The 104,773-nt window shown below is 37.6% G+C and overlaps 4 protein-coding genes and 1 long non-coding RNA gene across 8 annotated transcripts; 4 read left to right on the top strand and 1 right to left on the bottom strand.

The window, feature by feature from the left end:
- The first annotated feature begins 6,196 nt into the window (after positions 1-6,196).
- On the top strand, positions 6,197-8,067 carry LOC148158664 (uncharacterized). Its single transcript, XR_015763044.1, has 2 exons — positions 6,197-6,819; positions 7,686-8,067. It is a non-coding gene; the product is annotated as an uncharacterized LOC148158664 (long non-coding RNA).
- A 31,028-nt stretch (positions 8,068-39,095) lies between these two features.
- Positions 39,096-64,032, top strand: rasgrf1 (Ras protein specific guanine nucleotide releasing factor 1). 3 transcript variants are annotated; one of them, XM_088006269.1, is made up of 28 exons: positions 39,096-39,549; positions 44,788-44,894; positions 45,075-45,222; positions 46,209-46,301; positions 46,388-46,641; positions 47,243-47,322; positions 47,423-47,616; positions 47,829-47,938; positions 48,038-48,156; positions 50,169-50,329; positions 51,311-51,374; positions 52,417-52,559; positions 52,693-52,775; positions 52,870-53,118; positions 56,142-56,512; positions 56,603-56,722; positions 57,582-57,752; positions 59,666-59,772; positions 59,887-59,999; positions 60,463-60,523; positions 60,976-60,985; positions 61,143-61,239; positions 61,358-61,442; positions 61,516-61,713; positions 61,799-61,878; positions 61,976-62,093; positions 62,180-62,248; positions 63,257-64,032. In XM_088006269.1, exons 1-28 carry the CDS (start codon positions 39,274-39,276, stop codon positions 63,347-63,349), a joined length of 3,774 nt encoding a protein of 1,257 aa, XP_087862395.1. In that variant the 5' UTR covers positions 39,096-39,273; the 3' UTR covers positions 63,350-64,032. The 3 variants fall into 3 exon arrangements, with proteins under 3 accessions (XP_087862395.1, XP_014848624.1, XP_087862394.1); XM_014993138.2 differs by lacking the exon at positions 60,976-60,985 and having other exon boundaries at positions 61,136-61,239; XM_088006268.1 differs by lacking the exon at positions 60,976-60,985 and having other exon boundaries at positions 60,463-60,532; positions 61,151-61,239.
- Positions 64,033-68,048: 4,016 nt separating this feature from the next.
- On the top strand, positions 68,049-71,166 carry ctsh (cathepsin H). Its single transcript, XM_014993139.2, has 12 exons — positions 68,049-68,216; positions 68,362-68,393; positions 68,535-68,640; positions 68,725-68,795; positions 68,883-68,987; positions 69,597-69,683; positions 69,773-69,828; positions 69,916-69,997; positions 70,081-70,149; positions 70,228-70,334; positions 70,661-70,786; positions 70,865-71,166. Exons 1-12 carry the CDS (start codon positions 68,150-68,152, stop codon positions 70,932-70,934), a joined length of 978 nt encoding a protein of 325 aa, XP_014848625.2. The 5' UTR covers positions 68,049-68,149; the 3' UTR covers positions 70,935-71,166.
- A 962-nt stretch (positions 71,167-72,128) lies between these two features.
- Positions 72,129-81,649, top strand: blm (BLM RecQ like helicase). 2 transcript variants are annotated; one of them, XM_014993137.2, is made up of 22 exons: positions 72,129-72,464; positions 73,027-73,087; positions 73,178-73,805; positions 73,912-74,047; positions 74,680-74,786; positions 74,861-74,975; positions 75,065-75,693; positions 75,944-76,120; positions 76,227-76,345; positions 76,478-76,591; positions 76,673-76,771; positions 76,872-77,020; positions 77,125-77,231; positions 77,507-77,667; positions 77,779-77,974; positions 78,642-78,832; positions 78,918-79,062; positions 79,155-79,354; positions 80,151-80,343; positions 80,418-80,540; positions 80,644-80,827; positions 81,269-81,649. In XM_014993137.2, the coding sequence occupies exons 1-22, from the start codon at positions 72,370-72,372 to the stop codon at positions 81,438-81,440; spliced, it is 4,101 nt and encodes a 1,366-aa protein (XP_014848623.2). In that variant the 5' UTR covers positions 72,129-72,369; the 3' UTR covers positions 81,441-81,649. The 2 variants fall into 2 exon arrangements, with proteins under 2 accessions (XP_014848623.2, XP_014848621.2); XM_014993135.2 differs by having other exon boundaries at positions 73,027-73,805.
- Positions 81,650-81,714: 65 nt separating this feature from the next.
- On the bottom strand, positions 81,715-92,079 carry LOC106921430 (FERM domain-containing protein 5-like). The gene is made up of 2 exons (XM_088006272.1): positions 91,362-92,079; positions 81,715-88,641 (listed from the first exon to the last, which is right to left on the bottom strand). Exons 1-2 carry the CDS (start codon positions 91,582-91,584, stop codon positions 88,055-88,057), a joined length of 810 nt encoding a protein of 269 aa, XP_087862398.1. The 5' UTR covers positions 91,585-92,079; the 3' UTR covers positions 81,715-88,054.
- Between the last annotated feature and the right edge of the window lie 12,694 nt (positions 92,080-104,773).

The raw sequence follows: 104,773 nt of genomic DNA, 5'->3' as shown, positions 1-104,773 counted from the left end.
GAAAATTAATCTGCATTCTGTTTCCCTCCTGTGCGGCTGAGGCTCGTTGCTGGTGCTCCCTTGGGCAAGGAGCTCTCATACCTGACTGAGCAGATCAAGATAAGAACCGGTTGTCTTTGCCTCACAGCACTCCACATCCCAGAGGGAGAGCACCACTTAAAGTAGACACAGCAGCCTGAGATTCGGTCAGACCACAATAGTACTAATGTTTCTTGTCTATTCTTTTATCTTCTACCCATCCAAATAGAGACACGGCCGCTTTAAACTGTAATTAATTGTTAGAAATAATAATAAAAAAAGTTAAATACCATCTATTGTCGACATTTTAATTTGGCTTAAATGATCATAAGGTAGCACATAATAGTACAGATGAAGCTGCCAGTGAGTCTGGCACTTTGAATTCCTTGTTAGCAGATCAGAAGGTGTACAATGAAGGAACTGTGGAACAGTTAGACGTAGCGCCGAAGTGTCAAACCTGAACATGCTATATTGATTAGAAGCTCTCTACAATACGACACATGATGACTCTCATTAGCAATTTTTGCACCTCGAATAAATACATGCACAGCATATTACCCTGAAGCTGTGTTTTTTTTTCTCTTTTTTTTTTTTCTTCGAAGAATATTTTGGGTTCACACTTTAATACGGAGAAAAAGAGCAGCTGTTGGGAAAAGAAACTGAGAAAACTGAAAACAGTTGCTGGAGAACAATGGTCACTGACTCATGTATTCCCTGTAATCATCAACTTTAGAATGACAACAACTAACCACACTCATACAATTTTTAAAGAAATTGCTGGTTTTAAATTCTGAGCTTAAATAACATTAACCCTTATTGGTAACACTTTATTTGAAGGGGGGTGAATAAGACTGTCATGACACTTTCATAAACATGAATAAGTCTTCATGAATATTTATGACTGTTGTCATAAAGCGTCATTCGGTAAATTATGACACTTTTAATACAAAGTTGACATTATTCAAAATGTCTTTGTTATGACAACTTGACATTAACCAGGAAATCATTACTGTTTAAACTTTACCTTTAATAACATAAAGTTACCTGATTTTTAAAGTGCAATTAGTAATTCTTTTATAACAAATTTATATCAGTAATGACTTATTGGTTAATGTCAAGTTGTCATAACAAAGACATTTTGAATAATGTCAACTTTGTATTAAAAGTGTCATAATTTACCGAATGACGCTTTATGACAACAGTCATAAATATTCATGAAGGCTTATTCGTGATCATGACAGGTGTTTATGACAGTGTCATGTCAGTCTTATTCAACCCCCTTCAAATAAAGTGTTACCCAATTATTTAGTAGAATTTCTTTTTTTATTTTTAACATTTATTAAATGTTTCTAATAACTCTTTTTATCTTTTTCATTAAAAATTAAAAAAGTTCTTCCAAAATGATGTAACACACTGCTTAATAGGGCAAAGTATTAGATCTGTAATAAGGCTGCACTATGTTGCAGTTATCAGCATTGTCTTGTGTTCAAATCCCAAATGGGTTTGTTGTTTTCTACCAGTCCAAATATTGTTTGTTTTTTTCCATGATCTAGTGTACATGGTTATCTTCCCCTGCAAACTCACTCACGTTAATAATGAAACCATTAATAATAATAGCTTCCACAGTATCTTTACATTACAAACTATCCTTGTAATAAAATAAAATGATATTTAAACACTGCAATGGTATGAAACAAACCCTTTGCAGTTTGGAAACCATGACTTTTTACATTTGTGTTGAAGCTCTAAGATTGAAACTGTCTTATGTAAACTCTAATATCTGACAGGCTTTTTCTTCTTCTTCTTTTTTTTTTTTTTTTACACTTCCAAATTATTTTTATTTTTTGCACAACACCAATCAGTTTTGTGCAAAGCTCTTTCTGGTGCCACTGAAAGGTGTTATATTTCAGTTTTATCATATCATATAGCCAAAAGAAGACCAATTATATTGCAAAAGACTTCATAACAGGGATCTCCATGTTGGAAGGCTTTTAATGACTCACGCGGTAAGCAGACGAAGGAAGAACTGGCACACACCATTTCTATTACAGGGTTCTCCCAACGTTTGCGTGGAGTTGGTTGAGTTTGGCTCTAAGCTGGTACACACCGTTCCAGCTGGCATATTTTGAGAACAATATCTTGTGTAATAGGATGCCAGCTCTTCAGCTTGGCTTGAAAGGCTTTTAGGGGTAAATGCTTCTGTTTGTTTAATAGACTCTGTGCGATTACTGTAAAGCTGCGGCGGGGCAGCACTTCGTTCGGGGTCAGACAAGGTCGGAGTCGGTACAGCCTTTATGTCTGCTTCAGCCTGAAAACGGGCTTTCAGGCAAAACACAAAAATAAGTTTGATGTTCTGTTGTTTTCGCAAAAATGCTATCCTTCAAGTCTAAAGTCGAACATTTAGAACAACTGCATCGCTCTTATCTTTGAGGGCAGTAATGGCACCCATCCCGAGGAGTTGGAGACACCCGTAGTTCTGCTGGCACGCTGTCTGTGACACGACTGTGTCAGTATCACATTGTGGTGACTCATGTTTCTCATCTTTTTTCCTGCTGTGCCTCCTCCTCACAGCAGATATGACAAATATATGATTCTATTTGTGGGTGTGTGTCTGTTTGTCAATGTCTATTTTACCACTTGCATGTATGCTAAACAAACCATTAGTAAAATGTAAAATTTAATTACTTTTGAAAGGATCTACTTTTGTGACCTTTTGACTGACAACAGTGCAGCTGTGTGCTGTTGTCTGATTCAAGCTGCGTTGTTGTTCTTGCTTCAGTGGGACTCAATGGATGTTGAATTGAGGGGAAGGCTGATTTCATTAGAGCTGATCAAAGGGTTCATGCGGTGCTTTTCATTGTCCAAGTGTGTGGACACAAAACTGTCCAACATGTAGGGCCTGTTATATCACAGCAACGGATCTGGTCAGTGTGAGAAGACAAAGAGGTGATGCGGCGCATGGCAGCCCACAAAAGATAATTTCAGTCATTATTTAAGCATTACAAATTACTTCTCCCTCTTTGATCGAAATTACACAAACATGCACACACGCTCATTTTCTATGTACACATTTATGACTGGTACATTTTTATAAAATAATGATGCCAGCTTTTAAGACGAGGCCTAAAACGTTGCTTTTTGATAAAGCTTTTAGTTGGAGGAGGCCAGGTCATCCCTGAGCTACTGCATCTCTGCATTCATGCTGCTGTTTGCTTGAGGCTGCTGACGGACAAAGAAGATGCTGCTACTGACACTCACACACAAATAAGTCTTCAATTTGTCAAGTAAATGCCAGGTGTTGTGCCTGTGCAGCCCAGAAGAGTTTGTTTCTGCATTTTTAAGATGTCACCGTATATACAGTGAACAGATGGAGTGCATATGTAAGTAGCCATGCTGATTTCTCTGCTTCTCCTGCTGCTTCTCTCATGCTATTGATCTAATAGCTCATTTAAAGTCCAAATGCTTCAACTGAGAGGCTCCATCATCATCTGACTTGCATTAAAATGGTCTCTCGGTAGTGGAGAATGCCACTATTGAAGCACAAATTAATATTTGAAAAGAGGAAGAGTTTTGTTAGTTTTTACTCTTCTGCGTTTGTGCTGATCAACAGCAAAGTGCTAACAAAAGCAGAGTTTTTTGGGGGTATTTTTAGGGATGATTTATGTGATTCCCAATCCAGGGCAGCTAACTAGAGAACACAAACCACAAGGGACTGTGGCAAGAACTGAATGGGGTCAGTTCTACCAACAGTTTCTCTATTTTTTACCAAAAAAAAAAAAAAAGAAAAAAGAGAGACACAACAGCTGCTGGTTGTGTTTTAAGAGGTTGATACAGAAAAGAGCGCTGTCACATGGTTCTTGTACATGTGTTGCTTCACTCAAAAAAATGAACTTAGGGGGTTATTAGATTAATAAAAAAATATCATGTACTTTTAACACAATAATTTCATGTTTTAAACAAAAACGTGATAAAATCATGTTGAACAAACAAGAAATTCATCAACTTAACGTTTATGAAATTGAATCATGTTGAGATAACACGATTCATTATAGTCAGACTGATCTTGTGCTGGAGGCGACGAGCGAGATCACGGCAGATCCCGATTCAACTTATTTACTTTAGTTGGACCCAATGTAATTTAATAGAACCAGACCAACTAATTTGCAATGTTTTGGACCAAATAATTGACTTTACCTGATTAAGATGAATGCAAATTTAGTTGAAACCAACTTATTTAACAGTGATACCTTCACACTATGTAAATGATGTACTCATGTCAGTGGCTAACATGTGTTAACATCACATGAAGTGATGGTTAGCTGGTAATTAATCAGCGTTTTTCTAACATTTGCACCATTTCCTGCTTGCTCCATGCTTGTGTCAAAGCACAACTGAATTGAAGTGGTTATTGCATTTATAAAAAATAACATGTTTAACAGAATTATTTTATGTTTCAAATGCAAATATGACAAAATCACGTCAAATAAACATAAAATTCAACAACCTAGCGTTAATAAAATGTATTCGAGTTGAGACAACGTGATTCAATTTAGTCAGACTAATCTCCCGCCGAAGAGGGTCTAGCGAGACCCGGAGATCACGCGAGACACTGGCGAGATTACGAAAGATCACGCGAGATGCTAGCGAAATTATGGAAGATCACGCGAGATGCTAGCGAAATTACGGAAGATCACGCGAGATCTTGTGTCTGGGAAAACTTCAAACTGTTCTTTCAAGAGAAGCGGGAAGATTCCTGATTTGGATCTGCTTAATTTGAAAAAGGTAAGATTCAGTCTATTTTCATCCGTCTAAATCAAAATAAAAATCGAAATAAAAAGATGCAAATTAAAATCATCAGACTTAAAAAAAAAACATTTTTTTCTATGTTCGGTCACGTTTCTTGTAATTGATGTACTCAAATCATGCTAACATCACATGAAGCAGTGTAAGGATCACAAAGCTGCTGTCAAGACAAAAAACGGACCCCATAAATGTCACAGTTTTGCTCCTCCTGAGGTTGTTAAAGCTCCCTGGAAAAAAGTTGGACTGATGTAAATTCAGCATCTGGTGCCATACAAACTCTGAAGTCTGAGGTTTAGTGGATTGTAAACAATGGGGCCAAACATAAGTCTATTTAAATGTTTTTTTATTATTATTTAATTTCAGTACTGTTATTATGTAGGTAAATGCAGAGTGGACATTGGATACACACACACTTTTGTGGCTTTCTATCGTAATACAGATTCTTCATTTATTAATAATAAAAAGTATTAAATTTGAGTCAGAGGAACCTGCGGAAACCTTTGCTGTTAGAGCTTTAAATGTGCTTGCAATGTCCACATAAATGTCCACCTGCTAACTATGGATTTCTAGTATTTTTTTCTGGCTGAAACACTCAGAGGATTGTCCATTATTCCTATTACCGTAGTCCATGAACAGACTTGAGCTTTCTTATTTTTTAAATACATATATTCCTCTGCTCTAAAGATGTATTTTGTTATTGTACTTGTTTTTCCATAAATAATTGTAGTTCAAAAACAATTTTTAAGTTTATCGGTTTAATTTTGAAATGTTGAGGTTTTTGTTTTGATTTTTATGTTTTATATTTTCATTGCTTTCTACCATGTTCAATTCACCACTGTTCTGCACATACATGCTTGTGGTTATATTCAGTTTCAGAACAGCTGAAACACTGGGTGCCTTTAAATCTCAACTTAAAACCCACCTGTTTAGAGTTGCTTATAGCTAAATTAGGCTTAGTGCGGTTTTAATGTCTCCAATGTTTTTAATGTTTTTGACTTTACTTTTTATCTGTTTCACTGTTTATTAAATGTTGCATGACTCTGTGTTTCTGTTGTTAATTATGTAAAGCACTTTGAAATGCCTTTCTGCTGAAATGTGCTGTACAAATAAAATTTGATTGATTGATTCATGATCCATTCAAGAGACTTGTACTAAAAGTTTGAATGTTCAGATAAAACTCTGCTCAGGGTGAATTACATATTTTAATGTTTGAAAATCTGATCTCTTTCAGAACATCACCCGTCTGTTATCCACCTACATAAGCACTGGTGAAGGGGGTCATCGGCCATCAAGTTTTAGATTGCAGTGGCTAATGATAAGTTTTGCCAGATCTAAAATGACTGAATCTAGTGTTAGAGCGATCATAAGGGTTCAGCTAAACTTGTATTTGGCAAGTCAGTTTTATTTGTCTTTATTTGCGTGGGGATGTGGAACTGTAAGGAGTGTTGTCTCTCTCTGTCTAGTAGATATGAGCTGCTATCAGCCCTGTGCTAGCTACAGAATAGTACAGAGCAAGGGGGAAGAAGGATGAGCAGCAACATGAGATTGGGATTGACAGCACTAAAACTCTCCTGCCACTGACTGGTTGTTTCTAGCACTGGGAGAAGGCAGAGGAAATAGATTTTTCACAGTATATCCCCCTATACTGTACCCTTGTTTCAGACATAAATATTTCTTAGGTGACAGCTTCAGTTAGAAGTTTAAATAAAATGTTAAACTTAATTTTAGTCATGGCATAATGAAAGGAGAATAACAATTTTAAAGATCTTTCAAATAGACTGCAAGCCACTGATCACTTTCGTTGTGACTTCCTTTGAATTTAGCTAAGTTTTCAAGTATGTGACCCTATAGTATACTGCTGGATTTTTGCGGTTGTTCTCATTGTTTTCTGATCTGCATATTTAGGAAAACACTGCTGAAGTCAGACGAGGGTGGATCCTAAAAGGTCTGTCTGTGTACCTGAATGAAGATCCAGAGAAGCTGGAGAAAGAGTACATGGTATATTAATTTATCTTTGTGTCTACAAAAGAGGTGATGATAGTTGGAGTTAATTGGACTTCCTGTGAATTACCAATAAATTTAAAGTAAGAGATGATCATTAAAACTCTTCTTTTTTTTCACTTGGGTACATTCAATTTTAATTTGACTTTTGAGATGCTTTTAGATTTCTCCCACAGAAAAGGATAATCATTAGTAAGATTGATATAATTACAGTTATTGTTAAGTGGGTTTAAAATGAGGATTTTTAGGTGAGTTAAACTCCACAAAAAGATCTTTGGCCTGTTTTATTTAGCCTTATTTTCTAACAGCATTGTTTCATACGCAGACAAAAATATGAACTAACTTTACCTAAGATGTTAGTACTGATCTATTTGGAAATAACTACCACACATAGTCATGACATTTCCTCCATCCAGGAAATAAGACAGGTTCTTCATGTATAAGATGTCTGGTTTGTGTACAGAGTCAGGGCTTTGTTTGCACATAAGTAGGACTAGTTTGGAATGACAGTCTGTGTGGTGGATCCTCAGACTGTCATTTCAATTGAGGAGAACAGGCCATGGAATATGGGGCCTATTTGGGATTCATCCCTTCTCTTCATGTTTTTCCATATGAGACAATATACCGTATTTTCCGCACCACAAGGTGCACCGGATTATAAGACGATTTTTGTGAAAATGTAGAAAATATGGTACCTTTTCTAAATGGGAAATCTTACCACTGGACTCACAATTAACACAGACAGGTCTTTGATGGACCTTAGCTGTTGGTGAGTCAGCCAAACAAGTGTAAAGTTATTTTTTTATTTAATGAGATGTGAAATCTCTCCTCCCCAAATCCCCACCCTTGTTTCCATCATCAAGGTGCACAAATGGCCGAGACCGTCTGTGGAATCTGTTATTCGACCGGAGAGTGCAGAGCCTGGTGATGCCATTGAGGATGTTGGGATTCTCCTGGACGGGGTGGAAGTGATGAACAACTTGAGCAATCTATCTTTACATGTTTTTCTAAAGACCGCAATGGAAAACTAAATTTTAACTGTTACATTTCGCAAAGTTGAGCGAATTTACTGACACTTTTTATGTTGTTAAGAATTTGATCTATGCTAAACACAGCCCAGTTTTTTTCTGGAATAACAAAACTGACCTTTTGTTGTTTATTTCAACTTTCAACTCAGCTGTTTTTTGTGCTGTGTAAAAAGAAAATGGATAACAATTTTGAAAATACAGTTCATGTTGTACTTTTTCTCATTGTTGAGTGTTCTTTCTTCTTTCAGTGTGGTCTTAAAACACTTCATTTAATAGCACTTAAGAAAATGTCTTTGAATTAACATAATTCAATCATGGAAAGATTTTCCACACGATTATATAGCTTTCTTTCAGCATGAAGCATGTTTGTTCAGCTAACTTAATTTTCATGAGTTGGATCAACGTAATTAAGTAGTGTGAAGTTATCAGTGTAAAATTAGTTAGGCTGGCTCTATTAAATTACATTGGGTCCAACTAAAGTAAATAAGTTGAATCAACCACAAAAATTAAGTTGAACCAACACATTTGCTTTAAATTGGAATAACCTTAATAAATTAAGTTGAACCAACACATTTGCTTTAAATTGGAATAACCTTAATAAATTAAGTTGAACCAACACATTTGCTTTAAATTGGAATAACCTTAATAAATTAAGTTGAGCCAACACATTTCCTTTAAATCGGAGTAACAAAATTACATAGTGCTGAAATAAAGCAAAGTAATCAGGTGGAAAATCTTTCCATGATTTTTTTATGTTAATCCAAAGAGTTATTTTTTTCAGTGTTGATGGAGGTTTGATATAAAGAACATCCTTTTTCAAACACGGTGATGTTTGTTTATTTTTTGTAGTGTATTATGTTACGTTAATGTGTTCAGTATGAAAAGCTTTTTACTCAATAGATATCACAAATTCTGCAGTACATTGCAACATTATTTAGCAATTTGGGATGCATTTCTTAGTAGTTTTATCTCTAATCTTGGGCACACATGGAGTTGGACAATGAACATTACTTATTAATAGTACGTATAAGTTTAGTATTGTGTCAATAAGACCAAGGAACATTTGAGATCATAAAACAGGAATAAGGGCCTGTTTGCATACAAAATTATTATATTTTAACATTGTATTTAATTTTTTTTTCTGTTTTATATTTAAGGGAAATTGGTTCATATAATAAAAATAAACACATGTAAAAATTATATTCCAAGCAGACACAGCAATCACTTTATATAAGCACTTTTTCCAGTGTTTCTAAAAGCTGGGGGAACTCCTCATCACACTCTGTGTTATTATGGTCAACGCTCTTATTGTTGTATTTCTTGAATCAATCAAATAGGTCATAACATTTTCTCAGTTAGGCGTGAAAAGTTGCACCTCAGGTAGTTTTTTCTTTTATGACTGATTTTCTTTACAGGAAACTTATTAGAAAAAAGTGAAACAAATCTTTGAAAAAATGAGAAAATGAAAATACAAAAACATATATATTTTTTTAAATGAATTATAAGAACATTCAGGGAATAGCAAAATGCAATGCAAATAGTGGTTCAGAAACCTACAGCACTCTGCAGTGTGCATGTAATCTGCACAATTTAAAATAAAAGATTAGATTATGTTAAACCAACTCTGCTTTGTTTGCACTGCCTGTTTAATATTTGTAAATCTGTGCAGTCTCCAAGGCTTCTCAATGCACAGCCATACTAAATAAATTAGACTATATCTCATTTTTCAGATGAAAAGTACTTTTTAAAGATAACCTTAAAGCAGGTATTAAAGTTTCATTAAGCTTACATTTCAAACCAAAATGTTTTTTGGGGCAGGGGAGCTGGTGTATTACTCTAATCTTAAATATCATGTTTTCATTAACTGAAAGCAGAATAATTAGAAATAAAAATAAACATTTGGAAACATCTGTGTTCCTTATTACTGTAATTCCAGGACTTTAAGCCGTCGCTTTGAACGCTGACATGCGGCTAATTTACAGCTTTTTACCAATGGGTGTCGGAAAGCTGGACTTCTGCATGACAAAGAAGACAACACAAACTCAGTCAGACAAAAGTGACATTGAGAGCGACAACTAATTAGCCTGACGAAGTGTGTGTGAGCTCAGGATTGCCTGCAGGATATTATCAGAAGGCATGCACATACATCACTGCACCTGACCCACACTAGCCTGGTAAAAACCAGCCTGATTCTATGCTTTGCTTAAAAAAATCCCATGAAATTCACATGTGACCACACATGTGTGGTTCACATGGGTTCACATGAAGATCTGGACCTTTGATTATTGAGAGTAAGTGATGGACTCTGTAGCAGTTTTAAATTTTACCAAACTGCTATGGTTCGTCTGAGACATATGTAATATGCCAGTTCTACCCTTAAGCCTATGGGAAATTACTTGAGCTGTAAACAACCATCCCCTACTGTGAAGAGAGAAATGCCAAGCCAAACCAGGCAGCTGTTAATGTTAATTCAGTCTGTGGCAAACATGGAATGAATAGCTTTCTTTACTTCCTCCCCTGACATTGCCATACTACAGGCAGACTGCAATTCAAAAATATTACAGAAAATCAGTGTCATCGTACACAACTGAACCAGGTGTTTGCTGACCTGCCCAGTTGAAATTGTACCAGAGAAATCCAACTCCATGGGTGAAAGCACAGATGGAGCACTGATGGAGATGAGAATTCAGCGGAACTGCATAAAAATGGAATGGCCACGCTTGACCCACACAAACACAACTACATCCCCAACGCGCACGCATGTGGTGCACAAAACCAGAACAATGCATCTGACCCACACAAATACTGGCATCTGCCTATCTGGAGTGAACTCTTCACCTGCCAGTTCCCAGACTCGGGTAATGTGTCTGTAACATCCAGTGGAGGAAATGACAACATTTGCTTCAGTTCTACTCTTTATAGCAAAGCTTTGACGAGACTTAGCCATTTAAAAGCTGGTTTACATACTTTTAGTTATCTTCACCAAACAGACACAGTTAGCTTATAGAACGCACTGAACAAAAGTAAACTAACCAATAAAATTTTTGGTTTAGGGTGTATTTGTGATCACTCCCACAAATGCTCAAAGATGTATGTTCAGAATGTTTTTGACAGAATGTGTGCATGCACGTATGCACACACACACATGCATGCACACAGTCGTGTTTTCATCACTTGTGGGGACTTCACATTGACTTCCATTAATTTCTACAACCTAACCAACACATACCTATCCCTTACCTTAACGTTTACCCTAAACCTAACCATCACAGACCTAACCACTAACTCAAAAACAACAATTTCCCTCATGGGGACCAAGAAAATGTCCCCACAAGGAGCAATGATCCCCTTAAACCCACATTGTAGACAGAAATTAGCATAGTAGTGGGTAGTATTCTGTACTAGTATTCTAGTAGTAATTTCAGTAGTGGGTGCAGCGATAGTCCAGAAATAACTGAATGTGTTTCACTTAATGAATTAAGTTAATGAAATAAATGAACCTTTATTGAATGGGTCTATGTATGACAAAGCTTGCCACTTTCTGACAGGGGTCAAATTGGCCACTGAAGATCAGTCTTGCATGCATGAAGTTTACGCTTAAGAACCTCAATAAGCAACTCACAGTTCAGAATACAAATCATTTTATATTTCATCTAACTGTACAACTTGTCCCTGTTTCCATGGTGCTCTCTGCTCTCTGCCACTCCTGTCTTTTGATGGTCATATAAAAACAGAATACCATTCTTTTTAACCCGGTAACACACAACATTGTGTGCACGCGGTGCAGTTTTTATGGAATCCTCTATTTTTTTAATTATTATTATTTGTCATTTAGTGCATAATCCCATTCTGCTGGACAATTGGTTGCGCAGTAAGATTGGCAATGCTGAATATATATATTTATCAAACCAAATGATTTTGTATGGATCAGATATCTTTGTTTTATTCAGTAGACTTTAACTTGGTGGAATTTCATTCAGAGCTAGTTCCTGTTAAAAATGAACGAGAAAAACAGTGGATATGACATAGTAAGCAGTTGGCCCTGGGTCCTAATGTCCCTTGACAAAAGGAAAATTTAACAAATTAACATCTAGGATTAAATACAAATATTGTTTTAGTCAAATACTTATCTTTAGTATTACTGTTCATTCTTTAGCCTCCATGAAAATATTTTAAGGATGCATCAGAGGGATTTTAGGGGACTTCAGGTCCCTTTATTTAGATGTAACAGAATCATGTAGTCTATTTAAGGATAAGTAAATGTAAAAACATAAAACAAAAGAAAACAAAGAAAAAACATTTAACCTTTTATTTCTGTTAGTAAATGTGGGTGCCTTAGTTAATTGATTAAGTTCTACTGATTTTGAACATTTTAGATGTTGGTTCGTTACTCGAAGGGGCTACAATATTATGTTCTAATATTATCTCAGCCTTAGCACACTCAACCTGTGAGATATGATGATGCTGTTCCTTAGCAGTTTTCCTTCCTAGAAGTTTGGCTTGATCAATGATCAACTATGCACAGCCAGGTGTCAAAAGAAACTCACTGAGCCGTATGGACACACACTATAAATAAACCGAATAAAGGACCATGCAGTCTGTGACCCTTGAGATGTGGCTTTGCAAGGGGTGGAAAGGCAGAGACGTTTATTCTGAAGGAGCTAATAAACTGTCTGTCAGCTGGGGAGGTGAGTCAGCCAAGAGCGGGGTCATTAAAGAGAAGAAGCGCTCTGATCACGTCCCTGAGGGGAGATGACCATGCACTGCCACACATCCAGCTGAGACCACCCAAAAGCATCACACTAAACAAATCACCTCACATATATAAAACCTTTTTTTTTTTTTTTGCAGCACATGCACTTCTAAAATAGGAAACCCCAATTGTCATGGTGATGATGTACAAATACAAACGGAAAAACATTAATTACACAGTAGCTTTAAAATGTACCAAGTGAGAAATAACCTAGAGATTGGTTATTACAGAAGAGATGTTTTTCTACACAGGATGTACTGTAAATATCATTATCCTGCGGTGGTGAACATATGTGTGTCGAAAAAGCTAACTTGTTTGATTTAATTTAAAGAAGAAAAATAACAAATTTTGTTATTTAACTTAAATAATCAAAATAATAATGTAGAGGAAAAAAGAATAAGGCATAGAAATCACAAACACAGAACACACACAGGTAGTCTGTCTTCAGTATTTAATATCAGTGAGCTTTCAGTTTCACAAAAATGCAAAATGCCTGAGTGAAAGAATGCAAAGTTTACATAGGTGTAACATAACTCTATGCTAGATTACATTAAAGACTGAATTGCTTATTTACATGACTGTGCATTTTCACAATTATTAAATGGGTAGTAGAATTGGAAAACATTTTGAAAGAACTGGCTTTTTATTTTGCAAGATGAAAATAAAGGTGTCATGTTGAATCAGATGTCAATTAACAAAATACGCAGAAGAAGCCAAGGCATGACTATGGAAAATATGTCATTGACAAGATGGTCCTCTGTGCATATGTGTGTAAATATGTGCAGTAAATAGTTGTTTGTGTTCCCCGTGCTTCAATGTTTATTTCTAAAGAAAGTTCTGCAAGACATCATTATTTTTGTTATTTTTTGAAAACCTCCCGTAACTTTTTGCGAAGTCTGCTTTATGCATTATCTGAAGTACTTATTTGTGCCATTAACATTATTCTGTCTCTACATAGATGAAACACTTGACCCTGTCTTTCATGTTCAGTCCTGTGTTTCCTCTCTAGACAGTCCAATTTCTACTACCAACCAGAATATATGTTACCACATATCGTCCTAATTGTACCATATAGTTTATCAATGGCTAAGAACTTTTATGTTTCTGTTTCTCTCCCATATGAAGCTACTAAAAAGGTTGTTATCCTGGAACAGCACTTCTGTGTTTTATTTTGATTTGTTTTATTTTGCTTGCTGTGTGTGTGTGTGTGTGCGCGCACGTGTGTGTGGGTGTGTGTGTGTGTGTGTGTGTGTGTGTGTGTGTGTGTGCGCGCACGTGTGTGTGTGTGTGTGTGTGTGTGTGGGGGTGTGTGCGCGCGTGTGTGCGTGTGCATGTGTGTGTGCCCGTGTGTGTATGTGTGTGTGTGTGTGTGCGTGTGCGTGTGTGTGCGTGCTCTGTCTTGTCAAACCCCAGCTCTGTACAGGCAGATGACAACCGACTGGGTTTTTCTGAAGGTTTCTACATCTTGTCCTTTTTACTTTCACCACGTCCTTGTTCAGGAGGGACTACTGCTGAACAGTCTGACATTCTCTGCAATCTTTCTTAAATGGAAAACGTTTTACCAATAAGTACATTAAACACGACCTAACTGCGTTGTTTTTAACTCACGTGTATGTTACTTATTTTGTCGCTGTCAATATTTTCCAGTATTTAAACTGAATCTGTTTGTCTTGTTAATTGCCTTGAGATGGCATCTGTTGTGAATTGGCACAACTTAAATTGGTTTTTACTGTGTTAATTTTCCCATATTGGGATTTTCCCTTTAATAAATATAAATCTTAAGAAAAAAAAAAAAACTGACATTTGTGCAAATGTTAATTCAGTGTGAAAGAAAATAAGTCACTCTTCTGATTGGTTTAATTGAATAAGGAGGCAGATAAATTTGTGTAAACTGACACAGTTAACGCAGTTTGTCAATCCTTCATCACATCAGGGAAAGACTTTTTTTCCCATCCTGACTTATTGCATTTTAATACTGATACATATTTATTATCAGATCAAACTTTGCTCGATTTCAGTCACTGAGTGTTACAAAAGCACCAGCAGAGTAAAGTCTTTGTAATTCCCACCTGACACCTACACATTCCACTATCACCAGGATAATAGACAGTAATACAGGGCAAAGTAGGCTGTCATGATGATGAAAGCTTCCCAGCAATTACTGTCAACTGACATTTTGTTATCTGTCCAGCTACTGGCAACAGCAAGCGTCATGTGAAGCACATGGTTTACATACAAGCGTATGCACACACAATTTGCCGGGCTCCCGTTCTCAACCCACATTGAGTCAATGAAGCCTGTGAGTCAGCTCTTCCTCTGAGGTTGGCTGGCACGCCGTTGATGCAGCTCTGACAAGGCTGATTTTGTGGCAAAGTATCTGAGGCAGCTGATGCCTTAGTAAACACCTAGCACATGGTAACAGATGGTAGCTTGGAGCTCCAAGCACCAGTGGGTGGTCTGCTGTTAGTTTCAGATAATGGGTGGGTGTGCTACTCTTTTGATTTAAGGTGGGTCTCATCTCACCCGTCCTTTCTTAGATGTTTTTTTTTTTTTTTTTTGTTCTCCACAACAGAAGTATGATCAGGCCGTTGATCATCTCATGAATATCCTGGACATAATCATATCTCGTTCGACATTCTTTATTGTCACAAGTGGGGAGCTGCTATCTATTCATAATGACACTGTGTGTGTGTGTGTGTGTGGGGGGGTGTGTGTGTAGGTGTGTGTGTGTGTGTGTGTGTAGGTGTGTGTGTGTGTCACAGCTGATTTGAACGCCTCATCCAATTAAATTAGCTGCATTTATTAAAAAGACACGGAGAGAATAAAAGCGAATCACAGCCAAATGTATGATGGTATGCACTGCCCTGTCTGGTTCCCAGAGATGCTCACCAACCCGTCTTCCTTCGCCTCTCTTTATTGTGTCGTCATGGTGATGGGTTTTCGTCTTTGAGTCTAATTAAAGAAGGAGCTTTAGACGTATTGACTATTTCAGTCTGCAGACCTCTCTCCAAGCACCTATGCTCGTGTCGTCATCCAAAGGTTAATTTTTAATTAGAAGCATGGACACGCAGCTTCAGCATGCAGAGCACATGTGGTTAAAAAAATAAAAATAATACATGCAGTGTCAAACACAGAGAACCGCTGTCACAACAACGCTATTGATCTAAGCTTTGTTTGATTCCTAAAAGCTCTGAGTGAAGATCCTGGTGGCAAACCCACAAATGATCTTTGTCTGACCCTCTTTAGAAGATGGCAAGTTTCAGTAAACATGTTTGTGTCTTCATACAGAAGCATGGATGATGTCAAACGTGTCCTGCAATACTAAATAAAATAAAAATAGATTTTTGATTAAAATGCAGGAACAATTTTAAGGATGAGCAAAACCTTCTCAGTTTCGTCACGTCTTCTTCTCACGTTATGTTTTTCTTTGCTGTAATTGAGAAACATCGTGAGACACAAGATCGTTAATCATGACTGTGACATTTCGGCATAGCATCACTCTTCCGAAAGAGGAGATCAATCCATGATTGGTTTTTAATTGCTCAGGTGTTCTTGGGAGGAGATTTGGGCAAATTTTGTACCAGAAATAGTAGTCTCCTCAAAGTGGAGAGAGGGAGGGCAGCAACATGTGAAATAAATGAAATATATTGTTAAGCAAACTAGAAAATATACATAACTGACTCGAAACTGTGATAAACTGTGTAGGGAATAATGTTGACGTAGCTACTGGAGAGACTTCAAAGAACAACCTGCTTTACAATAATACTGCCTACAGATGCTGTCATGATCCGTGTTTCTGTGTATTTATTTTTAAGGGTTTTCTGTGTTCAGTTTCTGTCCTGTGAGTCTCTGTTGTCTCAGCGTTCATCCTCACCACCATCAACCACACCCCATGACAAGATGCATTTGTTTTTAAAGAAATTACTTTTTTTTATTTTGTTGGATATGATATTAGCACTCTCAACTATGACAATTTTTTTTTTTTTTTTTTTTTTAAATATGACCTGCAAATGAAACGTTTTGGCTTGCTTGTAAAACACCGTTTGTAAAGAGAAAATAATACTGCACATCATTCTGAAAACATTACTCAAAGATAGTTGGAAGTACTATATTAAAGATAACCCTGGACAAAAAAAAAAAAGACAAAAAAAAAAGAAAAACTTTTACAAGCAACAAAAGGTTTGGCAAAGGTTATTTTATAAGTACTGGATAAAATTAGATTAAAACATATTTCTGTATTTGTATGGACCAGTAAAAGTCCATCTGTATATCTAACTGAAAATTTGTAGCGAGACTTGACAACTGATTTGTCTCCAAATGTGCGTAGCTAATGGAAACATACACCTGGAAGATTTCCAGTTGTGGCAAATATTGTGGATGTTCCCTTCCATTTGTGCTCTGCTTTGTGTTGGTCTATCCTATACATTCAGATAAAATATACTTAAGTTTATGTGGTTTCATAGTAAAAGAAAATAATAAATGTAAAAAATAAATTATGGGGAATGACAACTTTTACAATTCACTATATTAGAAAAATCCACTGAAACTTTGAAAGCATTAACAAAGAAGAAAAGTTAAATATTCTGTTGTTAAAATGTAAGAACGTGTACAAATTGGTGTTAATTATCTGTTCTTCTACAGCCTCCAGTATTCAGTGGATGCCGCTGCATACTGAGATTTGAGTTTGGGCATTTTATATTATACTTAGTCAGTGTACTAGATCTCTTTTTTTTATGTTTTGCATTCACTTCTCTTGTCCATGGTATTATGTAGAGCGCTTTGAGCACATCATCAATGTGTCCAGAGAGTTAAACATTAACCCGTATATTATGACTGACTAGGGTTTCTCCAAAAGTAGTAGAACAATACCCCCTTGTGTTGACAGACACAGCTGCAATGCCTCGATGCACACGATTCTACTTATACAGCCTTTTCTCTATGTTAGTTGTACTTGTAACTATTTATTTAGATTTGTTTGGTGGAAGTCAAAATAAAAAGTATATTTTATTGTCAGAGCAACCATCATTTTGTTAAGTTTTTGTATAATAAGTCACGTTTATTGCAATACGTTATGCCATTGCACAGAAAAGTTAAGATAAAAAGAATACATGAAATGTTCATATTTATTTGCCATCAACCGTATTTTCCTTTCACTTTTTAAAAATAGAAACTTGAATTAGTTTTTTTCACCCAAAGGTGTTCACCCAACTTAATTAGTATGGGACATTTTGGGAGTAACTGTAAAAGTTTTGTATTTTATACATACTTTATTTTTCATATTTGTTCATTCCAACAGCCAATAAAATGCAGATTATATGTTTTAATGGATCATTTGTTGTAATTGTTCATGGGGGGAAATTTGTTCCTCTGGTTTAAACTCCCTTTAATGCAATGTGAGAGAAAATTTAGAAGTTTTTTTATACTTTTTTTTTTTTTTTTTTTTCAAACTGTATGGGAAGACTGTCCTTCTATTACCTGTTACTGTATGTTCTTGGCCACTCCTATAAAATTAATTTTGTTTCACCAGAAAGTTTGAAAAGCTGTGGCATGGAAAGTAAGGGAATGTCACCCAGTGGTATTTTCAATCTATTTCTTTTTTTAAAAGTTCAGTTAACATGTAAAGAACTGCAGGTGTGGTAATCAGAACAATCAAGGAGCAAAAATATTATTCATTAAGTCCTACTAAATTCTGTGATATTAACTGCACATTTCCTTCAGTCCTCCCTCACCGTTTACAATAAATCTTTTAAAACATCTTTCCACTTAAGCTGACAGCGATTTCAAATGTATTTCACAATTTGTGACTGAAATTAAATTTACTTCTTGATTTTTTACAAATTTATCAACTGTTGAACTGTTAAACAATTGTCACGAATACGTGACACAGGTCGATTATCTCAGCACTTTTAACTGTGTCCTCTTTCTCTGTTTATGTTACTGTTTATCAAGATTACTATATTCTAATTTATCCATGGCAGTTTAATAATTTTTTCTACTCTCCTTTAAAGCACAATAAAGTAAAAATTAGTTATATATTTTTGTGTTCAATTTGTGAAACAGTTTTTTCATCTTCTGCTTCTACTAATGGTTTGTCGAATGTGTAGACAATTTTCATCTAACCACCTCCATCTCCCCTAACACTTTGCACATCTGGGAAACGCTGAAATAGCGTTGATCATGAAAGACTGTCACAGTTCAGGTAGTTGTTTTTTTTTGTGTGTGTGTTGCATTCAGAGGATTTAAATAAACACAATTATCTCACGGGTGTATATTAAAAGCATCACAATCTCCAAAAATGTTCAGAATCTACATAAAATGAGTAGCATTACAGTTCCTCTTCTCCCCCACCCTGTTTTAGATTGTACAGAAAACAACATTTTATATGTAGCATGATATAATCTTTAATCAGTAGTTTGTGTGGCAGAATGTGCATGCATGAATTAACACTTTATTAAAAAGTATATAAATGTAGTTTCTGTTTATTAACAGTACATCAAATACAAACGAAAGAACTTGTAGAATCAGTTACAAGAAATTTGATGCAGATCCACTTTATTTCCAATTTTATGAAACTCTCTAGTTTTCATGCACTGACTGCATGAAGACTGTCGACATCCAGATACAAGTTAACCAGAAAGCATGCTTTATAAACTCAACTTACGACAAGCAGCTTAATTTGGGCCAAATTGCGCAGATGGGTCGCAAAAGACATTTTAGAAAGAGCCTTAACACAGATATGCCTTTCCAGTCAGATGAACTGGATTGTGTGACAAAATGCCACCACAAACTAAAAACTCTTAATGCAAAAGTTACATTCATGAAGCCTGAAACGCAGCCTACAGTATTTTGAACGACTAAAGCACAGAAATAAAAAAAAAGTTGCCTGGTATAGGATAAAGCAAGTTACACACATGAACGTTAATCTACAAAAATTGTTTTGTTGCTGACAGCAAATGACGATTAGGATTACTGTTATTCTTTTTTTATTATTATTATTTTGTTAATATCTCTCATTCTGACAATCCAGATAGTTTTGTTTTTTTGTATTTTTTCACCAGTGGCAGCATGTTGTGTCCAGCATATTGTGACGGAAAGTGCCAGACACATACCCTTATCAGTTCTCCGTCCAACAGATGTCTGATAGATAGCTGGACTGGAAAAGTGATAAGGAGATGTGCTTGACAACATTAGAATCTGAACAGCTATTGGTGTAATAATGAAACAGTAAATTATCTTCTTTTTTTCTTTTTTTTCTTTTTGCAAAATTAGAAATAAGAAAGTGTTTAACGGAGCTGACTATAGAGAAGACTTACAAATGATGGAAAAATTCTATCCTTATTTTAGTGGCCAGCATCCACATGTGAGTCCATTCAGCGTTCATCTGCGTCCAAAAGAAGAAGTGGCTTTCAGGACACATCCCATGGTTTTATGGGCCCCTGACTCCACCTCATCCATGGTGCTGTCCTTCCTCTGTCAAAGCTCAAAGCAAGTAACTTGTTTTTATTTTCATTTCAAAATTATTGTTCTGTCTGGTTTGTGTTTTAAAGAATCAAAATTTTACATTTTAATCACACGAGAAATTCTTCTTCTTCATTAAAAAGCAGCAAATTAAGATCCAACTGACAATTGGTTGTAAGAGAAAAACGGTTTGTAAATTAAACTTCAGAATGAAAACTTGTGACATTTCATTACATACATGAAATACACTCCTACTCCTTTGAAATAAAAATTCAGATTGTTAGGCATTTTTGTTAAGTAATTAACATGCAATTATTTTAAAAAGAGTTAGGATAACTCATTAGATTTTCATTTCTTCATTACAAATGTTTACATATTAATGTCTAATGTTAGTCATTTTTAACTTTGTTGTAATTTGACAACAAGGAGACAGACCCAGGCCCATTGTTGTCAAATTTTTACGATACAAGGACAGATCAACTATTCTGCAGAGCACCAAGGCACTTAAGGGATCTAAGATTTTCATTAACGAAGACTTCACGGATGCAGTAAGGAAAAGGAGGGCGGAACTAATGCCGGACTTAAAAGCAGCACGTCAAAGAGGGGACATCGCTTACCTACGTTATGATAAGTTGATCACCCATCCACGTACTAGTACCCCTAAATTATCCAACAATGTATGACAGACAGCCAGACATAGCTGACGTTCACTTCTGAAAGAGAAACATGCAACAGATCACGGCCTATGAGGATATAGAGCTACCCGTATTCCAACACAGAAACTATCATCAGCAAGATATTGAAACTGACATTGATCCTGATAACAACTTCTATAATGTCAGCAATGATAGTTGTCACTATTACAGCGATGATCAGTTCAACAACAGCATTAAAACAGAACAAAAGCTGTCAATAATTCACTTTAATAGCAGAAGCCTTTATGCAAATTTTGACAGCATCAAACAATACCTCCAACAACTTTCACAGACCTTCAATGTTATTGCCTTATCAGAAACTTGGCTCAATAGTGATAAGGGCATAGATTTTGAAATCAATGGTTATGAAATGGTTTGTAAGAACAGAGAAAACAAAAATGGAGGGGGAGTAGCTTTATATGTTGACAAGAAGATTAATTATAAGTTGATCGAAACAATGTCAACTGTGATGGACAACATGTTTGAATGTGTGACTATAGAAATACTCGTGGAAAAAAGGAAAAATGTCTTAGTGAGTTGCATTTATAGAGCCCCTGGATCAAACATTGAAGTACTCAACAACTGGATAGAAGAAAAATTTATAACAATTAATCAAAAAATAAAATTTTTCTGTGGGGATTTCAATATTGACCTTCTCAATCCAAATAAACATAGAATGACTGAAGAATTTATTAACACCATGTTCAGTTTAAGCCTGTATCCTAAAATCACCAGGCCCAGTCGCATTACATCGCACTGCGCTACCTTAATTGATAATATTTTTACAAATGTGCTGGAAAATAATTTAACTAGTGGAATATTAATGAATGACATAACTGATCACTTACCAGTGTTCATAGTCTACGACTGTAAGTGCAAAACAGACGATCAAAAAATAGAGACGCATTACAGACGGGTTACGTCTGAAGAGACACTAAAAGCTCTAGAAGCTGAGTTGTTGGCCTACGATTGGAGATTAATATATAAAATGAATGATGTGAATTTAGCATATGAAGAATTTTTAAAAACATTTAAAATATTATATAACAAGCACTGCCCAATCAAACAATATAACAGAAAAAGCAATCAAAAAAATGAACAGTGGATCACAAAAGGAATACAAAAGGCATGTAAAAAGAAAAACAAACTTTATAGAGAATTTCTAAAACATAGAACGTCTGAATCAGAAAACAAATATAAGAAATATAAAAATAAGTTAACTAATATTATAAAAACATGTAAAAAGGACTATTATCATAAATTACTGGATAGGAATAAAAACAACATTAAGGAAACATGGAATATTTTAAATAGAGTTATTAGAAAATCTAACAATAACAACTATCCAGACTATTTTATAGATAACGAACAGAATATTACTGATTTGAAAAGTGTCGTCAATAATTTCAATAGATTTTTTGTTAATATAGGACCTCAATTAGCAGAAAAAATACCGACTACAAAAACTGCAACTCAGCAATATCAAATTGAGAATAATCCCAGCTCCTTATATCTCAACCCTGTACTAGAAGAAGAAATCATAAACATTGTGAATAACTGTAAAAATAAGACTTCCACTGACTGTGATGATCTGGACATGAAAACTATTAAAATAGTAATTAAAGGAATCTCTAAACCACTAACTTATATTTGCAATTTATCATTTCAAACAGGATCATTTCCCAACAAAATGAAAATAGCTAAGGTCAAACCAATGTATAAAACTGGCAACAAACACCTCTTCACTAACTACAGGCCTGTCTCTCTTCTCCCACAATTTTCAAAAATCCTGGAAAAACTCTTTAAGAAAAGACTGGAACAATTCATAGAAAAACATTCGCTACTTATTAGCAGTCAATATGGATTCAGAGCAAACCGGTCAACATCGCTGGCCGTAACTGACTTAATAGAAGAAATAACCAACGCAACAGATAGTAAGAAACTGGCAGTAGGGATATTTATAGATCTAAAGAAAGCTTTTGATACAATAAATCATGAAATCCTACTTAAAAAATTAGAACGCTATGGAATTAGGGGAGTAGTTTCTGACTGGATGAGGAGTTATTTAAAGAGCCGGAAACAATTTGTGAAATTGGGAGATGTGGAATCTGATTGGCAGGAGACTGTCTGTGGAGTACCACAAGGATCAGTATTGGGACCAGTTTTATTTAATCTTTATATAAATGATATCAGTAAAGTGTCCAATGTATTAAAACTTATCTTATTCGCTGATGACACAAATATTCTAGCCTCTGGCAACAATTTAGAGCATCTTCTCTCAACAGTCACTTCAGAGATTAGTAAGTTAAAGATATGGTTTGACCATAACAAATTATCCCTAAATTTGGACAAGACAAAAATCATGGTCTTTGGGAACTGTTATAAAAATACTGAAATCCAAGTTCAAATAGAGGACGTAACTCTAGAAAGGGTTTTTGCTAATAAGTTCCTCGGTTTAATAATAGATGACAAAATCAGTTGGAAACCTCATATTAAACATTTACAGAGTAAACTCAGTAGAAGTATATCCATATTGGCTAGAGCTAGACGTGTATTGAATGCTAAATCACTTCATATTCTATATAACTCTCTGATTTTACCATATCTATCATATTGCTGTGAAGTGTGGGGAGTTAATTACAAGAGCTCTTTACATCCGGTAACCGTCCTACAGAAACGAGCCATTAGAATCATCCATAATGTCGGTTATTATGAGCATACAAACCCACTCTTCATAAAATCCAGAATTCTCAAATTTGACGAGCTTGTAGAATTTAAAATGGCTCAATTTATGTTCAAAGTATCTAAAAAGTTGTTACCTGAGCACATACAGAGCACGTTTTCTGAAAGAGAAGGGGGGTATAACTTAAGGGGTCACTCAAACTTCAAGATCCGCAATTTTAGAACAACAAGAAAAAGCTTCTGTATTTCAATTAAAGGTGTAAAGTTATGGAACAAGTTACATGAAGATTTAAAACAAAGCAATAGTTTAACACAATTCAAAAGAAAGTACAAAGAGGTAATTTTCAATAGATACACATACGGGTGATGGAAAGCAATAAGGTGTGTATTGCAGATAACTTGGTGTAAGGGTTTAGAAAGACAAACCAGCATAAAATGGGAAAATGTATAGGTAAATATTAGTAACTGTTACTTCTGACTGCCACTTTGATTTTGATTTTTTTAATGACAGTAGGACTCTAAAGTTTCAAGTGTTTAGGGGTAGGAGTTTATAAGTTCTCACTTCTTCCTACCCCATTTTGAGCATGATATGTTAACTGAAACAAAAAAATCTGTATTTTCTCTTCTTTCTTATGCACTTCTTGTTACTGTGCACTATTTTATTTTTATATTTGTATCATGTTCGAATAAAATTTCATTTCAAATTTCAAAATTTCAAACTTTTGAAAAGAAAGATCTTTAATTGCATTTAAATAAATATTGTTAGCAGAGAAAAACTAGGACGCCCTATCCTCAACCACAAGCGTTACCCTTTTGGCTTAAACTATTTAATTTGTAGTCATCAACCACACTGAGGTGGTTCAGAGGAAAGTTGGCTGAACTACATTAATATTCAACTCTGAAATGCTTAAATACTTTTTTTTTTTGCTTGTTTCATGTCCACCCAGAACAACTCAGAAGGATTTTTCACTTCTTGGTCCTACAATGGAAATTAGTCCAGTGCCGTCTGTGTCTGGTTGCTCAGGCGTGCATGTTTAAGTCAACAGTAGCACAAACTGGCCGTAATGCATTTTAGAAACTTTGGGTCATTGGTTTACCATCATGCAGTTTGTTCTTGAATTAATTTGCATGGAAGGTTTGTACTGGATTTGTTGGAAGTTCTTGAGGTGTCATATCCTACTTTTTATATATATATATATATATATATTTAAAGTTTTACAGTGTATTTCTTTAGTTACACTGCTTAAGGATGTGAAAAGTAACATCCATATAGGATGAAGTACTTTTGTAAGACTGTATCTGCAGGTTTTAAGTCATACATGACTTAGCGATGCTGGATATTAAAGAGCTAAATTTTGTCATGTAATGTCGTCTATATATCTACAGTAGCTCACTGGATCTCTTTAAGAAGATTCTAAATATGATGACACTGTTAGAAAAAAAATCCTTCATGCCACTTAAAACTCTGTACAGTTGCATTTTCATCTTACAATAGAGCCAAATATTTTACATCAGGATGAGTAAGGGTGAGTGAACAAATATGTGACATACTTTGACCCTGATTGTTATCTATAGCTGCTCCTGTGGGTGTGCAGTTGGCTGAGGAAGGACAGCAGACACCTCTGTGTGCTTTGCTGCTGGTTTATCTCTGCCCGCCCGCCCTCAGTGGGAAAAGTCCCGTCCAAATTAAACACGGCCGACTCGCTTTCTGATCCAGTTCCGGATTTCTTCTCCACACCAGCCGCCAACAGCAGTCACACGGATGAGGGGAGATCTGCCAAGCATCTCCTCTGCAGTGCTCTGCCCTCCTCTGGGATTAGCTGCGCTGCATTCCCACCATCAGCAGCACCATCATAAAAACAGACACACAACAGAGTGCAGGCAAGGGCACAGTTGCCTACCCAAACAAACACACATTCAGACATGAATTAGCTTTCCTTCTCTTTGTCTTTCTGTCTCCAGTGCACTCACACTTGTCTGGTTTACCTTTTTCTGTTTTCTCTCACTGTCACACTGAAAGCTGAGCCACTCTAAAGCAACATTCCCTCTCCTATTTAAACACACAAACACACTTCCTTGTAGAGGAAGATGAGTTTGCAGTTTAACAGTGTTGTATTTTTTTGTGTGTGAGAAGTGGAACAAAGGCCTTCCTCTCTGTTTCCCACCTGTTTTTACTTAAGGGTTTGCATTTTAAGTATGACAGACTTTCAAATTGCAGCGGAAAATGTTAGATTGTTAGATTTCAGATAAACGCCCAAAAGCACAACAAAAATCCCCCCCCCCACCCCCAAGTTTAATAAAACTAGCTTAAGGTATGTTTTGTTGTACAACTGCAACAGCTTGAGCCCACTTTTTTCTTATATTTAATGGTTCAGTGTTTATTTCATTTCTATTTTTCTCCATTTATTTTTATTAATGAAGCTGCTTCAGTTGGACGGAGCCTTTAAACATCTCGTCCTGTCTTTGCAGAAGTTGACGAGGATCTGAAAACAAGAATATGGAGGCACTTTTCTAAAAATACAATGTTAGTTCATTAAGATTGCTCTGAAGAGACAGCGCTGCTTTGAGAGGACGGAGATAGAATGACTGACTGCTCAGTGATGCACTGACAATATAATCGGTTTCTCACGTAATCCAGCACAGACCTGTCTGAGGAGAGTCATGGCGTTGCTGTATTCTCCAGTACAGAGCACAGCTCAAACCTGTGGCTCAAATTAGTCTCCAGCAGAGGGCACTAAGTGATGTTTTCTATTTATAGTAGTTGACTAAGATTTCTAAAGGGGATTAGGGGCTTCCTGAGGATGCTTTGCTCTGTTTGCAGGGAAAGAGGCCTATTTTCTCTTACTGAGCAGTAAAAGCAGACAAAGCGTGCTCATGTTACAATCAACAATCACCGTCAAAACAATTAGTGAATTATGCTGTTCTGTTTACTCACCTTACACAAGCAGCATTAAATTGCAGGTTTTACATTCAACCTTTTGATTTGGATCAAAATCTCCTGCTGGTCCAATTCTTTAAGTGTGCAGGTTTTTGTGTATGTGTGTGTGTGCTGCTTGCGTGAACCATATGACGCCATATAATACATGCACACACATTATCTAACATCACTCAGTAGACTTTTGCCTAAACCATTTTTGGCAGCACTAAACTTGACTCAGTTGCTATGGACACAGATGATGTTTTCCTTTTTTTCCTCCTCTTTTTCTGTCTGTGTCCATGACAACAAAATGGCTTTTTACAAGAAATGGTATGCATTTAAGAAGGCAGAGCGAAATGAGGGTTAATGTCTTTATTAGGTAATGTATTCCAGGTCAGCGACAGAGAGGCATGCATTGTGAAAATCAGATCTTGTTCAGGCTCCCCTTGGATGTGAGATATTTTTAATTTAAAATGTATAACATTCATAATTGGTATTTCTTCTATCAACATGAACAATTTGCACTTACAAAATCTGTTAGTTGGGGAATGAACTGATCCAAATCTATTCTTTAAAACAAGAAAAATGCAGTTTTAGTATTTCAAAACACACTGTTGTTATTTTCATGCTATTTTGGAAATAAACGGTGAATAAATACGTATAAATAAAGCAGTGTGCCAAATTGTGTTCTTAGTTAGTTTCAGCAGTAGACTTTGCTCTCTCCTAATTCACTAAAAAGTCCTTCATTGTTTCAGACTTCATCCTATATTAATGTGAAAAAATGGTCCTACTTTCAAAAGCAGATGTAGTCCATAATATGCATCAACAGGCGATGACTTTCCATGATGCCCAACACAGTTTTGAGTATTTTTACTCATTTTGAAATATTTCTGCTGTAATTGTACATTTGCTTTTCTGCACTACACAGCTATGCGCATGCACATGTACATTATAAGAAAGGCTGTTTCCATTCTGTTCTAACTCACCCGGACAATAGCTTCCATAAATTGGCTCACATTACAGTCAACAGCAAAAAATATTAGCATAAACAACCTGCTTGAAAACTACCTACATACACTGTTTCCAATTGTATCAGATAAATGTCAAAGCGGGTAATGTGTTAACAAAGCAAAAGAAAAATGTCACTTTCACCTGAAAATATGTTAGTTTTAAGATGGACTTCACGTTTGATGCACAAATTAAACTTTGTATTTGACTTTGTATTTTTGTGTTTTTGTGATGTAAAGCACTTTGAACTGCTCTGTTGGTGAAATGTGCTGTGCAAATAAACTTGATTGACTGATAAATTAGCATCCACATAGTGAATTGTGTGATTGAGAAATTGGAAGAGCTACAACTAAGATTCAAAATCTGCTCATTGCTGATGTTTATGCCTTTGTCCCTTTCCTTAAATATTTAGCTTTGTTTTCATTATAACTAATGCTATCAGGGACTTTGATATGAAACTTGGATGATACCATGATTTTTTATTTTTTTTTATCTGACTTTTGAGTGCAGACTTGGCATAAACAAAAAATAAATAAATACAATTTCTAAACCTGCATATGTGTATCAATATTTACCTTCTTTTCTATTGTTTAAATAACGTGATTTTTTTTTCTCTCTGAAATTTAGACCTTTACACATGCTGCTTGTTGTTTGAGTATTTCCTCAGTTGACCGCTAGATGGCAACATCAGGTCAAAAATCATCAGATTGGGGACTGCTTGCCCGCAAGGCTCATTATTTGCACATGATGAGGCTGCACTTCTTGAGGGAAACAAATGCAGGTCCCAGCATAAATATTTATGAGAGATAAAGGAAAGAAACTGACAGGTAACAAATTCAACACAGGTGGACATGCAAGGTCATTTTCAAATGATACAACACTCCTCTGAGGGCCTTGGATCATCATCAGCAGCAGCTTTTATATTCTTAGTGGATAAATTATAGATGCTTTAGAGTGTTCATATGTTATGTGGAATGACAGTTGTTTATTATATAACAGTTTAGGTTATCAGGTGGAGCTCTGGCAGTTTGTGTTTTTAATTAACACCAAACTCATTCAGGTAACTATAAAGTCTTTAATATTTCTGTACTTATTAACAATCAACAACGTGAATATATAGCATAGTCAACAAATGTTTTAGTGATTATATGAAAAGCTGAAAAATCTATTTTTGTTTTATTTGTGTGTTTATGTTGTTTCCATATGGACTACTTTGAAAAAGATTTTTTTTTTCACAATATGGTTTATGCTGAAAATATTGTTAAAAATTGATTCTGAAATGTTGCCAAATGCATTACGTTGCCAACTGAAAGCATTAGCATTATGTTCTGCTTATGCTAACATTTCAACAGCTTTCTTTTTCACTCAACACTAGCAGCTTGTATCTTATTACTGAGTCAGTCACTGTTATTGACATGAGCTTCTTATGAAATTGACATCTACTATATGTCTATGTGTGTTATATAAAAAAACAGATTGAAACATCTTAATATTCTTATTAAACATGTATTTGTTGCTTATGTTCATTTTAGAACATTATCTTCCACAAAACACAGGTGGAAGATAATTTATTAGAGGACTAATTTCTTTGCTAAACATAATGGTAGAGGCGAAAAACAAACAATTTTTTTTTTTTTTAAGTTGGACTACTTCAAAAGTGGAATGAAAAGGACTGGGAATTATTTTGTTATTGTCATCATGTACTACATCACATGATGACAGAGTGAAATCTTGAAATTTGAATCTGGAAAAGAGTGGAGTTCTGACTTGGATCATAAAAAAAAAGAAACCTCTGAAATGAACCTTGTTTTTTCTTGTCATTCAGGTTATTTGGGCCTTGTGTGATTTCTCTCCAACTCTCTGCTGATTCCAAACGCTCCCGTACAACTAGCTAACAAACATAAATTAAACAATATTTTTTAAAACAATCTAAAATTACTTTTTAGGAAAAGGAAAACTCATAATGTACGCAAAGTTAATATTGGGCGAGCTAGCAAATCATGTTTGTTACATTACAATAATGCAATGATGGATAGATGTATGACAGAAAAATAATTTCAATTTCAGTTTCCAGTAATATAAAATGAACCTTCCTTCATAAAATTATTTTTTTATTTTTTTTGTAGTTTTTTAATGCCATGTTGCAGTACATGTATAAAGAAAAAAAACTGATTCTTTTTCCCCACCCTTACACTGGCTTGTCCATTGCCATCAGATTCTGAGCCGTTGTTATGCTCTGCAGGCAGCAACTGTTCAGCTTCCTTGTGGCTTTGAGTCTAACCCAGGCAGACTGCGAGAGGCTTATTAATCTCTGTGCTGCAGTTTCACTCCAAAGGCCACAATCGAAGGAGAAACATGCACTGGCTGTGTGTCATAAATAGACTTGAGTTGCTGACCGTCCACCAATACGGCATGTATGCAGTGTAAAGTGCAGACGCTGGATCCAGCGTGCTGGATCCAATGCATTGTTATTAACAGGAGCTGACATTTTCATGGTTCACGGCTCAATCACTGTGTGCAATCTCGTGTGAGCTTTCACATTTGCACAAGGACAGATAAAAGCTCCCCCAAGTGTCCAAATTTGTTCACAACTGCATTTCGAGGGGAAGATAACGGCTAAAGATAGCTCCCAACTGCAACGAGAGCACGCAAGCTGAATTGCTCTTCAACAATTACAGCGTCTTAAAGAGGGAAACCTTCCCTGTTCATTTTCTATGTCGAAAAGCATGGACTGAACTCCAGTTGAGGTCTTAAGATATCGGTTTTGTTGCATTTTAAAATGCATTTTGGTGGTAATGGCATAGTACACGATGACAGTAACAAAAGAGTTGCCTTCATCCATTCAGTCTTCTTGTATTGTTGCCCAGAAAGAAAAGAACTGATGGAGTGAAGAGGCTTGAGAACAGGTTCGTGCGTCGTGGATCAATTGTGTTCAAGAGCCTGTTGATGCTCTGCAACAGCTGAGATAATAGTGTTTTCATTGAGAGCCCTTGTCAACAGACGTGTAACCTTTCCTGAGCTCTGGTGAGCATGATGCTGCAGTGTAAGGGATGGCGCGGTGCCAGGAGCACACCATTAAGACTCATTAGTTCCCTATTGATAGGCCCAATGATAGGCTCTGTGAAAGGAGGTAGTAAAGGTCAGCTTATGGATTTTAATTTGACCTAACTCACCCATCACATATTAGTGGCATCTGTCATCCTTAGATTTAATTTAGCTGTGATTGAGTGCTGAGGAGACTATTGGCAATGACCCCTGCAAAGCATCTGTTGCTGTGCTAGTAATCTTTACCTACTGGCCTTTTTTTGTTTGTTTGTTTCACCAAGCTGTTTCCTTTAATACACATATTTCCATCTAAGAGTAAAAGCATTATGTGCCATAATGTGTTTGCCATTTCCTTTCTAGCAGCTTCCGATGCAAATTTATAATATTTACACTGGTGAAACATACCACCAGAATATGTCACTCTGAAAAATGTTGCTAATTTACAAGCAGGCATGATTTCTTTTTCTTTTTCTTTTTTTTGTTTGTGGTCAATTTATATCTAAATACATAAAAAGAAGAAGACACTTAGTAAAGGGGCTGGAAATAATAAGTTCTTTTTTTTACGTTCTAATAAATTCAACAACTATTTAGCTGTGTCTCTGAAACTGATTTCTTGTTTACTATGTTATATTTTTGTAATTTGTTACTATCGCTTCTTAAGTAGTTGGAAGATATTCCACAATAATCAAACACAACTAAATCAAAAATAAGTCATATTATCCAAGTATCTTCAATGAGCCATTGAGGCTGGTGATGCTGAGGGTAGGAAGGATCTCCAATAGCTGTCAGTACTGCAGCAAATCTGAACAGGCCTCTGACTGACCATATGAGACGCTAATTAACTGCTCCTGGTTGTAAAAACATACTTTGTTGCCACAGTTGTGCATCATAAAAACTGTAAGAACAAAAATCCTTCCAGCTCCACAGCACCCAAAACCAGGACAAATTATTGTCCAAAGATGTAATGCCTAAACCCAAAATATTGTGAAGAAAAGTAAAAAACAAAAAATCAGAATGTAACAAAGCTACTCCAACATGCTGCCACCATGAGGGGAGCAATTGTAAAATTTTATTTCATCTCAAGAAATACGCTAAATTTGACATTACTGACGAGTTTTATTATGTCCATGGAGATAGAAGAAGGTATAAGGAAAGATGGACATAGAGGGTGCTTCTTAGAGGAAGGGACTGATTATGTAATGGAAGCACTTGTTTACATGTCCCCTCCGCGTTCATATTAGCTGAAGGAAGACACCCTGCCTTCACTTCTTGGGTTCTGCCACGTTGCATTAATGTCTTTCTTCATAGACTAGTAATTGGCCTACTTTTAGTAGAGCGTTTGTTGCCTGTTTAGAATTGTATGGCATTTACTGTTCTAATATTTCATGTGCAACATACCAATTTTGGATTTAAATAGATAATAAAATTATTACTTACTCATTTACTTACTTGCTTATTTACTTTCTAGACCCACAAATATCGATGTCAGACATTTTAACATGCAGTCGGGTCGAGTCTCCTGCAGCTAACGGTTCATTTTACCCACTCTTTCCTTCCCCTATATGTGCAGCTTAGCTCATACAGAAACTGAAAATTGTTTCAGATTAAAAGTTTGTGCATGGCAATTTTCAAGTCACAAATTGTCAATCTGATTTAGAGCTGGATGTTGACAATGCCATTTTAACATGTGAATATGATGTGATCTATAGAGTTGGTGTCTTTCAATGTTTAGATGCCGTCTCTGCTTCAACACACCAAACTCTGCAGACATTTACTGCCGAGGAAATAATTAATTCATTTGACTTAGTTGTGTTAAATGTCTAAATGTTGCAGGACAGCAACCCTTGAGGACTTGAGTGTTTTGACTGGTTATTGTTTATTAGCACATTTGCAGTATTATTTTCAGGTGACAGACTAAATAGCACTCCTTCAGAAATTCAATACCCTCAATATTTTTTATCATTTAATTAATCTTGCTTTTACATTTTCTACAACTTTTTCCTTTATCTGTCTGGTGTGAATTTTGACTCCTTGTGGTGCTGTTTGTTCACACACACACACACACACACACGCATACCCACACACACACACACACACACACACACACACACACACACACACACACACGCACACGCACACACACACACACACACACACACACACTAATAGACCTCTGAAGCCTTCAAAGAACACCTGGATTTATACTGAAAGTACATGAAGATGTCTGTTGGATTTTGGAAGTAAATGGTTGAATTGCATTTTATTTAGGGGTTTAACAGAAAAAAGGGGGCTAAATACAAATACAGCTACACTTTGCAGATTTTATTTGACAAAATAAAAATAGAGACCATTCCCTGTTTTCCATCTACTTCACAGTTATGCACTACTTTGTGTCAGTCTGTTACATAAAACCCCAATGAATTACTCTAATTATATAAATGCAGGAAGGAAAGCAAGAGAAACAATGAATGAATGCAGCTGTTAATATAAATGAATAGTTTATTTCTACAATCAATACTTTTTCTTAAAAGTATTTTTTTTACATAAGTTACTGTCCACACACCTTGCAAAAAAAAAAAAAAAAAAAAAACTGAAAGAAGCTGACTGCGACGTGTGTGGAATTCAATTACAGACCTGCTGTGAACGCACTTTATGTAACCCAGGGAGATTTGGGGAGGTGGCAGCCAGGTGGCGACCCTGTGGGCAGCGACACACACAAATCACAGCACCATGTCCCTTGGCCAGGAGCCAGGATCCTGCCACCACAGAGCCCACCAACACTCCAAGAGCAGTTCATGGTCACTCGCCTCAAACCCTCTCCACCCAGGCCTCCTCCTCTCTGTCTGGCTGCGCACTTAGGTCAGCAGAAAGGGATTGCCATACAAATTGTTTGCCACTTTCTCTATAATTCATGTTCTGCTCCTGAAATAGAGTACTTGAACAGCACACAGTGTTTCATCTTTGCTAGCAGGAAATAGAACCGTGTGTATGTGTGTGTGCGCGCGCGTGTGTGTGTGTGTGTGTGTGTGTGTGTGTGTGTGTGTGTGTGTGTGTGTGTGTGTGTGTGTGTGTGTGTGTGTGTGTGTGTGTGTGTGTGTGTGTGTGTGTGTGTGCGGTGAAAGGTGGTATAAGTTCAGAAATGACAGACTGAGACTGACATGAAGGCTGTTTGCTGCAGTAATTTCTCCGTGTCGGATGGATGAATAAAGTGCTTGTGTTTTAATGTATGCAGCTGCTACACCTATAAAGATAAGAACCAACATTTCCTTCTAGCGGGTTATGAAGCGCTCATGCGATAACATGTGCACAAGTCCAGACTTCCTCCATGTGACCGGGACCCAGTCACCTCTGAGTTTCTCTGTGAAATTGAACAAGACATGCAAATTATGTGATAGTCAGCACCCTAAATATGGCTTCAGTTTTGACCATGAAACCGTTAAAAAAATTTAAAAAAAATAAAAAAGCCGGTGTACTTGTCCTGGAAATGTAGCTTGTCTCCTGAAAAACATGTTGTTTGCTGCAACCACCCACTGTCTGCTGTGTCCAGCATCTCCCTCTCGCCCATCCATGAGCTGTGAGTGGCATTCAGGCTAACCAGCCTTGACATAGGAGAGTCAGTCAGAGTTGAGAGGGAGCAGCCGTGGGAGCAAAGCCTGCGTGCCAGATTGGAGAACGTCAGGGAGACGCTGCAGCCTCTATTCTGGTTGCAGTCTCAAAAAAAACAAAAAAAAAAACATGCCGAGCAGTATCCAGCTAGGTCAGTGGAGCATAAAGACAGTAGGCAGAAAACAAATGTTTTTTTTTTTTCTGATGTGTTTATACACAGTGATCAATAAAACATGGAGGGTCTTCACACTTTTAATGTCCTGTAATCAGTGCCTATGAACTCACTGTTCCCTTTGTGATCTAAGGAGGCAAAATGTTGCAGAAGTACACTGAGATTAGTTCAAGTGCCACTTTTATGCCACCTGAGGGCATACAAGAACCCTCACCTAATAACAATTTCAATTAAATCAGCCTATGGGGCATTGAATCATTAAAGGGCTTTATTAAAAAATGTCTTTCAGATAATCAACATTGCGTTGTTTTTTTCCAACAATAATGTTCGTCTTCAACCTTGATGTTGTTTTTGCTCATTTTGACTCTAACTTGAAAAAGCTGCAGAACGACATAATAAAACTGGTTTCTTGTGTAATATTCCTCAGAGTAATGCAGACATGCAGATGGATGTGTTTGTTTTATGGATGATGAACAAGAGTATAGTAATGACTTACACAGCATTTTTTTTTTTAAATATTCACACGCTCTCATCACCACTCTTATGGACAAAAACGTTGCCTTTCACCCGCAAGAGCTCCCTTTTCAAGGTCCCTCCAAATTGTCATTGTTGGACTTTAGACAAAGCAAACTTCTTATTCATGCAGATGCCATTAAAAGTTGTCATAACATGAGGATGATGAGCTGTCAAGCTCCAATAAACTTTCTCTGAATGACTATCATTGCATGGTTTAGAAAAAATAAAATCAGTCATGTGAGTATCATAAAAGATTGGTCTTGAAAGATGGTTTGGGAAAAAAAGCAACAACAAAAAAATGTCCACACTTACATTAACACACACCAAAGCTGACCATGTAAGTGTTCAGTGAGGTGAGGACTGACGGCAGACCATTGCATCTTCCCTACCAAATTCTGGAGCTAGTCTCTCAAAAGCCTTGCAATTTTAAGGGAAGACGGAGTTTAGGCTCTAAGAGTGAAGATAGGAGATTGCCACTATTTGCAGAATCTCATCTCAATAGAAGCTGTCTGGCTTTGATCGAAAGAACGAAGCACGTTTTTCACAGTGCAACTCTCAAGACGTATCTTCGTGACAATTGTTGCACCATTTTAAGGGCAATAAATAGACTTTCAAATAATGAACGCTTTAATATCAAGAAGCATTGTTACAAGAAATAAAAAAAGCCAATCAAACAGACATTTTCTTTTCCTTTTACTATGCGATTTAGCATTTCCAAGTGATGTTTTGTGCCCTGTTTCAGGTGACAGCTTCCTGTGTCTACCTTACAGAATTTCTCCCACATCTCCCTCTTCACTTTGTAAAATTTATTGCTGTGAGGGGAAAAAATGTATCCAGATTCTTTCACACAACATCATGCTTTAAAAAGACCGTAGACATTTGTGTGTTTGCTCAGTAGCTTTCAGTCAAATAGGATGTGACTGCCAGAGCAGATAGCAGCCATCTTGCTTGTCCCTACATGACATGAGCGTGACAGGATGGGGTTGGCGGATGGGGGACGTAGAGGGGAATCCAGAAAACCGTTCCTAAAAGAAAGGAAGAAGTAATTAGTAAATGTCATTTGTGGAGAGTATGGCAAATTAGAAGCCCGATGGATCATGTAATTAGGACTGGAGCCTTTTCATTGGTGGCTTGGGGAAGGAAGAGGACACAAGAGCAGACTCTGGTGGCACTACGAACTGTGACAAAAATCATCATTTCAAACTCAATCCCCAGCAATTTCTGGTTGCTGTGTATGTGTGTGTGTGATGTATGTGTCATAAGAAAACAAGCAACACTTCTGTTCATTTTTCTGAGCTTGAAAAGCAACCCAATCCTGACCCGTGGTTTAGTATGCGGCTTTAGTGATGTGCAGTGTAATCTGTCGTGACATTTATTTCTAGATATATCCTCCAATTTTCACATGTTTGCCAACACAAAATAGGGCCTGATTGTGAAACAAAATTAAAATGATTAATTGATTCAGTTTTTTTTTGTTTGTTTGTTTTACTGATGGAAAACTGATAAACATAGTCTCAGTAATTGTTTTGAAAACATATGAAAAGCTCCCTCCTCTCTACATACCCTCCTCTGTAACACTTTCCTTCAGAGCTGTGAAATATCTGCTTGATAAAACCATCTGGAGCAAAACAAAGTAGAATCGCCTCAAAATCCATACAAATTTATATAAGCAACAAGTCTCATCAACACTCAAAAACAATACACTTACTGTTAGCAGGTTCTGACGTCTATGCAAATGTATTCCTAAATGTGAAAAACGATTATTTGCTTTGGACACTGGATGAGTTTATGAGCCAACTGTTATCCCCCTATCATGAATTTCAGTCAGAATTTCAATTCACTTTGTCGCTCTTTTAAATATTGAAGCGAAGAAAACTGAAAGTTTTTTTGTAGAAATGTTGTGTAACCTGAAAGGAGGTCAAATGTACCAGTAATAAAAGTTTAAATAAACTTTGTTACATTTTATTCCTCCTCTACAAGATATAGACGTGGCAGGAGTCGATTTACCTTCAAATTGAAGCTTTTAAAAACAGAGAAAACATTTTATTGTGCAGCTCCCGAGTCATGGAACCACACAATTCTGTATTTTCTACTTTATATCATAGCACTGCAGGACAATAAATATCAAGGTGGGCTAACGCTTCAAATTAATCAGTATTACTGATTTTCATTGTGCTAACACACCAGCGCTTTACCACTGCTGTGTCTTCATCAAACTAAAACATTGCTATAGTAGTTTTAAAGGATATGTATTTGATGGAATAAACAATAATTGCATATGAAAACAACAACAAAAGAGAATATTCTTGGTTATCACTTTTGTCTGTCTAGCCTTATTCGATTAGAAATACTCAGGGAAAAAAAAGTCTTCTGTTTACTTGTTAACAACACCCTCTGAGGAAAAGGCTGTTCCAGGATGTAAATTATAAATCATTTAGATTATGCTGAAAATGTGGTGCTTTGACAATAATGGCTCCAAAGGTATACAACGGTCCAACAAAAGTTTCCAATATTGCCTGTTAAAACACACAGTAAGTGTAATGAGTAATAAAATTAGGCATGTCAGAGGGTTGGACTGATAATAAAAATAAAATGTATATGTATTCATATGTTTTTGCTATTTTTTTATTATTTTATTTTATTTTTTTATTTGTTTATTTATGTATTATTAGACAAAATATTAGGTTCACTCTTGACAGCAGAAAATGCTACAAGATCCCATAAAAATAAATATATATATATACATTTTTTTTAATTGTCCCTTCAGAGATGAAACTTTATTGAATGTATTTTACAAGCGTCCAGTTAAATGTGTCCACTGTTTGCTTGATCTGTTTTCCTGAGCTCTAGAAAAAGTTTCATTGAGATAGCCATAAAAAAAACATAAGTAATTGGATTCAAACAGACTGATTGTGTAGCTCCCAGTAAGGCAGCAGATTCACTGCTGCAAGATGAACTAGAGTCCATGATAATCCTCTTTAATGGAGGGGAATTACAAAGTAACAGATCTGATGTTTTTCTTTTTAATCCGTCCACTGTGTACCGTTGTTCTTTTTGTTTACTTTTGCTCGGTCGCAGTTTCATGCTCCTCTGCAGCGCAAAGCATAAGCATCCCACTTTACGGTTACTAACCATTCCTTTATGCAACAACCTCAAACTTCAATATTTTTTTATATTGTAGGATAGAACAGCATAAAGTGGTGCAAATTTATGAAGTCTAAATAAAATCTGAAAAGTGTGGCATACACGTATGTTTTGCCCCCCGTTGTCTCATAACCTTAAATACTATTCAGTGCAACTGCTTGTTTAGACCGTGTGTGTGTGTGTGTGTGTGTGTGTGTGTGTGTGTGTGTGTGTGTGTGTGTGTGTGTGTGTGTGTGTGAGTTCCTTATGGATTTCCATTTGACTGCCCACTTTTCTCTAAAGAAGGTCTTCAAGCGCACAGCTGATTGAGATGGCTGAATTTACTCCAGGAGAAATTTTAGAGACTCTTTCATGTCATTCAGGTGAGTTAAACCGGGTAAATATGTAAAGCATTGCAGACTCTGGACTCCACTGGGTTAATCTTATTGCTCAACAGCCACCACAGCATTGTAAACATCTTGTTTATATTGGCCAAGCCTGTTCATATAAAGCTGTAAAGTATTACTATACAATAGTAATGCTTGTACTCCATAGAGGCAGGGAGGAGAACCAAGAGCTCCTTTTGATTATGCACTAACCATGGGGGTAAAAACTGGTTAAATATTGTCTTACAGTTTGTATAACAAGTGGCTTCAGCTTAGATGAAACCAGTGGAACTTATTAAATTAGAAATTAGTGATTACATCAACATATGTTGGGGATGAAAAAGGGGTGACAGCATTTTCTGAGCTCAGGAGTGTGAGGCACTTTCAGTTCCGAGTGTGTAAACACATTTTGAAAATAATGGAAAAATAATAATAACATCAGTAACAAGTTTATTTTGTCACTAAAGTTGCGTAATTATTTATGTAAAGAATTTCACAATTACTTTCCTAAATCCCAGTGTCAGAGAAGTAGCACAACTTTACGTTCTAACATTTTCTAACTTAAATGTTTCAGATTCAACAGCCCACCAGACGGACGACCCTCTCCAAGGTCCTGAAATTTGTTTTCCCAAGCATGCGTCATGTGACTGCCGAGCTCAGCGCCGAGCTTACTGGTTTCTGGAGATTTCACGTGAGAAACGGACCTCAAGCCCCCCTTTTCTCTCATCCTGCGTCTGCGGCAGTTTTTAAAGGCTCTATTCTGCTCTTTTTCAACCCCCCCCCCCCATTCCCCCTCTTTTTTTTTCCACACGGATAATGAGGACGTTCAACGCACTGGGAGTGTGACAAAAGATTTTAGCATGTCGGACTGCCGCTTGCGGTTCTGCAACTATAGTTTTTAATTAAATGCCAACGCGGTGAATGCGTCGGACGGAGTGGACGAGCCCGCTGCTGGAGGTCCGCATTGAGAAAGTCATCATCTTCTCTTTGGTTTTTATTTTTCACTTCAGAAGGATGTAACGACCGACCTGCCGTGTGCAGGCTGAAGCGTCCCCCGTCAAAATGCAAAAGGGAATACGACTCAACGATGGTCATGTCACCTATCTGGGGCTTTTGGCGAAGAAGGATGGTACAAGGCGAGGGTGCTTAAGCAAAAAGAGCTCGGACAACACGAAATGGCACACAAAGTGGTTCGCTTTGTTGCAGAACATGTTATTTTATTTTGAGAACGAGTCTAGCTCTCGGCCGTCGGGATTATACTTGTTGGAGGGGTGCTTATGCGACAGGGCGCCTTCACCAAAACCTTCTCTGTCAGCCAAGGAGTGCTTGGAAAAGCAGGTAAGGAGAGAGACACACAGCGAGAGCGAGAGAGAGAGAGAGAGAGAGAGAGAGAGAGAGAGAGCACACACAGGCAGGGACACGCACACACAACATGCGCACACACATGCACTTGCACACGATCCTCTCCCTATGTGCACAAAATACTGAGAAGGTGCAGCAATGAATGTAAAATTTGCTTCTGTGCGCTAAAAAAATGTCAATTTTCTTGCAATATGCACGTATTTTTCTCACGAATCCGCAAGAGAATCTCAAATCCAATGCAGTAGAAAAGCGTCAGGTTTCAGATTGCTTTGTTGCACGTTATGTAATTCATGCACGGCTTTAATGATGAGGTAAGAATAAAAAATAACACCTAACGGTGTTACAGCAGTCCTGGTGGCGAGCAATGCAGCGTATTTTGTTTCGCACCAAAACCTGTTTTCTTTTTATTTTCCTCTCTTGCTTTTCTAAGCAGTTGGCACTTTTCACTGATGCGTAAAATGTAAATATATTTATGGAAGTGGCGAAGGGGTGGGGAAGGCATCTGAACACATTAAACACATAAATGGCTTTCGAATATCAGTCGTCGTGTATTCCACGTTTAAGGGTGGAGAAGTTGGAGCCTATCTAATGGCTTATAAATAAAACAAGCACACATAATGAGAATTTTAGAAGAAAAAAAAAAGTTACGGTTTCGAGGTTTCCACCTTGTGGCGAAACCACATAGTTACCGTTTAGCTCCCTCTAATCTATATTACCTGAATCAAACGATTGAGTGTGGATAGTTCTAATGGGAGTAATACACAACCTACAGGTCAGTCGCAGTCAGAGGTATGTCTTAAATGTTCTTACCAAACTATAAGTATCATAATTTGAACATCAAACCACCGTAAATTAAGCTTCGCTCCACTTTCTTTCCACGGCCTGCACAACATTTTGAAAATCAAAGCTTGAAATGGGTCTCAGTGCTGTTATTGTGAACATGATGCTCCTCAGAGAGCTTCTCCCCTGCTCTGTAGATAGCTCTGCTATCCAAACTGAGGCCAGACTCTCACTGCGTACAGCTGCCCCTCTGCTGACAAAGCAGAACGTAGCACACGCTCTCAGAGTTGCTTGAAAGGCAACCAAAACAGTGATCATCTGAAACCTATTTCTCCTGAAGCCCGCTGTTTCGTTTCTGCATGGAAATCCGCGCACGTCTGCGTCCTGCAGAAACGAGTCCAAATGCAAAATTTTCCACGTCGTTTCTACGCGTTTGGCACAACGTGGAGAGGTGCACAAAGGTAACAGATTTACAAAGCTGATTTTCGAAAACATTAATGAAACAAATTGAACAGAAACATCTAATTGGAAAATTTAAGCAACGCACAACTACTGAAACTACAGATGCTGCCGTACAATCTCTATATTATGTGTTCTCAAATGGAGTTAGTGTGAAAATGATAACGCTTGAGCCCAGGGTTTCCATGGCAACCCTTATTTGCATCCTAAAGAATGATGCAGTTGGAAGAGGCGCGATAACAGACACAGGGAGAGAGAGAGAGAGAGAGAGAGAGAGAGAGAGAGAGAGAGAGAGAGAGAGAGAGAGAGAGAGTCAGTGCATCGCATCTCTTTTATTAATGCAAGCGCTATCAGAGTTAAATTTGTTCCTTGCGGTACCTTCGAGGGGTCAGAGTCCAATTATAGAAAAACGCAGCTTGTTCTCGCCTGGTTGCGGCCTCACTTTTGCCAGAAACACGCAAAGCTGGCTGTGTGCTGCATTGGGTTATATGTGCCAACAGTTTTCACAAAAAACACTTTAGGGGCAACAGTTGCAAGTAAGGAGAAGACTATCATTCAAATGAAATGGCATATACGCAGAATGAGTGTAAACATGCTCATCTCTTAAATATATTCTGATATAGAATAAGTGATTGTGGTGCTAGAACACAGAGCAGTGTCTGAGAACAACAAAGGGAACAAAACAAGCTTTTGTTGAATAAATGTAAAGATCATGAGGTAAAACTGTAACATGTCTGCTTCTTTTTGTCAGTTTTTTTTTTTTTTTCATATCGATGATACAATTACTCCAAATGTGGAGCAACATGGCACAAATAACGATTAGCTGCAGGTTGATAGCTGCATCTGCAGACCAACGATTGGTCTCATTTGATCTGACCGAGGCAGTTCAAAGGAGAGACAATGGCTAGTTTTAGGGTGAAGTAAAGCCGTGTTAGAAGAAAGTTGTACACCAATTGAAACCTTTGATTTATTTTCAAATATATACATACATAATCTGCCTGTCTCTGTTGACACATCTTTGGTGATTTGAGGTATTTTTTATAGAAAAATTTGTGGTGCATAAACAAACTACATAAATCTAAACCTACTAAGCGTTTAATATCTTTTGTGATTGTCAAGGATTTCAGGGATGCATTAATTTTGACTACATTTGAGTTTGATACAAACACTTTCGGTCAAGCCCACACAGGATAGGTTAACTTAAAAAGCATCCAAACCCTTTGAACTTTAGCAGTTCCCTGAATAACAAACCTTATATTCAGTTAGTTGGGGGGTTTTTTGTAACAGACCAACAGAAAGCGTTGCATCATTGCGCATCATTATAAATTGGATACATAGTTTTAAAAGTCTTCTCCAAGTCTAACTGATAAAAGGTGCGCATTTGTATTCAGCATGTTATATTCAGAGAACACAAAACCAAAATCCATCTGTCTTCAGAAGTCACCTAATTAGTAACTTAGAGCTGTGGTGTGTGCAATTTAACCTAAGTATTAATAAATCGGTTCTGTGACAATATCAGATGTTTCTGCATAACATTACTCAACAAATAGCACTGTCAAGGTTAGGTTATAAAACATGCAGAGCTTTGAAAACCAACATTTCCCAATGAAAGTAGGCAGAAAAACAAACTTTTCAAGACATTTCTGTTCATCTGCTCATGTCAGCATGACAACTATAAGCTGTGCATACCACAAATGACCTTTATGGAAATGTGAACGTAGGAAGTCATTATTAAAAGAAAGCAATAGGAAATTCTTTTTGTCGTTCCCTGCGCGCCATATAGCTGAAGATGATCTTAGATGAGATCACAATGCAACTCCATGTAAAACACTATGTGTAGCAAACAACTAACACTGCCTTGAACACACTGCCCAACAGTGAATAATGGTAGCAGCAGCATCATGATCTGGAGGTACTTTTTATTAGCAGGAAGAGGAGAGCATGGCCAGAGTTGACGCAAAGGTGAATGGAGCTCAATGCAGGGTGATGCTTCAGGAACATCTGTTAGATGCTACAAATGATTTAAGACCCATGTTGAGGTCCAGCTTCAAGCAGAATGTTAGTGGAGCCACAGCTGCAATGGAATGGTTTAGATCGTCCTAGTCAAAGTCCAGACCTAAGCCAAAGTTAAAATCTGTCAGGAAGATTTTTAAATTGATGTCTACAGCTTCCCTCCAGCCAGTGAGACTAAACTCAAGCTCTTTTTTTTCTTTTTCTTTTTTTTTTTACAAAAAGAATCACCATATGATTAAACATATCCCAAAAGATTTGAATCTGTAGTTGCAAAAAAAAATGCTAGCACTCACTCTGCATCTGATGAAGACCTTTGACAGGTCGGTCCACCTGGTGAGGTCTTCATTGGATAAGCTGCAGTTTGTCTACCGGCCTGGTATTGGGGTGGATGACGTCGTCGTCTACCTCCTACACCAATGCTTTTAACACCATTCATTCTGGACTTCAGAGGGACAAGCTGCATCTCTAAGAAGTGGACCACCACATGTTCCATTGGATAATGGATTACATCACTGTCCATTCGTAGTATTTGGTGACACACGGCTGTAAGGAACTGTGCTGACACTGGCCCTCTTCAGCCTCTACACTACAGAAGTCTATGCTGCAGACCTCTCCATTAACTCCCCGGGTTGCCATATGCAGAAGTTCTCTGACTCTGCCATAGTCAGCCTCTCCAGGTGAGGACGACTCAGAGTACAGAAGGTGAACTCAGGACTTTGCGAACTGGTTCCAGCAGAACCATCTCCTGACAACGTTGAGAAGATCAAGGAACTGGAGGTGGATTTCCACGTGATCAGACTCAGTACGCCGACAGCGATGAATATCCAGGCACCTGACATTGAGGTAGAGGCTGTTTAAAACCACCTGGGTTTGGTATTTACTCAGATTGTCTTCGTCTGAAGTTAAAATTTTAGTGGGGCATTAAAAAGATTAAATAAATCAATTGGAGGAGAAATAATCACAGCACTGTTGTATGGATGGCGGATTCCTTCAGTTGTTTCCTTCTCCTTCATCAGGTATTCTCTTGTTTGTCTGAAGGTAAGGCGTGTTATTTTAAACCTTGTTTTAATTCAGAATACCACCAGAGCAATTAAAAACATAAGGGCATCACAGAAAATTATTTTCCAGCAAGTAAAATATGCTGTATGTCCCACAGCTGAAAACAAAGAAAGACTTCTCTTTATTTCTTCAGTCAGTTTCAGTCCAACAGACAGAATAATAAAACAACAGCTGTGAACAACTGTTCTGACTGACCAGAGTTGCTAGGAAACAGGTCCTGCACTGTTCTGTACTCAGCCGTGGCTCCAGCCTCCGTGTCTTATAGCATTTCCTCCAGGGAACCATGAGACATCCCAGGATCTGAATTGGGGGAGGCTTTCCTCAGTGTGCTCCATCAGCTGCACTGGTGGGCGAAGAAGATGTGGCTTCCCCAGGCTCTGTGTGGTTTAAATCACCCGCTTGATGTCTGCAACAAGGCAGCAGAACAAACACACAAGTAGTGGATAGGCCTCAGTCGAGCAACTGCCTGTAGCAGATGAAGGTTATATTAAATGCAGTATTTTTGCACACAATTTAAAGTCATACATATTTGACTTAAACCTAAGACAAAGTTTGGGAAAGATAAAAGCAGATTTCAAAACAAGGAAATCTGTCAAATGAAGATGTGTCAAATTTGATTAATTGATTTTTAACACCTAAATCGACAGAGACAACCTGATAAAAAAAAAAGTGCCTTACTGGGTCAGATGAGGCTGAAACTTTTCTGGAACCAGCATGCATCTCCACCCTGTTACCATCAGCTCAGTTCCAACAGAGCAAATTTTGTAGCACAAAAAATAAAATAATCTACAAGGTGCCTCTTGATCCTACTATAAGTGCAAACCAAAGAAATAAACCTTGCTGGAACTTTATATCAGAGATTAAAAATGTTGCTGTTTTATTGTTTCCTCTTCTTTGTTTCAGTACTACTTTACTGTCAACTTCACCCATGAAAACCAAAAGGCTCTTGAGTTGCGCACAGAAGATGTAAAAGACTGCGATGAATGGGTGGCTGCAATATCACATGCCAGGTAAAGGTGCACACAAAGGCAATTAGACTCTGGAGTAGGGTTAGACATCTACTGGGGTTCTCAGACATATGACTTGGTTAGTTTAACATGACACGAAGCTGTGTTCATTAGCATGAGACATGTTACTCAAGATTCAGCACAGTACTAAGTGTGTTTTGTGTGTACTTTCATGTGATGCAGTTACAGAAACTTGGCCACAGAGCATGAGTCCCTCATGCAGAAGTATCTTCATCTGCTTCAGATTGTCGAGACAGAGAAAACAGTTGCTAAGCAACTTCGTCAACAGATAGAAGATGGCGAAATAGAGATTGAAAGGCTAAAGTCAGAGGTAATATTTACAGATTTTTGTTGTTGTTGTTTTTATGCTCACAGGAAACACTGGAATGTAACGTATGTTAATCCCAGGCATTGCAGATCATCGCAGTTGCCAATAAATGAAAAATATTGGTAAAGCCTATGCAAGCATTTTCCCTAACTGAATTTTTATATGCATTTATATTATCTCTTCGGTTTTAGTATGCTATAATGTTCAATATATGGTTATCTTGAAAATAATGAAATAAAAAAATTAAAGGTTATTGTGTATTTTGGGATGAAAGGTGTGATATTTAAAGATTGTTACTGTGTAAGGTCAGAGAAAGTTACTTTTGTCGTTTTGTCAATATTTTGCAGACAAGCAGACCATATTTGTAATCAAATACAATTTTTTTTTTAAATGCGAAGGTTTTTAAAGAGTCATAAAATAAGTTGGAGAGTGACTAACTTGGTGAAACGAGCTAGTTCTCTACTTTGCATCCCCTCCCAAACAAACAAGCAAAAAGCCTTCTGTGAACTTGAATATCAGCTTGTATTCCTAGGATCAAGTAGTCATTTTACTTTAATGTGCAAACTTGAGGCTTTTAATCAAACCGTTTCTGGAATGTGCATGAACTCTTTATGAAATGTTGTGACAGCTAACTGTTTCTGTGGCAACAAAATGAGAGAATCCATTTTGCACAGAGTGGAAGAGCTCAGAGTAGGTTCTCATTGGATTTATATTTTTCTAACATCCCAATTAGCTTTTATTAATAAATAATAGTTTGACTGAATCAACTGTCAATAAATACACTGGATTTTACTGACAGATGTTTAGAACTGACTCTAGACATAGTTACAAGCGAAGTGAAAATTGGCGAATTAATCTCGCCAATTTTCACTGCTATGACCTGTCCAGATGACTTAGTCACTTTGTTTACTTGCTGCTACAGTAAGTGTGAGGAAGATAACAACTAGAGTGTGAATGATTAGTCTTTATTTTGGCTGCTTTTCTCACAGATTGCTGGACTGCTCAAAGACAATGAGAAGATCCATGCCAGCCCAGCAGCCGCCCCGACAGAAGACGACTCAGAAATCAAAAAGATCAAAAAGGTAACTGCGTAGAATTGAGACTTTTAGGGTCATTTCATTCATGCATTTGTGTTTTAGATGTCAACAGACTACACTGCCTGCTGCAGGTTCAGAGCTTTCTGAGAGGCTGGATCTGTAGGAGAAAGTGGAAGACCATCATCCAGGATTACATCCGCTCACCTCACGCAGAGAGCATGAGGAAGAGGAACCAGGTGGTGTTCAGCATGCTGGACTCAGAGGCCGAGTACGTCCAGCAGCTTCACATCCTGGTGAACAACTTCTTGAGGCCACTGCGCATGGCCGCCAGCTCTAAGAAGCCGCCGATTACACACGATGATGTCAGCAGCATTTTCCTCAACAGGTTGGTTCGTTCTTTCTCACAGAAATCTTGAGGGGGCACTGTAGTTTCCAACTTTCTTCTTTTCCTTAAACAATATGTGGTGGACAAATCCATTACACATCCTCAGATTTGTAGGACATTATATACAGGGTTGATATTATGAAACTAGTTAGCTTAAAATGTTTCAAATTTTTTGCAAAATGAGAAAAAAAAATTCTTCCTCTTGGCTTTTCAGTAGCATGCAAAATGAAATCTTCCGTGTTACATGCATGTCAGTTGTAATTAATTTTCTTTAGCAAGAGATTGAATGACTATCAATAACAGAAACTGCATAAAATAAAATTTTTTGTTGGAAAACCATAAGCATTGATTTTACTATTAAGAGTGCACTCTACATTATTCTCTCTGGCATTTTTGTTTTTCCATGAATAGTTGATTTTGTTCTTCAGCTTCTATTTTGAAGACAAATTAAGATGAAAATCAAAATCAAACAGCAGAATTTTGTACTCCAACTCCAGATTTGTCTTGAGATTTATAGGTTTTAAATGTTATTATTACTAATTAAATAATGTTTTTCTTTGTTTGTTTGTTTGTTTGTTTGTTTGTTTTTTTCTTATTTTAGTGAAACTATTATGTTCCTGCATCAGATTTTTTACCAGGGTTTGAAGGCCAGAATAGCAAGCTGGCCAACATTAGTACTGGGTAAGAATCCTCTATTTTTTTACTCTCATCGTACAAGATTGAAATAACCTCAGAGCCCCTTTAAAATGGATACTTTCTTTGTATTGGCACATTTCCACAGCTGACCTTTTTGACATCTTGCTACCTATGCTGAACATCTACCAAGAATTTGTTAGAAACCACCAGTACAGCCTGCAGATTCTGGCTCACTGTAAGCAAAATCGGGATTTTGATAAGCTGCTGAAGCAGTATGAGGCCAAGCCTGACTGTGAGGAACGAACTCTGGAGACTTTCCTCACTTACCCAATGTTCCAGGTTAGTTTGTTTTTGCCATTAATTATCTTTTTGAATACCACAAAAACAACCATGTTTAGTTGTCAGTGTTCTGCTTTAACCCAAGCCAAGCTCTCCTTGCAGTTTGTAAGGATATTAATTTTAAGTCAGACAGTTTTTCCATATATAGAATGTCCATTTTCAACTATGTTGTTGTCACAGCACCTGTCTTATTTACTGTTGTGTCTCTCCAGATTCCAAGATACATTCTTACACTCCATGAGCTTCTGGCCCACACTCCCCACGAACACATAGAAAGGAACAGCTTGGACTACGCCAAATCTAAGCTGGAGGAGCTTTCGAGGTATTCACATGACCAAAACTCAGAATCATCGTCAAATTTCTGCTCATCTTCAAAGTTAGGTCCTGCTAAATCTGAATGATGAAATTTCCTCTCTCGTAGAATAATGCATGACGAGGTGAGCGAGACGGAAAACATCAGGAAGAACCTGGCAATAGAACGTATGATCATAGAGGGCTGCGAAGTCCTCCTTGACACCAGCCAGACGTTCGTGAGACAAGGTATCCTCCGCCGCTATCACAACACGCGGGGAATTCTTGTCCTTTCACATTACCAGACTGACAGCCTGATCGCACAGGGAGCAAAGGGAATTGCTTGATGCTCTTTGGGAAGTGTGAGCATTATTCACAGGGAGAGTCTGTAATTTCCTAATGTAATTAGACTGTTCTGAGGCACACTGATGATGAATCAGGAACTGTAAATGTCACATGTCCCCAACAGGCCTTTGTGGGTGAGGAGAGGGGAAAAGCGGTGGAAGCTGATTCAATCCCTATTATCTAATGTACTACATGTTTGTTTGTTTCTGTTTTTTTTTCCACTCTTAATCTTAACCCAGTCTTGCTTTTATGTTTATACATTCAAAATGAGATATTTCAATATCTGAGCTTTTTTTTTTGTTTTTTTATTTATTTATTTATTTCTGTCTGGCATTTAATCACACAAAATTGTTCCTATTTTAGATCTTCTAGGAATAATTAAAAACATTTTTTTTAAATGTTGTTTTACCTGTCTTCGGATTTAAAACTTTTCAAACATTATCTTAGTAGCTAACTTTTAAAGTATCTTATTTGTTTCTGACAATAGTTTTCCAGAGATTTGACCTATTCTTCTTTAAAGATGACTGAGTCAGGTTTGTAGGTCTCATTGATCTTATACACCTTTTCAGTTCTGCCTACGAATTATCTATGGTACTGAGATTAGGACTTTGTGAAAGCCACTCCAAAAAGATACATTTGTTGTCTTTAATTCACTTTGTAATTAATGCATTGGCTCATTCTCTATTTCGAAAACATATGGGGGCTGAAGATTTAACTTTCTCTCTTATATTGTGATGTTTTGCTTCAATATGTACACAATAATTTATTTCCTCATGATGCCATGTATTTTGTGATCTGCATTTCTTATTCATCACAGTAAGACCCACACAACTACTGCCATTACCTTACTTCACAGCTGGGAAGGCGATTTCCGTCTTGCAGCCTTCCCTCTTTTTCTTTGAAATGTAATGATGGTCATTGTGGCGAAACGCTTTGCTCATAGTTCCATCAGACCACAGCACATATCTCCTCAAGTTAAAGTTTTGTTCCTAGATGGATTAATCAGATGTTAACAGCTTCTTGGTAATGTCTTCTTCTCTGACTGGCTTTTCAGTCCAGGCCAGTGCAAGAAATAAATAGACACTATCCAATTTAGTGTAGATAGTGACACTCTCTTACTCACTTCATTCAGCATCTTCACAAGAGTTGTGCTAAATTGCATAGACACGGGTTCTATGTTCTAGTACATAGAACCCGTGTCTCCTTCCTAAAAGGCATAATGGCTGGATATACCCATGCTGTTTATTCTTACACGGAGTTAACATATGTAGCTTGTTTTGGTCATGCCAACCACTTTTGATGCATTTTTACGCCATAGCCACTTCCAGCAAGCCACACTGTGCGCATATTCATTCACTGCTATGCAAAGCATTAGGTAACTTGCAGCTAAGTGACTTTCCCCAGGGCACATTGACATATGGCAGGTTAGGAAGACAGAATTCAAGTCACAACTTTCTGCAAAATGACTCAACTTACCAGTGAGCCATCACACACCCTAGTATGTAATAGTTTGCTTAGACGAACATATGAACACATCAAGGCATGTAGAAATTTTAACCAGGGGTGAACCAGAGTTGTGGACGTCCATAATTTTCTTCCTGATGTCTTGACTGATGCCTTTTAGTTTTTGTTTCCATTATGTCACACAAAGTGCAAAGGCGTTGCCTAAGAATACATCCAGAGATGTAAAGTTTTGAATTTGAAGTAAACAATATAAAATGACCTTGTCATTTTTAGGATTCTTAAAATAAAAATCATGTTGTTAATCCCAACTGATGTGAAACAGAACAAGCTTAGGTTTATTTCATGGCAGATGATAAGCGGAAAAAAATGGTTTTCGTCTTTTAAGGTACTGCATGCCAAAATCTGGGTTTCTACTGTTAATATTTATCTCCTTTTCTATTTGTGGACTATAGGGTCTTTAATCCAGGTGCCAATGAGCGAGAAGGGCAAGATCACCCGTGGGCGACTGGGTTCTCTCTCTCTAAAGAAGGAGGGGGAGAGGCAGTGCTTTCTCTTCTCCAAGCATTTGATCATCTGCACTAGGGGTTCAGGAGCCAAGCTTCATCTCACTAAGGTGGGCCTAAGCTGCAGAGCTGGCTAGAACTGTATATTTTCTTCATTTTTAACATGTCTTGTGGTACGGTGAATGTTCAAGATAAAAAAAAAAAGAAGAACCATAATCAACAGCACACATATCAAGAGTGAATGCACCAATGCAGTCATGTGGAAAAAATGAGGATAACGTCAAGGCAGTCTGTGTTTTCTGAGCATATTTGGTCATACAGATATTTAGTACTAGGGAATTTTATGTTTTATTAATATTTATTTATGTCACCTAAACAACAACAACAAAAGGGAAGGAAAAATATTTTAAATTGCTCTACAAGATGTAATTAAGGTGTCATTTATGATGGAGAATGAATATTTATTCCCACTTAAAGTAGCTAAAATTAAACACTGAAACATTACATCAGAACAGACTCCAGCCAAACAACTCTGAAAGCCAAAACTTCTAGGTATTTTCACAGAGCGTTAGTTTAAGGCTGTTCACACTAACTGATCCGGGTTGTTGCACCTTTGTGTCTTTATTACTCCTCCGAACACACTTGTTTGATTTTCAGCTGAAACGCGCAGAACAGATGACAGATGGCAAATATTTTTAAATAAATTACTACAGTCCCCATTTATTTCTTCATCAAAAACCTGCCATTTTAACAGCGGCATGCAGACTCTTAGATCCACTGTACATTTGTGTCCAAGAAGTTAAACAGCGCAGATATTATTACTCCACATAACTCAAACCTGAAGGTTTTAAGATCCGACTTATGTTATTGATTCTCGTAGTTCAATCTACACATGGTGTGCATGCAAACATTCATCTGCATTACAGTAAGATCAATCTGTGATTTTTTTTTTCACAAACTCTGAGAAATGTACATTCTAAAATGATTAGTATTTTAGCAGGGTTACTTGCTGTTACACAAAGATGCATTCTGTTGAGTGAAAAACGGCTGGTGTGAAACACTAAATCTGTTTTTTTACGTGCTATTTTTAGAACGGAGTGGTCTCGCTTATAGACTGCACTCTGATGGAGGAGCCTGAGGGGACAGATGACGAGTGTAAGAGTTTAATTCATGTTCCAGCTTGCAGCAATACGCATTATATGCAGTGTGTTTGAGATTTTGTGTAATGTCTGATTGCCACAGTGCATAATAATGTAATAATGTTATAAATTCGGTCATTGGAAGTGGCAAAATTTTAATCAGTTCAGCAGAACAACCAAAATATTTTCTTTCAGGAGCTGTAATGTAAAGCAATAAAAGAACGGCATTATATATTTTAGGGCATTCGATAAGTGATTATTATTTATGTTAGGAGCAGAGGTAATGGCTCACCACAGTCACTGTAAAATAGGATTTTACTTATAATCAAGAACAAAATCACAAAATAACTTAGAATTGACATTTTAACTCTGTAACATTTTGTAGTAGTGGAGGTTCACATAGAGTGGCAAACATTACCAAAACTTATCTTCTTAAGTATTCCAGAAAGAATGCAGATCCTTACCTTCATTTTGGAGTCTTCAAAAACCTCCTAACATCTTCCATTTCACTATTTTCCATAACACATACAGGTTGCTATATTCCATTTAGCCTTCCTATTGTCTGCAGAAAGTCTTGCTCTCTCACAGAGTTTTGCAACCTTAATGAAATGCAGACATTCAGTGAAAACAGTTTCTATGATTTAGCTTCTTGCTAGTTTGTGCTTCCTCTGACTTTATTTGAAACGCCCAAGGGATTGTAAACTTAGGTAACACTGAGTCTTGTTTAGTCTGTAACAGCTTCCTCATGAAAGCAGTGTTGTTATCGGCGTATGGTGCAATTACTGACCAGTGGGTCACCAGTGGGTCACTGGTCAGGGCTAGAAAGCTGTTAGTTCTGGTTAGCTGATTTCTCATCTATAAAAGAATAAAATAACTAAAGACTAATAAAATAACTAAATAACTAAAGACATCTTAATTTTACTGTCTTTTACATCACAAGCTTTGTATTTTAAGCTGACTTTGCTACAGTTACATGAAATATATATTTTCTGTGCCATGACTGCCTATTTGATTAAAGCTATAGAGAATGACATCTTGTCTTTTTGCTCCCCTCAAAGCTAAATCCGATAAGAGCGGCCAGGACATGGAGCACCTGGATTTTAAGATTGTTGTGGAGCCAAAGGACAGTCAGTCATTCACGATCATCCTGGTGGCCTCCTCCAGGCAGGAGAAGTCTGCGTGGACCAGTGACATCAGCCAGGCATGTCAACACACATAACAATCCCCAGCAGTGAGACACGAAGCTGAGCGTGTCGGCTGAAAGCCTTCATATTACGGAACTCACTAACGTTTCCTCTGTCTCTTCTGTTTACTTCACTGCCCCTTTCCTGCAGTGCATAGACAACATCCGCTGCAATGGGCTGATGATGAACGCTTTTGAAGACAACTCTAAAGTCACGGTGCCACAGATGATAAAGTGAGATATATTTTATTTGCATTCAATACTGTGCGTCCTGCCTTCTTTGAGCCCTTTCTTTTCTGATCTTTGTGGGCCATTCTTTTGCAAATAGATCCGATTCGAGTCTGTACTGTGATGACGTGGATATCCGCTTCAGCAAGATGATGAACTCCTGCAAAGTGCTGCAGATTCGCTATGCCAGCGTCGAACGTTTGCTGGAAAGACTGACCGATCTCCGCTTCCTTTCGATTGACTTCCTGAACACTTTCCTGCACTCCTACCGTGTGTTCACCACCGCTGACGTGGTGCTGGATAAACTCATTACTATCTACAAGAAGCCCATCAGTGCCATCCCTGCTCGGTGAGTCATGAGGCATATTTGAGCATATTTGAATGTTTTACTGCCATCGATGACACTTTTTATCAGAAAACAAATAAAACTCTTAAGAGTCTGGCATATCAGCATCTCTCTCGTTGGATAAAAGGCTGATGCTTGTGAAGTGTGTTCCCCACTTAAAAGTTTTGACATTTTAATCACGCTTGAATGTTTTTAAATAATCAAACAAATTCTTATCTCAAAGACAACCTCACAAAATAGTAAATGCAGTTTGCTAAGGATTTTATTAACTAAGCAAAAACATCCATCTAAATCAATCTTGCCCTATGTCAAAACATATTTACTTCCTGAACCTAATTGATTTTGCTGCTGTTGTCAGTAGGTGCCATCGAGTGTTTGAGATATTTGGAAATTTGTCTTCCCTGTCCGTCTTACCTGTGATAAATTGCAAACTTTGACAACATTTTTTTTTTTTTTTGGAAAGCTGAATTCAGTTTCTCCAGCCACTGCTTAACACGATGCCAGTATTACAAAATCAGGAAACCATTTAAGTGGAATCAGTTTAACAACAAGAAATAGGCAAAAAGCGACACATTGTGGCCCAAAAAATTGAATAACAGTTGCTAAAGAAAGACACTAAAATCCATTGGTCTAGAAACAACTACAAAGCCATTTATTAGTTTTTTGAGAATCTTGCAAACCTCATCAAAAGCCATTATGCAAACATGGGCAAAACATGGAAAAGCGATTAACATTCTTCGGAGTGGCCAGTGGACCAGAATTACCCCGAGAGTGCATTGATGACTCACAAAAGAACAAGAACAACATCTAAAGGACTGCAGAGTTTACTTGCAGTCTTGAGGCTGATTTGATGCTGAATGTGACCTTGAAGATTTGCCATAATCAATGTCCCGCCATCAGTTTGGGACCTTAGCCAATGCACACATGGGTACTGCAGCAAGTCCACCTGAACAGCTGAAAGAAATAACAAAATTGTGGTTTTGGAGCGATTTAGCGAAAGTTGGGATGCTCTGTTATGATTTTAAACCATTTATGGCTGAAAACCTTCAATTGCAGGTAAATTAAAACAATCATGCAAAGAACAGACAGCCAAATTTCTGCTACAGTAATTTAAAATAATGACTGCATGTTATCAGAAAATATATTCAACAATCTGAAACATTTAAGAGAGACAAAAAAGAAGAAGCAGAAGAAATCAGACGGAGGCCAGATACTTTCTCTCTGCGCCATATTTGTTTCAGCAGGTAGTGAGAAGACAGAAAGGCATCAAATGAGGGGCAATGCTCTATTATGTTTCAGTTTGTCTGCATGAACTTGTGTAGGTTGTATGTGTGCTTTGGGTCAGTGATTGGGTCCAGTTAGTTCTTTTTGGCTGGGAGTGCCCAAACTCTGATCTGTCGCGCTATGGCAACCATGCTTAATGCTGCAGGACCCCACCCTTCCCTTGTTTCCCTCTCTTCATTTTTTTTTTTGAGAATATCTGTACCGTGAAATATAGACAGAAGTGTTGCATTGTGGGCTAACTCCCAGCACTGCATGCCTAGAGTGAGGACCCAGGTTCAGATCAGACAGAACTCCCCATGTCCACGCCCTGCAGTATGCTTTCCCATGGTGCTTGTAATGTCACTGTGAGACACCTACACTTGGCTGCTTGTGTCAGCAGTGGCCATGCGCACTATCACTCGCTGTGCTATTTATGGGAACCCGTGAGGTCGGCAGGAGGGTGGCAGGGAGTGGGAGAGGTTTACTGAAATGCTGCAGTCTGTATCCTGCTCTAAAATGTTGAGACTTGGTCGCAAAAACAGTTTTGATTTGCTGGATTTGCTCGTTTCACAAGAAAAGTATAAAGTTCTGGATAGAAGTTTATATCCACTCATCCATGGAATGACTCTAATATTAATTTGTGATTTTTTTTTTTGTGATTCATTTGAACTGTTACTTTTTTGTGGGTGGAATGATAATACAACAAACAAATTCACACCTTTTTTTTTTTAAAAAAAAACTGGAATTTAATGAATACATTTGAATCAAGTGTAGCTTTTCTCTTATCCACACTGGATCAGAATTATATATTGAATATATTTTTCCTCATCAAATTAGACTCAGTTACCATAATCCTGCATGCCATAGACTGGCACTGGGGATTTCATAAGAAGAGAGTTGGATGACAGTCATGGGAACACAGTCTTGGAGAGACGCAAATGGCAGAACCAAGTGCAGCTCCAGTCGAATTTATTAAATCTGGCATAACTTGGTTAAAACTGTGTTGAGTTATTTTCATTCACCTTAACTTGTGGTGAATCCAATCTTTGAAGTTCCAGCCAGATTCATTTGGTTTGTTTTGGTGAACCTTCAATGTGACCAGAATGTTCCTTCATGTATTTAGAACTTCAAATTATGCCTGCAAGTGTTTTTGGTCCTGGGTTTGAATCCTGGTGTGGGTTCTTTCTGCATGGAGTTTGTTTCCGCCCACAGTCCAAAGAGATGACTGTAATGTTAATTGGTTTTTATAAGTTGCCCTTAGGTATATGTGCGTGAAGGCATGGTAATTTTTCCTGTTCATCTTTGGCAATGTGAGGAACTGGCAACCTGCCCAGGGTGCACCCTGCTTCTAGTCTGATGACCGATGGAGATAGGCACCAGCTGCCCCACTTACATAGATAAGCAGATATGGACAGTGGATGGATGGGTGTATATTTCTCTCATTCTTTTCTGTAACATATGCAATTAAAGGTCAATAAGGAAGAACATGAATTACTCCTTCAGATTTTTGAAACCAATGAGATAATTTATACAAATGAGTTGCTTATCATTTGCCACAGTTAATGATTGACTGCATATGAGGCTTGATCCTTTTACTACTCTACCAATTCAGCCAAGAAAGGAACTCTAATATCCCAATGTCATGCAAGTTCATGCAAACTTCTGACCAGTACCATAAGTGTTCTTTGTTCAGTTAGCCTATTACCTAAATAAAATTCTTCTATGTCATACAAACATATTTCTTTATGCTAACCACAATGCAGGTCCCTGGAGTTATTCTTTGCCAGCAGTCAGAACAATAAGCTTCTATATGGAGAGGCTCCGAGTTCTCCCAGAGCAAGCAGGAAGTTTTCCTCCCCTCCTCCTCTTGCTATTGCCAAAAACTCATCCCCCAACCGCCGACGCAAGCTCTCTCTCAACATCCCCATCATCACTGGGGGCAAAGCTCTTGACCTGGCTGCCCTCAGCTGCTCCTCAAATGGCTATGCAAGCATGTATTCCACCATGTCGCCATTCAGCAAGACCACCTTGGACATCAACAAGCTGTACGTGTCCAGCCCGATCACAAGCAAGATCCCTGATGAGGGAGAGGACAAGAAAGACAAGGTGGAAGACACATCAGTGTGCAAACAAGGTTGGTCGGCTGCAGGCAATCCTAGAAAAACACTCCTTTTGATTTTATATTGACATTATTAATGTGATCAAAACCTTGGTCTTTGTTCAGATCTTTCTGTGCGAGAGGAAAGCGACAATGATCAAAACCAGAGCGATGACGGGGATCCAGAAGCATCTCCCACCAAGTCTCCAACCACACCAAAAAACGTCAAATGCAAAAACTCCTCAGGTACATTGCGTCCAAAACAAGAAGTGTGACATAACCTCACATCATGAACATGATAGACAATCTTCTGGATGGCACACTCCCCTAAACACTCAAAATTTATCCTGTAAACTGTTATTTTTTTATGTTGCAGTTAGACACATTTTAGTTAGTTGCAGTGCTACAATAATTACTTTCAATGACAAAAAAAAAAAAAAATTCTTCCTTCTCCGGAGGCTAAAATGTTCTGTATGTTATCTGGAATAAAAATAGGGATAAAGCCGCTGCACATCATAATGTGTTCATGGTTCATGAGCATGTTGGGGAAAACCAGATCTTGGCTACAGTAGGTGTTAAGAAAAACTTGTGTCATAGCAACTACATCAAGAGCGTGCTTTCCCTGGCGCCCCCAGTAATGAGTCTGTTTCGCTGCCACCAAGATTATTTTCGCCTTATAAATCTATTGCCAAAACAAAACAAAAAAAAATGCATGCTAGATTTTTAACAGCAAGTCTTGGACAACGACATGTACATTTGGTGAAACTGTTGAGCAGGGTTACAGATTTCCATCGGCGTATGAGCTGGTGATTCGAACAGGGTAGAGAGCTGAGAGTCTGTTGATTTCACTGTTATGCTGATATTTGCTGGCTATATTTAGCAGCAACCATCTTAAATATCAAAGCCTCTTGAAGAGAAAAGTCTAGAGGGAAACTGTTGTGTCGGTCTCTAGTGCTCCCTGGTGGAGGCGTGTGCAACCAACACCAGGTTATTCTGCAGTCTGAATAAATTCGGTTATTTTTAGTAAAATGCAGTTACATAACAGTTCTTGTTTGAAAATAATTTATTTTAACTACAGGAACCTGTTTTTTTTTTTTTTTTGTAGAGTTTTCTCTGTTTTCGTACAACAATGGCATGGTCATGTCCTCATGTCGAGAGTTGGACAACAATCGTAGCGCTTTGTCTGCTGCCTCAGCCTTTGCCATTGCCACAGCTGGAGCCAATGAGGGAACGCCTACCAAGGAAAAATATCGGCGGATGTCCCTTGCCAGCACAGGTATGTGCAACTAAAGGATTCATTAAAAAAAAAAAAAAAAAAACCCTGTAGTAAAACTGTACAACGAAAATACATTTGGGATCTACATCTAAAGGTAGGTTGTTAGTCAGGTCAAGGCTTCATTGGACCATAAAATATTTGGTAGAACAGGGACATTTGGGCCCATTTGTCCACCTCTAACATCTCTTTTTGCATCCATCCCTGCTCTTTAACCAATAAAAAAATTAAGTCTGAATGCACTCTCCAGTATTTTGTTTCACAATCACATCAAATTAGAAGTTCTTTGATCTTTACAACATACTCTAAAACTGACTTAAAAGGCTCCTTCCTGACTTTTTCCTTGTTCAAGTCATAATTTTTCTGTTGCTGCTGCTTATTCATTGGTAGATCAGTTTGTCTTAATTGCACTGTTAAAATGAAGATGAAGGTGAAATAAAAATGAAAAAACATCTTAAACTATTAAGTTTATACAATATCTCAGCTGTAAGTGTGAATGGGGTCTCCCCATAAAAGCTAGAAGATTTTTACTGGAGATCCAGGTCCTCACAGACAAAACGAGCAGAGTCTTGAAAGTGGCAAGATATCTTTTGCAATAACTTGGCATAAGCATTTTAATATTTAGAAAATATTTGTGGTGTAAAGTTTTTCTAGTTGAACATCGATTCAATTGATATGACTTTTTGTTGGCAAATGTTGAACTTTATAGGTGATTTGGAAATATGTGACCACAATAATTGCAATAATATGTAAATAAAGCTCAAAGTTTTATGCAGGACGTGAGTCTCAACTTGACAAACAAAGCGTTTGAATATAAAGCATTGATTATTGAGGTTAGAGCTAGATCTTACAATGTTTATTTTGAGATAATTTATCTGCATATCAGGTTTTTTTTTTTTTTACAAAATATTATATAGTTTGTCTTGCAAATATTGGGGGAAGTTTTACCTCACCGAAACTGGATATCTATTTTTACTAGATCACTATTTCCGAGTTGTTTAAATATGTGTTGCTTGAGTAGGCATTGGCCAACTTCCTCCATTAATATACCACTGTTTTTAAACATTTGAAGAAAAGGCTGTAGTTTCCAGAGTTTTCATTTGTGGCATATAGAAAAGAGATAAGCAGCACTACCCTGCTTTCCAATAAGCTGGCTGAAACAATGCTACATTTTTCCCTTTCTAACATAAATACAAATCTGGCTGTTTAACAGCTTTTGCAGACAAGAAAAATGAGCTTGAGAGCTCAAGGAGCACCACCTACCCAACTTGTTTAGGAATTACTGTTTTAAAACAATACTTGGATATCTAAAAGTGGAATGTGTCATGACTTTCTATATCTTTTGAACAAAGTGCATTCCTGTCAAATCACAAGGGAAAGTTTGAGCTATAAAGTTTCACTCCATTTGCACATTGCATCAGCAAAACAATGCACCACATGCATGAACAGAGGGGCTTAGGAAAGTTACTAAGATGAAAATAATAATAATAATATTTTAAAAAGCAGATACTGTTTTGATGCTTCAAGGTTTATTTACAAACACCTTGTGTCTGAAAGGTATCCCCAGGTCCCTGCTCGCATATGAGCAATATAATTCTAGCATTAGCGTGTTCAAATAATGACTTTGCTAACATACATATTGAGCTAATTTGAAGTACAACATTTATCAAACTGTTCTGCTCCAGCACTCCTGGGGCCCCAGATCAGCAAGAAGCTCTGAACAGTAGCTCGGTCTACTTATACCCACTGCTAGCTCACTTCATTGTATACAATATAAACCGAAGTTCACCTTTACTTACACCCTAATAAAACTGTCATTAAGTGTAAAGAATTAAACCGATTGAAGATTTTGTGGTTTGTTGATGTTTTCCTCACGTTTTACCTTTTGTTATTTTTTTATTTTTTGTGAACATTAGGGTTTCCAACGGATCAGAGAAACGGTGACAAGGAGTTTGTGATCAGACGGGCAGCAACCAACAGAGTCCTGAATGTACTGAGACATTGGGTGTCCAAACACTTTCCGGTAAATGCTCTGTTCAGATACATTTAGATGCAGATTTTCTTTTTTTTTTTATCATGACCCAAATAATTGATCTTTGTAAAGTTACCCAGACGTGTGTTCTCTGCGTCTTTTCAGGACTTTGAGAGTAACAATGAGCTGAAGACAAAGGTCATTGCCTTCCTGGAGGAAGTGATGCATGACCCTGAGCTGCTGACCCAGGAGAGGAAAGCAGCAGCCAACATCATCAGGTATCACTGACCGCTGCTACATCGTGGGATTAAAATGGGTTTAATTTATTAGTTAACAAATAAAATTACAAGAAATCCTTTATTTGATTATTTATGAGCAAATAAATGAAAAGGGGTTACAAATATCATAATCATTAGTACTGCTATGCTATGTGAGTGCAGTGCAGTGGCCATGAGGTGAGCAAACAACCAAAACATATTACTTTAAAAATAAAGCAGAAAAAAATACATAATTATGACCATCATTATTTTAATTATAAGGATTTTATATATATATATATATATATATATATATATATATATATATATATATATATATATTCTTATAAGTGTTCCTAGATATATTGTTTATGTGGTTTGGTGTACTCATTTATAAAACTTATCAAAGTCTTTTTTCATTCCACACCTGAACAAATTGACAAAAACAAAGTTCAACATGGTTTTGTTTCTTTTTCTCTGTCAGGACTTTAACTCAGGAAGATCACAGTGACAACCAGATCACAATGGAGGACGTGACACAGTTGGTGAGTCGAGTCAATTGCTTTTGGCATTCACAAATTGTTTATATTAGAAACCCGTAATTTTGGAGTTTTTTACAATACTTAATAAATTAATTAAACCATAACCTACTGTAGCTGTACGGTGTTTTTTCAAAAGTTGTATCTGAAACCTTGTAGTTTCCAAGCCCTGCAGACATCTGTGAATTGTCAAGTGGATATGATTTGTCTAAATGCATATGTGCATTGCTTGGTCAAACAAGATGAATGTTTATTCTTTACTCAACCTGTTAAAAAATGTATTTTTAATGTAATCAACAGCTTATTATGACTAAATCAGCTGTAAACCCTGGTGATGGTGAGATAAGGCTTTAAGACGCATTTAAGCTGTCCATCTATTTTATTCTCTTATGGGCCAAAACTCCAATGACATTAATTTGCTTTACTGTGCCATCAAGTGGCCAATTGATGCAAAGTAGGCTTTAGTACGTGATGTCCCCCCAAAAGACTTGTCGCCATGATTGCGGTAAAAAGTGGCTGTGCAAAGCACTTGAATAACATCTCAACAAAATATATTTTTCAAGGTTTATTTTATGTTTTGCATTTTAACCGATGCTCACACTTGTTTACCTTACACAGGTGGGAGGGGGGAAGGCCGAGCCGTTTGAGAGCCACTCTGCCTTGGAAATTGCAGAGCAGCTAACTCTGCTTGACCACCTGGTGTTTAAAGTCATCCCATATGAGTAAGTATCACAGTAAAGCTGAACACATCTGTGACCTATGCACCACAAAGTCGATTAGTTATTTAAGTGAGGTTCATCTTTCAAGTTCCTCCTCTAAGTTGAGTTCTTTGTATTTCAGGGAATTCTTCGGTCAAGGCTGGATGAAGAATGACAAAAATGAGAAGACACCGTACATCATGAGAACCACCAAGCATTTCAATGATGTAAGCTATATAGACACACTTAAGCTCATTTTATTTACTCCAAAACTTATTTTTATTTCTCTTTCCTCTGAAGACAAGCAACCTGATCGCAACAGAGATCCTGCGGTGTGACGACTTGGTCACTCGAGTGGCTGTCATAGAGAAATGGGTGGCTGTGGCCGACATCTGCCGTTGTTTGCATAACTACAATGCTGTGCTTGAAATCACCTCATCTCTAAACCGGAGCTCTGTTTTTCGCCTCAAGAAGACCTGGCTAAAAGTCTCCAAACAGGTATGAGTTTCTGCAGATGCTGTTGCAAACTTCTCCTTGAAGCTCTGACGATAAAAATACATTTCCTATTTGCTCTTTTTCATAGACAAAAGCGCTTATTGACAAGCTCCAAAAGCTGGTTTCATCAGAGGGAAGGTTCAAAAACTTGAGAGAAGCTCTGAAGAAGTAAGTTCTGTCCAGACACCTCCTATTGAAGTAAGAGAATAAAGGGTCGAGTAGAGAAGGTGGATGCTGATAGTACGTTTTGTTTTTTTTTCACTAGCTGTGATCCTCCCTGTGTACCATATCTGGGGATGTACCTCACTGATTTGGCTTTCATTGAAGAAGGAACGCCGAACTACACCGAAGACAATTTGGTCAACTTCTCAAAGATGAGGATGGTGAGATGTTTGGGGCTCTGTTGCATTAGACGCAAATTTGATCTTGACAAGCAGAAAGTAACATCTTGCTTGTTTTCTTTTTATAGATATCTCACATCATCAGAGAAATCAGGCAGTTTCAACAAACAGCATATAAGATTGACCTGCAACCAAAGGTAAATGAGTGACTGTGGCTTTTCATCCATGAAATGACTTTTCTATAAATCAAGGAGACCTAAAGGTGCCCTGAATCCATCTAGTTGGAGCTGGGCCTGATAGGGGGAGCTCTGTGGAGAGGAACTGAGAGTCTATCCAGATTCCTAGGGACCGTAGTGTAAATCTACAACATATGGGGACAGTTTCTGAGGTTGCATAGTTATGAAAAGTCCCTAGCTATGCAAGTTCCCAGCATGATAAATTAGCTTTAGAAGTTGGCCTAATTATGACGAGGAAGTAGTTTAGTTTTTTTTTTTTTGTTTTTTTTTAATCCTTTCCGCAAAGGATAAAAAATGCCTTTTGCTGTAATTTTCAGAAAAATAGTACTAAATACATTGGACCAGACTAAATGGTGAGTGCTAGGTGCATGTATCTTTAAAGCAGCAGATATTTTAAAGGCATAGGTCCATGGTTTTGCAATAATCAAGATAAACCCAGAGGAATATAAGACAAGACCACATATTCTGGTTGGTAAGATCTATTGACACATTGAAGATAATTTAGGGTAACTACTGAAAAATATCTACCTCTTTTAATAACTGAATGTTTCTCAAGTAGCCACCTCTTGACCAGCGGAATAGCCCTTTAAAAATCACGCTCAAACTGATAAACGTCCAGTAACAAAAGCACCAAAACGCATGTGTTAGTTAGAAAGTATTTTGTTGTTAAAATTGGGCAATGGACCATGGTATGGTTTTAAGAGCTGTTTGTTATACACTAGTGTCTATCAAGCTCAAGATGAGCTTGATAGACATATTTTTTTAGGATCTTTGATACGAACATATCTTGAAGTATTTTTTTTTTTAGATTTAGTGTGGAAGAAAAAGTTTTTGCAGTGTTAATGTTGAATATCTCTGTAATTGTTCAAAGAAAATATTTGGTTGCCAGAGATCTTTTGTTTGTGAACCTAAACATATTACCTAATCTGTTGCAGTCCTTAACCTTTGCTGTTTCTTGGTCTGTTCCAGGTAGCCCAGTACCTGCTGGACAAGAGCTTTGTTCTTGATGAGGAAAGCATGTATGAAGCCTCACTCAGAATTGAGCCTAAAGTGCCCAACTGATGGGGGAAGTGGACCTTCACACTTTGTTTCCTTTGTTAATATTACATATAAGTTAACATCTACATTTGCATTTGTATAGCTGTACATGGTAAAGATATTTGTTCTTCTGTACAGTAGATGTTCAAAGTTGTTTGATGACACAAATAATTTTGGTGTATATTTTTTGTTGTCATGTTGACGCCTCCCCTAGGGACCTTTGTTTTAAATTGTTTGAGTATTTCAATAATAATAATAATAATAATAATACTAATAATAATAGAGGTCACTGTAGTTGCATGCAACCGTGTTTCTTAGTGACCAATGACATTATTTTTGCATCATATAATACTGTGTTGAATTTGCACTTTCTGAGCACTAATGCTGCTGGCCTTTGTTCAGCAGGCTTGAGTTTTATTGATCATTGAAGTTCTCTGCAACCAATGTAGCATTGTATAAATGAATTGCAAAAAAGGAAAAAAAAATCAGGTAAAAGAGCCCAGAGGAAATAGACTAATTGTATTTTAAAAGAGGGAACAATGATGAGTGAAAATGACAGCAAGATATCCAAAGCATTTGTGTCTCTGTGCTTCCCAAACCAAAAAAGGAAGATATTTGTGTCTTCGTTTTCGTTCATCAGTCTAAACCCTGGTGGTTCCCAATTGTTTTATATCAATTTCACTGACTTTTATTGTGAATCAACCTAATCCGACCAACCAGGAATGCAATTTAGATGGAGCATTGTTTATATTTGTTATATTTTGAAAATGCTCATGTCATCCTGCTCACTTCTAAGGTACAAATAATTGTGTATCTTTGTTTCTTCTACTAGAGTAATCCTAATCCTTAAAGGTTCCTGAAATCCTTAGATTGCTGAAATCACACAGCAAGCATGGTCTGCTTTAGATACAGTATTATCAGTGATAAAGACATTTTTAGCAAATTTCACAAAATAAGGTTTTGCTCTGGGGATGTTTTGAGTGTAGAGGCGCTTCTAAGCTGGTTCTAAACCATAAAATAACATTAAACATTGCTTACATGTCAGTTAGACAAAGGTATACTGAGAAATCTGACAACAGGGTTTTTTTTTCTTTCTAATTTGTAATAAATATATGCAAACAAAAACAGCTACAATTTTAGATCGTCACATTTAAAAAGATATTATGCAGACTTTATTAAAGGGCATATATCATCTATTTTTACAACTTTTCAATTGTGCTTAGGCTTGTAGTTGAAACTTATCTGTTAATTTCCATAACAGAAACTTAGGAATTTTTGTAAAAGCCTTGAAAAAAAAACTAGCAGAAAAGTGATATTTGCCCACAATCAAAAACTGCCTTGGAATAATGGCAAAGTGGAGTGCCAAATTCATGCACTCAATGCATAACACATTAGCTTTCCAAGACAAAACGTGATAACTAAGTTTCAAGCTCAAGTATGAGTTCGTCCGGGAAACATCTATAGACAAATTAATAACTGAGGAGGAAATGAGAAAAGGCGCGGTCCGACAGGGAGTAGCCCGGAGACATGATGGTGCTCCATGGAGAGCACAATGTATTTAATTCACTGTATTAGTGAATAAACTCTTGCGCCAAAGTCATGCAATTTGAAACACCCAAATTCTGGCAGCTTTCAGATAGGTGCAATTTCTTATCTGCTTCTAATCAACAATATTATTTTGATGTGCACAGGCATGCGTTTCTCTAAAAATAAAAAAATAAAAAAAAAGGCGGTGCAACTAGCCTAGTTTATATTAGCATGCAGTGATTGCAAAGGTTCCACGTTGCTCCACGTAGGCTTTAACTAAACTACAGTGAAAAATTCAAAAATTTATTTTGAGGTTTTCGACATATTGTTTTGTACCAACAGAGGACACTTAAAAGTAAGAGACTGTTTATTACCTGTTAAAGGTTTTTATTATTGCCATGGTATGAGCTATTGTGTCCTTAGTCTTAGTTTTGGATTGTTCCTTCTCTTAAATCTGAATTTCTAGTGATTTATATCTGAAAACACAAGTTTCAAATGGAGAGATTTGGTGACTGAGGAAAAATCCATCCTCCCTGACTGTGCCTACTTCCATTGAACTAATCCAAATTTGCCAAATCTTAGAAAGTTTTGCCCCCCTGCCTCTCATTCACCTGTTTACACCCTCTGAAAGTGCTATGTCTCAAGATGGATGTCACAATAGAATAGGGAAGTAAGTTTTTCTTTTATGCTCAGGGGGTTTGTTTTACCTTTCAGAAAGTTGAGTTTTAAAAATTACTTTTCCACCTTTAAAACCAATGGAAATGTAGATTTTCTGGCTATAAAATATGATATATGCTTTTTAACTATTAAACATCTGTTAGATTGTGGAGTTCCTTTCTGTCTTTGATTTTAACCCCACGACTGTTTTATTGTCTGGTAAATGTTGTAAAAGGCTTGCAATGGTCATCAGTCCAGGATTTGCAAACCTCAGCTCTGAGATACATGTTTTTATTAACCTGAAATTGATGAAGTGTATGAATTTTGACAGGAAAGTGTTCTACCCCTCTTACATGAGGGAACCAGAATCTAAACATCTTGGTTTAATTAAGAAATTCAGCTGAAAGCTGGATGACAAATTGCAGTGATTAAGAAGATTTATGTTCTTATGCATTGGAATGATTTAAGGTAAAACAAACAAAAACAAAAAAAAAGATTTCTGTTGCTTAAAGGTTTGACAAGACTATACAGTTTGCTCAAATTTCCTTTCTTAGAAGATTCACTAAAACACCACATAAGGTTCTAAGTGTTATACCTTCAAGTTTGGGTTTTACTTATGTAGAGTAAAAGGTTGTTACTCTTCTGTAATAAAAAAGACAATCTGTCCTTCTTGCTGTTCCAGTGATTGTGGAACGTGACTGTATATCACTCTGTTATATGCATTGCTGTTAAAAACTATGATAAAATGTATGTGAATGACCTCTGCCTGCAGCATTCAAACACTATTTTTGTAGTAGTATACAAGAGAGTGAATCTGCTCTTTATATGAACCTGGGGAAGTATTTTGTACTTTGTTGTTAATTCACTTCACTGAGACATGCTGTACATTTTGTACATGCGAGCTGGCATATTTCTCAATGTGGAACAGTGTATCCCTCTCAAAAACAAGCTCTATGTAAAATGCTACAACAGTGTGGTCTTGAAACCATGACTTAGAGGTAGAGACACAACTTCAAAGTGTTTTGCATTTATACTGTAATCCTGTTTATAATCATTTCTGTTAGCAGGAATATAGTAATGTAGTGCTTATTCTGTGAATATCTGTATGTATTTTTACGATGTATGTACAGTACACTTTTATGGCTCATGTAGTAGGCATGCAACACCTTCACAGGCAGAATTGAACTATTTAATGATAATGTATACACTTATACATGCACATAATCTTATAAGGTATTTAAACAAATAAACATTTTTGCTGTTAGCAATACCCAGTGGTATGAAAATTATCTTTCAATCCTTTCGTTTCCACAGCTTAAGAAATATTCCCAGTTTGTAAGAAAAAAAAAGATGAAAAAAGAAAATTATGAAGATGAACATAACAACAAATAAGCAAAAATATGTTTCCCAATTACCTCTTGTTAATAAATCCATTTTATCTCAGGGTTATGTTGTCTCAAGTGTTTTTGTAGATCTAATAGTTATGCACAACCAATTTTGTAATAAGGCTAAAATATATGTAGTGTCCAGCAAGAAAACTAGGACACATTTTCTTTGTTGAATATCAGTGAAATATAATTTAAAAATTAAAAAGCAGAATTGATTTTTGTGAAAGACTTTGAGATTCTAGGTGAATCGGTCTCCATAAAAAATACACGATATATAAACCTCAATCATCAATGTCAAAACTACTTGGAAAAAACAGATACTAGCTTGTATCTTTCTGTTACAATGAAGCATAACATTAATAATTTTTTATTTAATATTGTTTCAATTCAACCAAGCATTTTTCTAACACACAGAGACAGGCATATCTCTAAAGACAACAAAACACTGTAAAAAGAGTATCAATTTTGAAAAAGCATGTACGTGTTTTTCATTGACCCTGTTTGCATGTTTCCATTGAATCATTTATTGCTCTTTATGGTTTATATTTACAATTGAGCACAAAGCATATGTGGACAGAACAACCTCCTTAAAATTGCCCAAATCATTAGCTCCTTTCACAGGTTCTCCATGAGGTTCATATCGTGACTCTGGCTGGGCCACTCCAAAATGTCAAAATTACTTTGAGTCAGACAAAAAATTTTGGCAGAAGTAAAACATTGCTTCAAACCTAAATTTGCCAGGGGTATTAATATTTTCAGGATTAAAGGTTTACTTCAGAAACTGTACTAAATTGCATGTAGTCTGTAAAATGAAAAGTTATTAAAGGCGTTCTCGGTATTCAGGCTTGCAAATTAAAAATAAAATGCAGGAGGCATAAAATTAAATGGAGATTTGGCTAGTTTTCCTAATTGACCAACTTGAACCCAGGAAAGACTGGACTTTGGTGCTCTTTTACTACGTTGTTCATTTCATATTTACAAAGTTATGATAAAGCATAGCATAGCAATGCTATTACAACTTCCCTACTTGAGCTGTGGTTCAGCAGGTGCTCCCTCTCCTCTTCTCCACTCCGTGGTTACCGACTGTGGCAGCAGGAGCTGTGTTTTTTTATTGGTGCCTTATTCCGACAACAAACTGACGTCACAAACTGCTGAACGTTTCATGTTACTTGTAGGGCAGCACTTCGCCTCGTGACTCCCTCATCTGTTTTCTCTCCACCTTCACCTCCGGCCGGAGCGCTAACAAGTGAACATGTCTAGGGTCTGGCTTCTGCTTAGCTTCGTGTCCTTAACTTCAGCTTTTTACTTGACTAAACGAGGTAAGACATCAATACTGAAGTGAAGTGGCTCTTATTGTTCGCTTTTGCATAGTTTCACTTTCAATATACCACTTTGGTGTCAAGTTACATTTTACTGTTTATTTTCGGCACCCGACGCATTTTGATGCTCTGTGTTATTTTTCAGACGAGTTTCATTTCAAATCATGGATGGCACAGGTGGGTCTGTTTACATTTTTTTTTTCTCTTTCTGCTGAAAGTTTTCTATGTGTTTTCTAAGTGCACTGTTACACGGAAGTTACCTGAGGCGAAAAATCAGTGCAGCACTGACAATAAACTTTGCGCTCCTGCGTTGTACAGTACAACAAAGCGTACGACTTCGAGGAGTACTACCAAAGACTACGAATATTCACGGAGAACAAGAGGATGATTGACAAACACAATGAAGGGAATCACTCTTTCACAAGTAGGATTTTTTTTATTATTATTCATTTCATTAATTCTATCATTTGGCACCCCCCTAAACTATGTTTTTCTTATCTCTAAAAAGTGGGACTCAACGAATTTTCAGACATGACTTTCAATGAGTTCCGAAAGTCTTTCCTCTTGTCTGAACCACAGGTAATGTCATTTGCACCAAACTTTGTTCACAAAGAACTTGTGTGTTGGATTTTCTTCGTCAACTTGTAGGCCTATTGCAATTTGTAGAACTGCTCTGCCACTAAAGGAAGCTACTTGAGCAGTAATGGACCACATCCAGATTCCATTGATTGGAGAAAGAAGGGGAATTATATAACACCAGTAAAGAATCAGGTAAAGTTAAATTCATATGTTCACACTATAGATTTTTGTAGTTTTTTCTCCATTTATATAAATGTAGCGCACTTTGTACTTGCACAAAGTTTTGATATCTGCAAGGGAGACACTAACATGTAAAAACTGAACTTTTCTTGAACACATGAACAACGCACATCTCCCATTACTGTCAAAATATCCTAATATTTGGATATTTAGTGTCACATAGCATTTTATCGCCATCTCCATGTAATCGCCATTGCTAGGGAATTGATTACTACTTGTCAAATGCTTGGAGTGGTTCCAGTCTGACCTGAAGTCAAATTAATTCAGCTAATATGAGCTAATTAAACTTCCAGCCCAAGATAATGAGACACTTATTAACTGTTCTTACCTGACTCAGTAGCACTCAGAATATCACACCCTTCATCTCAGTACACATACAGTATACAAAATAGCAACACATCCAAAACAACACCCACAAACATGACACAAGCTGATGTTCCGCATTGGTCATTCTTCTTTATTTAGACCAGAGTTTTATCAGTGAGCTGATATCACAGATAAAAATCAGTGACATCAACTTTTTATTCTTTTTTTGGTTTATTATCAATTATTACATTTCAGGGGGGGTGTGGAAGTTGCTGGACTTTTTCCACAACTGGCTGTTTGGAGTCCGTTACTGCTATCTCCACTGGGAAGCTCGTGCCACTGGTGACATACTTTTACTTTGTTGCCAAAACTTATATTCCTGTGCCCAGAAATAACTGTCGTGATCTAATACTGACTCTTGTATGATTCAGTCAGAACAGCAGCTGGTAGATTGCGCCCAGGATTTCAACAACCATGGATGTAATGGGTATGTGCTAGCATGTTTCCATCCACTTTTAATTCTTTCCCTGCATCAGTCATCTCTCTATAATCGAGACCCGTATTTGTCCCCTAGCGGTCTTCCCAGTCAAGCATTTGAGTACATCATGTACAACAAGGGACTGATGACAGAGAAGGATTACCCATACACAGCTGTGGTAATTTTTCAGCGGTTCTAAAAGCTGAATTTTGAAGGCGCCTGTAATGATATGATGTAATGTTTTCTCTTGGGATATTTAAGGAGGGTGTATGTTATTATGAACCATCTAAGGCTGCTGCTTTTGTGAAGGAAGTGAGGAACATAACAGCGGTAAGTGACCATCGGCATCATTTTAAAAAGATCTTTATGAAAGTGTAAGAAGAGAAAAGGTTTACTGTTGTTTCTCAGTACGACGAGATGGGAATGGTTGATGCTGTTGCCACTCGCAATCCTGTTAGTTTCGCCTTTGAGGTAACCAGTGACTTCATGCATTACCACCAGGGTGTGTACACCAGGTGAGAGCAAATGTAGACATGGAAGTTGTTAAAACTTAATATGAAAAACATATATCTTTGTGTTTAAGCTATGTATATTGATATTTTTCTGTAATTAGAGTAGATGAAAATGTGTGTCTTAAATTCTCTTACAAATGAGTAAAACGCAAAGCTAAATTCATACATCTGCTGTTTATAATTTTCCATTTGACTTTCAGTTCTTTGTGCTAAAACACAGGACTTTTATGTTAACAGAAGATATTATAATAGATTCAGTTCCTTATTCCCTATAAAATCAGTCATGAGTAAAAAGTCACATGTCACTTTTGGTCTGTTCCTCCTTTCAGCACTGAATGCCACAACACAACAGATAAGGTGAATCATGCTGTGCTAGCTGTTGGCTATGGACAAGACAACGGTACCCCCTACTGGATAGTGAAGAACTCATGGGGACCTTATTGGGGCATAGACGGGTAAACCTCTTTTTTCAGTTACACAGTCCAACAATATCAATGCAGGCCTACAAAAATAACAACATTTTGCCCTCACAGGTACTTCCTTATTGAAAGGGGAAAGAATATGTGTGGACTCGCTGCCTGCTCATCTTTTCCAGTGGTGTGATCTTATTACATGACATGTCTCACAAAATTAGGGCACAGTGAGCGATTTTTTAACCATAGCAATACAATACTATTCTCTTCATTTGATTGAAGAGTTTTAATCTCTACTAAGCCATTATTATGCGATGGATTGAATTATATTGAGATTTATGTGTACTTGTGATAACTGAGCTGATCAAATTGTTGTTTATTCTTTCATACATCAAACTCAAAAATAAAATATTTTAAACTTTTGTGTGTGTTTCTTTAACCAGTTCACTGCAGGTGGCAAGAGCTTTCCCAGATATGACAGGGAATTAGTTTTTCAAGACTTAACAGTTTAGATGTTGGTGCAAAATTGAAGACATTGAAACATGTAATAATGCCTTTCTTCAAAGAAAGAAAATAAGACAAATCAGTGTACCTCCAATCGACATGAAGATGTTTTATTTTAGTTTAATTGAATCCTGGACCTTGGCGAGATAAACAATGTCAGATCATGAAAAAATTAACTAACTTAAGTCAAGATACCAATTGAATCATCCAAGATTTTAGACTGGCTAGGCTTCTATCATACTAGTAGATAGCAGTTTGGCATGACCTGTCATGCAGTTTAGAGGGAAAGTGCTTTTTCATATAGTGTCAAATTGGTTTGGGTAGCTTTTTCCCTGGGTAAAAAAAAATATATAATTTGAAAACTGCTTTTTGTGGATTGCTGTAGAGTCAACTACAAAATGTAAGTGTTGCTACATGCTCATCCAGGAGGAATGTTGCAAGTCAATCACTCAATGCTACCTGCTAGATTTCCTTTGATAGAAAACTTTCTGATCTAATTTGAATAATAAAGTGTAATGCACTTTATTATTCAATTTGGATTTTTGATAATTTGGATTAATTGGAATTTATGTGATTGAATTGAAATGAATTGTATGTTTTTTTTTGTTCTGAAATGTGGCTTGATATAACCTGCTGTGAAATAAATGAACGGAATTGATTTTCTAACTGAGAAGCTTCTTTAAATCTTTTTATATAAGCCGGGTGAAATATTTTTACATTTGAACAATCAGTTGACATCACCCCAGACTGGCTTGAAATGTGTGATTTCCAAATTATTGAAAGTCATTTTGATTGTTAAACTTGGCCCTCACATATTACGGGGATATATTGCACATCTAAAGACTACATTTCCCAGAATGCTCTTGCGCGCTCATCTTCTGCCAATGAGGATTCGTTTTATTGGTTCGGCGCAAAATCCAGTATTTTGTTGTCTTCCTGGTCCAAGAGAAGCTCAAAAGTTTGCGCCAGTTGAATGAAGATTTACAAACCAGCGGTTGGAAGAACTAAACGCGCGTGCTCCCGTCTAGTGTCGCGAGCAATGTTTAGAAAACTGAGTGCAGTTTCTTGACCAGAAGTCTTGTAGCCCCTCAGCTAACATAGGTTAGCTCAGCTTCGCAACAATGTCCAGTCTGCCTCAAAATAATCTGAAGGAACAGCTGGCGAGACACAACAACGCTACTCACAACAAGCTGTCTCTGGCTAAACCTAAAACGGGGTAAGTGCTGTTCCTTTGCAGCAAAACGCGAAAAGAAAAAAAAACGGTAACAGATTTGAGCTATCAGCAGGGCTAGCTTGTATCATAGTAGTCATTTAACTTCATTTTGTCGGAAAATGCAAGCTTATCCGTTTTAAATTATAGCAAAAGGGTTAGAACTGCGTTTTCCCGCTGTAAATTAAAATGTTAAAGTTCAGATCAAGATAATAACAGTCAAGTTACCAACTTCTGAAGAACTAAATCTGCAGCTTCTACCAAAACAATTACACATTTTATGTATATGTGATTTAAAAATGTCTACAGTACAAGGAATTTAAAAATCAGCAGTCCAATAAAGGCGACAAAATAAACCCTTAAAGCATATTAATTATCAGTAGGTCTGAAAATAGAAATTGAAAGTATTGAACACAAAGAAAAGCTGCATGAGAAACATACCTAAAACGAAGAAGGTAATTGTCTTTATAGTTTTCAGTTGTTAAAGCTTGATTAAAAGAAAATACACAATATATTCCCCCTGTATCTGTATCTGCTTTTTGAATTTATTATATGTTTGCACTTTCAGGGCTTTCTCGTTCAAAAAGAAATCTTCATCGGGTACAACTAAAGTGGAGTACCCAACAAAGGTAAACAGCCCAAACATTTTGGCAAACAGGAACGTGAATGTGCTGGGGAACAGTTTGGTGACTAAATCTTCTTTAACATTTTCAAACAAGCTTGAAAGAACTCAGAAATCCAAAATCAACAACTTCTTCTCTCCAAGTACAAATTCCAAGTCCAATTTCAGCCTAGCAGGTAACTCCACTTCAACATGTGAGGTACCCCCAGCAGATACTGGCGGTAAGGTGATTGCTGCTCCTGCTAAACCCAACAACCAGTCCTCCTGTGGTGGGAAAGGAATCAGCTCCGCAGGATTAGATTTATCTGATTTACCTGTTGACGACTGGGATGATTTTGAAGACTTTGAAACACCTCCCAAAACAAAAAATGACTCCCTCTGCTCAGAGAAATCAGCACGGGTCACCGAGACAGTGTCATCCTCAGATGAAGAATTTCCAGAGTTCACTGGAAAACAAAGCCATGATTCTGGTCATTTAAAATCGGAGTTAAGCGAGAAGAACAGAGAACAATCTTGCATGGAGAAAGAAGAGCCGGAATCCAGAATTGATAAGACAACAGTCTCATTAGAACCTAGTTTAGTTGACGGACTTCCAGACGATGAAGTGGAAGATACTCCTGTTAAAAGGACCAGAAGGCGCTGTCCTCCTCCACATGTCACATCTGTGTTGAGTGATAGCGATGAGGAGATCAGCACCATGTCTGAACCTTCAAAGGATAAAATGGGTAAGTGGCATTCTGATTTATAATGTTCAGATATGGACAGCCGGTGTAGTCTTGATAAGAACTAAAATACAACGGGTCACAGTGAGATGTTTCTTGTGGTTCTCAGATGAAAAGGGAAAATGGATTGATCCCAAAGTGATCAACCTAAATGACAACTCTGAACCTGAAGAAGATGTGGATTACATTCCTCCTTCACCTCCTCCTGATGAGACTTTTTATAGGCCTTCTTCAGCAGAGACAAGGTGGGCAAATATCATGTCACACTGCTATTGAAATTAAGTTCCCACTATAAAATTTGATTGGAAGATTTGCAGGTTTGGATAAGTAAAGATAAATATTCCTGTCCATTCTTTATTTCATTTTCTTGTCCCCCCATATGTTCACCTGTTCATTTGATCATCCTTTCATATATTTACCAGTGTGTTTGTGAATCCATTTATTGATCTACTGATCTATGTGTTCATCCACCCTCACATACAGGGGATTGAGAATAGAGTTAATTTTAATATGATAAAGTAGGTAATCTTGTTGACAACAAAAACATGTAGGAGCGCTGTTGCAGTTCATAATCTGATTGATTGTATTTATGCAAAAAGTTTTTCTTCTGCTCTATTAAACACTGAACACAAATCTTGTAAGCTGCTTCAGTTTTTAAATGCTTCTTGGTTTTGAATACACTTTGTGGAGGAAAACAGAAAATAGTCATTTAAATCTCTTTAATAATTATTGTTTTAGAGAATATTCCTAGGCATTTCATCGAGATTCATTTGTTGACTTTCTTAAACTCTGTTATTGAATCCATTCCTCTGCATGTGGAACTGATCTGAGGTCTCATAAAAGTCAGCAAAATGTTTTTTTTTTCTTGTTTTCATAGAAGAACTCACTCAGACATTGTACAGAGCAGAGACAAACTTTTCCAGTCAAACAGCCCTGCCACAACTCTGCTTGAACCTTCTAATCACCTCTCCAGTGACAAAACAAGTGAGTTTGATTTACTTGCTTTTCTGTTTCTTTTAAAGTTTTTGTACTCAGTTTTACCTCTTTCATTCCTGCAGAGGATCAACTCTTCAGCATTATGGAGTCCATCTGTACTCTGGTCGATTCCATCCCCGAACATGAACTGATCGCTTTGACCTGTGGGAATGAACTTTTGCTAAAGAGGGCCCACAGGTTTGTTCACTTATACTCAGCAGGAGATGTGCTAATGTCTTATTTGGTTGAATCTAAGTGTGACTGCAGTCATTCCCTTTTTCTTACAGGAAGAGGATTCTTGCTTGTGGGGTTGATTCTTTGCGCATGCCGCAGCCAGACAGCACAGTGATTTCTGACACCAGCTACAAAGAAACTTTTTCCAGTTATAGTGCATCTAGTCTGACGTCCCCCAGCAGTTCCCTCTTTTTGGACACTAAGAAACCTCTGAATTCCCAAAGATCGTCAGTAATCTCTGTGGACTGTGACTCTGACTACTTAGACAGTGCCAGTTCAAAGCCCTGGAATAAGAGGGAAATCAGTATTTGCGACTCTCCGTCAGCCCAAAGCTTCACAAAACCACATTTTAGTCTCTCAGAGAAAACAAACTCCGATGTTAATGATACTGGTCATTTCTTCGCCAAGAAATCGGAACAACTCAAATCCAAAACGCCAACACATGCAATTACCACAGACTTTGAAGAAGACGACTTTGATGTTGACGATTTTGATATAGATGACTTTAATGATTCTGACATCCCTGATTACTTTGATGAACCTCCGACTTCGTCTACATGGAGTGAAAACCCAAACACTACATGTGCTGCTGTGACAAAAGGAGGACCAAACAAGGCGTCATGGGACAAGACACCATTGACTCCTGTTTCTGCTCCAAAACCTCAGAAGATTTATTCACCAGGCAAGGCAAAATGCAACCAGTATTTCAAGTGAAATATATGAATATCTTCACTTGGAAAAACAATTTTCTTTCTTTCCCAAAAATATTAGAATTAGTAGTTTTACATTTGGTCACTAGATGGCAGTAAGTTACACTGGAGCCTCTGAACAAACTGTAATATATCTTGTTGCACTAATCCAATATTATATAATATTTATTTTTTACAGGACACAGCATATGTTCTTATTTAACATCTTTCTCATATTTTTAGAGCCCAACTTCAAAAACCCGGCTCACGATCGCTTCCGAGGCTTTAACTTCCCTCATTCGCAGGAGATGATGAAGATTTTTCATAAACGTTTTGGACTCCATCAGTTCAGATTTAATCAGCTGGAAGCGATTAATGCCGCTTTGCTGGGAGAAGATGCATTTGTTTTGATGCCAACAGGTTGGTTTGAGCAGACTTCTGCTATATTTAACAAACATTGCTCTTAAAATTTAACTCGTTTTTAGTAAGATGAACCTCTTTTCTCACTTTGGTGTGCTTTTTATAGGAGGGGGTAAAAGTTTGTGCTACCAGCTGCCTGCCTGTCTCTCACCTGGAGTGACTGTTGTTGTTTCTCCGCTTAAGTCGCTTATTGTTGACCAGATCCAGAAACTCACCACTCTAGATGTGAGTATTTTGTCAGGCACCAGTTGAATTTTTTTGCATTGAATATAAGATTAGATAAGTTGTTGTAATATTTAGTCTACTTCGCCACACACAATGAAATATGTAGTAAATTAACTTCTACCTAAATTTCAGATTCCAGCAACAAGTCTGTCTGGTGATAAAAGTGACAGCGAGGCAGGGAGGATTTATATGCAGCTCTCCCGCAAAGACCCAATCATTAAACTGCTGTATGTCACACCTGAAAAGGTGAGTTTTAGTGATTTGTGTTTGTAAAAGTACAAATTTTATTTATATCCTGACGTTTGGTGGTTTTCTTTTTCCTTGAAGGTGAGTGCAAGCAACAGGTTGATCTCTGCTCTGCAGAATCTGTATGAGCGAGGCCTTCTAGCCCGCTTTGTCATCGATGAGGCACATTGTGTCAGTCAGGTATGCTGCTGCACTTGTGTCTGTGTATATACAGACAACTACGCTTAAATTTTTTTAAGCAACCTCAATGAGCCATAAAATTATCCCCATATTTTTCCAGTGGGGTCATGATTTTCGTCCAGACTACAAGAAGTTGCATGAACTGCGTCAGAAGTTTCCCAACATACCAATGATGGCCCTGACGGCTACCGCCACCCCCCGTGTGCAGAAAGACATCCTCAACCAGCTAAACATGAGTAAACCGCAAGTGTATGTGTTCATTTTTCAGACCGCATCACTTATTTATGGCGGCAATTCCGAACGCCAACCTCAGATAGCCAGGAGTGACTGCATGCTTTCTGTTTGTTTTTCAGATTCACCATGAGTTTCAACAGAACAAACCTCAAGTACGCCGTTTTGCCCAAGAAACCCAAAAAGGTTGACGAGGACTGCATCAGCTGGATCAAGAAGCACTACCCACGTAAATAATTGAGTCTCTTTCCGATCCTGGTGCTATTTTTGGAACACTGTTGTTACTGCAAGGTTAAAAATTCAACTATATGTGATGACTTGAGGGCAGCAATAACAGTCTACTGAGGGGGGAAAAAAGTTATCTGGCTGTAAAGACAGGATTTTTTTTTTTTTTTGTCAGTGTGGAAGTAATGTTTTAATTATTTTGTATTGTCATTACTCCAGTTTTGCTGAAATACATAACAGCACTTTTCCTGTTTTGTTTTCTTTTTCTCATTCTGGCAGGAGACTCTGGCATTGTATACTGCCTGTCTCGTAATGACTGCGATACCCTGGCAGAGAGTCTGAAGAGAGCAGGGATACAGGCACTGTCGTACCACGCCGGACTGAGCGATGGCGACAGAGAATATGTGCAGAGCAAATGGATCAATCAGGACGGTTGTCAGGTCAGATCACAACTCATGGAGATTCCCAGGATTTGGGAACTGCTAACTCCACCTGCTGATGGATGCTGAGGCTGTCTACTGATTGGGTTTGTTTGCTCTTTTGTCCTCCAGGTCATTTGTGCCACAATAGCCTTTGGTATGGGTATAGACAAGCCTGATGTGCGCTACGTGATCCACGCCAGTCTGCCCAAATCAATGGAGGGTTACTACCAGGAGTCCGGAAGAGCCGGCAGAGATGGAGAGATCTCCCACTGCATTCTGTTTTATTCCTATACTGATGTCCACCGCATCAAAAGGATCATCAGCAGTATGTAACAAAAAAATAAAACTGTACTTATTATGAGGCATGAACTGCGTACCAGAATCAAGATTAGACCAAAGTTTTAAATAATCAGTCTCAAAACTTCACTAAAACCTTTGACAGGTTCTGAATTGTTTTCTGTCATGTCCTCCAAGCCTACGGTGATATGACGCATTTCTACTACAAATAAGAGATAGCAAATCTCATTTTAAAAATTCCCAATATTTTTTTTTAAAAACTATAATTGACACGCTATGTCAATGCTAAAGAAACCAGTTGCAGATAGGTTGACAAATAATTTAATAGATTATTATACTTGTGTTACTGTACAAGCACCTAAATGCCAAAAAGGGGACAGTATTCCACAAAATGAGCACTCCAAAGCTTAAGCCAAAAAGAAATCCATATTATATAATATGACACTTGCAATAAGGAACTAGGTTGCTTTGTTATTATTGGGAATATTGGTTTTAATAGATCAAAATTTGATACTGTTATTTCTACTTATGGCTTGATTAACCGTACATGCCAACCTGTTGCAAAATAAATACCGTCAACTCATGGTCCCAAATAGTACTAAAACTGTTGTTTGTTTTGAATGTTTCTTAGTTTTGAGGGAGATTTGTGATGTTCTCCCCTTCAGTAGTTTCTCGTTGTTCTTTTGTCATCACAGTGGACCGAGAAGGTGACAAACACGCCAAGACAACTCATTTCAACAACCTCCACAGCATGGTGCACTTCTGTGAGAACGTGATGGAGTGCAGAAGGATTCAACTTCTCGCCTACTTTGGAGAACTGAAGTTCAACAGAAACTTCTGTAAAGACCATCCGGACGTCAGCTGTGATAACTGCGCCAAACCCAATGTAGGAACTGGTTTTTTTTTCCTGTTGAGACTGGTTTGAAAACCTTACCCAAATGATTGAATGTTATTCATTTTCTTTTATGCAGGAATACAAACTGAGGAAGGTGACCGACGATGTGAATAAGATTGTGAGGTTTGTCCAGGAGAACTGTGAGAAAGTTGGAGCACGGTTTGGAAAGACACCCCAGCAAAACCGACTGACACTGAACATGCTCGTGGACATATTTATAGGTAAACGCTTTTATTTCCTGCAGTAAAACTAGTATTTAAAAAAAGTACAATATTTACTATACACCTCATGTTTTGAAACATATCTTGTCCAGGGGCTAAATCTGCCAAAATACAGACAGGAATGTTTGGGATGGGAGCCGCTTACTCTCGCCACAATGCAGACCGTCTCTTCAAGAAACTGGTTCTAGATAACGTTCTGGTCGAGGATCTCTACATCACCAACAATGGCCAAGCCGTGTCTTACATTTCTGCTGGACCAAAAGCAATGAACATACTGTCCGGTCACATGGAGGTAACTGGTCAGTCGTCAAGTTACACAACAGAGCTGATTAGGAAATAGTCTTAAGGAGAGGCTTAATTTTTTTTAAACTAAAAAAAAAAAAACTTCACTTGGATAGTGTGGTGAGATATTAAGTATTCGCTGCTGCAGATAATTATTTTGAGTAAACTTACAGGAGGAACATGAGGAGAAAACAATTATAAACTTGTGTAATAAAATAATCTAAGAATGACAGCTGATGTTTTGTACTGACAAAGACATGAGAAAATAAAAACTGCAGCAGATTTGTTGCTGCAAAGCTGGAACGGTCTGACGTAGCTGTCGTATGAGCCGTGCTGTCTTCATCCCTGAGCCTTGGGTTGTTCCTTCCAGGTCGCCAATATTATTATTGTGTCATAAATAATCAAAACACATAAACTGATACACATAGCTAACTCTCTAGGGAACGTATGAGTGTTCAATCATTTTTGCGTTTCCAATAGGTGACCAAAAAATACAACTTCAAAATGTCTTTTTCAAGGAAATTGCCAGATTTCTGTTTACAACAATAAACAATCTTTCTGCACTTAGTTACACTACACATACTGTGTGATGGTGCCTTTCTGTTTTGAAGAGGCATGTTTTATTTTGTTATATGTTAAAAAATACATCCAGATCCATTTCAGATTTCAGTATTAACTCATCTTAGGTAATTGCTACATTTTGGTGCCCAACTGCACTTTGCAGAGTTAGGACAAAGTGTGACCTGTTGCCCTTATCTTATTTATTGGTGAATAAATCAACAGTCTTCCATACTGGTCTTATTTAGGTGGAGTTCTATGAGACGGAGAGCGCGTCCAGCATCAGGAAACAGAGAGCTGCTGTGAAGAGCATCTCCAAGAGAGAGGAAATGGTTCAGAATTGTCTGAAGGAGCTGATAGATCTGTGCAAGCAGCTGGGCAAAGCGTTTGGCCTTCACTATTACAACATCTTCTCCACTGCTGCCTTGAAGAAGATATCTGGTAATTTATGAGACTGTGTATCAGATGATTGGACTTGAAGTGAATTTTATAACTTGCTTCTTTCCCACGTCCAGAGAAACTTTCTTCCGATCCGGAGGTTCTTTTACAAATTGATGGAGTGACGGAGGACAAACTGGAGAAGTATGGAGCTGAAGTCATTAAGGTTCTTCAGAAATACTCTGAATGGCAGCTACCTGGTAGGAGGACATGCATCTTCATTATTCTAAGATTTTTTTTTTACGTGCGTGTCTGTGGTATACACTGTTGTGATTTTTTTTTTTTTTTTTCCCCCCACCGTAGTGGATGAGCAGACTGAAAGTGATGGAAATGGCTGGATAGACACAAGACGCACAGAAGATGACGATACAGAGTCCTCCACCTATTTCAGCAACCAGTCTGCTCGAGGACAAAAGAGGAAGAAAGCTCCTTTCTTCAAGTATTCTAAGAAGAAAGCATACGGCAACCAAGGCTCTTCTTCTAAAGGGTATGTAGAGTCATAGTCTCATTACCAAAAGTAATTCACCACCTCCCAGGTTTCTTCTGGGGTTTTCTTTGTTCATTTTAAGTATTTCAGATTATCAGACAAATTTTATATTCATCAAGATAACCCAATTAAATATAGAAAGTAGTTTATCTACCTTGGTTTGGATAAAGCTGTTCAGTCTGAAGTGATGACCACCAGGCAATGACAGTGGCAGAGTGAATCGAACCGGCAACCTACCAATTGCAGGACGAATTCCTACCGCCATCGTCACCATCATCCCCTCTGCTTATCTCTGTTTGATTCATATTTGGTGGTCTGAAACACTTCACATGTGACAAAAAAGCTAAAAGTAGCTGCAATCTGTTTGGTTGGGGGAAGGGAATTAAAGTTTCCCTTTTCTGATGTCTGTTTTTTCTCTTTTCTTTGTCGCTGTGGATGTAGCCGTGGCTTTGGCTACAATAAATCGTCCTCCGGCTCCAGGGGTGGCTCCCAGAGTTCGGGTCGGGGGTCTACGAGTTCTGCAGCAGGCAAAAAACTAGGATTCCTGTCTGCCCCCACTCCTCAAAGCAACCAGCGGCCGTTTTTAAAGCCAACCTATTCTCACTTCAGCTAAGTGGGGTTTTTGCTCTCATTCTCTCAAATAGTCAGCTAGTTTAGAGTTTAACACAAATCTTTAATGTAAGAGCTATACGTTGTAATTCTGTACTGCTAGTGAAATGTTTTCTGTGTTGTAACCGTTGTAAATTGATGCATGTAAATTTTCCGCGCTCAATGACTCAATCTTTAATTTTTTTTGTAATAAACAGATTTTCTATAAATATATCTCCAAGTTGTATTTTGCTTGTCGGAAAGAGGATTCTGAACACATGAACCACAACGACAGACACTTTTTTTTTTGTTTTTGTTTTTCTTTATTTCAAGTTTGAATAGTTTCCTTTAATGGCACCAGATACAGGGACTATTGGGGAGAAACAATATTTTATACTGACTTGTACAGGAGCTTGCCTACAGTACAAACATGGGTTTGGAATGGATCAGACGAAACAAGAACTGGATTTGGCACATGGATTTTTAGAAGATTTACATGTTTTAAATATTTAACATAATTTAATTTAACATAATCTCCAATCGAAGGAAAAAAAAACAAGGCAAACCACAAATCGCACCACCAGACACGTTAACGCACATATTCTGACATGTATGCGCCGTAGTGTGGGGGATTTCTACCCGGAGTAACGGAGGCGGAAAGCAGAGCTGGATTTAAAGTCATGGCAAGTTTCATTATTTGTGATGTGCAACATGACTTGCCAGGATTAAATATGAAAATTAGGTTAACAATTAAGTTGATTTATTCTGCACACTATTTATACAGTATGCAGAATAAATCAACTTAATTGCTAATTTTCTTAATTGTAAAGAAAATCAGTTGAACCTCTTACGTGCCTGAGATGGTGTAAGGAAAAAAACAACTAAAAATCTCATTTTTCAGCAGTTAAAGTGAAATGAGTACTTAATCTTTCAGTGTAAAATAAAATGAAATAAAACACTTCAAGTACTGATGACCCTATTTTCTTTATAAATTACAGACAAGAAAATATATTGATCATAGTTGCACATCTGACCAAACCTACACTCATCTCCCGTTAAAGAGAATAAAAGCAAATGAAAAAAAATTACATGTAAACATGAAATAGAACATACATGTTGAACGCAAAACCAAGATGGGATCTGAGCGTCCCCCAAGATTATGTTTAGCATTTTTAGAAACTGTTGTCCTTTTTCTTCTCACCATAAAAATAGAGAAAGATGCAGAGATCTGTTGCTGAAAGCAACTCTGTTCCTTCATTTCAGCCACTTTGGTTACTGTAAGATGCAGGCACAAGGAGCAACAGTCAATAAAACAGAAATAGACAGCAGAACAAACATCAACTCAAGAAGTGTTAGAAAATGTTATCTTGCTCAATACAGCTGTAACTTTGCAGGTCACTGTCGGAGTAAACCCAGCAGCAGTTTTGTATGTGCTTATTTCAAGAAAGTGACATGAGTGAGATATGAAACATTATTCAACTCTTTATTTCTGTGCATCTCACCGTTTGCTCCTAGAGCTGGTTTATTGCTCCTAGAATAATGCTGCCTTAAAAAAAAAAAGAATGTTGCATGTTTGGAGACCACTAAAGCTACATAATGCTGATAGATGTCCAGAAAATACCTGCACATACTTCAAAGAAATGTTTCATAACAACAATATGGCTGGGTGAAGAAGCATGGAATTCCAAAAGTGCCACTAGGTAATGCATAAAAGTTGATCTAATAAATATTTATATATTTAACAATGATAAATATAAAAATAAATGATTGAGATAGTTAATTCAAATATTATGTTCTATTCCAAATTTATAATTAAGTATTAAATCAATTTTCTGAACAACATTGGTTTCTGACCAATTAAAAATGACAGCAGTGTCAGTTCTGATCTTTGACAGAGTAAAGTTGACAGAACATCTAAATAACTCTAAAATTAAATGTGCTTTTATTAATAATTTTAAAAAATAAGTGGCAAATTTAAACACTTATTGATGTCATAGATTATGACATCAATAAGTTTTGAATTTGAAAATGAGTGACATTTAAAAATATATATTTATTTATGTAATAGTGACATTTCTGGAATTCCATGAGGGAGTAATAAACAGCATATAATTGTACACATAAAAAACCTACTTTTTCTAATATTCTGTAATGTGTGCTTTATCTGTACTTCATAATTATACTGAAATAATAATAATAATAAAAAAGTTCCCAGTTGAAGTGGAGGACAGGTTGCCTTCTAGTGTAGCTCTGTTGGTTTGATATAAAATGTTTGCTGCAACAGTGATTTCCACTGACTGAGAAAGATACTGAGCTACAGGAGTGGATCCAGCCACAATGCCAGAGAGCATGCTACTCCCCCATCAGGACTACAACCGCACCAGGGACTGATGGGCTCGTATTACACCAGAGCAGACAGAAAACTAGCACCGCCAGGCCTTCAGAGGAGCAGCTGCAGGAAGGTTAAAAAAGGAGAACCCTGTCCAGCCATTACACACACAGTAACAAAGTGCTTTCTATTGCCCAACTGTTTCAGATCATCCATTTGTACTATTTTCCCTTCGGTCGTGGCTAATCTGCTTCAGTTTCTCCACCTACCACTATCAACTTGAATCTTGTTTTTGTTCTCACACACAATTACAAAACAAAAAGCCAGAATTTAGCCACCATCCAGCAGCCATTGTGGTTATTGCTCCCTGAAGCTGACATGCAGGAGAGTCAACAGCTTGATTTAAATACAAAGAATCTCTAATCTGTTTATCTTTTCGTAATAACCAACAAAATAAAATGCTTAAACTGCAGCAGACAAACTTGGCAATATTTGTGAAAGTAAATGGCAATACAATACATCAATAAACAAATCACGTCAATTCCAGTTTATCCAATGTATTGTCATAGAAATATAAGTAAATTAGATAATTAATAAATCAAGTGTTTTCTATTTATTGGTCTGTTGATGCAGTGAATCAGGCTTAGAGCTGTGCACCGTCTCCATATATTGGCAACCATGGTAAAGATGTGTAACAAACCTTAAAATAATTCACTTTTTCATTGTTCTACCATAATCTCAGTGAAATACGAAGAAAACAACTTGTATCTTTAATATGATTTCATTTGTAATGTCAGAAAAAAACACCCTTATTAGCATTCAGTCCTTACAAACAAAGATAATCAGAGCATTTTTACTACATAATTCATTTTAATTGGTAATCCAAGACTACGTATTTATCTGGTGACAAATAGCCTTACTTCTTTTAACCACTGGACACAATTAGAAGAACAGTAAGATGTTGGAGAACTGCAGTAGAGAAGCATCATGGAGTAACCAAGTCTGAAATGTGAGACAGAGGAAGAGCATGTGGAAGTATCTCATCACCGTTAAGTTAGGTGGAGAATCTGTGTGCGCTCCGGTTCTTTTTATTTTCTGAGTATTTTAAAGAGGTTATGGTGCCATGTACTCTCATCATATTCCATTTGAAAGGAAAACAGACTCATATGATCCAATACTCAGTGTTAACTGTGATAGAGGATCTGTGATGCTGTGGGTTTATTTAATCTTCAAGATAGCTTGAGATTTATTGTGTCATCAACTCTTTGAAATGCCAGGAGCCTTTTACATAAAAAATGATGATGATTTCTAATAGACAGCTGGAAATGGGTTCATTTTGGGGCCTTTCATCAGAAACATGATCCAAAACATACCAAAGAAAAAAAGACGTGGTTCAGAAAACATCAAATCGACCTTTTTCTTTGACCATTTTAGTCATAAATATTACATAAAACCAAAGGGGCGAGTTGAGAAAAGTGCATAAAAGAAACCTCAGAGTCTGGATGAGAAGTCCCTCTATGTATGCTCAAACCTTGTGAAATGAAGGCTAATAGGTGTCCGACTGGTAAAAGGTTTTACAGCGGGGATTTAAAAAAAAAAATGCATTTTTGGCCCCACTGAATAAATTAAGACAGATTAAAACTTGTACCTTAAAAGAAATTACGAGTGAACTTGTGTTACTATCATGAAAGTATTTTCCATTTTAAGACTTTTTAAACATCTTTACCAAAAAAATAACAGGAAGTATTGAAGGAGCCATATCTCTTCTTTCACATAAAACAACTTCTGATAAAGTTACAACAGATAAAATCATATTTTTCAACGATCGGCACCACTAAATGATATTTGAAGTTAATCTGTAATAACTAAACGTACACTGCAGACTTTAGACTGACTATTGGTAGTGAAGGGAGATGTGATAACTGGTGAGTGAATCTTGATAAAAAGTCCCGTTCAACATCCCTCCCTCCCCCCCAACTCCTTCCACGTCTCCAGCACGTCTGACCTCACTTGAAACGCAGTACTAAAAAAGGTATAATTTAATCTTCAATAACAAAATAACATTTCAGTTCTGGTAAAATATACATGGAAAAAAACCTGTCAATATAGGAAACAAACTATTTTGTACAAAAATGTACATCATTGCTCTTATTCTAACAGTTATAATAACATAGTATAATACACAAACTGAAGGGCAAGGCTGAAACCAAAATAGATCAAGCTCTTCATAAAAAAAGTAACTGAAATTCATTGAATTTCAATTTGATGAAAACAAAAAAAAATAAAATAAAAAGCAAATAAATGAGCACATTCAAAGTACTTAATTGATAAAAATCACATCAGCATTGCACATCTAGCTAGAACACCATCTACTAGAGCCAGTGAATCTTTGCTCATCGCGAGGATTTGTCTGAACTGCATCAGACGCTATCGAGCCACATGACACTACAGCTTCAGTTCACTGGATTCTTAGAAAATAATTGAAAAAACTACTTTCATATCCATCAGCTGATCTCGTATAGCACTGTATATGGATGTTCAACAAGACCTAAGCGATCCCCCCCAAAAGTCCAGTCATAAATATGTTTTCAAAAAAAGGCATTTGGTAATCACCCTGTCTGTTTTCCATTTCAACATCTCTTTCTTTTCTCCCTTTTCAAACTATTCCTCTCAGTCTTTTATAAAAGAGGTTAACCGACTCTTTGTCTTCTTATAATAGTGAATGGATATAAAAAGACCTCGACTCCATCACAGCAGTTGGCCTCTCAACTCACTTGCGTCTCTTGAAGATGAATCAACTTCCTGGATTAACATTCATTACCTCCCACTTTTTCTCTTCATTACATACAGTGGCTCTCAAATATCTACACACCCCTGATAAAAAGGCAGATTTTTTTTTGATACATCATGTTACATTATGTGATATTGCTCTGGATCATTTAACAGAAAACATAAATCTGCTAGGGGAAAATCTAGAAACAAATAATGTGCCATACTTGATTGCAGAAGTGTGTATAAACTGAAACTAATACCTTACAGAAGCATCTTTTGATTCAGTTTCACCATCCAGCCTCATCAGCATACCACATCATGACTTGGTAATATTGGATTACTCCCCCATTCTGAAGACAAATCTTGTTCATAACCCGTTTCAGGAGGACCAAAAGACTTCGTAAGCTGTTGTTTAAATCAAAACTTTACTTTTTCTTTAGTGAAGCCATTCATGTGTTGATATGGATGCGTGTTGGGATGCTGGACTTTTCATTTTCCTTAACACCTGAAGGTGTTTAGAACCACTTTCTTTCTGTGAAGAAAAGTAACCCCAGATCATAATGCTGCTGCTACCACGTTTTGCTGTGAGGTAGGATGTTCTTTTTAAAACTGCAGTCATTTTTGTTTTTTGGGAAAATGCCTTCCTTTGCCACCTTATTTACAAATCCAGAGATATAAAAATTTTACTACACTGTTGAGCACAGGTAATGCTTTGCAGATTTTCTACAGCCTATTCAGTTTTGCTGTCAGCCTCTTGGCAGCCTCCCAAAAATAATTACCATCATAGCATTCAATAGTTTCTGAGAAATGTCTGCATTTTTGTGTACCACAGACCGAGTACTGAAACTGAGACAAAAGCTACTTCAATAAAGCATTAGTTTAATGCTGGGTGAACAACTTCATCTATTTCTAACATATTTGCTTATTTATTTGTTGAGGAAAAATGTAATATGTCACATTAAAGATGGAAAAAGTCTTGAAATTACTTGTCACGATCCAAAGTTTTTTTTAAAACATAAAAAACTTGCAACTGGGGTATTTAGCCTTTCACAGCCCACTGTATGCTTCTCAGAAATAAATAACCATCTGCAATGCTAATCCACACCAAGAACAAAAAAATAAATAAAATAAAATCAACATATTCCATTCCACAGAAACATAAATTTTAGTTTCATCAGTTACTTATTTTCATAATTTATTTTTTTTGTGTGTGTTTTTTTGTAAAAAATAAAGTTCCTGAAATGACTTAAAAACGCTAAAAATAAAATAAATGTCTTCAGGCTTTGCTAAGCAAAAAAAAAACAAACAAACAAACATGGTAGTAGGAGAGAGGGGGGTGCAACTAAGGAGTATAGGTGGTGGGAGAAAGATCCTGGTTTAGTGTTAGAAGGAGAGGTCCGAGTTGTTTTGTTTTTTTTCTGCAGGAGGAAGATGAGAAGCTGGGTTCTTGGTTCAGATCAAGTTGTCCTTCAACACTCCAGACTCCTAGCCGTCTTCTCACAAACCTGAACGGGCTTTGTGATGCTACAACCGCACCCTCAGTTGTCAATGAGCAACCCGCCCACCCAGCGGAGCTTGCAGGCGAACCACCGCCTGAGCGGACAAAAGTACTCGTAATGGAACTGTTTGAACTCGGGGGTTTGACGGATGTCGCTTAAAAATGCGATGTCAAGGTCTGACTCGGTGAGGATGATAAGGAGGAGGAGCAAGACAAAAAGGAGTCCAATGGTGACGAGAAGCAAGCGGAGGACGCTTAAGACGAACTTATTCACCTGTTCCACCTCACTCAGGGCTGAGTCCTCCCCTGCTCCTTCCTGTGCAGCTCTACCGTCCGCCCCGAAATCGCCCCCATCCCCTCGCATCGGGGTGCCCGCCTCCGACTCCTTTTCCTCCTCGATGCTGCAGGGCGCGCCGTTTATTTGGCGTGAGACGGACATGTCTGTGCTGTGTTCAGCCACCGGGGTGGGAAGGACGCTGTCTGAGGGACTGTAGGCCTCGTCCGAGATGACTGCCATCCCCTCGCTGGCATCTGTAGCGTGGCTGCGGGACCGTGGTAGGAAAGACTCTCCATGGGACACCGAACGCACCGGTGTAGAGTGGGCACTGTCACGCAAAGACTCCAGACCTGGGGGAGTGGGTAAAAAGACAAAAAGTGAAAAAAAAAAAACTACATTAGGTTGGAAAGGTTGGCTTGTAAGACTAAAATATCTATGTAAAATGTTCGCACATTCCTCAATCAATCGACCAAGTCCAAGAATTGCCTCTGTTGTCTGGATAATATGGTTATAAACAAATATGCAATCAATTTAACTATTTAGTCACATGTTGAGCCAGTTTAAGCTGACAAATATAGCGTCAAAACATGGTTCACCAAGGTTAAGCAGGGACAGCTTATAAAATACTATTTCTAACTTCTAACTTTCTAACTTCTCATCTCACCATCCAAACCATCATCCAGCAATAGACAGGGCAAGAGGAGCAGTAATAAGAGAAGCATCAAAGAGGCCTGTGGTAACTATTGGGAAGCTGCAGAGTCCCAAAGCTTCAGTGGGAGAATCTGCTATTAGGAGAATTATTAGCAGTGCACAAACTTGGCCTTTTTAGAATACTGGCAAAAAAAAACACACAAAAAAAACAGTTAAAGTCCAAACTGTAGTTTACTAGAAATTATAGGAGATGTATCAAACATGTGGAGAAAGGTGCTCTTGTCAAATGACTTCAACGTTTTTGGTCTGGTTGTACAACACCAAGATTTAGCATCACCTGAATACACCATTGATACATGGAGTCAGCAGCATCATGCTGTGGTGATGCTTTATTTGAGCAGGAACAGGAAAGCTTGTCAGAGTTGATGGGGGAATGAATGGCACTAAATACACTCTTAATACTTGAAGAAAACCTTTTAGAGCCTACAAGAGACTTTAGTGAATATTTGTCACCTACCAGGGCAACAACCAAAACTAATGCCAAGAGGTGGAATGCAGGGCTGAATTAATATAAATATAAATAAAATCATTTATATTTTTTTACTCTATAATTATGCACTATTTGGTGTTAGTTTATTGAAAATTTTTTAAAAAAGAAATTACATTGGAAATGCAGGCAGGACACAAGCAGAACCACATAGGGAAAGAAATAGAAGACAACAAAAAAGGAAAAGCATGGAAGTTACAAATGGACAAAAACATACATAAATATCAAGGAGGAGGTAAGTAGAGAGAGCATGGAAGGAAGCACGAGAGGAGAAACTGAAATACATTTTTAACACAGGAAAACACTGCAGTCAGAAAACTAAATGGAAATCACTGTAAATATGACAACAAGAAAAACACAAAATCCTAATTCAAGTCCAGCAGATAATCACAGAAATGATCTGTGTCAAGGGACATAAACACATTCACAAGCCACTGGACCAAATTCTATAATTACTTTACCCTGTCTTCCACAAACACACAACTATTAGTTTTTAGTTTAAACATACAATGTGATAAGCTTTTCCATTTATTTGGCAATTTAATTGCACCAAGGAAGTGACCGCGGGGGAGATTAAAGAATCAGCAAGCAAGGTTTGCATCCAATTTTTGCACCAGTCCCTCCAGAAGCAAATTACCCCCACAATATAATTTTCCCACGACCAAGGATACAGAACCTGCCAGGCATTTCAATGGTAGTGTTACCATCTGAATTTGAAGAATTCTCACTGGAGGTCTGCCATAGAGCAGAGACAGAGCAGAGACAGTCACACCCCGTGTCCGATAATGTTTTTCTTAGAGTCAAACCATCATTGAATGCAGTTTGTATTTCAGGGACTTTCCAGCTAGCATAACAAAATAATTCAACCTTGGCCAAGAAATACTGAACAGATTTGTTTCAGCAACAGAGCATCCGTAAGGTAAGATGTAAATTACAACGCTGCCTTGCCTTGAATTTTGAGCTTTCTCATTAATCCATGTTAAAGTTTGCTGAAATGCTTAAACAATTTAATGCACAGCCTCAAATAATTCCTGGAATCACAAGAATACTTCAATTATTAGAAATCCATTATGAAGTTTCCTTAGCCAATATGAACTGTTAGTACAAGTTACAAATTACCATTATATCAAAGGGGGGAACTATATTATTTGAATAAACTTCAACTCTGTTGACAACGTGTTGCACATTTCAAAATGCACAAATATAAAACTTCAGAAATATTTGTAATCATGATATTTTTAATATCCAGAAAAAGCCAGAATGATATTAAAATGTGCTTAAACATGATGAATTAGTTCTAGTTCTTTTGCTGGAACACATAATTTAGGGCAATCTGATTTTGAAAGTTTTTTGTGTCCCCCCTGTTGCTGAGCTTGGCTACAGCCAAGTCCCCTAAATCACACAACAAAGATTCACTAGCAGGGTTTAAAAAGTCAGACTGTAAATTGTCTACTCTGCTGCAAATGATGAAAGTACAGTGAAGGAGAGACGCTCTACAGTAAATCTGAGACATGGCAGAGTACTTTGCTGATGGTGTCACATTCTCACAAGGGTCAAAGCAGCAACATTACACCGTTACTGTAAAATGAGGGGGATAAAATTTAAGCATTTCATGAGAAAACAGGTCATAAAAATATAGTTTTAAACTCAGAACAGCAGAAAGGATTACATCTAAAATCCAAACCTCTGCTGACATTAACGATAGTCAACAAAAGTTTTCCTTTGAACCAACAGCTGAAACCAAACAACCAAGAAGCACAGGAAACTGCATGAAGTGTCTCTTTACCACCATAAATATGCAAAAAGCTAACAAGAAAACAAGTAAAAAAAAAAAAAAAAAGCTTCATTTGGAGCCCACTTTACCTGCAGGACCACTGGCCTGAGAACAGGGCAGCGGAGTACCCAGACGAGGACTGAGTCTGCTGGGCTCCTGCTGCCCCATCAGGGAAGGGTAGAGGGGCAGGACGCCGAGGGCCTTGCCCAGCATACGGGGCCCCAGGCTCAGCACGCGGACCTTCACGTCCCGGTAGCAGTGGTTGATCATACGCAGGTGAACGTTCACCCGAGTGGTGATGCGGATCAGACACTTCACCATGGCTGGAGCATGCAGGAGCCTGTTCTGTCTTTATGGTCCCCGCCCAAAGTCCAGGCTTCGGGTTAAAGGCTTTATTGCTTCTGACAGAGGGGGAAACGGTAGCTTTCTGTGAGCACTGCTATGATCAGCAGCACTAGCCTCCCAAGCTTGGCCCCACCCAGGCCAGTGACATACATGGAGCAGAAGACACTGGTTATTTTCAGCTGAGGTATTTATACCTCCCTAAGACATCTAGTCAGCACACAAGCGACGGTGGGAAAGTCTTGCTGCTCTGCTTAATATACACAACACACCTACTTCTGTCTTCCATCCATATTATTGCACACAGAGCACAAAGTTAAGAGTGTGACCGATTGGCTTTACCCCAAGGCCAATCGGTTCTGGAGCAGGAGGCCGCAAGTCACTTCAGATGGCAGTGTGTTGGCAGAACAGAAACACAAGCGTACACATATAACTTAAAGGCTCTGCTGATCTGAGTCAAAGTGACTGAGTGATGCTCACGCCTGCAGTCGCCTGTTCTGACACGAACTCAGCCAAATGGCTCCAGTTTCAGGCAGAACGTGAGAGAGTTTGAGATGATTAGCTGAAGACAGAGGAGGAGGAATTCTCTAAAAACAGGCCCAGAGGCTCTCTAATTCAGTTCGAGTTCAGAGTCAGAGACTTTGCGGACACATAAAATAAAGGATTGTGCCTTGCAAAAGCATTCGTCGGGCTTGAACTATTTCTGCAAGTTTGTCACGGTACAAACTCATAATTCAAGGTGTTCTGTTGGGATTTTAGGCGACGAATCAAAAATACCAAAACAAGTGAGTGCGATGGAAGGAAAACGATACACGGCTCCCGAAATTTTCAACAGATACCATCGCAGCTCTGGCTATACATTTGTGTTGTCCTGCTGGGTCTTTTGTAGCTTCAACAATTTCTTCCAGAAATGATGTATTTAGCTTCATCCATGCTCACATCAACTCTGACCAGCTGCTCTGATCCTGCTAAGGAAACACGCCCCCACAGCATGATGCCGTCACGACAAGGATTGTGTGCGGAGTTAGCTTTCCTCCACACACACCGTTTAGACTCTTATCGTGAAATAATCGATGTCTAATGACGTGGATTCTATTTTAGGACTTCAAGGTAAAGGACATTAAAGACATATGGACGATTTTCTTTCATAAGCATGTTGGGAAAAGTTTTGAAATTTCGGGTTGCAACTTGACAAAATAGGAAATGTTCAAATGTTAGGAATGTATGATTGGCTTGCTATTGAGAAACACATGGGGTAACTATTTCCTTACCCTCCATGATAGATATGTGCACAGCTCTCCGACGTGTACGGGGAACACTGCTGAGGCGAGGCCCATGGGTGATGGATGGACAACTTCTACTGGGCACAAGGCCAGCCCTGTTATTTAAAAAAAACAACCAACATAATACCGGTTTAAATATCAAAGAATTAAGCACAATGTAATCATTAGGAGGCAGTGCTGTAGAAATATTTACAACAACAACTAAGTATGTGAGGTCATTTTTACCCTACCTGTGTATTTCTGGAGGTTCACGTTTGATTCTGGCACTTTGCTCCATCACCTCTTTCGCTACTCTTCCACTGTTTTAAGATAAAGAAACCATACACATGGGAAGTTTTAAATACATTAAAACATAAACAGTCAAAGTACGTAAAAGTTATCACTGCAGTAAATGAGTACAGTACAATAGGATACATGCTGCTATATATATATATATATATATATATATATATATATATATATATATATATATATATATATATATATATATATATATGTATGTTAGCAGTTTCAAAGTGTGATCAGTTGCCCTTCATTTCCACCTCTACCTCCCCTCTCCTCTGAGGTGTCGCAACCATCCTCTGGGAAGAAGCAGCACAAAAGGTCGGGAAGTCACATCCTCCGGAAATAATTATATCCACCTCCAACTGTGTGTTTTTAGTTTCAATGTCCTCTCCTCCCTGTTATCACTCAGGCTGCCTTGCCGGGTAGTCTACCTGTAGCGGAAACGGCTGCCCTTGAAGAACAGGTTGCTGCTGGAGACGGTGCGAACCTGGCTGGACTTCTCAAGCCTGACCAAACGAAAGGAAAAAAAAAAAAAAAAGAAACAATCAAGTCAGTTAAATTTAAAGAAAGGATAGAAGAAAAAGAATCATTAAACAAACTACTAATATTTTCCTCCATGATTTGCTTGCCAGTAGCAATCTATGAGGAAATGCGTAAAAAAAGAAAAGAAAAGAAAACACAGTTCTTGGAACAGAAAACAGGATAACTAATATGTATTCGCATTGCAGAATACAGATAATACACACAGGTTTTTTTTTATTTTATTGACACTCGCAGGTTGGATAAGTATATTCGATCAGGAAGGTGGGAAAAGTTGTTTTTGTTTTATTTTTTATTTTTTTATTTTTTTTGCCAACAAAAAAATAAAAACTACTACTGCTAGACTACTGCTCTCAAACAAGCAGTATTCTAGGTGAAATGGGCTGGAGGTGACACTATTTTAAAGGTCTTTCAAAGTTTTTCTTCGGATCTCAGGAGCTTTTTCGTTCTTTCTAGTCCCTTTAACTGAAAATGGCAGCATTTTAGGCTATGTGTTGTGCTTAAAAGTTTGAAAACTGGAAAACAAAAGACAAAGACTCAAACCTAAAAACTCCTGCACATGCTTCAGTAGAAGAGCTGTCATTACTGCACTCCTTTTAAAAACAGAATCTGTTTTTTAAGCTCTAATGACCTTTATTGAGCAATAAATAAAGGGGAGAGAGAAGCAAATGTCCCAATCGAACCCAGGAGAGCTACATTGAGAACTACAGCCTCTAACCATGGTGCTAGCACTCTACCCAGCACCCCAGACTATTAGTTTTTTGTTAATCAGCTGTAGATCATGGAGATCCTGAACTGTAACTCATGGCTAAGACATTGGAAGCATCTATCAGGAAAAGCACTGAAGTGTTTGGAGTCTCATTCCTGAGCCTGCTCAGAAACTAAAGATCAGCATGACCTCACGTCTCACTTCTCCAGCTGATAAACAAGCTGAAGGGAAGGGGTTTTAAGGACACCATCGTGATGTGATGGTATCCTGTCTGACACTGTTCGGGGATGGAGAGAGGGCGAAAGAAGAGCCTAATAAAATATGAAAGCTGCAGACTCACTTGTAAAACGCCTGATTCTCCACGCCACACTTCCAAAGGTGCTTGCATGCCTCCGGCGTGGGCGCAAAGTACGTTAAAATGATCTTTCTGTCCTGCACAAAAGAGATATGGAGGTTTGCAGAAAAAGATTAGCCAGCTGTGACAAAAAGCCACACCTCCGAAGCAAGACACATTAAATAAATTCACTTGCTCACCTCCTTCTGATTTGCATATATGTGGAAAGTCTTGGCTTCGAATTTGAGCTTGGACACCTCGTTCCTGTCCGGGAGAGCAAGCGCAATCACCGGCACACGTACAGCCGCGCAGAAACAGAAAGCCACAACCTCTTTAAATATTCATGCAGCCACTTTGAGATCACATAAACAGCCACGGCGCTCCATGTTTAGCTGACAAAACAAATTAGCGATAATATTCCCCAGAGGAAGAGAAAGAGAAAATAGAGGATGGAGAACAACTGAAGGCAAACAAAGTAAGCTATTAAAAATACACGAAAGTGCATTTGCCTTTATATTGATGACAACAATCATGCCCGTTACAGAAAACAGAAAATTACTCTGTTGTAGGTGTTTTGGTTTTTTTTAAATTACGTAAATACTGTTGGTATGAGCCACTTTTTGTCCTCTACTAAGATGCTCAACACATCTAGCTTCTGTAATTAGCCATCTGTTTATGTAAAAGCCGCTGTCTCGAGGCACAGGCACAGGCAGAGAAACAGACTGTTGACAGTGGCTGTACAACCAGCTGTAGTACACATCATGTTATAAATAACAAACAACAGGTATGTCAGACTACATAAAGTAAAGGCTTGCCTCTTTTTTTTTTTTTTTTTTTTAAGTCTTTGCTGTTTGACGTCCACACAAGACGCCACAGACCATGATGAGAAAGCTTTGGAGTTTTGTCATAAGAGGAAATAGATAAAGTCACTTTATAGAAAATAGATAAAGATGTCCAAATAAATAAATAAATTCCCTCTCCATTAATAAACTTTGCTTCTGGTGTATTAGCCCTAAATATTTTCTAGTACACATAAATGGTTTTAGTGGGTGGACTTATGGTGTTTCAATCAGAAAGTTGTATGTTAGATTCCAGCTTCCTCCTGTCACATGTCGATGTGGTCCTGGCCAAGCCACTTATCCTCAAGTTACTTATTTATCTGCACTTTATACGAAGGTGTAAGTGTTACCATATCATATCATATCTATCTAAGAGTCTTCATGTTTGCTCTCACCATTTAAGAAAGTGAACTCTCTTGTTTCCCTGAAGAACCACAAAGCCAAATGGCGTGAAGGCGAGAAAAGCGGGGTTCCCCGACACATCCTAAAATATTTTAAGATATACAATCAGATTTAGATGCAACAAAAAACAAAACAAAACAAAACAGAAGACATAGATATATGGACCAATTTTTGATACGCAAACAAAGGTAGGTAAAAGGCCATTAAATAAAATTACGTTTTGTTGCAACAGTGATGGTAGGATGGAAAAAGCTTTTCTCCTGTACGATTCCCAAACAACCGGTGGCAATTAGACAGCATTTAGTGGTTGTTGAGACTACATTAGTACTAAGAAATTATTAGACACTGTGATCAACCATTCCTTAGTATTATATTTTTTCCTACTGAACAAATGTACTCATGGTTAAAATTGAATTTTTCTCAGAAATTAGGAGTGAGATTATACAACTGCAAAGAGATTTTTCTTTTCATTTTGTAGCATCTTATATAGACGAGGACTAATATATAGACCATTCTGGCAAAAATGTGTGTTCAAGCAACTTTCTGTGGCAACAGTTTAACATGACAGCTTGGACTGAAATGCCTGAGAAATGTCTAGTAATTAGTACCACGGTAGTTAAAAAACTGCCTCTCACCTTACATGGATGCGGATCAACACCATATGTCTCCAGCATCTGGGCTTTCAGCAGGAAATTTCGCTCTGATGTTTCAGGAGTCTGTCCGCTGAGGAAAAGCAACAGCCCAGATGTCAGTTCATAATGAGCCTCAAAAACAGTTGCAGAGGAAAGGCTTTGCCACAAGTGGGCAGCAGCGTGTCATGTTATGCAGCATTCATCACTAAACATCTGACTTGATTGATACAATAAGAACCTTTTTCTGTGTGTCATTAAATATTTTAAAACTTATCTATGCGGCAGCCTACATTTAACCTAATATCTAAAAAAAAAATGTAAGAAATATATAGATTTGTGAATTAATTCAGTAATACATGTGGTTGTGTATGAATGAGATGTAAAAAAAATAATCTGTGGCCTGATTAACAAAAAAAATATTTGTTGTCTTTACAGGTTCCACTTTGTAATTTAGGTTTTGTGCTGATGCCAATGCTTATTTCCAACAATAACCATTTATAATTTCACCTATGCAAAAAGAATAAAAATGAGTAGATCTTTATTTATCTTTCCCATCTGTTTAGACAACTGATATTTACCAACTAATGCTTCAAAATATAGGCAATTACAAAAATGTAAGGGGATGTTTAGTGATGTTTTTCAAAAAGCAAAATCTGAATTAGACGTTTATCTACATCATCTCTTACATCAACTCAGTTTTGTGTATTTCTGCGATCCGGCGCTCCAGTTTCTCCGAGTGCTTGGGAAAGAACTGAAATTTGGAGCTGTAACCTTCAGGATGCTTCCTAGGGTCGTAATCACCAATCTCGGCTAGAGGCGGCATCAGAAAAAAAGATAAAAGGAAGTTAGCTCATTCCCCAATCCTGGCCCGGGATTAGCCGAGGCCCTTCATGCCACATTGCACGCTCTAAGCTGACCGTGATGCTGATTTCTCTCTACAAGGAGAAGCTGACTAGGCAGGCCATCTTTAATTTATCAGCACATCTTCCACCAAACAGGAGCCTGCCCTCCCAATGAACGCGGTGCTTTCTGTGAAGCTCGCTGCGCCAGACTCCAGCATCATCTCTTGGATTTTTGTTTCTGTAGCTGTGCACGTCTGACGAGGTACCAGACAAAATATTGCACCAGCTGAGAACAATTATAATTTACACAAATACTAGAGAGCAAGCCGCTATAAATAAACTGACAATTAGGTGTGAAACGATGATTATGTATCTTACATAAAAACACATGCAGGTACTTTAATGACGTTTTTTTTTTTCACGTAACTAGAAAAGCCACAGGAAATTAGCCTTCTAGCTATGTAAGTAAGCTAATATGCAGAATATAGACGAGCAGCACTCATTTCTGTCTCTTTTACTTACCTTGAAGGATGTAGGCAGCCAGCATGGCAGCATCTGAGGTTTTGCACAGGAGGCGGCCGTGGTAGAGGTCTCTCTTTAGCTGCAGGAAGACCAAATATCTACAAAGGACAAACATATATGTCAAAGAAGCACTCAACGCAGAAAAAATGCAAAACTAGAGCAGGAGTAGCAGTACAACAAACTCAATTCATTTCAAATCACTTTATCAAGATCACTTTCCCTAAATGTGGGTTTTAATCATTTGATTTTCAGCTCTTGGAAAAATAAAAAATAAAATAAAATAAGAGCAGAAACACCCTACAGGAGAGAGCTGCTCCTCATGCTTGTTTTTGTAGCCTCCAAAACTAGTTTCAAACTGATCCAACCGCTCAGCTCCTCAAGCATGAACGTTAATGAGGCAACATTTGTAGCAGAGATTATGATAATGAGAAGTGGTGCTGACTATTATTTCCTGCTATCATTATTCTTTGTATTTTAGAGGCAAGGACACTGCAGTGGAATTACTGAACATCTGCTTTTAGGCAATAAAACAGTCAGGCAGACCTAATTTCTTCACTCTGTTACCTCCACAAAAGCTGATGACGTTTATTTAAAAGTGGATCCTTTTGTTGAATACAAAATGAATGTTGCATCACATGATAGGACATATTTACTCTGCTTCCTTTTGTTTTCTTATACTACTGTTTCTGTGCCTTGCAGAGCATTCATACCCTATGAGTATTTTCCCATTTTGTCATATTACTGATGAAATGTTTACTTTGTTTTTTTTTTTTGGGGGGGGGGGGGTGGAGGGTGCTAATTTTAGTCCCCTTTACTTTAATAGCCCTAGATAAAAATCTTACATGCCTTCAGAAGTCACCTAATACATACAATTTAATCTCCAAGAAAATCCAGCTGCACTGTGAAGATTTGTCAGAGAATATTTGCGGACAAATATGAAAATCAAGAAACACAGCAGGAGGTCAGAGAGGAGTTTAAAGTGGAGTTCGACTGGTGGAGATCCTCATCAGTTATGACAGGAGCCACCAAACACTTTGATGGTGTCGGATGTTGACCTTCTTAGTCGGACCGCGACCCCAAGCGAAATTTTGACTTAATAGCCAAAATATATGCCACACTGTCACATTAAAAAGTGTTTAAAATGTTACAAATCTTTTATCGTTTCCTTTTTGTAACTGATGACAACCTTGTGTTAATTTACCGTGTAAAATAAATAGAAATTCGTCAGTGTAAAATGACAAACTTTGGAGAAGTTCAAAGTGTTTTAGTCTGTTTGTGAGGCAGGCTGATTGCCAAATAATAACTCCAAAACATCGGGAAACCTTTACAACTTCCTTCATTGGATTAAATCTCTGGGAGAGAGAGAGAGAAAAAAACATATCCTGGAAAAGCTGCTTATTTTTGTGTTTGTTTTATTTTTGTGTTTTGCTATGCAGCATACAGAACAGTCTGACCAAATCATGATGATTTTTTGCTCTCCCACCCTCTGCGAAGTGACCTCTCCTCTGTCATAATCATGTATCATGCTGTCCTCCTTCCCTCCCACTCTTCTTTTTGCTTCACACTTTCAATCAGCCCTCCTTGCCCCTTATCTCCTCTATCCACTCTATTCATTATATACACACTACATGCGGTGCACACTGAATCTCATTACGCCTCGAACAGAGTGGACTCCTCTCTCTTCAGTCGGGTAATAAAAACATGTGGACACTAGACACACATTCGCCAGCTGACTGTGCTCTGCATCATCTGGAGGAAATCTGCCTTTTTTTTAAATTTCTGTAACCTAATGTGGGTATTAAGAAATGTGACATAACTGTATTTAGAAAAAAAAAACACCAAGTTGCGGAAATGTGTTCATTTACACAGAAAAATCTTGCCTCATGTTCCCTTTTAATGTGCTTTCCATTATCCTGGAGAGCTACTAGGAAAGGCTTTTATGTTTCTCCCAGCTCCTCCTAAAAACTGTAATATTTAGCATAATGTTTTCAAACCCAGTGCTCAGTCATTTTAATTATGAAACGTTTACAAGTAACGCTTTAAAAAGAGCCACGTTCGGGCAGCCCAAAGGCTTCATACAAACATCTGCTCTGAAATTAAACGTAAAAAATAGTCTTTCTGTAAAAAGGTCTTTGCTCATCATCAACTGAAACAGATGCAAATTACCTCTGTAGAAGGAAAATTAGGGTAAGAAGCATTTATTAACTCCTTCTAGCTGAATGCCACCACATGTCATACCGAGTGATTTCCTCCTTGAGAGCAGCAGGATCAGGAGGGTAGAACTTTACTCTCAGACACATGGTGAACGGAGGCTGAGCTGCAGGAGACAAAGAGGAAAGCTTTAGATTAGACAGCTCTGTAAGTGGAAGTGAGCGGGAAGATTTAGCTCTTGTATGCAGAAAAGAAGATAATTTCTTTTAAACCTTCATCAAATGTGCTCATAAGATGTGAATTTTGAACATGTATAAAGATAAAAGCCCATATCTGAACACATGACGGTGGCATCCTTAACCCCTTAGCATGCAGCGGAATGCCAGCATGCTGTTTTTCCATTCTATTTTCTGAGGGTGCAGGTTAAGGGGTTTAACCAATAATGTGGAAATCTTCCAACTTCTAGTGTTTGAAAATATCTATTTTCTCCGTCTGCTGTTCTTTAGTAAAACAAACGTTGTTGCACTTGATATGCACTGAAGCGAAAAGCTTTGTTGCCTCAAACTTAGGAAGGGTCTGTGTTGGTTTATGCACTTAAAAAGAAGTGAAGTAAACTTACACAGAAGGTACTTACATTTCATTTGCTTTGAAATTGATTTGGTGAACTCCAACCAGTGCTGCATCGGGAATGAAAAAGAGAGACAAAGAAAAATGGCTAAATGTCTGAGCAAAAATTACCTCAGCAATAGAACAATTCTCACATTGTGTCATTAAGCAGACACTTCCAATCTCAGCTGCCTGTATGCTCGGTTGTTACTACTGACAGTTTTCTGGAGAAACCCATCCAGACAACACTTAAGGATGTGACAGAGCTGACTGTGAAGCGCAGCGGCATAAAGCTGTTTGGAATATAGACGATCTTGTAAGTTTTTTTTTTTTTTTTTTTTCCAAGATCTTCAGAAGATGTGAAGATGCAATACTGTTACATGTCAGTGGAAGAAAGATTTCTCTGGGAGATCAATTCTTCCATGGAGACAAACACATTCTCTTTGAAACCTTGTCGGACCCACGTCCTGTAAATGGAACCCTGATTCTGTAACATATTTTTCCGGTGATGCATTCTCATCAACAAAATCCACCTACTCACAGCAGCTAATATAATAGCTCTGAGCAGACGGGTTGGAGATGTAGCATTATCGTGGGTCACCTGATGTCAGAATTTCTAAATGGTTTCATCCATAAAGCAAAACATCTATGCTTCCAAGTAGAAGCACACAAGCATTTTAGTCTAAACATAACCATTTCTGTGGATAAACTGCATCTATCTGCATTATATTAATTCGACTGAACAAAAAGAAACGCATTTGAGCATCTCTGCTTGTCCTTTTACATTTTTAATCCAAAGACAAACTCGGTTTTGTATCTCAGTATCTTCTTTTAAGGCAAGTTGTTGAAGATTTATTGCAAATGACAGCAATGAAAAGCCATCCTGTGGATGACCTTCTGTAGTAAAAAGTACTGTATCTTATTAAGAATGAAATGAATTTTAGAAAATGCCTCCAAAGATCAAACATCCAAAGCCAGAGTTCAGTCAAACACAGATGCTCACCCTCTGCTTGTCTGGATCCACATATCTGATGCCAAAGTAGTCTTTCTCCAGTAGGTTTAGATGGTGGCAGAGGAGGTCAAACAGATACTGTCCTTTTGCATCCCGCTGTAAGAGAGGACAGGAAAAGCTACACTTAGGCCACCATCTGTGCATGAATGTTCTGGAAGATTCAAAAAAAGACAAGGCTGGGGAGAGATTTAATATACGAAACTGTGTAGCTCGTCTTTTTTTCCAGATATCTGTGGTAATAATCCACAGCCAGAACCATCTGTGTCTGAAATAAATCCTGTCACACAGCTCAAAGAGAAGCGAGAAGACAGAGGACCGATTAAAAGTGCCCCACCAGGGAGTTTTGCTACTATGTTGAATTCTGAATCTTCAAAGGGGCACAACAGCCAGAGGAGGAACACTCGAGAACCGTCCGTCCGTCCATCCATTCCTACTCTCACTCTGTGTTAGATGAAACTGATGGCTGACTGAAATGCCCCAGGCAGCGCTTTCCTCCCTGCTGTAACTCATGCTGCAGATAACAGGCACTTCATTAGGACAAAGGCCTGTCAATACCAGGCATGTTGTTTAATCAGCCTGACTATATATGACCAAACGCTGACTGGAGTGCAGCGGCCGGAGATAGCTGACCTTTTTGTAGAGCGATCGAGGAGCTTCATGGGTGCTCGCTGCTGTCACTTTAAGACTATTAGTCCAATGTAATGTCCCTAACAGAGCTGACATGCCTGCTAACTGACCAGACCTAAATAACTGAGGAGTAGCTTTCTTCTCGGAAGCAAAGATATCATTTTCATTCCATTGCATGAAACTAACAACTCAAGATGTTAAGCACCTAAATCTCAATCACTTTTACAGGACTATGATCTCTAAACTACAACAACAAAATGGTCAGCAGCCTAGAAATAAAACCTGTGCCTGTCTTAAATTTGCACCTAGACATGTTTCTTATAGAGCATGATGCTTGTTTTGCAAAATGATTTCTATATCAGCATGTTCTGCTTCAAAGGAGCGAGGCTGCGTTATTTTAAATATATATATATATATATATATATATATATATATATATATATATATATATATATATATATATTCTAAATTCTAAATTAGTCTTGTTCAGACTTTCTGAAGGATTTTTAAGGTTTTTCTTTGGACACATGGTGCATTTAAGTTCTTTGTTGAGTAATTTGCAACTGCTATGTAAACTCCTCAGGTAGAAAAGGCTCCAAAACTAAAGGGATGAATCAGTGTTATGTCTACAACAAAGAAGTGAACAAAAACCTTTTCACAAAGACAGAAGGGCAAATTCACAAATTCAAGGTGCTAAATGTGTACAAACATGAGTTTACGTGTCCTTCTGTTTCTGAAATGAAATACAAAATCAGACCAGTTCTTAAAATATCTCCACAGAGCAACAAGCAACGCTTTTACCCTGACACAATTGCTTATATTTAAATTACATGTCATGTTTGCATTTAAGTGAAGGTCAATACATATTTATCTATTTTTTGTAGACTACAAAGAGAGCAAATAGCTTTGCATTTTTCGCAAGCCACAGTTTTCATTGTTACACTGGTTGCATTTAAAAAAAAAGAACCATCTGCTGAAAGCTGATGGTAATTATGGTGCAGGGCAGAAAATTTAGACAGGGACCTCTAATGACATCTGCCTGGTATTTTTTAGTATTTTTTGCCAATATATTCTTTCTTTTAAATTATTTATTTGGCATTTAATTGGTTTAAAAATACAGATTCCTAGTCAAGTAATTCCTACAAAGAAAGAAATTGACACATTTTCAGAACGTTCTGCAGCAGAGGACATACAGAGTCAGGAAAGGCATCTGCTCTTTTGTTACAAAGAAAGATCAAGCTTTGTTTAGTTTTCAGCATCGCTCCCATCAGCCTCCCTGCTTCTGTCCCTCCTCTTTTCTAGCTCCCGGTGGATCCTCGACAAAGCAGCTGCATTGCTCTCCAGCATTCTCTCTAATTACCATGTTAAAGTGATTGCAGTAGAGAAAGGATGTCCTGATATTTCTAATTAATTCTAATGAACACTTCCTCGTCTGGATGGTAGTCACATAGCACCAGGAGCCTCGGCAGCTTTAAGAAAACAGTATTTTGGTTTTAGACCAACATCCAGTGTTTTAAAAAGAACAAGTTAGTCAGGTTTGTCACATGCTCATCTGCTGTTTTGTTAATAAGTGATTTTCACCTTAAAAATCTTATCACTTGAGGAGTAAAACTTTTTTTAAACTCTTGACCGAAAGTGTTTGATGAACATAAAAATCAGAAAATCGTACATAATAATCGTATGTTAATACTTTGCCTTTTTTTCTGAAGGATGATATGACTTGATATGTTTGTTTAGATTTACACTCAGATTATCTTGCTTTCTCCAAGTATTGTTTTTTACAGTTTGTCTTGTAATATCTTTTGTAGATTTTTTGTGGTTGCTCATGCATGAATCCAGCTTGCAAAGAGTTGTTCTGTTTCATAAACTGAGCATTTTACCTTGAGTGTTGGAAAAATTAGTGAGTAGTGTTATGGCACCGTGCTGTGCAGCGCTTCGGTCACTCTTCAGCAGTGCTGACACCATGCATAACACCATAGGCCACCCACTTGCCCTTGGCTGGACATGCAAGGAGGCAGTCGAAAACTCTTCCTTGATTGGTTATATCCAGACATAATCAAGTTGTCTATACCTCAGTTTATATATTGTGATGAATTTTTCAGTGTGCTCTCTAATGAATGAATAAGGTAGCACACTAAGTTGAGCTCTCGAACTCAAAAACTCATTCTGACATCTATCTACGTGGGAAAAAAGCACAGCGGTTCTGGAACATTTCAAAACTCACAATGGGCACTTTCCTTTGAGATTAATCATTAAAATGGTCTCTATGTCGACACAACAGCCCAGACCATTAATAAAAGATTGTATCACTTTATAGTGAGAGGAGCAGTAACATGATGCTTTTGACTGGGCCTGTGGGTGTGTGTGTTCGTGTGTGTGTACAG

The sequence above is a fragment of the Poecilia mexicana genome, unplaced genomic scaffold, assembly GCF_051168715.1.
Source record: "Poecilia mexicana isolate PSO_F unplaced genomic scaffold, ASM5116871v1 scaffold_6, whole genome shotgun sequence".
Classification (NCBI taxonomy): Eukaryota; Metazoa; Chordata; class Actinopteri; order Cyprinodontiformes; family Poeciliidae; genus Poecilia; species Poecilia mexicana.
The sequence above is the reverse complement of the archived record's forward strand: the minus strand, read 5'-3'. Positions and strand labels throughout refer to the sequence as shown.

Excerpts from the sequence above, each read along its gene's own strand:
- LOC106921430 (XM_088006272.1), bottom strand. The coding sequence starts at position 91,584 with ATGGTGAAGTGTCTGATCCGCATCACCACTCGGGTGAACGTTCACCTG. Across the intron at positions 88,642-91,361 it reads GCCCTGTTCTCAGGCCAGTG|GTCTGGAGTCTTTGCGTGAC; the intron begins GTCCTGCAGGTA and ends CCACTCCCCCAG.
- blm (XM_014993135.2), top strand. The coding sequence starts at position 72,370 with ATGTCCAGTCTGCCTCAAAATAATCTGAAGGAACAGCTGGCGAGACAC. Across the intron at positions 78,833-78,917 it reads ATAACTGCGCCAAACCCAAT|GAATACAAACTGAGGAAGGT; the intron begins GTAGGAACTGGT and ends TCTTTTATGCAG. Across the intron at positions 79,355-80,150 it reads TACTGTCCGGTCACATGGAG|GTGGAGTTCTATGAGACGGA; the intron begins GTAACTGGTCAG and ends GGTCTTATTTAG.
- ctsh (XM_014993139.2), top strand. The coding sequence starts at position 68,150 with ATGTCTAGGGTCTGGCTTCTGCTTAGCTTCGTGTCCTTAACTTCAGCT. Across the intron at positions 68,394-68,534 it reads TCAAATCATGGATGGCACAG|TACAACAAAGCGTACGACTT; the intron begins GTGGGTCTGTTT and ends TGCGTTGTACAG. Across the intron at positions 69,829-69,915 it reads AACAACCATGGATGTAATGG|CGGTCTTCCCAGTCAAGCAT; the intron begins GTATGTGCTAGC and ends TTTGTCCCCTAG.
- rasgrf1 (XM_088006269.1), top strand. The coding sequence starts at position 39,274 with ATGCAAAAGGGAATACGACTCAACGATGGTCATGTCACCTATCTGGGG. Across the intron at positions 46,642-47,242 it reads AGCAGCATTTTCCTCAACAG|TGAAACTATTATGTTCCTGC; the intron begins GTTGGTTCGTTC and ends TTCTTATTTTAG. Across the intron at positions 61,443-61,515 it reads CCACCAAGCATTTCAATGAT|ACAAGCAACCTGATCGCAAC; the intron begins GTAAGCTATATA and ends TTTCCTCTGAAG.